At 42.9% G+C, this 113,336-nt stretch overlaps 3 protein-coding genes and 1 pseudogene across 5 annotated transcripts; 2 read left to right on the plus strand and 2 right to left on the minus strand.

Annotated features, from left to right (window-relative positions):
- Positions 1-41,835: 41,835 nt before the first annotated feature.
- SMC1A (structural maintenance of chromosomes 1A) lies at positions 41,836-87,901 on the minus strand. 3 transcript variants are annotated; one of them, XR_006267330.1, is made up of 26 exons: positions 87,699-87,901; positions 82,507-82,695; positions 82,283-82,395; positions 80,991-81,194; positions 80,659-80,897; positions 79,841-80,099; positions 79,618-79,758; positions 77,883-77,965; positions 77,521-77,728; positions 76,373-76,558; positions 76,100-76,279; positions 75,854-76,000; positions 75,617-75,754; positions 74,521-74,637; positions 74,316-74,422; positions 71,146-71,287; positions 68,658-68,803; positions 68,413-68,566; positions 67,162-67,272; positions 57,513-57,669; positions 56,964-57,118; positions 56,701-56,852; positions 55,528-55,597; positions 55,135-55,245; positions 43,061-43,192; positions 41,836-42,452 (listed from the first exon to the last, which is right to left on the minus strand). XR_006267330.1 is itself a non-coding variant. In XM_043457483.1 (25 exons), exons 1-25 carry the CDS (start codon positions 87,805-87,807, stop codon positions 43,115-43,117), a joined length of 3,696 nt encoding a protein of 1,231 aa, XP_043313418.1. In that variant the 5' UTR covers positions 87,808-87,901; the 3' UTR covers positions 41,836-43,114. The 3 variants fall into 3 exon arrangements, 2 of the variants coding, with proteins under 2 accessions (XP_043313418.1, XP_043313417.1); XM_043457483.1 differs by having other exon boundaries at positions 41,836-43,192; XM_043457482.1 differs by lacking the exons at positions 41,836-42,452; positions 43,061-43,192 and adding an exon at positions 48,642-54,710 and having other exon boundaries at positions 87,699-87,899.
- Positions 87,902-88,056: 155 nt separating this feature from the next.
- RIBC1 (RIB43A domain with coiled-coils 1) lies at positions 88,057-101,354 on the plus strand. Its single transcript, XM_043457485.1, has 8 exons — positions 88,057-88,236; positions 88,564-88,635; positions 93,984-94,100; positions 95,171-95,252; positions 95,458-95,802; positions 100,096-100,214; positions 100,605-100,999; positions 101,124-101,354. The coding sequence occupies exons 2-8, from the start codon at positions 88,627-88,629 to the stop codon at positions 101,203-101,205; spliced, it is 1,149 nt and encodes a 382-aa protein (XP_043313420.1). The 5' UTR covers positions 88,057-88,236; positions 88,564-88,626; the 3' UTR covers positions 101,206-101,354.
- A 158-nt stretch (positions 101,355-101,512) lies between these two features.
- On the minus strand, positions 101,513-103,929 carry HSD17B10 (hydroxysteroid 17-beta dehydrogenase 10). Its single transcript, XM_043457486.1, has 6 exons — positions 103,775-103,929; positions 103,288-103,452; positions 102,486-102,650; positions 102,237-102,365; positions 102,049-102,157; positions 101,513-101,849 (listed from the first exon to the last, which is right to left on the minus strand). Exons 1-6 carry the CDS (start codon positions 103,799-103,801, stop codon positions 101,659-101,661), a joined length of 786 nt encoding a protein of 261 aa, XP_043313421.1. The 5' UTR covers positions 103,802-103,929; the 3' UTR covers positions 101,513-101,658.
- Positions 103,930-104,099: 170 nt separating this feature from the next.
- Positions 104,100-104,171, plus strand: LOC122436132 (annotated as a pseudogene).
- Positions 104,172-113,336: the final 9,165 nt, after the last annotated feature.

A 113,336-nucleotide genomic window follows, 5' to 3' on the forward strand; every position in this document is an offset into this window, starting at 1 on the left:
CCTCTTGAATGAAAGTGAAAGAGGAGAGTGAAAAAGTTGGCTTAAAGCTCAACATTCAGAAATCTAAGATCATGGCATCTGGTCCCATCACTTCATGGAAAATAGATGGGGAGACAGTGAAAACAGTGTCAGACTTTATTATTTTTTTTTTTTTTTGGCTCCCAAATCACTGCAGATGGTAACTGCAACATTGAAATTAAAAGATGTTTATCCCTTGGAAGGAAAGTTATGACCAACCTAGATAGCATTTTAAAAAGCAGAGACATTACTTTGCCAACAAAGGTCTGTCTGGTCAAGGGTATGGTTTTTCCAGTGGTCATGTATGGATGTGAGAGTTGGACTGTGAAGAAAGCTGAGAGCCGAAGAATTGATGCTTTTGAACTGTGGTGTTGGAGAAGACTCTTGAGAATCCCTTGGAGTGCAAGGAGATCCAACCAGTCCATACTAAAGCAGATCAGTCCTGGGTGTTCATTGGAAGACTGATGCAGAAGCTCGAAACTCCAATGCAATACTTTGGCCACCTCAATGCGAAGAGTGACTCATTGGAAGAACCCTGATGCTGGGAGGGATTGGGGGCAGGAGGAGAAGGGGACGACAGAGGATGAGATGGCCGGATGGCATCACCGACTCGATGGGCATGAGTTTGAGGAAACTCCGGGAGTTGGTGATGGACAGGGAGGCCTGGCATGCTGCGATTCACGGGGTCGCAAAAAGTCGGACACGACTGAGCGGCTCAACTGAACTGAACTGAACTGAGCGACTTTCACTTTCACTCCATCTAATGACCGGTGTCCTTAAAAGAAGAGGGAAATTTGGACGTTGATACACACACACAGCATATCATGTGAAGATGAGGGTAGAGCTTGGAGTCTCCACGCTAGGGAACACAAAGGATTGCTGGCAACCACCAGAAGCTAGAAGAGGCATGGAAGGATTATTCCCTCCACCCTTCGTAGAGAGCATGGCCCTGCACTCTATGAAGTCCCATTTCAGACTTCTAGTCCCCAGAACTGAGAGAGAATAAATGTCGGCTGTTTCAAGCCACCCGGTTTGTGGTACTTTGTTACGGCAGCCCCAGAAAATGACCCCAGATGGTGCTCTGGAGAAAGACAAAGCAAGGAAGGATGATGGAGAGCTCTGGGTGAATTAAACACAGCCTGTGCCCTAAGGGAGCTCCCAGTCTAGTCAGAGAACTACAATCAATCCTATGTCCCAAGAAGGAGTAACAAAATGCAATGTGCAAAGCACAAGAGTGGAGTCACCAGGACTAGGATGTTGGGAGGTCTTTATGTATTTGAGCTGGGCTGAGGATTTCAACAGGTGGAGGTGGTAGAGCTGAGAAACACCTGTTGGAGTCCCGTGCCATGGAAGGAAAGGAACAGAGTCAGGAAAACTGTGTTTAGGGAACCATGCATAATTTGATTGAAGAGAGAAATAGAAGCACAAGTGTGTGTGCGTGCACATGTGTTGTAAGAGACAGGAGGAGATCAGAAGACATGGCTTGATTCCGCTTGGAGAAGATTCCAAAGCCAAACAAGAGCATTTGGACCTTCTGTTATAGGCAATGAAAAGTCATGGAAAGTTTTTTGAGCAGGAGAGTAACAGGCTAGGAGGGAAGGGGTTCCACATGGATGTTATGTGTACTGAATATTACACACTACAAACGGTTCTTTAAAACTAATTTATTTGTTTTTGGCTGAGTCTTTCTTACTGTGCACAGGCTTTCTCTAGTTGCAGTGTGCAGGCTTCTCATCGTGGTGGCTTCTCTCATTGTGGAGCACAGTCTTTAGTGTGCATGGGCCTCAGAAGTTGTAGTTTAAGGGCTCCAGAGCGCAGGCTCAGTAGCTGTGGCACACGGGCTTAGTTGCTCTGTGGCTTATGGGATCTTCTGGGACCAGGGATTTAACCCATGTTTCCTGCAGATTCTTAACCACTGGACCACCAGGGAAGCCCAAAAGGGTTTTTTTTTTTTAATTGGCTCATTGTTGTCGTTCAGCAGAGACTGTGGCACTACCTTCTTTTCCTGCCTGCTGCCTCTGGAGTCATTTCCCAGAAGCCTCGGTCCCTGGTGTGATTGCTCCAGTTCTCCTTACCCCAGCGCCAGCTTTGCCAAGGAATGCGGAGCTAAAGCAAGAAAGAACCCTGAAAACCACATCTCACCACTGCCAGTACCCAGTCGACAAGAACTCATCATGATGATGAGAGCCATGAAATATTTTCCTCAGATTCGAAGGTGGCATCTGTTCAAATTGGTTTTTCCTATTGGGTTCTCATAGCTCTACCACGAGCAGATCTTCTACACTGTTAGCTGCCAGACATGAGGTGGGAAAATAAAAAAAAAATTTTTTTAAATCATCAGTCTTTTCCCTCAGTTTTATACTCCAGAATGTTCAAGCTGGAGCTTAGAGATTAACTCATTTTTCAGATGAGAGCGCTGAGGACCAGAGAGAAATGATTTGCCTATAATTGCTGTGTGATCAGTAGGTTATAACTCCTTACTTGGGCTATTTCCTGAGGTCTGCTATTCCGAAGAGTCTTGAGATTGAAGACTGTAAAGAGCACGACAGTGGGAAAGTGATGATCTGTGAGGCACAGAGCAGAAAGAAAAAGGAACAGAAAAGGAAGACTCATCCCTGTGGAGATCCCTAAAGAGATAGCAGTGCTTAAAACTGAGACAGCATTTTGCTAATTAATTAATTATCCTTCCGGCCCCTTTCCCACTAGTGGGGGAAGGGGCCAAGATGTATGTGAAGTACCTGTCAGTCTTGAACAGTCTCACAGAAAGCAATCCTAATAGACTAGTCTGGGTTTTGTTTTAGGAAAAATTTTCTCTCTGAAGATGATTTGTAAGCATGATTCTGTCAGAACATAAAACCACATAATCCAATGTGTTTCCAATTTTGTCCTAGCTTCCATAAAACTTCGAGCCAAATTCAGAGTCCAATTATAATCCAGTTCATTTTAGGTACCTGGCAACATCTATTCAGGCTTCCTTTACATGGTCTCTGGTCTGTTTTCTTCCCCATTTTTATCCCTAATTGTCTTTCTTTCATGTTGTAACTGATGAGTCGCCTAATATCCTCTTTAAAGTAGGCGGAATATAAATCTTACATAAACTAAACTGTGTTTACAGATGCTAAGGAGATTTGAACCAATGAAGAGTATTTGAAGGAACAGATGATATTAGGCCTGGAGGAGAGCAGGCTTATGAAGATGTGATTCCTGGCTTTGAATACCCAATAGGTTGTCAGGGGGCAATGTAGTGGAATTATTCTGCTTAGCCCCAAAGGACACAGCCAGAAGCAATGGGTGAAAATTACAGGGAGACAGATTCCCAGAGGGAAGTGGTGTCTCATAGGTGAAGCCTAGCGGAAAGAGTGAGTTAACCATCGATGGAAGTCTTCAAATAGTGGCCAGATGGCCTCACTTGAAGGGTCTATTGCATAGGAAATGTAAACACTGGATGAAGTGCTGGATACGATGACGTTAAAGGTTCTTTGTAGCCCTAATATATGCAAACACAGTTCTAGATGTAGACAAGAAGACTGGGGAGGGGCAGGTGGGGAGAGGAGATGGGAAAGAAAGAAACAAAAGTTCACGGAATTCTGAAACATTTTCCCTAAGAGCAGTGAACCCTAACTGCTCCTGAGACTCTTGTAAAAGGGAAAACTGTCCAAAACTAGAGTTCAAGTCTGCACTTCCCCATGCCTATTCTTTGTGAAGCCTAGAAGGCAGGAGAAATGGAAGCAATCACTCCACTGTTCCCACTGCCACCTAACCGGCTGGTATTCAAGGAAGAGCAGGTCAAGACTTTTAAAGCTAGAAGGGGCCTGAAGGATTTTGTAACCCCAACCTTTCATTTTAGAACCAAAGAGAATGAGGCCCAGAGAGTGTAAGGAGCCTCTGTATCTGTCAGCCACTTCACCCGACCCTATGCTGCTGAAGGGCAGAGACTTTTGTTTCGTTTACCTTTCCCCAAGCCCAGTCTGACCCCAGGTCCTTGCACATGATGTGTGCACGGTAAGCAGTTGGAAAATCGAATTGCCCAGGAGGGCTGGAATCAGAAGTTAGGTCTTTTGACCTCCAACCTATGATAATTTCCATGACCAAATTTCAGTCAGTTCAATTCCCCGGACATTTTATTTGGCATTTCTGTATGCCAGGCTTGGAGCTATAGCAAAAATGAACAAGAAGCAGGCTGTGCCCTCAAGAAGCAAACAGCTCCTCCTGGGAGCTGGGCTCTTCCCCTCTCAGGCCCTGCACACCTGCTGTTCCTTTGCCATAGAAAGCTGTTTTCGGTTGCCTTTGCCTACTTACTGCCTATTCATTCTTCAGATCTCAGTTCAAATGTCAGTTCATCAGCAGCTCCTTCTCTCACTCCCAGATGAGGCAGAACCCTCTGGTATATGCTTTCGGTGAGTCCTTCTCCTTCCTTGAACTTAGCAAGTGTGTAATTACATATTGATTTGTGTGATTCTTTGTTTGCTTCCCTCCCACCTCCCTCTCTAGACTGTTAGCTCTACAAGGGCAGATATTCCGTCTGTTTTGCGCCCCCCCCCCCCACTGTACCACAAGTCTGGCAAAAAGCCTGGGACATGGTAGGTAAACAATAAGCAATCTATGTTTGTTGAATACATGAATCAACCATCTAATGGGATATATAGATAGATAAATTATAACTACAATTCGATGTGATGACAGCAATAAGGTAATACAGAAATCAATTCTTTGGGAAAGAGAAAGCCAGCTCCTGTATCAATGCTGCCGTGTAGAATGTATCAGTAGCTTCAGTCATGTCTGACTCTTTGTGACCCTATGGACTGTAGCCCACCAGGCTCCTCTGTCCATGGGAATTTTCCAGACAAGAATACTGGAGTGGGTTGCCATGCCCTCCTCTAGGGGATCTTCCTGACCCAAGGGTGGGATCAAACCCAGGTCTCTTTACCTCCGCTGCATTGACTGGCAGGTTCTTTACCACTAGCGCCACCTGGGAGGCCCTTGTAGAATGTATATACTGCCAGAAAGTCAAAGCATGAGAGCAGGAAATCCTTGTGAAAGTGCCTGTTGCATTCAGACAAACCAAAGCTATGTGTCAGCATCCCTGTATGTCCCCAGTCCCCTGAGAAAAGGGCAGTTCTGCCAGAGTGGGGCAGACTAGGCAAGTGAGTGCCGATCGGGGTTTGGGCACAGCTGGCAAAATCAGACCACATAGGGCTGGCAAGGCCAAAAAGAAGCTCCTGGAATTCAAGGTACACAGATCTTTCTGTTCCTCAGGGTTCTCTACAGGAGAAAGACTGAGAGAATTGGTCGGTCCTGGAATGACGGAACACTTCCTTACGTTTTGGGCCAGTGGAGGTTTAGACCTACTCTGAGGCATAAGAGAGTGTTGCCCTCTAGTGGTAATAATAATGATAATGATAGTGATAATAATAAGCAGGGGATGTGTGCCTTGCTAGGGTGACCAACTATCCCAGTTTGCTCAAGATAGTTTGTTTGAGCGCTGAAATTCTGCTTCCCAGGGAACCTCTCAGTCCCAGGCAAAATGGTACAGTTGGTCATCTAATCCCTTGATGGTGTTCAACACACTCTGGATACATATCATCTCATTAGATGGCTCATAACCCCCACGACCAGGAATCAGGATTCAGCTCCACAAATCTGCAGAGCTTTTAGAGATTCAGCCTGTTTTCCCAACGAGAAAAGATGGCCCAAGAGAAGGGAAGTAACTTCATTTTTCAACATCACATTACAAAATGGCAGAATGAGGATCAGCATCTAGGTGTCCAGACCCACAGCTCCGTGCTATGTGCCTCTGCCTGGCATGCCCTTACCTACTCTGTCAGTTTGTCTCTGCTCTGCATCCTCCAGGAAGACTTCTGTAAATTACTCACCCCTTAATTCTTACAGAAAGCTTCCCCCTCTGAAAGCCTGAAATACTCATTTGGCACTTAGCATGTGCTGTAAGTACTGTTTTGGTTTTTTTTTTTTAAATCCTTTACATGTATAGCTAGAAGAAAAGGAAAGCTCCTCAGCCCCTCACCCCCAACCCCAGGCCATACTGGAGAGGAAAGCAACCTCTGGGTGGAATAGTCTCAGGGTGCCCATAGTTTGTTCAGGGACCCGAGGAAAGTGCATTTGGCATTGCAGAGCAAGGAAAGAATCAGAGAAAGCCTTTTGCAATCACCAGGTGGGATGGATTTGAGAGCAAAGAGTTGAACAGAGGTGAGAATACATCCCTCTGCAGCCTTGGGGGAAAGGAAAGAGAGTGAAGCCTTCCTTGCCCCAGTGATACCATCAGGGGATGGGTTCTAGTTTTCTTGCTACCAGAATTGCAGTGTCCTTCTCTGCTTCCCTGGTTCCTGACAAGGACCCCCCAAATCAGCTTTTGCCTCTCCCCTCCACTGAGACAAATTTGCAAACTCCCACATCTCTGTGGAAACGGCAGAGAGCAGGAGAGAAGAAAAAAGGAGAAAAATCCACCCACATGCCAACAAACTGGAAAAAAAAAATAACCCAGGCCTTGTCTCACTCAGCTGTTGGCTTGCTGCTCCCTCCTACTGTGGCGGCTGCTCCTGCCTCCTGGACAGGGGCCTAGCTCTGTGCAGTCCCCCTTCCCACCCTGCGTTGGCTTTTGTCAATCCCCCTCCCTCCATCTAAGCTATGGGGAGGGAAGGTCCTGGAGCCCAGGGTAGGAGAGCTGGAAGGAAGGACTGGCAGAGCCACCAAATGCTTGGAGCCAGCTACAAACTCAGTTCCCATCACTGTTTCCCCAAACCATGCAGGAGACCCTCTTCTCACCCCAGGGACGAAGTCAAGGAGTTCTCACCCACCAGGCAACCTCTGCCTCAGATACCCCTGCCCATTGAAACCTCTGCTGCCTCTCTCTACCATTTCATGTCTAAACTCTGTTTTTGGTCTAACTCCCTCTACTCCAATCTTTTCATACCCTATCCTTTCTTCACCTTCTGCCCCAGTTCTGGAAACCACATTTTTTTAAAAAAATGGAATGTGTTGCTAGGAAAGGAGGGCTCTGGTCATCACTATTAAGAACTACCAAGGAAAACAGAGATGTTTAGCCTGCAGGAGAGATTATTTGGGCTCAAAGAATTATGGGAAGATGGAACCACAAGGAGCTTTTTGGATTACCTCGTCCAATCCTTCATTTTCTAGTTAAGGTGACTGAGACCCAGAGATGAAAGAAGATCTGGACTGTCATGGAGAAGGGACAGCTTTGGTCTGTGGGCCTCCAGAAAACTGAAGGAGAACCAGTGGGTGAAAGATATTAGAAAATAGATTTAAATGACAGTTTTGTTTCTTCCTTCCAAATCCCTATTCCTGTTATTTCACTTCCTTCCCTTATGGTGCAGGATCTCCAATTTAGTGCTGAACAAAAGGAGTGATAATGGGCATCCCTATCTTGTTACTTATCTTAAAGGGAAAATTTTCAGTGTTCAACCATTATATACATTCCCTGTGGAATTTTGGAGGATGCTTTTCATCAGTTTAAGGAAGCTCCCTTTTATTCCTAACATGCTTAGAACATTTTTTTGTCACTAACAGGTGTTAAGTTTTATCAAAGTCTCAGCATCTTTCATGATTGTAAGTTATTTTTTCTCTTCTAATCTGTTTATATGGTCAAGAATGCAGTGCTAAGCTCAAGTGAAAGGTGAAATTTCTAACACACACAAGAAAAAACATCCAAAGAGGCATTGGCTGCCTTATGGATCAAAGCAGTCAGCTCCAAATGACTGGGAATGTTCAAACAGAAGTGTAGCCACTCAATAAATATTTAGGTGCCAACTCTGCTCTAGGTGCTGACAATTCAGTGATGAAGAGGATCCCTGCTCTCCTGGTGGTCACATTTTAGAGAAAGGATGACAGATATAAACAACCAACAAATATGAGGAACAGGATCATTTCAGAAAGTAAAAGTGTTTTGAAAATACTGTACAAAGGTAATGTGACTGGGTAGATCTGGGGAACAAGATTAAATAGTCAGTAAAGGTCTCTGGACAGATTTGGGATATATTTTTACCTGAACAGCACTATCAATCAACTTGACCACATTGTCACTTATAGACTACAAGATTAGTGCGGGAAAGTCTCTCGTAGGAGGGAAAGTTGAGGTGAGATTGAATGACAAGAAAGTGATCATTTCAGGAAGATCCAGAGACATGGCTTCCCAAGCAGGGTGAAACACAAGGGTGAAAGCCGTAGAGTGGGAATGAACTTGGGGTATTTAAGGGATTACCAGTCAGAAGAAGTCTGATTGGTACTAAATGAAGTAGGAGAGACATTCTGAAGCAAGCCTGTGTACGACCATGCCAGCCATACAAAGATGTTTATTCCAGGTACAATGACAAGCCACTGGGGGTTTTGAGTTGGGATTGACATGTCTATGATCATTCTGTCTGATATGTGGGAAATGGATTATAGTGGGAGCAAAACTGAAAACAGGTAGACCAGTTAGGAGGCTAGTGATGAGACCAGTCAGAAGGTCTAAGCAGGAGACCATAATAGCTTAGGCTAGGAGAGTGATGATGAAGAAAGATAAGTGTAAAGATTTTGGATCTATTTTTACCTATTTTTTTAAAAGTAAGATTTAAAAAAATAATTTTATTTTTAACTAAGTTTTCTGGATTTTTTAAAATGTAAAATTCAGGTTTGTTTCTTTTTTTTAAAATCTGTGAACCATTCTTTTTTTTTTTTAATTAATTTACAGCAGTATCAGTCAACTTGATCTCATTGGCACTTACAGAGTACTCCTGACAACAGCAGAGTATACATTTTCTCAAGTTTGCAACAAATGCTCATCAAGATAGACCATATTCTGGGCCATAAAACACATCTTAACAAATTTAAAAGAACAGAAAACATACAAAATATGTTCTCAGACTATAATGGAATTAAACTAGAAACCAGTAACAGAAAAATTTTCAGAAAATCCCCAAATGTTTATAAATTAAACAATATACTTATAAATAACATATGTGCCAAAGAAGAAGTTTCAAGAGAAAATTTTAAATATTTTGAGTTAAATGAAAGTGAAAAATACAATTTATGAAAATTTGGAGGATTGTGGAAAATCCTGAACAATCTACAAAAAAAAAAACCTTTTCTGGAACTAATAAGAGTGTATACAGAATACAAGGTCGATACACAACATCAGTTGCTTTCTTATATGCCAGTAGTAAAAATTAGAATTTGAAATTTTAAGAAAATGGTACTATTTACAATAGCTGCAAAATAATGAATTAAGTATAAATATAAAAAATATGTACAGTATCTGAATGTGGAAAATTAAAAAACACTAATGAAAGAAATCAAAGAATATCTAAATAAATGCAGAGATAGTCCATGTTCATGAGTCGTTGTTGTTGTTGTTTAGTCTCTAAATCATGTCTGACTCTTTTGCGACTCCATAGACTGTAGACCACTAGGCTTCTCTGTCTATGGGATTCTCCAGGCAAGAATACTGAAGTGGGTTGCCATTTCCTTTTCCGGAGGATCTTCCTGACCCAGGGGTCAAATCCACATCTGCGGCATAGCAGGCGAATGCTCTATCACTGAGCCACCTGGGAAGCCCATGAATAGGAAGTCTCAATATCGTTAAAATATCAGTTCTTCCCAAATTGATCTATAGATTCAACATAGATTCAGTCAAAACCCTGCTAAACTATTCTCTAGATATAGACAAAGTGATTCAAAAGTTCATATGGAAAAGAAAAGATCTAGTCCACCAAAACAACATTGAAGAAGAAAGTTGGAGGATACTATCCAATTTCAAGATAGCTACAGTACCAGAAGCTATAGTACACAAAATAGTGGAATGGAGTAAATTTTAAGGTAGAGCTAAAAATCTTGTTGATGTTATGTATGGGGTGAAGAATAGAAAGGAATCAAGAAGGATGAGAAAGGAGGAAGATTGGGTTAGGTACCTTTTAAAATTTCTTCCAAACTTTGTTTTAATAAAAAGTTGTAAGATCTATGATTTCTTGACCTGACTCACGTATTTCTTCTCATTACAGTTATACTTGGGGCTGGGATTTCCCTAGTTATTGACTCCATACCTCCAAGCTCAGGCCCATTCCCTCCCCTTTTCTCTTCTGTGGAGAGTGTCCTGGGGACTCTGCAAGTAAGAACCAATGAGCAAGGTGAATGTCTCTAGTCTTGATTTTAAGAGGTTTCAAGCTCCATGGTCAAAGTCTGATTACCCTATAATTAATGTGTTAATAAAGCATGAAGGAGAAGCTGAGGAAGAAAAAGAAGAAGAGAAGGAGAATGAGGAAAAGAGAAAAAGAGAAGTTGAAGAAGGAGAGGTGGGAGAGGAAGGAAAATGAAAGAATAAATTATCTGTTGGCAGAAAGAGGGGAGAGGAGCAGGCCATGGTGGCACACAGTAGCCTCCTGAGGCAGAATGCATCTAGCCCTGCTAGCCTCAGTCCATGTCCTCAGCAATAGCCCTTCCTTATTTGTGGCCCTACGAGAAAGTTGTTGTTCAGTCGCTCAGTTGTGTCTGACTCTTTGCGACCCCATGGACTGCAGCAAAGGACCAGGCTTGCCTGTCCTTCACTATCTCCCGGTGTTTTCTCAAACTCATGTCCACTGAGTTGGTGATGCTATCTAACCATCTCATCCTCTGCTGCCCACTTCCCCTTTTGCTTTCAATCTTTCCCAACATCAGGGTCTTTTCCAATGAGTTGGCTCTTCACATCAGGTGGCCAAAGTATTGGAGCTTCAGCTTCAGCTTCAGCATCAGTCCTTCTAATGAATAATCAGGGTTGATTTCCTTTAGGATTGACTGGTTTGATCTCTTTGCTGTCTTGCAGAGAGACTGTTATATGGAGAAATGGGTCTTTGTAGTAACTACATCTGGTCAGAGTAGGTGGGATGGGGGGAGCAGGGAGGAGGTGATGAAAATATCAATATTAAATGGATGGCGTTAGATCAATGGTGTTATACTGTATTTTGAGTCACAGACCTGTCTGAGAATATAATGAAAGCTATGGCTTATACATTCTCCCCAGAGAAATGCTAATACACACAATCATACCAAATTTTGCCTTCAATACAGCATATGCATTCATGGATTCTCTGAAACCTTCCAGGATCCATGAACCCCTGATAGAATTCTGAAGAAGAGAATATTGACGAGGTAAAAATCAGCATGCTTAGTGAATGGATTTCATGTGGTAGTTAACAGAGTGAGTCAGGGAAGAAGCCTGGATTTATGACTTAAGTGGCTGGCTGGATGATGGAGCAATTCACTGACACAGAGTAAAAAGTAGAACCAGGAGAGTGTAGTGTCAGAGAAACCAATGGCAAATCATCTTCCAAAATAGGAGGAATGGTTAACATGCCAAATATTACACAAAACAAAGCCTGGAAACCAACCACTAGATTTAGCAATAAGATCACTGGTAGCCTTGCAGAGAACATGGCGTGGTGGGGGTGGATGGCAAATTACAATGGGTTAAGAAGGAAGAAGTGGAGGCCAAAATGTAATGGGTTAAGAGGTATAATTGCACTCATCTCACACGCTAGTAAAGTAATGCTCAAAATTCTCCAAGCCAGGCTTCAGCAATACGTGTGCCGTGAACTTCCAGATGTTCAAGCTGGTTTTAGAAAAGGCAGAGGAACCAGAGATCAAATTGCCAACATCCACTGGATCATTGAAAAAGCAAGAGAGTTCCAGAAAAACATCTATTTCTGCTTTATTGACTATGCCAAAGCCTTTGACTGTGTGGATCACAATAAACTGTAGAAAATTCTGAAAGAGATGGGAATACCAGACCACCTGACCTGCCTCTTGAGAAACCTGTATGCAGGTCAGGAAGCAACAGTTAGAACTGGACGTGGAACAACAGACTGGTTCCAAATAGAAAAAGGAGTACGTCAAAGCTGTATATTGTCACCCTGCTTATTTAACCTATATGTAGAGTACATCATGAGAAACGCTGGGCTGGAAGAAGCACAAGCTGGAATCAAGATTGCTGGGAGGAATATCAATAACCTCAGATATGCAGATGACACCACCCTTATGGCAGAAAGTGAAGAGGAACTAAAAAGCCTCTTGATGAAAGTGAAAGAGGAGAGTGAAAAAGTTGGCTTAAAGCTCAACATTCAGAAAACTAAGATCATGGCATCTGGTCCCATCACTTCATGGCAAATAGATGGGGAGACAGTGGAAACAGTGTCAGACTTTATTTTTTTTTGGCTCCAAAATCACTGCAGATGGTGACTGCAGCCATGAAATTAAAAGATGCTTACTAATTGGAAGGAAAGTTATGACTAACCTAGACAGCACATTAAAAAGCAGAGACATTACTTTGCCAACAAAGGTCCGTCTGGTCAAGGCTATGGTTTTTCCAGTAGTCATGTTTGGATGTGAGAGTTGGACGGTGAAGAAAGCTGAGCGCCGAAGAATTGATGCTTTTGAACTATGGTGTTGGAGAAGACTCTTGAGAGTCCCTTGGACTGCAAAGAGATCCAACCAGTCCATCCTAAAAATCAGTCCTGGGTGTTCATTGGAAAGACTGATATTGGAGCTGAAACTCCAGTACTTTGGCCACCTCATGTGAAGAGTTGACTCATTGGAAAAGACCCTAATGCTGGGAAGGATTGGGGGCAGGAGGGAGAAGGAGATGGCTGGATGGTGTCACTGACTCGATGATCATGGGTTTGGGTAGACTCCGGGAGTTGGTGATGGACAGGGAGGCCTGGCGTGCTGCGATTCATGGGGTCGCAGTCAGGCACAACTGTGAGACTGAACTAACGAACTAAAGGAAAAAAGATAAAAAAGGAAAACAGTGAACAGGAAGTATGGACAGGAGTATACATAATGTTCTCAAACTGTTCACCCGTGACAGAGACAGAGATACACTGATTAGGCTCTGAGGCACTTGTTATCCTTTTTGTGTGTGTGGTGAGAACGTTTAAGTTCTACTCTCTTAGCCAATTTCAATTATACAATACAGTGTTATCAACTCTAGTCATCATGTTAGATTCTCACAAATCTCATTAGATTCTCAGACCTTATTTATCATATACCTGAAAGTTTCTACCCTTTTATCAACCTCTCCCCATTCCCCCCACCAACTCCCAGCCTTTGGCAACCACTTTTCTACTGTCTGTTTCTATGAGTTTAACTCTCTCTCTCTTTTTTTCTAAAGATTCCACATATAAGGAATACCATGCAATATTTCTCTTTTTCTTTTTGGTTTATATCACTTAATATAATGCCCTCAAGTTTCATTCATGTTGTAGCAAATGGTAGGATTTCCTTCTTTTTGTGGCTGAATAATATTCCATTTGTGTGTGTGTGTGTGTGTGTGTATTACATTTTTTTCTTTCGTTGATGGACACTTAGGTTGCTTCCATATCCTGGCTTTTATGAATAATGCTGGGTGAACATGGGAGTGCTGATATCTTTTGAGATCCTGTTTTCATTTCATTTGGATATATATACAGAAATGGAATTGTTGGATCATAGTGTAGTTCTAGTTTTAATTTTTTGAGGAACCTACATGCTGTTTTCCATAGTGGCTGCACCAATTTACATTTCCAGCAACAGAGCGCAAGGATTCCTTTTTCTCCATATCTTTCCTGCCATTTGTTATCTCTTGTCTTTTTTAAATTACAGCCATTCTAACAAGTATAAAGTTATATCTGTAGTTTTGATATGCTTTTCCTGATGATTAGTGATGCTGAGCACCTTTCATGTACCTGTTAACCAGTTGACAATTTTTATGTCTTCTTTGGGAAAATGTCTATTCAGTTCCTCTGCCTGTTTTATAATCATATTGTTTGAAATGGCAACCCACTCCAGTATTCTTGCCTGGAAAATCCCATGGATGGAGGAACCTGGTAGGCTACAGTCCATGGGGTTGCAAAGAGTCAGACACGACTGAGTGACTTCACTTTCTCTTTGGGTTTTTTCACTATTGAGTTGCATGAGTTCTTTATGTATTTTAAATATTAACTCTTATCAGACATATTATTTGCAAATATTTTACCCATTCTGTAGGCTGCCTTTTCACTCCGTTGCTGTGCAGAAGTTTTTAGTTCACTTGCTTGTTTTTGCTTTTGTTGCCTTTGCTTTTGGTATCAAATCCAAAAAATCATTGCCAAGACCAATGTCAAGGACCTTATACCTTTCGTTTTCTTCTAGGAGTTATATGGTTTTGGGTCTAACATTCAAGTCCTTAATTCATTTTTAGCTTATTCTTGTGTTTGTTGTAAGATAAGGGTCCACTTTCATTCTTTGCATGTGTCTGTCCTGTTTTGTCAGCACCATTTATTGAAGAAATTATCCTTCCCCCATTGTATATTCTTGACTCCTCTGTCACAAATAAATTGACCAATATATGCATGGGTTTATTTCTGGGCTCCCTATTCTCTTCCATTGATCAATATGTCTGCTTTCATGCCAATAACATACTGTTTTTCTTCCAGTTTAATTGAGATATAATTTACATACAGCATTGTATAAGTTTAAGGTGTACAACCTAATGACTTGACATACAAATATTGTGAAATGATTACCACAAAACGTTTAGTTAACATCCATCTCTTCATATAGTTACAAAGTTTTTTTCTTCCTTGTAATGAGTACTTTTAGGGTCTAATAACATGCTGTTTTGATTACTATAGCTTGCAATTAGGAACTGTGATGTTTCCAGCTTTGTCTTTCTTTCTCAAGATTGCTTTGGCTATTTGGGGGTCTTTTGTGGTTCCAACAATTTTAGTATGGTTTGTTTCTGTGAAAAAAATTTATTGGAATTTTGATAAGGACTGCTTTGAATCTGTGCATTGCTTTAGACAGTATGACCATTTTAATATTAATTCTTCCAATCCATGAACATGGAGGATATTTCCATTTTTTGTGTGTCTTCTAGTTCTTTCATCAATGTCTTAGAGTTTTCAAGATACTGATCTTTCACTTCCTTGGTTAAATTTATTCCTATGTATTTTATTATTTTTGATGCAATTGTAAATGCGATTATTTTCTTAATTTCTCTTTCTTTAAAAAAAAACTATTTATTTGTGCTGGGTCTCAGTTGTGACATGTGGGATCTAGTTCCCTGACCAAGGCTTGAACCTGGGCCCCATGCATTGGGAGCACATAGTCTTAACCACTGGACCACCATGAAAGTCCCTTAATTTCTCTTTCTGATAGTTCATTGTTAGTATGTAGAAATGCAACTGATTTTTTTGTACATTGATTTTTTTTTGTATATTGATTTTGTATCCTGAGACTTTACTGAATTTGTTGGTTAATTTTTTTGTGGAGTGTTCAGGATTTTCTATATATAATATTATGTTATCTGCAAATAGAGGCAGTTTTAATTCTCCCATCCAATATGGATTCCTTTTATTTCTTTCTCTTGCCTAATTGCTCTGGCTACAACTTCTAGTACTATGTGGAACAAAAGTAGTGAAAGTGGGCATGCTTGTCTCCTTCTTCATCCTGGAAGATAAGCTTTCAGCTTTTCACCATTGAGTATAATGTTATCTGTACATTGCTTTAGACAGTATGGCCATGTGTGTTAGTCACTCAGTCGTGTCTGATTCTTTGCGACCCCATGGACTGTAGCCCTCAGGGCTCAGATGTCTATGGAATTCTCCGTGAATACTGGAGTGGGTTGCCATCCCTTTCTCCAGGGGATCTTTTTGATCCAGGGATTGAAACTGGGTCTGTTGCATTGCAGGCAGATTCTTTACCATCTGAGCCACCAGGGAAGCTTGCCATATATGACCTTTGTTATGCTGAGGTACATTCTCTCACTATACCCAGTTTGTTGAAAGTTTTTATTTATGAATGGATGTTGAATTTTGTCAAAGGTTTTTTCTGCATCTATTAGGATAATCATATGATTTATATTCTTCATTTTGTTAAAGCAGTGTATCACATTTATTGGTTTGTGGATAATCATCCTGGCATCCCTGGAATAAATCCCACTGGATCATGTTGTATTATCCTTTTAATGTGGTATTGAATACAGGATATTGACCTATAATTTTCTTTTCTTCTAGTGCTCTTACATGGTTTTGGTATCTGGGTAATGCTAGCCTCATAAAATGAGACTGGAAGTGTTTCCTCCTATTTTGGGGAAGAGTTTGAGAAGGATTGTCATTTATTCTTCTTTTAAAGTTTGGTAGAATTTACCAGTGGAGCCATCTGGTCCAGGGCTTTCATTTGTTGGAAGGTTTTTGATTACTGACTCAATCACCTTATTGGTAACTAGTCTGTTCAGATTTTCTATTTCTTCATGATTCAGTCTTGGTAAGTTGTATGTTTCCAGGAATTTATCCTTTTCTTCTTGGTTGCCCAATTTGTTGACATTTAATTGCTCATAGTAGTCTCTTATGAGTCTATGCATGTCCGTGGTAAATAAGTAACAACTCCTCTTTCATTTCTAATTTTATTGATTTAGGTCTTCTATTTCTTTTTAAGTCTAGCTGAAGATTTGTAGATTTGTCTATTTTATCTTTTTTTAAAAATCTCTTAGTTTCATTGATCTTTTCTGTTTTCTTTCTATTTCATTTATTTCCACTCTGATGTTTATTTCCTTCCTTCTATTAAATTTGGGCTTATTTTATTCTTTTTCTATTCCTTGAATTGTAAAGTTAGAATTTTTATTTAAGATTTTCATTCTTAATGTAGGTGTTCATCATTATGAACTTCTTTCTTAAAACTGCTGCATCTCAGGGAATTCCCTGGTGGTCCAGTGGCTAAGATTCCACACTTCCAATGCAGGGGTCCTGGGTTTGATCCCTGGTCAGGGAACTAGATTCTACATGTCACAACTGAAGATCCCATATGCAGCAACTAAGAGATCCTGCATGCTGCAACAATGCTTGAAGATCCCATGTGCCACAGTTAAGACCTGGTGCAGCCAAATAAATGAATAATTTTATCTTTCAATTTCTCTTTTGAGTCATTGGTTGTTAAGTAGCATGTTGTTTAATCTCCATGTATTTGTGAATTTTCTAGTTTTTTTTCCTTGTAATTGATTTCTAGTTTCATACCATGTGGTTGGAAAAGATGCTTGATATGATGCTTCAGTCATCTTAAATTTATTATTATTTTTCTATGACCTAACATACGACTTAACATGGGAAATGTTCTATGTGTATTTGAGTAGAAAATGTATTCCACTTCTCTTGGATAGAGTGTTCTTGTGTTGTTGTTGTTGTTTTTAAAAACAGCTTTATTAGGGTATAATTACATAGCATAAAATTCACCTGCTTTAATTCTACAATTCTATTAATTTTAGCATATTTACAGAATTGTACAATTATCACTACAGTCTACTTTTAGGACACTTCTATCTCCCCAGAAAGACCCCTCATGCTCATTTATAGTCACTCTCCATCCATGCCCCCAGATCCAGGCAACCACTAATCTACTTTCTGTCTCTATAGATTTGCAACTTTTGGAAATTTCATAGTAATGGACTCATAATATGTGACGTTTTGTGTGTGTGTGCATGGCTTCTTTCATTGAGTAAAATGGTTTTTTGTTTGTTTTGAGCAAAAGGTTTTTAAGATTCATTTTTTATTTTTATTGCCAAATGGTATGGATACATCACTTTGTTCATGCTATTCACCAGTTGGTGAACATTTGGGTTCTTTCCACCGTTTGGTTATTATAACAAATTTATAACTTTGAACATCCAAGTACAATTTTTCATGCAGACATATGTTTTCATTTCTTTTAGGTAGATACCTAAGAGTAGAGTTTCTGGGTCACATGGTAAATTTATGTTTAACTTTTTTTAAAAAATGGAGGCAATTATTTTTTAAATTGAGGTAAAATGCATAAAACATAAAACTAACAATTTTAAAGTGTACAATTCAGTGAAAATACATAGATGATGTTGTGCAACTATCACTTTTATCTATTTACACAATATTTTCATCATCCCAAATGGAAACCATGTACTCATTAGCCAATCACTCCCCACTCCCTCCTTGTGCCCAGCCCTGGGAAACAATCAGCTGTCTATAAGAATTTACCTTTACTGGACATTTCATGTAACTGGAATCATATAATATGTGGTCTATTGTGTCTGACTTCTTTCACTTACATAATGTTTTTAAGGTTAATCCACACTGTAGCATGTATTGGTACTTCATTCCTTTTTATGATTAAATAATATTCCATCATATGGGTATACCACCGTTTTGTTTTATCCATTCATCAGTTTATGAACATTTGGGTTGTTCCTACCTTTTGGATATTGTGAATAGTACTATTATGAACATTTATATACAAGTATTTGTTTAAATATCTTTTTTCAATTATTTTGGATATATACCTTAGTGGAATTGCTGGGTCATGTGGATGTTCTATGTTTATCTTCTTTTTTTTTTTTACCTTTGTTTTTTTTTTTCAGTTTTATTTATTTTTTTACTTTGCAATTTTGTATTGGTTTTGCCATACATTGACATGAATCTGCCATGGGTGTACATGTGTTTCCCATCCTGAACCCCCCCTCCCACCTCCCTCCCCATCCCATCCCTCTGGGTCATCCCAGTGCACCAGTTCCGAGCACCTTGTATCATGCATCGAACCTGGATATATGATAATTTACATGTTTCAATGCCATTCTTAGAAAAAGTGCCAAACTGATTTCCACAGCAGCTACACCATTTTACATTACCATGAGCAATGTACAAAGTTCCAGTTTCTTTAAATCCTTGCCAGAACTTATTTTCCTTTATTTTATTAGAGCCATCCTAGTGGGTGTAAAGTGGTATCTCATTGTAGTTTTGATTTGCATTCCCCTGATGATTGATAGTGGGCATTTTTCCCATGAGTTTCATGGTCATTTGTATGTCTTCTTTGGAGAAATTTCTGCTCAAGTCCTTTTCCCATTTTTCAATTGTGCTGTTTTTGTTGAGTTGTAAAAATTCTTTCTGTATTCTAGATACAAGTCCCTTATCAGATGTATGATTTGAAAATAATTTCTCCTACTCTGTAGGTTATCTTTTCACTTTCTTGATGGTGTTCCTTGATGCACAAAAGTTTTTTTAATGAAGTCCAATTCATCTTTTTTTTTCTTTTGTTGACTGTGCTTTTAATGGCCAAATCAAAGTTTACAAAGATTTACACTTATGTTTTCATATAGAAGTTCTATTGTTTTAGCTCTTACATTTAGGTATTTGATTTGTTTTCAGTTAATTTTTATAGATGGTGTAAGGTTTGCATGTGGTTAACCAGTTATCCCACAACAATTGTGGTGAGGCTGTTCTTTGCCCCATTGAATGATGCTGGCATCCATGTTGAAAATCAATTGACCATAGGTATTTGGGTTTATTTTGGACTCCAAGTTCTATCCCATTGATCTATATGTTTGTCTTTATGCCAGTACCACACTGTTTCAATTACTGTAGTAAGTTTCAAAACTGGGGAATGTGAGTCCCCCAACTTTGCTTTCCTCTTTCAAGACTATTTTGGCTATGTGAGGTTCCTTGCAATTCCATATGAATATTAGGCTCAACTTTTCTTTTTCTGAAGAAAAGGTCAGTGGGATTTTGATAGAAATTAAACTCAACATGTAGATGGCTCTGGGTAGTATTGCCATCTTAAAAATGTTAAAACTTTCAATCCATGAACATGGGATATCTTTCCATTTATTTAGGTCTTCTTTAATTTCCTTCAGCAAAGAATCTGCCAATGCAGGAGACACAGGTTATATATCCGTGGGTCAGGAAGAGTCCTTGGAGAAGAAAATGGCAACCCACTCTGGTATTCTTGTCTGGGAAATCCTATGGACAGAGGAGCCTGGCGGGCTACAGTCCATGAGGTTGCAAAAGAGTCAGACACAACTTAGCAACTAAACAACAAATGACAAATCTTTTGTAGTTTTCAGCATGCAAGTCTTCCGTCTCATTGGTTAAATTTATTCGTCTGTATTTTATTCCTTTTGATGCTATTGTAAATAGGTCAATTTTTTTTTTTATGTTATAAGTGACCTGAACATGTTTAAAGGATGAGTCAATAGAGAGGGAGATATGAAAGATAAAGGAGGGAGAGAGGAAACTGAAATATCAAGGTTTTCCTGAGTGGGGAATGGGGCACAGAGCATCAGTGGAAGGATCAGTCAGCATGATAAATGACACCATTCCCAGTGTGACAGAAGGGAAAGAGCAGGGATAGGTCAGGTTAGAATCTCATGAGTTTGCAGGCAGTTTGTGGCAAGAAGCTGGGAACATTGCTGTTTGGGGTTTTCTATTTTAAGTGCAGTAGGAGGTGACAACACGTGGTCCACTGAAGAAGGGAATGGCAAACCACTTCAGTACTTTTGCCTTGACAACCCCATGAACAGTATGAAAAGGCAAAAAGATATGATGCTGAAAGATGAACTCTCCAGGTTAGTAGGTGCCCAATATGCTACTGGAGAAGAGTTGGAGAAATAACTCCAGAAAAAATGAAAAGACGGAATCAAAGTGAAAACAACGCCCAGGTGTGGATGTGACTGGTGATGGAAGTAAAGTCCGATGCTGTAAACAACAATATTGCATAGGAACCTGGAATGTTAGGTCCATGAATCAAGGTAAATTGGAAGTGGTCAAACAGGAGATGGCAAGAGTGAACGTCGACATTTTAGGAATCAGTGAACTAAAATGGACTGGAATGGGCGAATTTAATTCAAATGACCATTATATCTACTACTGTGGGCAAGAATCCCTTAGAAAAAATTGAGTAGCCCTCATAGTCAACAAAAGAGTCTGAAATGCAATTCTTGGGTGCAGTGTCAAAAATGACTGAATGATCTCTGTTTGTTTCCAAGGCAACCCATTCAATATCACAGTAATCCAAGTCTATGCCCCAAGCAGTAATACTGAAGAAGCGGAAGTTGAATGGTTCTATGAAGACCTACAAGACCTTCTAGAACTAACACCCAAAGAAGATGTCCTTTTCATCATAGGGGCTGGGATGCAAAACTAGGAAGTCAAGAGATACTTGGAGTAACAGGCAAGTTTGGCCTTGGAGTACAAAATGAAGCAGGGCAAAGGCTAACAGAGTTTTGCCAAGAGAACGCACTGGTCATAGCAAACACCCTCTTCCAACAGCACAAGAGAATACTCTACACATGGACATCACCAGATGGTCAACACTGAAATCAGATTGATTATATTCTTTGCAGCCAAAGATGGAGAAGCTCTATACAGTCAGCAAAAACAAGACCAGGAGCTGACTGTGACTCAGATCATGAACTCCTTATTGCCAAATTCAGACTTAAATTGAAGAAAGTAGGGAAAACCACTAGACCATTCAGGTATGACCTAAATCTGATCCCTGAGAATTATACAGTGGAAGTGACAAATAGATTCAAGGGATTAGATCTGATAGAAAGAGTGCCTGAAGAACTATGGATGGAGGTTAATGACATTTTACAGGAGGCAGTGAGCAACACCATCCCCAAGAAAAAGCAATGCAAAAAGGCAAAATGGTTGTCTGAGGAAGCCTTACAAATAGCTGAGAAAAGAAGAGAAGCTAAAGGCAAAGGAGAAAAGTAAAAATATACCCATTTGAATGCAGAGCTCCAAAGAATAGCAAGGAGAGATAAGAAAGCCTTCCTCAGTGATCAATGCAAAGAAATAGAGGAAAACAACAGAATGGGAAAGACTAGAGATCTCTTCAAGAAAATTAGAGATACCAAGGGAACATTTCATGCAAAGATGGGCACAATAAAGGACAGAAATGGTATGCACCTAACAGAAGCAGAAGATATTAAAAAGAGGTGCAATAATACACAGAAGAACTATACAAAAAAGATCTTCATGACCCAGATAACCATGATGGTATGATCACTCACCCAGAGCCACACATTCTGGAATGTGAAGCCAAGCGGGCCTTAGGAAGCATCTCTAAGAACAAAGCTAGTGGAGGTGATGGAATTCCAGTTGAGCTATTTTAAGTCCTCAAAGATGATGCTGATAAAGTGCTGCACTCAATATACCAGCAAATTTGGAAAACTCAGCAGTGGCCATGAGACTGGAAAAGGTCAGTTTTCATTCCAATCCCAAAGAAAGGCAATGCCAAAGAATGTTCAAACTACCGCACAATTGCACTCATCTCACACACTAGCAAAGTAATGCTCAAAATTCTCCAAGCCAGGCTTCAACAGTATGTGAACCGAGAACTTCAAGAAGTTCAAGCTAGATTTAGAAAAGGCAGAGGAACCAGAGATCAAACATCTGTTTGATCATTGAAAAAGCAAGAGAATTCCAGAAAAACATCTACTTCTGTTTTATGCCAAAGCCTTTGACTGTGTGGATCACAACAAACTGTGGAAAATTCTTAAGAGATGGGAATACCAGACCACATTACCTGCCTCCTGAGAAATCTGTATGCAGGTCAAGAACAATAGTTAGAACCAGAAATGAAACAATGGATTGGTTCCAAATTGGGAAAGAAACATGTCAAGGATGTATATTGTTACCCTGGTTATTTAACTTAAATGCAGAGTACATCATGCGAAATGCTGTGCTGGATGAAGCACAAGGTGGAATCAAGATTCAGGTATCCAGATGACACCACCCTTATGGCAGAAAGCAAAGAAGAACTAAAGAGTCTCTTGATGGAAGTGAAAGAGGAGAGTGAAAATGTTGGCTTAAAACTCAACTTTCAAAAAACTAAGATCATAGCATCTGGTCCCATCACTTCATGGCAAATAGATGGGGAAACAATGGAAACACTGCAGACTTTATTTTCTTGGGCTCCAAAATCACTGTAGATGGTGACTGCAGCCATGAAATTAAAAGACGCTTGCTCCTTGGAAGAAAAGCTATGACCAACCTAGACCACATATTAAAAAGCTGAGACATTACTTGGTTGACAAATGTCCGTCTAGTCAAAGCTATGGTTTTTCCAGTAGTCGTGTATGGATGTAAGAGTTGGACTATAAAGAAAGCTGAGCGCTGAAGAATTGATGCTTTTGAACTATGGTGTTGGAGAAGACTCTTGAGAGTCCCTTGGACTACAAAGAGATCCAACCAGTCAATCCTAAAGGAAATCAGTCCTGAATGTTCATTGGAAGGACTGATGCTGAAGCTGAAGCTCCAATACTTTGGCCACCTGATGGGAAGAACTGACCCCTTGGAAAAGACCCTGATGCTGGGAAAGATTGAAGGCAGGAGGAGAAGAGGATGACAGAGGATGAGATGGTTGGATGGCATCACCGACTCGATGGAAAAGAGTTTGAGCAAGCTCTGGGAGTTGGTAATGGACAGGGAAGCCTCACGTGCTGCAGTCCCTGAGGTCACAAAGAGTCGGACATGACGGAACAACTGACTGACTGGTGTAAATTCAGCCTTCTTTCCCCATCAATAGAAAAACCAAACTCTTAAAATATGGGTATAATACCTAACGCTTAAATCTTCATTCCTAAATGCCATTCTCAACTAAAAAGGATCAAGTCTCCTTGGGGAAAATGACTGATTCCAGGACTGAGGCAGGGAAAGTACGAGATGAGCCTGGAGCATCTTGTGGTGTCAGAAAATAAGGAAGTGCTGAAGAAAAGATGGAGACCTGCCAAAAGGACATAGGAATCATCTTTCTGCTGGCCAAATCTGGGACATTTGGACATCAAAATAAAGAATGGTACTAACCCACTGAATATGATAGACAACCACAGGTCCATGAGGATATAGATACATAAACATAGGAGAAAGGAAAGCTCTCCCTTACACTGGAGAGCCAACTAAAACAAGTCCAAAGAATGATGGCATTGGACAGTCACCATCTGGCAACCTCAAGGATCACCCATGAATGCTAAAACTGATGGGTGAAAGTTTGAGATCAGGATATATATATATATAATCTCAATGTATCTCCCCACAAAATATTAACTAATGACAAAGGGGAAAATAGTAACTTTATAGTGGAGAAACACAACTAGTCATCATGTTCCTCCTTATATAATGCACTGAAAAGGACTCAGCATCCCTTCTGTGATATTCCTACCAAAATGCATAACAAAATCTAATCATGAGGGGATGTCAGAAAAAACAAAATTGAGGGATAGTCTAAAAATAACTAACCTGAAATCTTCAAAAATGTCAGTGTCAGAAGACACAAAGACTGAAGTACTCTTTGCTGTTAAAGGGGACTAAAGAGATATGACAAGTGAATGCACATGATTCAGTTTTCTTTTGCCATAAAGGACATTGTTGAGGAAACTGGTGAGTTCCGAATGAGTACTGTAGATTATAATAGTATTGTATCAATGTGAATTTCCTGATTTTGATAATTGCTCTGTGTTTATGCAAGATAATTTGTTTTTGGAAAAACAGTGAAGTATTTTGGAGTAAAGAGGCATCACGTCTGCAAGTGACTATGAATTAGTTCACAGGAAAAAATATATATATATGCAACAGAGGGAAAAATAGAGTAAGATAAGTGTAGTAAAATGTTAATGTTTAAGGAATCTGGATTGAGTATACAGCAGTTTTCTTTGTACTATTCTTGGAACTCTTTTGTTAAGTCTGAAATAATCTAAATAAAAATTTAAGAGAAACAATTCGTAAGTTGAAAAACTTACCAAAAAAATAGAGCTAGTATCATACTTAATGGTGAGAAACTAGACTTTTTTCCCCATAAGATCAGGAACAAGACAAGGATTTCTGCTCTTATTATTCCTTTTTAACATCATACTGGAAGTCCTTGCAAGTGCTATAGGCAGGAAAAGGAAATAAAAGGTATATAGATTGGGAAGGAAGAAATAAAACTGTCTTTGTTCACAGATGACATCATTGTCTATATAGAAAATCCCAAAGAATCAACAAAAAGATGGCTGGAACTAATAAACAATTAGAGCAAGGCTGCAAGGTACAAGGTTATTATACAAAAGCCAATTGCTTTCTTATATATCAGCAATGAACAATTGGAATTTTAAATAAAAAGCACAATACCACTTACATTAGCACCAAAAAACTAAATAATTAGGTATAAAGTTAACAAAATATGTACAAGATCTATATAAGGAAAATTATAAAACTGATAAAAAAAATCAAAGAAGATAAATGGAGACATATTCCATGTACATGGATAGGAAGACAGTATTATCAAGACATTGGTTCTCCCCAACTTGATCTATAGATTCAATGCAATACCAAGCAAAATCCCACCAACTTATTTTGTGGATACTGAAAAACTAATTCTAAAGTTCATCTGTAAATGCGAAAAACCCAGAATAGCCAACACAATATTGAAAAAGAAAGTTTGAGGACTGACACTACCTGACTTTGAGATTTCCTATTGATATAAACTTACAGTAATCAAGACAAATATGGTACTGGTGAAATAATAGACAAATAGATGAATGGAACAGCATACAGAGCCTAGAAATAGATCCACAAAATACAGTCAGCTAATCTTTTTAAAAATATTTTTTTTATTTCTTTGGCCGTGCTGGGTCTTAGTTCTGGCACATGGGATCTTCTTCAGTTATGGCATGTGGGATCTAGTTCCCTGACCAGCGATCAAACCTGGGCCTCCTGCATTGGGATCACAGAGTCTTAGCCACTGGACCACCAGGGAAGTCCCAAGTCAACTAATCTTTGACAAAGGAGCAAAGGCAATTCAATGGAGAAAGGACAGTCTTTTCAACAAATAGTGCTGAAACAACTGAATATCCACATGCAAAAACAGTAATCTAGACAAAGACTTTAACCCCTTTACAAAAGTCAACTCAAAATGGATTATAGGCCTTTGTGTAAGATGTAAAACTATAAAATTCCTAGAAGATAACACAGAGGGGAAATCTATGCAACCTTGAGTTTTGTTGTTGTTCAGTTGCTCAGTCGTATCTGACTCTTTGCAACCCCCAGGCTTCCCTGTCCTTCATCATCTATTTGCTCAAACTCATGCCCATTGAGTTGGTGATGTCACCCAACCATCTCATCCTCTGTCGTCCCCTTCTCTTTCTGCCTTCAGTCTTTCCCAGCATCAGGGTCTTTTTTAATGAGTTGGCTCTTCACGTCAGAGTGGCCAAAGTATTGGAGTACTGGAGTATTTAGTCATTGTTTGGCAATGACTAAAAACAACACCAAATGCACAACCCATGGAAGACAAAAATCAATAAATTGAGTTTCATCATCGGTGGAAGACACAAAGAATGAAAAGACAAGCCAGAGAATAGATGAAAATATTTTCAAAACACATATCTGGGGGCTTCCTTGGTGAGTCAGTGGTGATGAATCCAGCTGCCAGTGCAGGAGACGCGGATTCAGTCCTTGGTTGGGAAGATCCCACATGCTGCAGAGCAACCAAACCCATGCACCACAACTATTGAGCCTGTGCTCTAGAGCCTGGGAACCACAACCACTAAAGCCCAAGCGCCCTACAGCCAGTGCCCCACAATGAGAAGCCCATGCACTGCAATGAAGTGTAGCCCTCACTAATTGAAACTAGAGAAAGGCTCAGGCAGCAACAAAGACCCAGTACAGGCAAAAGTAAATTAAAAAAAACAACAACACATATTTAATAAAAGGTTGGTAATCAGAATATGCAAAGAACTCAAGACAAAAAAAAAACAGAAAGAAAAACAATCCAGTTTACAAATGGGCAAAAGATCTCAACAGACACTTCACTGAAGAAGATGTACACATTGCAAATAAGCACATGAAAAGATGTTCAACATCTATGTCATTAGGGAAATGCAAATTAAAACAACAATAAAATACCATCATAGACCTATGAGAATGGCTAGAATCCAAAATAACACCATCAAGTGTTGGTGAGGAGGTAGAGTGACAGGAATGCTCATTCATTGCAGGTGGGAATGCAACATAGTACAGCCACTTTGGCAGACAGTTTTGCAGTTTCTTAAAAAACTAAACATACTCTTACCATACTAATCTCAGGTGGGCTCAGTCTGCAGCAGCTTGAAACAGGGCTTCAGTTCTCCAGCCAGAGACTGAGGCTGGGTCATGGTGGTGAGAGCACCAAATCCTAGCCACTAGACCAGTGGTCAGTGACCAGGCCCTGGCCCTTCAGCTTTGCAGAAAAGAATTCCCACAAAGATAGAAAGTAGTGAAATAAGTAAAGTGTTTATTAGGAAGAAAAAGAGTACCGTATGCATAGATAGACACATGGGCAGACTCAGAGGTAGAGTCCCTAAGTCAAGCCCTCATCGCTGTTTGAATTAGTTTTTTGGGCCATGTCTTCCAGGTTTCCTTTGGACAATCATTTTGATTTGCCTGGTTCACAGCCCCTATTTGGTATATCTCAGGGTCCTCCCATGTGTGTGCATGCATCTCTTAGCCAAGATGGATTCAACTGAAGAGGCCAATAGGTAGCTTGGCATCACTTAGCATCACTTCCCTTTGACCTCCAAGGAGCCTGTCTGCACATGTGTGGTTGGGGAGGTCTCCCGACTTTGAGAATGAGAAATATGTGGTCTGGGCAGGGGTCAGTCTTCTGTCTTAATTGCCTTGCTATTCTTCTCTTGGAGTTTCAGTCCAAGCAATGAAATCTCCTATTACTTTACCTTGGGGTGGGACAGGGCTCATCTGTCCACTGCTTTAACACAGTTCAGCAACTGTACTCCTTGGTATTTACTCAAATGAGCTGAAAACTTAGATCCACACGAAAACATGCACATGTATGTTTATAGCAAATTTATTTATTCATATCTGACAAAACTTGGAAGCAACCAAAATATCCTTTAGTATGTGAGTGAATAAATAAACTGTGGTACATCCAGACAACAAAATATCATTCAGCAATAAAAAGAAGTGGGCTATCAAGCCATGAAAAGACACAGGGAAACCTTAAATGCATATTACTAAGGGAAAAAAGCCAATGTGAAAAGACTACACATGGTCCCAATTATATGACATTCTGGAGAAGGCAAAAGAATGGAGACAGTAAAGAGATCAGGGGTTCAGGGAGAGGAAGAAAGGGGTAAATGGGTGGAACAGGGAATTTTAGGGTAACGAAACTACTCTGTATGACACTGTAGTGGTGGATCATGTCATAATATATTTTTCAAAACCCCTAGAATGTACAACACAAGAGTGAACCTTAATATAAACTATGGACCTTAGTTAATAATAACATATAAGCCAATTATATCTCAATAAAGCTGGAAAAAGAGAAAAATTGTTATTATTACTGGTTCATCAATTGTAACAAATGTATCACACTAATCCAAGATGTTAATAATAAGGGAGACTGGCTTGGGTAAGGGGATATATGGAAACTTTCTTGCACTTTCCATTCAATTCTTGGGTAAACCTAAAGCTGGGACTTCCCTGGTGTTCCAGTGGTTAAGAATCTGCCTTGCGATGCAAGGGATGTGGGTTCAATCCCTGGTCAGGAAACTAAGATTCCACATGCCATGGGGCGACTAAGCCCAGGCACCACAACTACTGAGCTTATGAGCCACAACTAGAGTTCGTGTGCCAGCAGTGACCTGCATGATGCAACGAAGATCCTATGTGCCACAACTCAGACCCAATGCAGACAAATAAATACTTTTTTTAAAAAAAGGAATGAAGTATGGATACATATTACAATATGGATGAAACTTGAAACCATTATGCTAAGTGAAAGACTTAGCATAGTCGCAGAAGGCCACATACTGTATGATCCCATTTATTTTAATTATTTATTTTATTTTAGCTATGTGTGGGTCTTTGTTGTGGTGCTTGGACTCTGTTGTGGTTCACAGGCTTTCTCCAGTTGCAGCTCACAGGCTTCTCTTGTTGCAGAGCATGGGCTCTAGAGCACACGAGCTCAGTAGTTGTGGCTCACGGGCTCTCTAGTTGTGATGTGCAGCTTAATTGCCCCATGGCATGTGGGATCTTAGTTCCCTAACTAGAGACTGAACCCGCATGTTCTGTATTATAAGACAAATTCTGAACCACTGGACCATCAGGGAAGTCCCTGTATGATCCTATTTATATGAAACATTCAGAATAGGCAAATCTGCAGAGACAGACAGTGGTTTCCTAGGGATTGGGAGATGGGGGCTTTGGGATGACAGCAAATGGGTATAGGTTTTTTTGGGGGGGTAATGAAACTATTCTAAAATTGATTGTGGTGATGGTTACAAAACTCTGGATATACTAGAAGTCACTGAATTATACACTAAACGGATAAATTTTCTAGTGTGTAAATTGTATCTCAATAAAGCTGTTAAAAAATAAAAACATAGCTATGCACACAAAGGACACACAGGGAAGTGCTAACAGTTGAGAGTATATAACTGGGGAACTGAGGGTGGGGATGAGAAAGAGACTTATTTTCCACTGTATACCTTCATGTGTCATTTAAGGTTTTTATCCTATGCGTGTTTAATCTAACATTCCCCTCAAATACTGTTTCCAACAAGCCTACCTTGCTTTTCCTAACTTCACTCAAACAACGATCTCTCTTATATTATCTCTCAAATTAAGACACAGAAAAAAATCAAACAATTCTAAAGGAGGAAAGAAAAGTAACAAAAGAAATGCCAAAACCCATGCACAAAGGAATTCCATAAGCATATCCATTCAGTGGAATATTGTGTAGCCATTTGAATGACGTTTATAAAGAATTTTAATGGGGAAACATTTGTGTAAAAATAGCAAAGTATAATTGACTATACAGCCTGACTCAAGTAAGTCTTTCAGACCTAGAATACAGCCTAAATGCACCAAAATTCTAATACTGGTTTTGTTCAAGCAGTAGGATGTGTTTTTTCCCCATATTTTCATCAAAAAATATATATTACTGTTGGAGAGATGGGTATTCATTTTATTATTTGGGGACTTCAGAGCAGAGGTTGTGAGAGAAAGAAAACATATTTTATATATTATGTGATTTTTAATATATTAATATATAAAAATATATTTTTTATTTTTTTAATGGAAAGTGCCCAGTCTGGGCCCAGTATTCTAGCTCCAGACCCTCCAAGGCCACTCTCCATCCTTACTTTCAAAGCACAGCCCCCAACCACCTCTCCCTTCTACCAACCAGGCCCCTTTCAATCCAATCACTCTTATCCTGCCCCTTGCTGAAGCTATGATCCACTTTACTTCTCAACTTTCTCATCTCCCCTCATTGTAGAGCCTGACACTCCTATGCAAGTCCTGCCCTTGCTGCTGATTAGGTGCCTAAACTTATGTAAGTAACTGCCTCTCTAGGAGCCTCAAGTTCTTCAGAGATGAACCAAGGTATTAGTAGTTTTCACATAAAGGGGCTGCTGTGACTGTTAAGAGGTTATGCAGAGAGATTTGGGCTTCCCTGGTGGCTCTGATGGTAAAACATCTGCCTGCAATGCACAAGACCCGGGTTCAATCCCTTGGGAAGATCCCCTGGAGAAGGGAATGGCAACCCACTCCAGTATTCTTGCCTGGAGAATTCCATGAACAGAGGAGCCTGGTGGGCTACAGTGCATGGGGTCGCAAAGAGTCAGACACGACTAAGTGACTAACACACAAACACACACACATAGAGACTCAAGTAAGTAATAGAAGCTCAGTGTTGATGCTCCATCTCCTCTACCCTTCTCCTGCATCCTCCTCCATACATCTTGGTGGTACCAAGGTCACCGTAGGTGTTCAGGATATGATTTCTTCTCTCTCTTCTGCCTTGACAATTGTTTCTCTAAGGTGCCAGTTTGAGGCATGACTCCACCACTAACTACTGCAAAGCTGTTGTCTAAAGGGGATGTTGGGAACAATGTGGAAGTGACTTGGACTTCATCAGACTTGGAGTCTCACCATTGCTGTTCTTAGCTGTGTGGCTTTGGCAAGTCACCTAAGTCTCCCTGTGCCTCACTGTACTTATCTATAAGGGGGAGGGGATATAATAGCACCTATCTCAGTGCGTGTCTTCACTTTCTATCTGCACTGCACCCCTTCTCTCCCACCACACCTCACCTCCCTGCTCACTTGGCTGGTTTGGTCTCACCCTGCACCAGCTGATGAACCAAGCCACGCCCCATCCCAGAGCAACAACACCCAGGAGATGAGAGAAGAATTGGCCAGAAAAGAGTGACATGCAAGCCCTTTGGGGAAGGACTGAACAACCACAGAGCTGAACCCAAATTTTGTTCGTCATTCAACCATTCATGCACCTGAATGCATGCGATGAATATTTGCTGACCCTTCCACTCGGACCAGCCAGATTCTGGGCTTTGCTGGAGACAGTCAGCTGCCCTCGTGGAGCTTCTGACACATAGGCGAGAAAACCCCAGGTATCAATTCCACACGGGGCAGGGGAGAGGGGAGCTCCAAGGGCTGTGGGAGCCCAGAGGACAGGATCCAATCCAGCTTGAGAATCAAGGCAGGCTACTTGGATGAAGTGACACTTGAGGTGAGTTCATTAGATTTGGAGAGTCATTGTCTTCCATGCAGAAGACACTGTAAAGATACCTAAGGGAGAGCCTGGTACATTGAAGCACCCACTTGTTAGTTCAGTGGCCAGAGCACAATGTGTGAGGCCAGGGTAGCAAGAGATGAGGCCCGAGAGGCTTGGCAGGGGCTATGGGTGGCCTTAATTGCCCTAAAGGAGCTAGAACTTTATCCGTATGTGGAGATGGGTGTCACAGAAGGAAGCAATGTTTTAACTTCTAAACCCATATGTTCTCACTGCTGGTGTCCAGAATAGTAGGTTAAAGACAACCAGTCTGGAAGCAGTGAGGCCAGGGAGTAGACTTGGGGTCATTCATATGAGAGATGTTGAGGCTGGATCAAGGCAGTGGCAGAGGATGAGGAAAAAGGGTGGAGTATTTGGGAGACAGAAGGAAGAATCAGCAGGACTTGGTGAGGGACTGGCTATGAGGAGAGAAGGGGAGTTTGGGCTGCACATAAAGCAGAGAATACAGAGGAAACGTATAGCACATGTGCCAGGGAGTAATTAGATCATGGTGGGAGGAACTCTAATGGCTGAGAATTCAGTGTGGGATATCAGGGGCAGAAATACCTTTCTGGAGGAGGGATTCAGGCTAAGACTCACTGTGTATCCTTGGACCACTCACTTTATCTTCCTTTGGTCCTTTAGGTCTCCACCTGCTAAACTGAGAGACAGAGAATGACCATTGTGAGGAGTGAATCACATAAAAGAATGTTCAGGGCTTCCCTGGTGGTCCAGTGGTTAAGAATCTGCCTGCTAATGCAGGGGACACAGGTTCAATCCCTGGTCCAGGAAGATCCCATGTGTCTCAGAGCAACTAAGCCTGAGTGCCACAACTCCTGAGGCTACGTGCCCAGAGCTCATGCTCTGCAACAAGAGAAGCCACCATAATGAGAAGGCCACACACCACATCACCAGCACAACGAGTGGTTCCCTGCTGTCTGTAACTAGAGACAGCAATGAATACCTAGTGCAGTAAAAAAAAAAATGTCCAGGAGGTGCCAAGTCCTGTGGGTGATTTGGAGGGGGAGATTTGTGGGGCAGGTGTGTTTGCTCCAGAGGTGGGGCTGGGCTACCATTTGTGCAATATCACTGCCACTGGCAGGGGGAAACAGTTACTTACAAGATGTATATGGGGAGGAGATATGTGACCTGAACACGTGTGTGTTGGATTTGAGGGCATGAAAAGCCAAGGCAGTGACTTCCCTGGTGGTCCAGTGGTTAGGACTCTGCACATCCACTGCAGGGGGCACAGATGTGATCCCTGGTTGGGGAACTAAGATCGCCACATGCTACATGTTGTGGCCAAAAAAATCGGAAAAAAAAAAAAAAAACCAAGACAGTCAAGTCACTCTCACCCTGGGAGGCCATATCTTGACAGTCAGGAGTGAGGGACTTCTCTGAACAGTGAACCCCAGAATGCCACTTCCTCAGGAAATACTGAAACCAAGGCCTCTGGGTTCTGATCTCAAGTCATCACCTGAGTTGCAGTGTGACCCCGAGTCAGTTCTAACCCACTTTGTGTCCCAGGTTTCCCACATGAAAAATAACAAAAGCATATGTGTGTTGGTGGAGAGGTGGATAGAATGTGTTCAAAGGTTTTGTCGAGATTTGTTATGCTTCAGTTCTATGATGCTGAATCCTTTTTCAAAAGGTCTAGCCCTGTCTCCATCGCTGACTTACTGTGTGGCCTTGAGCCAGCTTCTGGACCTCTCTGTGCCTATTTTCACATCTGGAATATCAGGAGATTGGGTAAGAGAGTCTCTAACATCCAATGATTCTCCCTAGAGGATGCTCATCATCTTCTCCAGCTGAACGCTTCAGACAAATCAGAGGAAAGCGAGGTCCAAATCTTCCGTCTTCTCCCACTGCCCTCCCCTGCCTACTGTCAGGAGCTCTAGCACTGGCTCGCTTCCCAAACTTGTTGCTATGACAACGGGTTACAAATAACTCAGATGCAGACAAAGATTTTAACCCAAGAACTGCTGGGCCAATGGTTTCTTCCTCTCTCTCCACATCAGACCAAGGGAACAATCTGATGAATTCTTTGGGATCAAATTACTCACCTGCTCACAAGCCTGCCAAGGCTCCTCAGTGTCATGCGGTTAAGTCCTGGCATCTTGACGCCCTCCTGGAACCTGATTCTAATCCTTCCAGTTACATTTCCCACTTGCTCCCATTAAAAAGGGGTCACTCCTATTTTTTGAGCACCTACTGTCTGCCTGCCAATCCTTGTGTTGGATGCTTTACATACTGTAGCTAAGAAAATCTTCCCAGAATTCTATCAGATAAACATTATTATTCCTGTTTTATAGAGGAGAAAATTGAGGCTCACAAATATGACTTGAGTAAGGAAGTCAGCGAGTCAGAATTCAAACTCAGATCCACCAGATTTCCAAACCTGGGCTTTTTTCATTGCCAGTGTTTCACAAATGTTGGTCTACCCACTTGGGGGCATATTCAGATAATTTGAGACAGTTTACAAATTCAGATTCTAACTTCTGTTCAAGAAGGTGGAACACATTTGTCTCCTCTAACTCCTGAGACCTCATAAAATAAGAGTAAAGGAATCAAGTGTATAAACCCACATCTCCAAAGAAAACTGGAGAATTTTCCATCAATCAAGGAGATATTGTAACAAGTTTCTGGCAAGCAGAAAGGGGCTGGAAGAGTGATAGTGAGAAAGCAGGGCAGGCAGAGGTGAAGCAAAATCCACACGTTGGTGGGGGGGCATCCATGAAGAGAATGTTGGTCTATCTTGCAAAATTCTGGTGAGACTCTGGTGCAGAAAAGTTATCCTGACAGTGCGAGTGAGGTGCAAAGCCCCCCATTAAGGGGAGAATTGAAAGTATGTGTTGAATTTATAGTTGACTCCCCCACCCTCCCTCTAACCTTCGCTGTGCTCGTGGGTAGAAAGCACAAGAGCCAAACATGTACACTCAAGCAGAATACAGAGAGTCCCCCAAAGAAATCAAACAGTCTCAGAGCAAAGCCTCCACTTTATGGATTCCTACTTTCACAACACAGGTTGTGTTGGTCCCCACCCAGGCACCTTAAGGAGAAATTTAATAGCAGACTTGACAAAACCCTACCCCTTCCACGGGCTCCCAACCAATCAATGTTTTATTGGTTTCATCTTAAATCTATGGGCTGAGAGGTTTAGGGAAATATGCTAATAGATTTATGAATGAACTGATGTAGCAAATATTAAGGCTGGGAGCTTTTCAAGTGAACAAAAAAACCTAAGCAATTAAATATAGGAACACAAAAAAGGCCAAAATAATCCAGGTAATTATAGTACATTTCTTGGCTCTGTAGCAACTATGGATTTACTAGGAATCAGGATACAAACACATTGCAAGGGAGGGAAAGTATGAATATATGGGTGGAGAGGGATAAAATCCTTTTCTACTATAACGGGATGTCAAGAGGTGATGTCTCAAATTGCTAAGAAATAGTAGCATATTATTAGAGAAATGAAATCGAAACTACAATGAGGTATCACCTCACACCAGTCAGAATGGCCATCATCAAAAAACTACAAACAAGTGCTGGAGAGGGTGTGGAGAAAAGGGAACCCCCTTGCCCTGTTGGTAGGAGTGTAAGTTGATACAACCACTATGGAGAACAGTATGAAGATTTCTTAAAAACCTAGGAATAAAACTACCATGTGATCCAGCAATCCTACTCCTGGGCAAATACCCTGATAAAACCATAATTGAAAAAGACACATGTATCCCGATGTTCACTGCAGCACTATTTACAATAGCCAGGACATGGAAGCAACTTAGATGCCCATCAATAGATAAATGGATAAACAAGTTGTGGTATATACAATGGATTACTACTCAGCCATAAAAAGGAACAAATTAGAATCAGTTGAACTGAGTTGGATGAACCTAGAGCCTGTTATACAGAGTGAAGTAACTCAGAAATACAAATACCATATATTAATGCATATAGATAGAACCTAGAAAAATTGTACAGATGAACCTATCTGCAGGGCAGCAATGGAGACACAGACATAGAGAACAGACTTGTGGACACAGTGGGGGAAGGAGTGGGGCAAATTAAGAGAGTAGCATTGAAATATATACATAATTGTGTGTAAAATAGGTAGCTAGTAAGAGGTTGCTATTAACGTATAATACAAGGAGCCTAGCCTGGTGTTCTGTGATGACCTAGAGGGGAAGGATGGGGGTGGGGGAGGAAGGCTCAAAAGGGAGGGGATCTATGTGTAATTATGGCTGATTTGAGTTGTTGTATGGCAGAAATCAACATAACACTATAAAGCAATTATTCTCCAATTAAATTTTTAAAAAATAGTAGCATAAGTACCTTCCTTAGAAACATGGTGGTCATTCAGTTAAAAATCCTTTCAGCTACAAGTAACAAAAAACCCAACTTATAGTGGCTTAAACAAATACATTATTTAATTTTTTTTAGTATTTTCACTTATTTATTTGGCTATGCCACATCTTAGTTGTAGCATGTGGGATCTTTAGCTATGGCATGTGAACTCTTAGTTGGGACATGTGGAATCTAGTTCCTGGCCCCCTGCATTGGGAGCGCAGAGTCTTAGCCACTGGACCACCAGAAAAGTTCCCATTTATTTATTTTTAAAGAAGTCAACTTATTATTAACAGAAGTGCCATGCCAGGGTTCAGCTGCTCAATGATGCCCTCAAGGATCCAGGCTCTTTCTAACTTTTTCTTCCTTAATGTGTGGTGTCTACATTCTCATGTTCATCCCTTCATGATCACAAGACTGCTGTCACAGCTTCAAGCAGCACGATTATATTCAAGGCAGAAAAAAGAAGGGGACATTGTGTGTCTCAGGAAAACAAGAGCCTTTTAAAAGGCCGCCAGCAAATATGTCATGGCCATAACTGGGACACATGGCCACCTCTCTAGCTGCAGGGGAGGCTAAGAAATTATCTTCTTCTTCAGCCTCTGAATGGGAGATGACAAGGGAGAAGAGAGGTTTGGAGTGGTAAATGCCAGAAGGAAAAGCCAAAGACTGGTAAAATAAAGTAGTTACCTCTAGGGAACAGGACTTGAAGTAGGAAGGAGTGGGACAGGATATTGCTGGGTTTTTTTTATGAGATCTTTATCATTTTATTTTTTAACTATGTAAAGTATTAATATTACTTTGATGAAAATAAAAATTTAGAAATGAAATGTTATGGTTTCTATAAAACAAAAACATTTGAGAAATAAACGCTGGTAATTGCTTTCTGCTTCCAGAGAGAAAAGGACATCAATTAGCCTTAGGAGCTAACGAGCCAGAATTGGCTCTTTTTTGGACTAAGGTACCTTGGGTGTCCACCCACTGATCTGACAGAAAATTGTGCCATCACTATTAACCTGAATGTGGCTTTTGGAAACCACTACAGCACTATGTAGCAGTTACATGGGTTGACTGTGGTTAGACAGTCCTGGTGCAATTTCCTGTCTGCCATTTATTAGCTTTGTGACCCTGTGCAATAGACACCTGGGAAACTCAACTTTCCTTCTTTATGAAATGAAGGTAATTCAAGAGCCTGGTACTGAGTAAGCACTCAGCAAATGTTATCTACTGTGATACAAATGTTAAGTGTTCTAAGCAGAGACGTAATTTGGGTGTACTTTAACAGTATTATGCTTCTACTGAGTTCATTTTTTTATCCTATTCATGGGCTTCGACTGGACTATCCATGAAAATTATTATTTGTTCCTGAGAGATGTGTGTGCATAGCCTTTGCTCACAGAAGATATGTAGTATGAACCATCAAGAACTGTTCAGGCTTGGATTGCTGTTGGCTCCTGTTGGAAGAAAGATGGTAAAAAGGAACTAGGCTCGAATATTTCCACTACATATATTGTTATTTAACTTTAAAAACAACCCATCCTGTGAAATGTGCTGCTGACTACTGTGATTGCCTTGTATAGGCCACATGGATCAGGTCACCACTGCAGGAAGTAGGTGTGAGAATGTTCCATAAAGAAAAAGGATATGGGGAGTGCTATGCTGGCACAGGAAGTACAGTTGACCTGGGAGTGGGGAAAAGAACAATGACCTCCTCTCTCTGATGTCAAGGTGAGAGCTGGAGATCTGGACTCCAGGTAGGGAGCATATGGCCAAAAATCATCCAGTTGGTGGATAATCTTTCCCACACGTGGTATCAGGTAGGGACATCCAATAAGTGGCTCCCTCCTGAGGGGTGTAGGTGACATTCTTTTGGAGAGGTAATATCTGGTATCCATTTAGTTTTCCTTTCTGGCCTGGTAATTATCATCTGTTATTCCCAAGATTCCAATGAAGTTCTATTAAGCACACATAACAGAGAAGATATTGCATCCATTTTTAAAAAAGATACTATGAAAAAGGCATCTTTGGAGACTAAGAAAGAGTACTTAGAAATTTTAAATGACTGCCAAAAATTAAAAAGTTCAATAGAAGACAAAGTCATGAAAATATCTCAGAATGCAGAACAAAAAAGGAAAGACATGGAAAATATGAGAGAAAATAAAGACAAAGAAAAAGACCCAGGAGGTCCAAAATCCAACTAACAGGACATCTAGGAAGGGAACAGGGAAAATAGATGAGAGAAAATTTGCGAAGAAATAAAACTGATTTCTTGGAGGAGGGGGCATATGAGTCTTCAGGTTGAAAAGGCCCAACCATCAGGTGCCCAGTAAAACAGATGGGGGAAGAAACACACTTTGGGGGTTATCATTGTAATATTTCAAAACACTAACGATGACCCTATATGTGAGACAGCAAAAGAGACACAGATGTAAAGAATTTTGGATTCTGTGGGAGAAGGTGAGGGTGGGATGATTTGAGAGATAGCACTGAAACATGTATACTACCATATGTGAAATAGATCGCCAGTCCAGGTTTGATGCATGAGACAGGGCACTCAGGGATGGTGCACTGGGATGACCCTGAGGGATGGGATGGGGAGGGAGGTAGGAGGGGGGGTTCAGGATGGAGGACATATGTACACCCATGGCTGATTCATGTCAATGTATGGCAAAGATCACTACAATACTGTAAAGTAATTAGCCTCCAATTAAAATAAATTAATTTACAAAAAAGATCAAAAGACAATTATAAGCAATTATATGCCCAAAAAATAGCTTAACGTAGAAGAAATGAATAAATTCCTAGAGACATACAACCTACCAAGATTAGATCTTAAAGAAATAGAAATTCTGAACAGATCTGTAACTATTGAGAAGACTGAATCAGTAATCAAAAACCTCCCAACAAATAAAACATAGAACATGGCTCCAATGATGATTTCTACCAATATTTAAAAAACAAGTCAATATATCTCAAACAGTTCCAAAAAACAGAAGAAGGAGCACATCCAAATGATCAAAAACAAAATCAAAGGGAACAAATGTCGTTGGAGAAATTGGAACTCGTGCACACTGTTGATGGGAATGCAAAATGGTATAGCTGCTATGGGAAACAGTATGGACAGTCCTCAAAAATTTCAAAATAGAATTATTATATGATCCGGCAATCTCACTACTGGGTATTTGTCCAAAGAACTTCAGTCAACATCTTGAATAAATATTGGCACTCCAGCGTTCGTTGTAGCACTATTCACAATAGCCAAGATATGGAAACAACCTAAATGTCCATTGACAGATAAGCCAATAAAGAAAATGCTGCATATACATACAGTGAATACTATCCAACCTTAAAAAAGTAAATCTGAAATATGTGACAGCATAGATGAGCCTTGAGAACATTATGCTAAGTGAAATAAGCCATTACAGAAAAACAAATATTGCACAATTCTACTAATATGAGTATCAGAAATACTCAAATGCATAAAAACAAAGAGTGGAAATGATGGTTTTCAGGGACTGGTGGGATGGGAGTAAACAGGAAATTATTAATCAATGAGCATAAAAGTTTCAGTCAAGTAAGAGAAATAAGCTCTAGAGATACAATACTGTACTTATAGTCAACAATAATATATACTTCAAAATAAGCTCTAGAGATACAATACTGTACTTATAGTCAACAATAATATATACTTCAAAATTTATCAAGAGGGTTGATCTCATGTTGTGTTGTTACAACATACACACACACACAAAGTAAAACAGAGGCTATGCATACTCTGCAGCCCAGAAATCCCACTTCTAAGTATGTTGCTTAGTAAATTCTCCATGTATATGAAGAGTCATATACAAGAATGCTTACTGCAGCATTATTTATAGTAGTAAAAACCTATAAACAACCTGAATGTCTGTGGAATTCTGTGTGGCAATTCATATGAATAAACTAGAGCATTTGTATTAGTATGTGTAGATTCTAAAATTAATGTTAATTTAAAGAATATTTTTGTAATGTTTTATATAAAAGTGTTTTCCAAAAAAAAAAGGTATGAAGGAAAAAAACATAAGCTTCCAGAGTTAGGGAAAACAAGTTGTCAACAAAAATTGAGAACTCGACTTCCAATTAGCAACACTGCATGCTAAAAGCAGTACTTACAAAATTCAGAGGCAAACTGTTTTTTAATATAGAATTCTAAAGGCAAAGTATCATTCAAATATAAAGGTAAAATAATGCTACATTTTCAGATATGCCAAGACCACAAAATTTACCTTCTTAGGAAGTTACTTGAGAATGTCTTCCAAGAGCATATGTGATGTATCAGTCAGGATTGTTGAGTGCAAGTGACAGAAGCTGCCTCTAGTTAACTTAAGCAGAAGAGGGACTTATTGCCAGGTCATTTTTCTAGCTCACAGAAGTCTGGAGAATTGGGCAGGAGAAGCCATAGCTAAGGCCACACTGTGGGGACAACTGAATCCAAATGCTATGGGCACTGCAAGCCCCACTGCTCTGACCCCTGGACATCATCCTATCATCACATGCCACTGAAGACAAACTCTAATCATCTGTCTGTTCTCATTTATTTGTGGTCAACTTTAGGATTGTGTTAATCATGTTCTTCAGTCCATGGCGTATTATTTTCATCAGTCCATTCAAGGCCCCTCTTTTGCTTGATTTCATTGCAGTATTATTTTTCCCTCAGTTCCCACCCCTGCCCCCACTCTCCTGCCCACCTCAGTGACTCTAGTGTATGTCATGTATACACACTTCCAACTCATCTTCCATAGATCTACTTACATATATGCACATCATGATATTATAGTGTTGTTTTACATTTACACAAATGGTAAATTTGTGCTATAAACCTCATTCTCTTTTTTATCTTTTCCATTCAACACTAGGTTTTAGAGACCTATGTGGCTACATGTAAATTCAACTATTTTCTTTTCATTGTTTTATTTATTCCATCCTGTGAATATATCAGTTTGCTTATCCAGTCCCATGGTGATGATTACCTGGATTGCTTCCAATTCTTCACTACAATAAACAATGCTGGTTTCCTCGATAGCTCGGTGGTAGAGTCCTCCTGCAATGCAGAAGACTCAACAGACGCAGTTCGATTCCTGGGTTGGAAAGATCCTCTGAAGAAGGAAATGACAACCCACTCTAGTATTTTTGCCTGGGAAGTCCCATGCACAGAGGAGCCTGGCAGACTACAGTCCATAGGTTGCAAGGAGTTGGACGTGACTGAGCGACTAAGCAAGCAAGCAAGCATAAACAATGCTGCAACAAACCACCTCAACTATATTTCCCTAATGACCTGTGTTAAGTATTCTCAGGAATATATACCCAGGAGTGCAATTGCTGGGTTGTAGGGTATACATATACTCTACAGGACGTACTGCCAAACTACTCTCTGGAATACCTGTACCATTTTCCACTCCACCCACAGTTTTCTTTTCCTCTCATCATCAGGGCTTTGATGATATCTGACTTTCTCCATGTTGCCATTCTTGTAGTGATTTCTCAATGTTATTTTAATTTTCATTTCTCTATTTGCAGAGTTGAAAATCTCTTTATATATTCAAGTTTCCCCTTGTGTTAATTCAAGTTTTTCCTTCTGTTAATTACTCATTTCCTTTTCCCATTTTCCTCTTGGATTTACTATCTTCTTTTTCTAGTTATTAATCTTTTGTCAGTTTTACATACTATAAACATATTCTCCTAATATGTCATCCACTTGTTAATCTTATATATTCCTGTCTCCTTTGTGTTGTTCACACTGGATTCAAAACTATGAATAGAGTATTCGGTCCTTGCCGCCTGGTGGGCAGGGAGAGGAAGTCTAACCACCTTTGGTTTCCATAGAGGAAGTGGGGGCCTGCCTCTCATTGAGACTCGCACGAAGAGGAATCCCTCCAAACAGGATGAAGATTTAAATACTAGGCAGCCAATAGAGTTCACTCCTTTGGTTATCCAACATATACATTTCATCCCAGATTTACTCTAAAAATATGCTTTCACAATATAGTGCCTCATACAACCAAAAAATGCACTTTCCTTCTCTAAAGGGAGACAGCAACAATATAAGTTATAATGCTTTCATGTACAAGCAATATAAAACCCAACTCAAACTGGCTTAAATAATAAATGCAATTTATTGGCTCACTTAACTGACAAGTCCATAGACAGGGAAGACTTCAGGCCAGGTATGATCAGGAATATGGATCCATTTCTCTGTAATTCTCTTGGCTCTGCCTTCTCCATTTGTCAGCGCCATTGTCAGGTAAGCCTTCCACATGCTCAAAAGATGGCTAACAACAGCAATCAGACTACATACTTCTTTGTTCATATCCAAGGGAAGACAGCTATGTCTTCCCTCAAAATCTGAACAAAAGCTTCAGTGATTGGATGATCTCTGAACCAATCATCACTGTGATAATGTGGGAGATTACTCAGATTGGTTTATATCATAAAGTTCTATACCTAGAGCTGGCAATGGGGTCAATTCCACTCAAATTGCATAGCTGTTAATACAATGGGGGAGGAGAGGAATGGATGGTGGAGAACAACTACAAAGGCCACTACAAAGGAGTAAACTAACAAAGAGGAAGATATAAGGTCCAGGAAAGATTGGGTCCAACCCAGAAGAGTAATGAAGGGACGTCCCAGGATGACAGTTGTGCTGCAGGCCTACAGAGCAACCAGTCCAAATTGGAGCAGGAAGACGGAGGGCTCCAGGAGGAAGGTATCTGGGGAAAAAGGGGATTCAAATGATTTTATACTTTCCTTAAGAATTTGGAACAACTTAAGAAGGAGATAAAGTCAGACAATGCAAGGAAAAAAGAAAGGCAATTAGAAACTCCAGGGAAAAACAAAAACTGTATAAGAAAAGAAATGTAATCCTAGGACACTGGAGCATTAGGAACAACATTTACATAATCATAACAACATAAACACTGTATTGACTTTAAACTTTTAGAATGACCTGTTAGCAAAGTATGGATGATTTAACTTTGGTTATTGAACAGAATGTAAATATTATTAATCTTGTTAATATATAAAAGTATAAATGAGAGAAGTTGAGAGATTGAAAGAGGGAGTATAAATCTATTATTTAAACGTACAAAGGTAAGAAATAGAGGACATATAATTAATGACATGTCTATATATTAGGGGTATGGTAGGAGGGCAGTTGGTGGTATTAATAGCAGGAAGTAACAGATAATGTCTAAAAGTGGTAAGTTGATAAATAGAAAAAAATTGTATATTATTTAAAGATACGAAGATTATCAGAAAAGTAAAAAATAAACAGTTATAAGTAGACTAGTAGATTTCTAGGACAAGATGGCAGACTTACCACATGTTTATCTCCACTCCCACCTGAAACCTTGCTAAAATAATAGTAAAGGAATTAAAAAAGTATAAAAACACAATGATGAAGAGAATGTCCGTCAGGAGCAGGTCCATCAGCGAAAGAGATTCCAAATGTCTGGAAGATAGGAAGAAAATGGAGGATTGATGATTGATGAAGCATGGTGAAGGAAGCCACAGCCTGGAGTATGCATGGAGGTGATGCCACTGAGGTGGAGCTGATCTTTCTGTGCAGTAGCCTGGAGTGTCTTGGGTCTTAACAATGCCAGGTATGATATAGAGTACGAGTGAGATGTTGGTCTGAAAACGGTGATAAATTGGGAAGCTGTATATTGAACTGTTAACCCACCCCTCTGTGTACAATTCACAGTAGCCAGGTGTCTACCCATTAGGCAAAACCAGACATTTCTTTTCTAAGGCAATTGAACAAGCTCAGAGAAAGATCTTTGTGTTTTGGCATAGCATAGTAGTCAGCTATTTTCCAATCATTCTAAAGGTAAGCCACCTGTCACCTAGCCCTGTACCCCATACACAGAGCTTTGAATCCAATTTTATTGCTGTGTTCTTAAATATGAGCAAACCACTATACATTACCAGGGATCTGAGAAAAGATTACAAATTGAAAGAGACCAAAATAAGCAAATGGGGGAAAAAACAAATCCCAAAGGAAATAAAAGAACACAATGAAATATAAAAACACCTCTATTACTCCAAGAGAGATTCAAGATAATAGTACATCCATTAAACAAGTACAGGATGCTATAAGAAAAGATAACATGAATGGATATTTGGACATTTTTAAAATGTGATTGGCAAAAAGAGGAATGTAGGACTTTCCTGGTGGTCCAGTGGTTAAGAATCTGCCTGCCGATGCAGGGGACACAGATTCCATCCCTAGTCCAGGAAGATCCCACATGCTGCGTGGCAACCAAGCCTATGCGCCAAAATTGCCAAGTCTGTGCTCTAGAGCCGGTGAACCACAACTACTGAACCCACGTGCCTAGAGAAGCCTGTGTATCGCAACTAGAGAGCAGCCCCCATTTAAAACAACTAGAGGAAGCCCATGTGGGACAACAAAGACCCAGTGCAAAAAGGAAGAAGGGGAGAAAGAAAAGAAGAAAGGAAATAAGAAGAAGGGAAGAAAAGAAATGCAAGAGAAGAGTTGGAAAATAAAGTTAAATCTTCTTCCAGAAAGTAAACAAAGGGAGAGAGAAAACTAGGAAGGGGAAGGATGGAGGTAAGAAGTGTGGCAGCAGTAGAGAGAACAGATAAAAATACAAAAGATAAATTCAGAAGGTCTAACACTCCACTTTAATGAGTTCCAGGAGAGAACAACAACAAAAACAGAAAAGAGGAACGTATCAAAGAATTTGACCAAAGAATATAAGAGAATTTCCCAGAATTAAAGAATTTCAAAATGAAGAGGCCTAACCAATGACCAATGCAATGAATGACAAATCCCAAAACTTAAACACATAATTAGGAAATTTTTAAATACCACAAATACAGTTTTCAAAAAGTTACTATTTAAAGAGTGGAGTGAATGGAGTAGAAGTACTTTTCCCTATTCCTCTCCCCAAGTACAGCTAAAATCCTGGGACATTACATATAAACATAAGACTGAGAGGTGGAGAGAAGGCAAACCTGCTGAGGACCTCAGTAGCAGAGGAGCAACGTGGTGGTGATTTCTCTTGGTTTCCTTTTTACCTCACATATCCTAGACTTGGTGCTGGATAAGATGGTAATTAGATAATAACCATTCTACTCCAGCCAAACACCACAGGAAAAACTGTAGTCCCACCAGCAAAGGCCAAGTGGGGAGCCTAGACTTCTACCTTTGCTGACTATAAAGAGTAACTTTTCCCCTCCTCACTGGAGTAGTGTTTGGGAAGGCTGAGTGGGGAGCCAAACTCCCACACTCATCTAAGAGTAATGAGGAAACCCTCCCTCTGGGGTATGAACAGACACTGAGTGGGGATACTGGACTTCCATGACCATCTGATAGTAACAAGTCAGTGTCTCCTCTTTCACTGCTCGAAGTGTCTGAGGAGGCAAGGTAAAACAAGATATTTAAGTAATCCTCATATTTAAACAATACCCAAAATCCCCAGGTTTCAACAGAAAATCACTCATCATACCAAGAACCAAGAAAATCTCAATTTGAATGAGAAAAGACACTCAATAGACTCAACACCATGATGACAGAGATGTTAAAAATCATCTGACAAGGGTTTTTAAGGAGCCCCATCATAAAAATGCCTTAATGGACAATAAGGAATATGCTTAAAACAAGTGAAAAAATACAAATTGTCAGTAAAGAAATAGAAGATACAAAGAAGAATCAAATGGAAATTTTAGAACTGAAAAATACAATAACCCAAACAAAATGGATGGATGGCAAAAAAGGAAGGGACAGAGGAGAGAATCAGCTAAATGGAATATAGAACAACAGAAATTACCCAATCTGGAAAAAGAGAGAAAATAGACTAGGAAAAAAGTGAACAGAACCTCAGGGACCTGTGACACTATAAGAAAAAATCTAACATTCATGTCTTTGAGGTCCCAGAAAGACAGAAGAAATAAATGAGTTAATTTACATAAGAGCAATGAGACTTCAAAGTTCTGTGGGAAAATGGTGTTGAATCTCAAACTTTAGGGGACATCACTGGTGATCCAGTGGTAAGACTCTGTGCTTTCACTGCAGGGGGCATGAGTTCAATCCCTGGTCAGGGAGCTAATATTCTAATATCCTGCGAATGCCTCAAGGTACAGCCACAAAACCACAATCAATCAATCAATCAAACAAAAAAAGCCCCAAAGAAATGAAACTTTGTATCCAAGCATAAGAATGGAATACAGTAGCCAGGAAGTCTATCTCCTATACAACCTTTCTGAGAAGTTACTTGAGGATGTATACTATCAAAACAATGGAAAAAAACAGACACAACAAAAACCCTGGGAACCACCAGTTAATAATCATATAGCCAAGGAAAGCTGTGAAGGAAAGTTCCAAAATGATAGTCATGCATCAGGTCTGGAGAACAACTAGTCCAGATTTGAGAAAGGGATGCAGGGCTCCAAGAAGGTGGTCTTTTTTGTTTGGGGGGCGGTTGACTTGGTGTACCTAATGTAATAGAGATTTTTGAAAAGAAAAAATGGAATATATGAAAAAGTAAAATAGTAAAAGAGAAACAGAATTAGAAACTTCCAAAAAACGAAAAACTGCTACAAGGAAAAAATCATAAAAGTACATCGACTGGCTCTGCATGAACAATATTTACAGTCATGTTAATATTAACTGTTTATTGCTTTTAAACTTTTAGGATCAAACTATAGACAACACACACAGAAAAAGCCTTAATCATGATTACAGAATAGAATCCAATGTTACCAACTTTGACATATAAAAGACCAGATGATAGAAGTTGAGAGGTTGAACAGTGGGGAAGAAGGCAAATAGGAAAGGTATTCTCATCTAACAAAGTTCTGGTTCAGAAAAGTGGTCTCTCGCTCATGGAACAAGGAATCAGTGTTGCTTAAATTCAGAAAAGTTATCTAATAGAGAAACGAAATCATATTAAAAACAGGAAGGACAAGAGTTGAACTTGGTGTAAATTATCTAAATTCTTATGTCATAGCAGGACATAAGACACATCATATGGCATATTACTTAGAAGTGGGGATAACAATCAGAAGAAATAACTAAAAGTGGATGCTAACAACAAGATGGTAGATGTCCAACTCTTTGTGACCCCATGGACTACACAGCCCATGGAATTCTCCAAGCCAGAATACTGGAGTGGGTAGCCATTCCCTTCTCCAGGGGAGATTCCCAACCCAGGGATCAAACCCAGGTCTCCCACATTGCAGGTGGATTCTTTACCAGCTGAGCCACAAGCGAAGACCAAGAATACTGGAGTGGGTAGCCTATCCCTTCTCCAGGGTATCTTCCTGACCCAGGAATCGAACCAGGATCTCCTGCATTGCAGGCAGATTCTTTACCAACTGAGCTATCATGCAGGGAAGCCCCTCAGAAAAGTTATCTAACAGAGAAACTAAATCATATTAGAAGCAGGAAGGACAAGAGTTGAACTTGGTGTAAATTATCTAAATCCTCATCTGTCATAGCAGGACATGAAAGACACATCATATGGAATATTATTTAGATATGGAAATAACAATCAGAAGAAATAACTAAAAATGGATGCTAATAACAAGATGGTAGAGTAGGGATGGGGGCATGTGGGTCAGTACTCCTTTTCAGTACTGATTTATTGATTTGTTTTCTGAACAATGTGTATGCATTACCTCTATTTTAAAATGAACATGTATTTAAAATTTTTAAAAAACAGAAAAAGGACATTCCTGCCCACCACTTACTCCCTCTCCCCAAACCCCCTTGTTCTCGGCAGACCTAATGGCAACAGAATATAAAAATCTTTGAGAAACCTTGCAGTCTCCCTTCCTACCTCTCCCTTAAATGTAGCTTTACTGCAGTCAAACTGGAATATTCGTTAACCCAGACTTGCCATACTTGCTTGGAAAAAATATTACTCCTTATCTACATTAGTTGGAATCTTCCCTATTGTTCAAGGCTTAGTTCAAATTCCACCTCTTCCAAAGTCTTCCTTAGTCCACTGGCAGAACTTCCTCCCTTCTCAGTAACTCCCAAGTATTCATTCATGCCTCTAATTATGACACATGCATGTTCTTTAGTCAAATGTTATTTATGTCAATGTTTCATGCCCCTAACCATCCTTCATACCAGCTATTAAGAGTCATCTTCCTAAAATACCAATCTGTCACTTCCCTGCTTTAAACCCTTCTTCGGTTTCCTATTGCCCATAGAATTGATTGCCTGGCTTCCACTTCTTCCACTGCTCCCCCCAAAATCCATGTGCTTTCACACTATATATCTTTCTTAGGCAGTTCTTCTGTTGGCAATATTCTTTCCTCTGTTTCTACATGGTAAACAGAAATTCTTTCCTTCAAGACTTCAAGTGCCCCCTTCTCTATTAAGGCTTTCCTGAAAACTCCCTCCATCCCACCCCACCCCAGGAAGAACCACCTAATGGTCATATTCTCTACTCTGCCTCATCTACACTTGGCAGTTCTTTTGTCACAGTTGGTGCACTATCTGCTTAATTACCTGAGCCCCCAGGTAAATTGAATTCCTGGAGTTCAGGGAATATATCTTATCTCCAGAATCAAGCACAGGGCTTGACATGCTACAGCTCAATATATGCTTGCTGAATGAATGGATGGCAAAGTGATGACCAAGTGAATACTGGAAAGAACAAATGAGCAAATGCTTATACTATTGCATGAATGATAAGTGAATGAATGAGTTACCCAGGAAGTAATGAATAAATGATTGACTGGATGAGAAAAAGAAGCTAATGAGTAAGTGAATGAAAAGTTCCTGTGCCAGTGAGGGTGTGAGAATGAATTTCCACCTGTGCCTTGGTTCAAACCTACCTGTGAGATCTTCTGCCCTATTCTCCACCCATCTAAAGTGCACACCAGTGTTAACCTTTTTTAGATTATAAGGAACAGACACACTCAGCTTAGTGATGGAGATTTATTGAAGCATTCACAGGGAAATAAGGAAGACAAAAACAGCTACACAGGCAGCCTCACAGAACAGAAACTTGAAAATGGTTCATGATCCAAAGCAGCGCTAGAGCCTGGCTTATCTTGTCACCCCCTCAGCTGCAGGCATCTGTTGCTCCCTTCTCTAGTGCTTCTCAAAATGGTGACTCAACTTCTTTCTGGCAGTGTTTATACTCCTCCTACTGCTACTGACTACCTTCTCTCTGCTCCCCTCCATGCCAGCCCGTGGCCTTCGGGGCACAGCTTCTGGGCCTCCTGGCTCCTGCAGTTTCCTGGCTTCTGGGGCTTCAGTTCCAATTAATCGGGGGCTTCTCTGTGCTGTAACTTCTGCTTGCCTGGTCTATCCTGCTGCCTCTTTGATTTTTGCTGCCTCACTGCCACACGGTTGCAGCTACCTTGAGGCTCTTGCAGTTTCCATTGCTTCTGCTGCCTCATGGATCTTGTCTGTTCAAGCTTTCTGCTGCTCCGTGGATCTCACAGATTCAGGGTTTTGTCTCATGGTTTCTGTTCCTCTAGGCTACTGCTACATTGTGGCTCCTATTGCTTCATGGCTTCTCTGTCCTTTTGGCCCATTGTCTTGCTGCTTCATGGCTTCTGCTACCTGTGGCCCCACATTCTCACATGCTTCATGGTTTTTGCAGCTTTCTCCTTGTTTTTGCTATTCAGTTTCTGACATCCCTCATCCACCACGTCTCTGCCTTGCTAAATTCTAATTGTTCACTTCTTCTGAATGCCTCACATTCAGCCTCCCTGAAAAAGGATCTGATTGTTTCATACGTTTGTCATCTCATACAGGCCATGGCTAGGAGGTGGAGTTCTTACATCAGTCCACCTAATAGGCCATTGTCCAGCTTAGAGACTGGATGTCCATGAGTAAGATACTATCCCAACTTTGTCATCTTTGGCCAGGATTGTGAGGTCACATGGTACAGAGCATGGCAACTCATGCTTAAGAAATCCCTTAAAAGGGACTGTGGGCATGGCAGGTCTGCTGAGGGCTTCCAAAAGGGAGCAGTGTAACTGGCAAGCTTCTTGTTCGCCTGTCCAGTACCAGTGACCTTCAAAGGCCAACCTTCTCCTTGGCCTTTTCTGCCTGTTCTGATCTGCAATGGGAGAAATCAAGGCTCTAGGGGCAATGTGGAAAGGGAACTTAGGTTCCAGTTCTGGCTCCTACATTTCCTAGTAGTGGGGCCTTAGGCAAGTTTCTTCCCCACTGAGAGCCTCAGGAGGGGACTGGACGAAGTCTGTAGGTTCCCTTACAGGTCTGGTGTTTGAGTTATCTCCCTTTAGGTTACTGTATAAGGGATGTTAAGTCTTGTCTGGGGAAGCCCTCAAAAACATCTGAGGTAGGAAAGAGGGAGTCAGAGTTCCACCTTGGAAGGGCACAGGAGGTGCTTAGCCAAGATTTATTGAACTCAATGAATGAATCAATGGCTGGGGAGGAGGGGGAGACCACACAGCACACATAGAATGTTTACTTAACTTGAGGAATTTCAATTGCTGAGGAGGCTGGAAGGAGATTCTGATTCAAATGAATGATGAAGGAGAATGACTGGGACAGAGTAGGAATCTTGGCTATTAACGAGCATTCATTCTATCCTCCCAGTCACACTTCACATCCAATTATCAGTCACCAAGATGAAGCACATCTCTTCCTTTAATGGCTCACACCTTATCATCTCCAATCCAGTCCCACTGCCCTTGCCCTTCAGTAGCCTAGTATTTTCAATAGTTCCCTAACTAATCTGTCTCCATTTTCTCCTTCACACATGCATTCATTCATTCAAAAACTATTTTTTGGATGCCTGTTTGGGGTCAGGCACTGTGCTTTTTGCTGGGGGTATACTAGTAGCAAGATAGCCCCACACCCACTCCTGTGGGGCTTATAGCTTATTTGGAGAGAGAAAACAGGCAAATATAAAACAGTGTGAGAATTGAACTGGGAAACTAAGGGAGCATACAGCTTGAGCATCTAACCTAATCTGCTTCCACACTGGTTAGCCAGAAAGGGGTTTGTTTCTTTTTTTTTTTTTTTTAATTTTTTTATTAGTTGGAGGAGGGGTTTGTTTCTTATCTAGTCTCCTCTGCTGTCTCCAACCCACAGTTCCCAAACCTGGCTGCACCCTAGACATCCTCACATTTATAAGCTCTCCAGATCCTGAGGCCCCCACCCAGTTATGGAAACTCAATTTTTAGGTGGGGGGGGGGGGTGTCATCCAGAATGCACCCTGTGTTTCTGGTATACAGCCAGTTAGGGAACCAAAGTGTTCTATGAGGTAAATCTGTTATATAGCCAGGTTCTTACGACTCACTTCAAATCTGGTTCCTGACTACCTCTCCAGCTTCACTTCCTGCTACTTTTCCCCAGCCCAGGAAACCTTATGGCTCAGTATTTCTGAACTGGTGGGCTGTTTCTTGACCGCAGGTCTTGTGCATACTGTTCCCACTATCTGGAAATCCCTTCCAACTCCTCAACTGGCTAATTCCTACCAGTCCTTTGAGACTCAGCTCAGGTTTCACCTCCTAGACTAGAGGATGTCTTCCCTGAACCTCTACCTAAGCTAGATGCTCTTCCTTTATCCATGCTCCTGTCACAGTGCTAATCACATTGTTTTATAAATTGCCTCCCCAACTAGACACTGAGATCCTCAAGGACAGGATAAAGATTTGATTCATGTTTGTGTCCCCAGACTAAGGCTACTAGGTCCAGAACATAAGGGAGTCAACCTAGTGTCCTCCAACTAGCCCTAGGGATTTCACTCAGGTCCAGCTGGCTCTTGGAAACACACCACAGTGTCCGCTCTCTTCTGGGCACAGCCTGCACTGAGTGTGTGTTGTCTTGTGATGATAGGAGGCAGTGTGACACAAGAGAAAGCACTGGGCAAACAGAGAAGATCCTAGTTGAAGTCTAGGCTCTGCAACGGAACCACTGGGATCTGAAGACAAGTCATCTCACCTCTCTGAGCCTCAGGATTTAAATCCTTTGTAGCATTTGTGTTCCTATGTGCCAGGGCCTTAGCCTGAGGCAATTCATGTAATGCTTTCCACCTCATGAGGTAGGGATTAGTTACCCAGATTATCATCCACACCTACTGAATTAGATTTCCAGGCGTGGGACCAGAGCAAGGAGCTCCACATCCTTTGGACATGGGAGTGCAGCAAGGAACTGCTGCTTTTCATTATAAGCCCTTCTGTATTATTTTATTTTCTAACTGGTGTATATATTGCTTTGATTCTTAAAAAGGAAAAAGAGGGAGTTCACTGGTGTCAGGATTCTGGGCTTTCACTACCACAGCCCAGGTTCAATCCCTGGTTGGGGAACTGAGATCCTGAAAGCCACACAGTGCAGACAGGAAAAAAAAAAAAAGGAAAAGAAAAAGCTTCACAGGTGATTCCAATGAACAGCCAAGGTTGATAACCACCCTCACAATGGAGAAAACACAAGACTGAATTGGAGGGCCTGGGTTCAAACCTTCACTGCTACCTGGTAGCTGGGTTACTTCACCTTCCTGGGCCTCAGTCTCCTCATCTGTAAAGTGGGAAGAATAGCAATTACTACCTTTAAAAGCCTGTGATGACCTAGATGTCAGCCAAATAGCTTCAGATATATTTCATCTTCCTTACATGGCTGCAAGGTAGGTGTATATTATCTCCTTTCCTTCGTGAGGAAACCGAGGCTCAGGGAGGTGAACTAACGGGCTCAAGTTTCTGCAGCTAGGATTTGAATCAGGGTGACTCCCAAATTGTGCTTTTCCACATATGCCAACATTTCCCAAATTATGGCACACACACCACAAGCAGTATGTGATTTCTTTGGTTGAGCACAGATAAATTTGTTTTGATAGTTGTCCCTTTTAATATGAATTAGAAAATTACATACTTAGCACATCAAACCCATTGTTTCACGGTTATCGCTACTTAGGATGAAACTAAAGTAGATAACAATATTAGACCTAAGACAATCTCAAGAAAAATACTGGGTAAATAGCACAGGAGGGCAATTTGGAAGTATCTATTAAAAACAAAAGTATAAATAGCCTATGACTCTGCAATTTAGCTTCTAGTAATCCACCCTAGGTAAGTTTTCACACACATACACACACACACACACACACACACACACACACAAATGCTCCTGCTTAGCATCCTATAAAAGCAAAAACAGAAAACAGACTATCATATGAGAAGTGGGTAAATAAAATGTGGTAGAGTCACATAATGGCAATCTACCTAACAATTACAAAGGATGAACTGCTTCTACATTTAGCAACATGCATAGATCTCAAAAATATAGCTAGGCAAAGAAAGAAAACTGCAGAATGAGTCAATACATCACCTGCATTAAACACAATATAGTCAATGAATTCACATGTAAAAGTCTTAAAGTTAAGATGGATGTACAACAGACATTACAGCAATTAAGATGGGATGGGGAATGGTAGTTGAATGACTACCATTATTTGCAACATTCTAATTTCTTCAAAAGAAAATTCACTCATTACTTGGGTAATTACAATTGATTAAACTTTTAAAAAACAAAAATGTAGTATACAGATCAGGACAAGGTGATGATGGTCTGATGATGTGAAGAAGCAAAGACTGATCTCATGGCAGCACACTGAGCTACCTCTGCAACTAACACAGTTATTTCCCAAAAGGAACATCACACGCATTCAGCCAGGATGTGGCCCAGGCTACCTCTCCCCTACCTCCTCACAACCCAGGTTGAGATCTAGGCACTCAGTTATATGTGATTTAAGCTATAGGGTTCCTTAGGCCCTCCACTTACCAGGTAAACCCCATCAATGACCTGGAACTTTTCCAATAACCAGAGCATTCAGCATCTCCCAAATCTGGAGGCTCCTTCTGTCCTTAACAATTGGGATCAGAAGCCCTCAGGCATTAGGCATGTGAAGACTTGTATTCTGAGGTGTTGGCACCTACTGGGCTCTAAGCAAGGATAAGGCCTCCAGTGAGGAGTTTGACATCATTAAATCCTATGAGGTAGGTAAATACTGTTAGCCCCATTGTATAAATGAAGAAACTGAGGCACAGAAAGGTCAAATGACTTGCCCAGCGTCAAACTAGAAAGTAATAAAAAATGGGACTAGAACTGTCCCCAGAGCCCAGGCTCTGCTCCTAGTACCCAACCAAATCCTACCAACTTAAGGTCCAGCTAAAAAGTGACCTCCGGAAAGCCTGGAGGTGATCGTCCTCTTTTCAAATTCAAAGCACCTTTACCTGATTCAGCTAACCACGGGAACTCATGAATTAGCATCTTCCTAGCAGGAGAGTAGAGATCATGTCTGACTCAGTTCTGTATTCCTAGCATAGAGTCTGACAAAAAGGTTTTCAGTATGTGTCTGACAAACACACAAAATGAACGAAAACATGAATGAGGGCGGTTTCACGTAACTGCCTGAATCCTATGAGGTCCGGAATACTTCTGCCCAGCTCCGGGGTGCTGTCATACTAAGCTCTCTTGGAATCAAATTCATCCTAGGCTCCTTCTAAAATGGGTCTCTAATATCTGTTTATTATTTTGCAAGCACACCCACATGCGCACATGCGGATACATATACACACGCATACATACCCACACACAAGCAAAATGCAAGGGGGCCCAAAGGACCCATGATTATGGATGATGGGAGAAGGTCTGGAAGGGAGGAAAGGGGGATGGACAGATGGCCCTGTTCAGCTCAGTTCAGCTCAGCTCAGCACCTCCTTCCAGAGGCCAGGATGCTCCCTGAAGCTCAGGAATTTTTGCTCCAGAACTAACATCACCTCTGTTCCTCTTCGTGCTTGACAGCAGTGCCTAAATCCCATGATTATACCAAACAGGGACAGGAAGTAGGGGAAGGTTGGGAATCAGATATCCAGAGATTGGGAGAGGGGCAGCTTAAGGATCCAGACAGGGTAGGAGGGCAGAACTACTGCTACTGCTCATTGGGGTTGGGGTTGGCATCTGGGTACTTGGTGAGGTCGAAGGTCAGGACTTTGCTGATCACACAGTCCCCTTGCTGAAGGAGGAGGGAGAAAAAGAAAAATGAAATTGTAAGGAGAGAATTAAGAGGGGTCTAGTGCCCTAGGACTGGGGAGCTTCAAACCCTCCTCCCTACATACCTGCCCAAAGCCCAGGCTCTGGTTCTCTGGGTGTGAGAAGATTTGCTCAGTCCCATGTTCCTTCTCTACCTGCCTATTTCTGCACTTTTGTCATTTTCTCTCTCTGGGTGCCTCTGCCTTGCCTTTCTATCTGTCCCCAAATTCAATGGCCCTGCCCAGCTGGCCTGGTAAGCCTCCAGGACAGGGCTCCAACAAAGCTGTTCATGAACTGAGTCCCTATGCTCTCCCACCCCCCGTGCCCCCTCCACTGCAGCCTTCCCTTCCTGCCCTGGGGTGTCAGGCAGGGAGTGGGGGCTGGCTCCTGAGCCAGGCCCGCCCTACCTCAGGGTAGACTCCAATGAGGCTCTCAGCCTTGGTGTAGAACTCCTCCTTGAGAGAAATGACGATGGCCTGGAAGTTGCAAGTTGACTGCTCCTTGATGTAATTTGCCACCTGTGGGAGGGGCCACCGAGCATTTAGTAGGGCTGAGGCCCTAACACTCCCTGGCTTATATCAGAACCAGAGGCAGGTGGGGTAGGGTAGGGGGTGGAGGGTTGGGGGAAGAGAGGCTGAGAGGAGGCTACTGACTAGTACAGTGTGGATGACCCTCAGCCCAGCCTCCCGGGCACAGAGAACAGGCGGCAGGAACGGCTAGGGCACACTCAGGAGTTGTTCCCTGAAACCCAGCCCCGAATTGGGGGCCTCTTTCCCGGGCCCCACTTTCCTTGTACCCACCTTGCCAATGTTGGTGTTATCCAGGGCAGCATCGATCTCATCCAGGACGAAGAAAGGGGCTGGCTTGTAGCTGGGAGGGAACCGGTAGGTAAGCTGATACTGATGGGAGCAGAGGCAGGGCATGACAGCCCTAGGGCCCATCACACAGGCCGGCACCCCCTTCCGTTTCTTCAGAGACTAAAAACCCCAGGTCTGAATGTTGCCTGAGTCCCTAAAGGCCAGTACACCAACGGAACTCTCCTTTGCATCCATCTCTGCGCTCCAGGATCCCGCAGAACCAAAAGACATGGTCCTCTCTGGAATGTCCAGGTTGGTTGAGGAGATAAAGCTGTCCTAGGCTCTGGTCATACTGACCAAGCTACCTGGAGGTCGACCCTCACCTACCCACTCACACCATTTCTCCCTGTCTCTGCCTCGGAATGCCTACTGGTCTCCCTGGCTAACTTCTACTTATCCTTTGCATTTCCTGCTCAAGTGTCACCTGCCCTTGAAAGCCTTTCTTGGTCACCCATACCCTCCCAGATTGGGTTGGTGGCTCTCCTCTGTGCATCCAACAGCACACACGCTCACCCAGTTACAACATTTAGCTCACTGTCTGTTTACACATCTGGCTTCCACTAGACCATGAGCTCCTCGAGGATAGAAACCATGTCTGACTCATCTGTGTCCCTAATCCCCCAACAGGGTGTGGTAAAGAGCAGCCATCAAGAAATGCTCACTGACTGACGCTGTACAATCAAGCACTAAGTTGTAGGGGGGAGTCAGATTCAAGTCCTATTGGCATTTAGGAAGGGGATATCAGGGTATGCCACAGTGGTTGAAGCAGGCTTCCTAGAAGAACAGGAGGAGGAGAATGCAATGTGAAGGGGTGGTAGGTGATGGCCAAGCTAGATTTGCATGAAAGGGCTTATGAGCCAGCAACCATGTGAGCAAAAGCTTGGCGGTGGGACTGAATACATGCAGGGGAGGGCATGCTGAATGGATGAGGGTGGATTGGGAAGATAAGTCCAGGAAACCAAGGACAGATATGCTGCAGCAGGGAGGGAAACAGATGCAATCCAGAGTCCACCAGATCATCTTCACCTCTGCAGATCTATGCATATCCTTGGACCCCAGAGCCTCCAGTGGCCTCAGCAGTCTCCACCAACTGCCCTGCAGGGGGCACAGCCTTACCTGTGGATGGCAAAGAGCAAGGCCAGAGCAGCAACTGTTTTCTCCCCCCCTGACAAGTTGTCCATGGGTCGGAAACGTTTGCCAGGAGCCACACAGTTGTAGTTTATGCCATCCAAGTAGGGCTCCTCAGGGTTCTCAGGGCCCAGGAACGCCTAGGGGGAAAGGAGATGGGTCAGGTCTAGATTGGGATGAGAACAGGAAGCCTAGAGGGAAGGTTAAATGAGGATGGGTAGGGGTCAGTTGGGCAAGGGGCTCCAGCCTACCTGAGCACTGCTGTTACGGGACAGGGCCTTGTAGATCTCATCAATGTTGGTGGCCACCGATTCAAAACAGGCATTGAAGCGGTCAAAGCGTTCCTTCTTGATCTGTTCAAATGCCTGCTTGGCCTTCTTGGCTCGCTTTCGGGCCGCCTCAAATTCTACCACAAGGGAAAGACAGGTGACCCCTCAGTACCCAGGCTCTGCCAAGGCTGAGATCCATGCTCTGACAAAAACAAGTGACTATACACAGAGCAGGGACATCCCACAGGGAGAGGAATGCCTGGGGAGGGGCCCAGGAAGACAATTCCACAATCACCTGTGTCCAGTGGGCTGATCACATGCTGTGTGACCTTAAGCAGGTCATTCATTCTCTAAACCTCAGCAGTTCTCTATTCAAAAACAGATGTGATAATCCCTACTACTTAGGGTTCTTGGGAGTTTTGAGTAAGAAAGCATGTAAAAACAGGAGCTGTTGTTATGTACAACAGGCCCCTGCCATACCTCCAGACTCCTGCCTTCATCTTAGGCCTGAGTAAAAGAACAAACTCTTACCGTCTGAGGTCTCTTGGAACTTGTCTCGGACACTTTCCAGCTTTTCCATGGCCTTCATGTTGGGGGCAGCAATACGCTGGAGCACACTCTGCTGCTCATTCAGCTTCTGCTGCAGCGTGTTCATCTCCTGTTTGATCTCCTCCTCAGCCTGGGCATCCTGCAAAGCCCAGGCCCAGCAGCATTAAGAAGGGCCAGGCCCCACAGAGATACCTGATCCAGCGGTGGCCTGCTCCCATGCAGAAGGTCCATGCAGGTTCTTTTTCCCAACCCTGCTCCTCTCATCAGATCCTGAACAAAGTAACCATTTCCCACTGTCCCTAGAAATTACAGGCTCACGTCACTTTTCGCATCTCTAGCCCTTCCCCTTTGGACTGCAAGGAGATCAAACCAGTCAATGCTAAAGAAAATCAACCCTGAATATTCACTGGAAAGACTGATGCTGAAGCTGAGGCTCCAATACTTTGGCCACCTGATGTGAAGAGCTGACTCACTGGAAAAAATCCTGATGCTGGGACAAATAGAAGGCAGGAGGAGAAGGGGACGACAGAGGACAAGATAGCATCACCAACTCAATGGACATGAGTTTGAACAAGCTCTAGGAGATGGTGAAGGACAAGGAAGCCTGGCGTGCTGCAATCTTGGGGACGCAAAAGAGTCAGCCACAACTGAGCATCTGAACAACAATAATAAAGCTCTTCCCCCAGGCCCTGTCAGCCTCTCCATCTCTCAGCTGATGGTACCCCTCTCTGGCTCTCAGCCAAGGTCATGAGCGAGCACCATCTCAGGGTGACCTACAGGCTCCCACACAGGCTGGTCTGGACTCCATTTACAGCTCTACAATGAATAAGACAATGACATTTTCTGCTCAGATCACTACACCTGAGCAAATTCCACTTGAACTTGGTTTTAAGTCTTATGGATACTGCAATGCATATCTGGGCTTGTGCCTTTCTGTCACTTTTAGTCAATAAATATTACTAAATGCCTTCCAACACCAGGCACTGGCCCCTCATATCCCGTGAGCCTGGGCTCCTGTACTAATAGAGCTCATGGAGTAACAGAGGAATGTATATAACTAAACAATCTCATATGGTGAATACCCAAACAATGATAAACAGACGGTGATGGGTCAGCACACAAATGCACTTACTCAGATATGGGCTAGGGTAGGCTTTCAGGAATATTTTTAAGCTCAGGCCGCTAGGATGAATGGTGAGAATGGAGAGAAGGAATAGTCTTCTATGCAGATATCACATGCAAAACCAGGGTTTACCCATGGTTCATTCAAGGAAATCAAAGCAATTCAAAAGAGTAACCAACTTTAATGAACTTCAAAAGCCAAACGGGAATTCCCTGGTGGTCCAGTGGTTAGGATTTGGTGTTTTCACTGTTGGAGCCTGGGTTCAATACCTGATCAGGGAATTAAGATTCTGCACACCAAGCGGTGCAGGAAAAAAAAAAGTGCCAAACAAAGGGCAATTCAACATGGCAACAGTAGCAACTGTTGTTGTGTGTATGTGTGTGTGTTTGTGTGTGCACGCACGCGCACACATGCACTAGACAGAGGCAAGGCTGGAGGCACATGAAGAAGCCCAATGATAAAGTGTCTTTTATGCCTTGTGTAAGAAATTTGGGCTTTATTCCAAGGTAGGTGAGGTACCACTGAATGACTTCAAGCACAGGAAGGATACACACACACACACACACATACATATATATATATAAAGAAAAGCCTTTTTGAACATCTCTGTCTCTATATATTGCTATGGAGCAATTCATGGATTCAGTAGAAATAAAATATGAAAGGTACACAACAGAATGCTATCTTTTATCTAAGAGAGAGAATGTGAATATATTTGCATAAAAGTATGTTTGTATTTTAAAAATACAACAACAAAATGATAATCCAAAACCTGAAATGGTCACACATAGAGGGAGGTGAAGTTAGACAAGAAAAGAAGCTAAACTTCTCTTCACATACTTTGTATTATACTTCTGGTTTTAGAATCAAATGAATAATTTACATAATTATAAAACAAAATTAAGCTGAATCAAAATGTGAAAGCCACTGGGTTAAAAAAGAAATGTTAGGGGAACAAGATATTCACAAGATGCCAAAAAGTCACCCTAAAGATTCCTTATTACTTACAATGGGAAAAGTGTATGCTTAGTATTGAGGGATCTGGCAATAGATACCTTAACTCAGGCTCAAACTTAGCATCATGCATAGTAGGACACTGACATGTGCCTCTGGAGAGATGCAATATAAAGTACACATCAGGGACTTTCCTGGTAGTCTGGTGATTAGGACTCAGCACTTTCACTGGCATGGCCCAGGTTCAACCCCTTGTCAGGGAACTAGGATTCCGCAAATCACTCAGCACAGCCAGGGGCGGGGATGGGGCTGGAGGATGGTATGCAGCGAAATGTTCTTGCCAAAAAATTACTTAACCCAAACCTATCAAGCCTCCAAAATAGTTCAAACTTCCAATTTAGAGGAAATACAAGGTTAGGAGGAACAAATTAAGCAGTCATGAAAAGGAACTAACATATTCATAATGTACACATAACTATCTTGTTCTTCAAGACAACATGCAAACTGTTCAAAAGATCAATGTCATGAAAAAGAGTAGGGAGACTGCTCTACATTAAAAGAAAATAACTAAATAAATAAAAGAAACTAAAGAGAATAATCAAAAGCAATGCATGGGATTGACTGGATTATAGCTTAAAAAACTACTACAAAAGACACTAACAACTAGGGAAATTTTAATATGGGTGGAATATTAGATATAAAATTATTATTAATTTTCTCAGGTATAAAATTGAACTGTGGTTGTAGAGAAGAATCCCTTATTCCAGCATGCTGAAGAATTTAGAGTTGAAGTCTACAACTTCCCTCAAAAGGTTTAGCAAAACCAAAAAGTGTGCAGTGCAGAGGAAGGGAGGGAATGAAGAGAGATGAGAGAGAAAGCAAACTGGGAAAATGTTCATTAATCAATCTAAGGTGAAAAGGCATATGGGTGTTCAACTGTACTATTCTTTCAATTTTCTGTAGGTTTGACAAGATTCCAAATTAAATTTGGAAAAAATAAAGCAGAATGCTAAAAAGCAAAATCCTTTAAAAATTGAAAACTAAACAAAATAAACCTGACTATATACTAAGCTGGTTAAATGCTCAGAAGATCCTTTCAAATCACTTTAAAACACAGGAACACAAAAAAAGCAAAAAACAAAAACATTGGAACACAACTGTCCATGCTCAGTAAGCCTTTAGCTTAAGGACCAAAAGAACATCAAGGAAATCTTAAACAGCACTCAGTAATTGAACTGTTACTAATAATATCTTGGTGTGATTTTCTATATATAGGATACACTAAAGTAAGTATACTAGATTTTTAGCAAGAATAATTGGAGACTCAAACATAAAATCAATATTAAACTGTAAAAACTACAATTTTAATTGGAAGTGTCAATATGAACTCATGATAGATTTTTCCTTCAAAATAAAGTGTATTTTGTAGCCCAGTCTACTGAAAAGTTCTAGAAACACTGAGCAACCCGGCAGACATGAACATTCCAGTGTCCAGATGGTAGTCGCTAAATAATAGCATTCCTCACAAAAAGTCACTGTGTTTATTTAACTTATATACGGAGTACATCATGAGAAGCGATGGGCTGGATGAAGCACAAGCTGCAATCAAGACTGCCAGGAGAACTATCAAAAACCTCAGATATGCAGATGAACCACCCTTATGGCAGAAAGTGAAGAAGAACTGAAGAGCCTCTTGATGAAAGTGAAAGAAGAGAGTGGAAAAAGTCGGCTTAAAGCTCAACATTCAGAAAACAAAGATATGGCATCCGGTCCCATCACTTCATGGCAAATAGATGGAGAAACAGTGGCAGACTAATTTTCTTGGGCTCCAAAATCACTGCAGATGGTGATTGCAGCCATGAAATTAAAAGACGCTTGCTCCTTGGAAGGAAAGTTATGACCAACTTAGACAGTGTATTAAAAAGCAGAGACGTTACTTTGCCAACAAAGGTCCGTCTAGTCAAGGCTATGGTTTCTCCAGTAGTCATCTATGGATGTGAGAGTTGGACTATAAAGAAAGCTGAGCAACGAAGAATTGATGCTTTTGAACTATGGTGTTGGAGAAGACTCTTGAGGGTCCCTTGGACTGCAAGAAGATCCAACCAGTCCATCCTAAAGGAAATCAGTCCTGAATATTCATTGGAAGGACTGATGTTGAAGCTGAAATTCCAATACTTTGGCCACCTGTTGTGAAGAACTGACTCACTGGCAAAGACCCTGATGCTGGGAAAGATGGAAAGCGGGAGGAGAAGGAGACGACAGAGGATGAGATGGTTGGATGGCATCACTAACTCAATGGACATGAGTTTGAGTAAACTCTGGGAGTTGGCGATGGGCAGGGAGGCCTGGCATGCTGCAACCCATGGGGTCGCAAACAGTTGGACACGACTGAGCGACTGAACTGAACTGACAAAAAGAAGTCAGAGCTTCTCAGAGAAATGGCTAATTCCATATCTGGGGTGGAAAATGTAAAGGATGAGCCTGGATGGACACACCAGAAATCAAGGAAGATATCAAAGAGTACAAGAGTTGTGTCAAAATTATTCAGAAGCCAATTTGAATGAGTCCCCACGGGCCAAAGATGCCAACAACTTCATGCAACAAGAAGGATAATAATCCTAAGAGTGCAACACATCAAATGTTTATAAAAGTTCATAACAACATGAAAACAACTCAGTGCCCATATCTTGAGAATGCCAAAGAACCAACTCATTATAAACTGATAAAGAGAAAGAATCCAGCACATATATCCTGCCTTTCCTATACAAAATACCCCAGGGTAACCAAAAAATTGATGAGAGAAAATCTCTTTACAGTGTTCTAGCTAATAAAGAAATGATAGAATAAGATGACCATTTTGCAACTCTTGACAAATTATAAAATGGGTCTAGGCAATAATCATCATGGCTGCAAACTACACAAAAAGAGCCACTGACCAGATGTTATAAACCTCTTGATGGAAGTAACGACCTCATCTGAAGTAGTCTTGACCAAATAAACCCCCAAACTTGAATCCAATCAAACCTCTAGATTTGAGCCGTCCAATATACTGGCCATAAGCCACACATCACTTCTGAGCATGAAAAATGCAGCTAGTGTGACTGAGGAACTAAAATTTTTATTTTACTGAATGTTAGATAATTTAAATTTAAAAACTGATAATTCAGTTACTACAAAACTTCTATTTGGAACAACTTGGGTATGTGGTTCTCCGTTTTCAATTGTAAATTTTAGGATATCTAAATACAGATCAAGTATTTTTGAAGAAAATTTAGCATCCAAATGGAGATATGCTAGAAGTGTAAAACAGATAATGAATTTTGAAAACTCAGTACAGAGAAATGGTCAAATATCTCATCAATAAATTTTATAATGTTTACCATTGAAATGTTAATTCTTTTGGATATACTGGGTTAAACAAAATATAGTATTAAAATTACTTTCACTTTTTAAAAGTTACACATGTGAGTCTGTAGTTAACAGCACTGATCATCAACCCACTTACAGGAACTATAGGGTCTAGCAGAACTCATTTTTTTGCTTTGTTCTGGGGCAATATTTTAAAAACCACAGGACATAATCAACAGTATAGAACGTAGAAAATCCTTCAGGAGAAATAAACAAATTTCTTCAACAACAATAAACACTGTAGAGAAAAATAAAAATAGACAGGAGGAACTTTTGGATTAAATGAGACATCAACCAATCACTAAATCAATTATCTGTTTCTTTCCTTTTATTTGACTCTCAATTCAAACAAGCAAAGAGTGTGTGTGTGTGTATAACAATCTGGGAAATGTGAATACTGATCATAAGATTAATATTAAGGAATTATATAATAACATATAACTCCAATGTTAAGCTATTGGGTTTTTAGTATGATAATTCTAAATATTTTAAAGAATTTTCTCTTATAGAGATACATTCTGAAATATTTACAATACAAATGAAAAGACACAGTGTCCAGAATTTACTTTTAAATATCCTGGGGGTGGGGAGGGCGGAGAGGATGGCGTGTGTGGGGGTACACATGAAACAAGTCTGGCCATGAGTTGATAACTGCTGACACTGGTGATGGCCATGAGGCAGCACTGTACTATTTTACTTATGCATGTGAAGTTTTCCGTAATAAAAATCTAAAAATAAGAATAGCAAAACTCAACGTGAAGTGGCTCCCAATGGCCAAGAATGGGATAATATGAGTATCAAAAAGAAAAATGACTCCAAACAGACTGAAAAATACCAAAATATGTTTAAACACTAAGTTCATAAAAAATATAAATTAGAAACCTTACTGGTCACCTTTAAAGGTTATAAGGGCAACCAACTCTAAAAGCTGAGAAATAAAGGCAAAGAATTAAGTATTTATCCTACCTTCTCTGTACTAACTGTATTTCAAAGGAACTAAACAGTTGATGTGAGAAAGTTCTTTTTAGAAATCCAATTAATAAACATAGGAGGAATAAAAAAATCAGAAAATTACCATTTTGCAGCCCTTAATAGATAGAGGCAATGATCATTTGTTAATGACTGCTAAAACCTGCTGTGAAAGGCTGATAGGGAACTTGATAAAATTCCCTTATAAAATTGATGGGGCTAACAACACCTTAACCTGGTGATCATGATTGTTTTTCCTTTTTTAACTTTACATTACGTAAAACTTGCAACATTCACAAAAATGCAGATAATGATAAAATGAACCCCCACGTGCCTATTATCAGCTTCAATAATTATCAATTCATGGCCAATACGCTGCCATCTACACCCAATTCCTTTCTATATTCAATTATTTTCAAGCAAATCTCAGACATTTCATCCATAAATAATTTCAGTATGTATTTATAAAATAGGGATTCTGACTCTCAGCACTAATATTTTGGGCCAGATGATTTGTTGTTGTGGGTAGTGTCCCTTGTGTACTGTAGGATGTTTAGCAGCATCCCTGGTGTCTATCCACTAGATACTGGCAGTAACCTCTGCCCTAGTTGTGACAAGTGGGTGTGAAAAGAGTATCTCCAGACATTACCAAATGTCCCCTCGGGGGGGCAAAATCTACCCCTCCCATTGAGAACCACTGTTGTAAAACTAAGAATGTTTTTACCACAATACCATTACCACCTAGAAATATTAACAGCAATTCCTGAACATCCATCATAAACTATCTACAGTGTTCAAATCATCCTGATCATGCTACGTAAAAAAATTTTTTACAGGTTTTTCAAAGCAGGTTCCAAATAAGGTGCCCACATTACACTTGGTTGTATGTCTCTTAATTCTCACTTAATCTAGAAATTCCCCTGCCTCTCTTTTCTTTGCAATGGATTCAAGGGGGGGTCTACAAATTTTAACTGGTTGATTTGTCTCATAAGTCTATAAAAGTTCTCCCTTTCTGTTTCTTTCTTTCTTCCCATTTATTTATGGAAGAGATCAGGCCTTTTGTCCTTTTGAGTTTCCCACAGTCTGGATTTAGCTAACTGTATCCCTGTGCTTTATTTAACATGTTCCTCTGGCATCAGTGTTTCATATAATTAATTGGTGGATATAAAAGCTTAATATTTCATAGGTAATGTCGTATATTCATCAAATCTTATCACTACAGAGACAGAACTGATATTCAGTGTCTACTGATGTGATGCAAAAGGAAGTTTACAAGTACACAGCACCACCTATGATATATTCTTGCCAAAAATAAAAAATAAACCTGAATCCAATCAAACCATAGATTTACCAATCAGTTTATAGGGAACACAGGGATGGAAGAACATGTTAAATAACACCATGGGACATAATCAGTCAAATTCACAGTATAGAAAATTGTACAAGACCAATGACCCACTTGGTTTTTTTGGGCTCCAAAATCACTGCAGATGGTGACTGCAGCCATGAAATTAAAAGACGCTTACTCCTTGGAAGGAAAGTTATGATCAAGCTAGACAGCATATTAAAAAGCAGAGACATTACTTTGTCAACAAAGGTCTGTCTAGTCAAGGCTATGGTTTTTCCAGTGGTCATGTATGGATGTGAGAGTTGGACTATAAAGAAAGCTGAGCAACGAAGAATTGATGCTTTTGAACTATGGTGTTGGAGAAGACTCTAGAGAGTCCTTGGACTGCAAGGAGATCCAACCAGGCCATCCTAAAGGAGATCAGTCCTGAATATTCATTGGAAGGACTGATGTTGAAGCTGAAATTCCAATACTTTGGCCACCTGATGCAAAGAGCTGACTCATTTGAAAAGACCCTGATGCTGGGAAAGATTGAGGGCAGGAGGAGAAAGGGACGACAGAAGATGAGATGGTTGGATGGCATCACCGACTCAATGGACGTGGGTTTGGGTAGACTCCGGGAGTTGGTGATGGACAGGGAGGCCTGACGTGCTGCGGTTCATGGGGTCACAAAGAGTTGGACAAGACTGAGAGACTGAACTGAATTGAATGACCCACTTTCTATCATAAAGAGGAAGAAATAAATAAAAAGGATAAGAAAATGTTATAGACCATAAGAGACCAATTTTAACACATGGACCTCACTTGAATCCTGATTTAAAAACACAAACATTTTAAAAAAATATATTTATGGGACATTCATGGAAATCTAAACATTTATTGACTATTAAGGTGACATTGCAGAGTCAGTGCTAATTTTTTGGTATGATATTGTGGCTACATTTTTAAAAAAAGAATCCTGCCAGAGATATATACTGAGGTAATTATGAATGATACCTAGAATTTGATTTTAAATGTGCCAATTAGGAGGGGGAAGGGTATAAAAAACAGGATTGACCATATACTGCTAATTATTGAAGCTGAATGATTGGTACCTGGGGTTCATTATATCATTCTCTCTACTTCGGTATCTGTTTGAAAGTTTCCATAATAAAAAGTTTTTTTTAAAATATCAAGTTCCCCTGGCTATAATGATAGCTTGGAAAGCATCAGAAACTATTCAGGGGGCTCCTGTAGTAGTCCATGTGAGAGGTGAAAGCAGCCTGCACTAGATTACAGTACAAACAGAGAAAAGTAGAATTCAGTAGACATTTGGAAGGTAGAATCGACAGGGCTTGCTAATTCATTAAATATGCAAAGTGAGAGAGAGTCAAGGACACTGAAGAGGCAGATTTGGGGAGGAAGGCTGGGGTTTGAGGTACCTGTGGGACCTAGCATAGAGATAGCAGCTGAAGTCCTGGGAGAGGAGATACGAAGGATGAGAACCCCACATAAGGAAGGGATGCCTGGGACAGAGCCCTGAGGAACCTCCAGAGTTTATCTGTTCACTGTACAGGAGCTTGTTCTCCATGTATCTAGACTGAGTTGTGTACACAGGTGGAAGGGGAAGACTGGTAACAGGCAGGGATGGGAGCAGCTGGGAGTGGGGGGTAGGAGATGTGCCTGTGTCTGGGTGTGCATATGAGGGGAGAATCTAGATCACAACTCCACCCCCCTTGCCAGCTCACCCTTCTTTCCAGACATGGTCTGTCTTCACAGGGCCACCAGATGGGCTGACCCTCTCTCTGGACAGCTGGGAGGATGTCCCCACCCCCAAGGCTGAACCTCACCTTCAGATCCTCACACAGGTCGCCGTAGTCAATCTCGATGAGAGCCTCTCGAGCATAGATATTGGAAGTCCGTTGGGAGCCACTCACTGAATCCTCCCCTTGGGAGCTACCCTGCAATAGTGAGAGGGAGAGTCAAATGCAGCTGACTGGCCATAAGAGTACTCCTCTACAGTGGGCTGGAGAGGGGGGCTTCTTGGCAGCCTTTGAGAAGCACCTTGATAGAAAGCACTTGTGGTAGAAGGAAAAGCAGCTTTGATGGCAGAAAGACCTGAGTTCAAAATTGGGCTCTGCTACTGACTATTGGTGTGACCTTGGGCAAGACATGCTGTTGCTTAAATCCTCATTTAAACACACAAACCCTCATCTGTAACATGGGACCATGACTGCCTGGCAAGGCTGTGCTTAGGATTAGAAGTAGCTATATCATGTGCCACCATGATGCCTGGCACACTGCCAGTGTTCAGAAGATTTTGCTGAATTAAATGGAAATGTTATTTGGGAAGAAAGGAGGGAGAAAGACATGTGGGACTGAGATACATATTCAGGTCAAAGACAAGATATCTGCAGACCTCCTCTCAGTTAACAGTCCTGTCCCCTTGCTATCAAGCCTCACTTCCAGTGGATAAAATGCCTTGGCTATTCTATTGGCTCGTGTCTTTCCCTTTCCCATAACTATGCTTCATCACCTTTGCATTGCTGCTGTCCTTTACCTAACCTTCTCCTGACCAACCTCTCTCACTGCTAAGTTACCATCCCTCAGGGCCCTCAACTTCCATCTTCTTTTGCTCTTGGGATGAGATGGTTAGATAGCATTACCAACTCAATAGACATGAATTTGAGCAAACTCTGGGAGACAGTGAAGGACAGTGAAGCCTGGCATGCTGCAGTCCATGGGGTAGCAAAGAGTTGGACATGACTGAATGACTGAACAACCAATATCCATAATCTGCTGAACTATCTTAGCTCAGGTCCCTGAGGTTAACGAATGATTTCCTCTTCTACTGGCTTACCTCCTTCTCCACCTACTGACAAACACCCTACCCCCAAACCTGACCTCTCACATCAAGGCTATTACCTTTCACCTCACCTGTCTTCACAGCCTCACCCTGCTTCATCTCCTCTGCATCCCTCCTTTTCACCACCCTCACCCACCATCCTTCTCTCTCTCACCTGCCCTCCCTGGCCACCTTCATCCCCCATCCCTGGTTCTGTTTTTCACAGCCCACACCCACCATCAGCCATGATACTCACCTCTTCCTGACTAATATCATCCATGGTGCCCTTAGACAGTGGCAACTTGATGTCCTGCATCTTGCAGGCCTGTAGCAAGTTGTGGCGGTCACTGCGCTTCTGTTCAAGCTTGGTCTCAATGGCTGTCACCTCCTTCTGTAAATGGGTCATTTCCCTAAGAAGATTCAGGGAGATAGGTGAGATCCAAATCCAGCAAGCTGCCCATACTATGTACTTCCGCCAAGCCCAGATCTGAACCCACTCACTTGTTGGCGCCCCCCAGTTTCTTACGAATCTCCTCCATCTCGTGGTTCTTGTCATTCACCTCTGACTTCTTGGCCAGGTGCTGGTTCTTCAGGTCTTGTAGCTGGGCCATGGTCTCATCTATGATCTTCATATGTCTTTGCTCCTCCTGAGCCCAGCAGGGGGAACAGGACAAGAAGTGAAGGCTTTCCCTCCATTCCCACTAGAATGGAATGGAATCTTCTCCCTCTGTGCCCACCCTTTCTACCAGGTAGTTTCTGTTTCTTGGAATCTATCTTCAATGAGCTCTGCTTTTACAAACCCCCATCACTCCTCTGGCTTTTTTTACCTTTTTCCAAATTATTTTGTTGATCTCCCCCCAACCCCAATATACAAACTGCCTGCTGTAGAAATGTTCAAAGTATAAAAAAGTACGAAATAGGAGGAAAAAAAGAAATTACTTGAAATCCCATCAGGCAGAGGTAACCAATTAACATTTAGCTTATCACCTCACAATATTACTTATGGATAAGTCTATATAGTTGAGACTAAATTATAATTAAAAATCTGTGTTCTGACTTAATGTTATTTAAGTATCTTTCTCACATCAACATTACTGTCACAAGCAACAACATCAATCTTTTTAAAAAGCATAATACTGTATGTTTTTCATAAGTATACTTATAAGAGGACTTCCCTTGTGGCTCAGCTGGTAAAGAATCTGCCTGCATTGCAGAGACCTGGGTTCAATCCCTGGGTTGGGAAGGTTGCTAGAGATGGGAAAGGTTACCAATTCAGTATTCTGGCCTGGAGAATTCCATGGACTGTATAGTCCATGGGGTCACAAAGAGTCGGACATGACTGAGCGACTTTCACTTTTCACACATGTAAGAATGTAATTAATGCCTATAAAGTCTGGAAGAATATATTCTATATGGGACTGGCCCTAGGAAGAGTAAAAGGACTGGGATTGAGAGTGGTCAGTCAATGGGGATTATAATCTTAGTTATTATGTTCTGATTTTTTTTTTTAAGGAGAACGTTTTCATTTTGATCTGAAAGTCACAGAAAGGGATATATCTGCAATGCATAAGAAATAATACACATACAGAGTGCAAATGCTAATACGGCAAATAATGATTGATGAATCTTGGTGACAGGTAGATGGGAGTTCTTAGTACTATTTTTGCAACTTTCTGCTAAATTTAAAATGATTTCAAAATAAAAAGTCAAAAAGAAATAAATGATTCTGGATCATCTACATGTCTACCTACTCCTGCCCCAGGATTTTACTACCCAATCTCTATTTGCATTGAAGATTGCAGTGACACCAAAGAAGACTACTTCAATCATCAGGGTTTAATGGAGGGAAAAACCAAAAAACAAAACCATACAACCAACAACAAACAAAGGCAGACATAAAAATCAAATGATATACTTAAGCCAAGTGAGAATCAAATCACCTCAGGTAGGGATGTTGCAAGGAACAAAAGTTTCACAGCAGTTTAGGGAATTCCCTGGTGGTCCAATGGTTGACTCTACACTCCCAGGGCAGGGGGCCTGGGTTCGATTCCTGGCCAGGGAACTAGATCCCAAGTGCCACAACTAAAGATCCTGCATGCCCTAACTAAGACCTGGTGCAGCCAAAGAAATTTTTAAAAAATGTTCCACAGGAATTTAAAGAGAAGGGGTGTGGGTAAATGAGTCGTCAAATAACTGGTGGAACAGGCATGCTTGACTCAAAGAAACTGAGCCATGGCAGTCAGCACAGGCACACTGTGAAAAGGAACTCAGTATCAGCAAAACACCATCACCTGTTGCACTGAGTTAATGTGGTTATAATTATAAAATTTGGAAGTTTGTCCTGGCTTTTTGGTTAAGTGGTATGTTTGTACATATTTAACATTAAGGATATTTTAAGCCAACATAAATCTTTAAAAGAGGTCAGTATATTACTCAAATATGAAACTATTAAACTACACAAATACTTACATGAATGTAGCATAATTTGCTTCAATCCTAATTCCCAGGAGACACGGGACAGTTTCCTATATGGAACTATAAATATTTGTCACTAATTATCAACCTGTGTGCACAAAGCTATGCCAGCACTTTGGATCTCCTCGGGTATTAGTTAGGAGAAATGTATTCTGAAGACTCTCAATGGATGCTGCCACATGGCCTAAGAATGCTGGTCTTGTGCAACATGCTAGTATCCTTTTTTTAAAAAAAAAATATCTTGGGTGATGTGATAAGAAACAAATTACACGTAATTATTGTTTTAATTTGCATTCCTTTGAGTTCTACTAAGGCTCAATTATGGATATGTGTTTATGGGTTATTTGAATCTCTCCTTGAACTGTTGATGCCACTCATTTTTCTATTTAGGTCTCTATTTCTCTCTATTTAGGTCTCTAAATATTTTCTTATTTAGAGGGCTTTATAAATTATGGATATTATCTCTTCTAATTTTTTCTCCTAGTTTTTAGTTTTTCATGTTCTCCTTTCTTACCTTCTTGAGCTTTTCTATCTCATTTTCATCTTTTTTCACTGTCTGCTCCCACATGTGTACTTTATCCTGGTCCTCCTTCAGTTGGTTCTTTTCAAAATCCAACTGGATACCCAAACGAGTCTTCTGATTCTCAAACTCCAAACTGTGGGGAGAAAGGAGAACTAAGCCTAGGGCACAGGGACTCAGTTACTGCTGAATATAAGTCACCACTGAGCTCATCCACACAGATCCATATAAAACCGTCCCCTCAAGTTACAGAACTAAGTTCCCTGGCCTAGCTTTGTAGGTATGGCACAAGGCAGAAGAGATTGGGCCAAACTCCATTAATCTTCTTTTAAACACTGGAGCCCTCCCCCGACAAGTTCCTAGAAGCAGATATAAAAAGGTCCACTTGAATCCACTAGCTATGTTAATTCTTATTTATTAAGCTTCTGTGTAGTTTACATACATTACCTCTAATCCTCTAACAAGCTCTACAAGGCATTATTATCCTCATTTTACAAAAAAAAAAAGAAACTTGCGCCAAGAGGTAAAAGACTTTGCCCAAGGCCATACAGCTAGCAAATGTGAAATCAGATCCCAGTCTAAACACCAAAACCTGGGATTCTTCTCCTATGGCATCCTTACAGTATAATGTGGTAGGATAAGAGGACTGGTATCCCAACTCTGCCATTTACTGGTAGTGAATCTCAGACAAGTTAATTATATCTCTTTACCTGTTTTCTCAACTGAAAAATGGAAATAACAATAGTACTTACCTCAGTCATTGGGAATTAATATGTATAAAGTCTTTAGAACCTTGTCTGGTACACAGTAAGTACTCAATAAATTTTAGTTATCATCACCATCTCCAGGTTGACTGACTGTATTCAGTTCATGGGCTTTGACTCTTTCCAACTCCCCAAACCCCTGCACATACCTCTGCCCCAAGATTCCAGAACTTCTATGGGGGCAGAGATTGGATAGTTAAAAAAAAAAATGGAGAAAACAGATCCCTGGTAGCTTCCTCCTCACTAACTCTTTAGAAATTAAAAAAGTATGCAACTAGCATACACAGATATTAGCAGGACAGGCAGGGCTAACTTCCAACCGCCCCTCCACCCAATATGGTGTGACAGATGTTGCCAGATGTCATGCTAGCAGCTTAAACCTATTAGTCACTATAATCCAAATAGAATGTAATTAACTCTATAATTTTGAGCTATGCAATTTTAAGTTCAATCTCTTAAGAATGACTCATAAAGCCTTCTGTGATCTGGTCCCTGCTGACCTTCCCAACACCCCCACCTTCCTCCTGACCCCATTTTTCTGCTCCAGACATTTAATACTTAGTTTACAGAACAAGGCATGCTCTCTCACACCTCTGAGCATGCTGTTCTCACTGCTTGGAACTCCCTTCTGTGTACTGCCTGGCTGGCTAAATCACTCTACAGGTCTCCAGTTCATCACTCCTTGTTCTGTAAAACCTTTCCTGAGGATTGCGAACAGGTTCTTTGTTTCTATTATACTTTGTTGGGTTCCTCCCTTTTGGGTGCAGTTGAGTCAATCATACCCCAGAGTTCATATAACTTTTATGATCACTGTCTGTACAAGACCTTTCTCTTGTCTCCTTGGGTTCAATCAGATTTCTACTCCTATTATGTTCCCTACAAATACATACACCGAATGTATTTACAAATACAAAATACATGTATTTACAAATACAAATGTATTTACAAATACAAATACAAAGCAAATACACCGAAGTGATGTACATCATATACAGATAGGTAGACACATACATGTGTATATAACCTTAAAATGCATACTTGTAATAGGTCATTTTTAAATTTACACAAAAGTACAGTGTCATAAATTTATCCTTGTTACTGCCTGTAAATCTAGTTCCTGTCTGAACAGAGTATTCCATAGTCTGTACAGTCATCACATTTAACTTGTATTTCCCTGCAGTGACAGCTGTCCACATTGCTATGAACGTCACACTATCACAAAGTATGCCAAGATGAACAACTCTGAATCTGTCTCTTTGAGACCCGGTGGCCAAAACTCTCTCTGGGATACAGACCCAAGGAGTGGCTTTGCTAAGTCAAAGGGCTCATGTAGACTTATTTTCACCAAATGCTGCTAGGTTGTTTTAATTTGCATTTATTTGATTAGGAATGAGACTGAACATCAACTCACGATTATTAGCCATTCGAGCTTCTCTTTCCATGAAATGCTATATATGACTACATCCTGTCCATTCTTCTACTGGGTCTCTAGGTTTGTTTTTTTTCTTCTTGTTGATCTACAGTTCCTTGAACATTTTCCTCTGTACTTTCTATCTACCGAAAGTACAGCATCATTCTGAAATTGCTAATCTACTTGTTTGTCTCCTCCACTACCCCAAAACTCCATCAGGACAGGGACAGTCTCTGATTCAATTCTATATCCCTTGAGCCTGGCTTGGGGGCAGGAGACCAATGAACTGTTACAATATGGGTGATGGGCTGACTAAGCCCAGGATTCAAGGGGTGACCTCCTTCAGAGAGACTGTCATGTTCATCTATCTTACCCTCATCTTCCCACTGTTTCCAATACCTAGCACAGGACAACTTGGCACAAGGTTGGTTGAACAAATGAATAATTAAACTGGGAAAGAAGAGAAACTTGCTTTGTTACTATTCTTCCAACCTAGAACTTTGGCCCTCCTCTCACTCATCACCTATTAGGATAATGACAATAATAAAAGTATCTATTGGGAGTTCCCTGGGTGGTTCTAGTGGTTAGGCTTTCACTGCTGTGGCCTATTATCTGCTGCTCTTAGTAGGTGCTAAGTATCATGCTAAATACTTTATAAGGATTAAGCCCAACCTCTGAGCCACCTGACAATCTGAGATAGGTATCATTATTATCCCATCTGACACATAAGGAAACTGGGGCTTAGAGAGGTAAAGGAACCTTGGAGCTAGGATTTTAATCCAGGTAAACCATGTTTAAAGCTGGCACTCTTAATCCCTATACTGTGACACATGCTTCCCTGATGTCCCTGTTCTTTAAAGGTGACTACAATAAATGTCCATCATTCTAAAAGCTGCTCCTTACCTTATGATGGCATTTGACTCCCCAGATGTCAGGCTAGGGGCTCAAGGATACCTCAATCTCCCCCTTCTACCCAGACTTCCACCTACCGCTTCTTGGCGATTTCATTCTGCCGCTTCACCTTCTCTTCCTCAAACTCCCGGATATTGCGCACACCAATCTCCCGACAAAACTCTTCAAATACCTCATCCTCTACCTAAGGAGAGAAGCAAGGGAGAGAAAAGGCCCTTTGGGTCAGAGTACTGCTTCCAATCCTAGTCCTGCCTGTGCTGGGCAGGTCCATCCTCTACCAACCTGGTTCATCTTCTCCTTTAAGTCTTTCATTTCCCTCTCTCGGCTCTGGATGATCCTCTTGATATCATTGATTCGAGGCCCAAAGTTGGCAAGCTCACTCTCCAGCTTGGACTTTTCCTGTAAGAAACGGAGTTGAGAGGACAAAAGAGACCAGGATCCTTAGAGAAAAAAAGAGCCACCCTGTGTGTACCAGTCCCATGGACAAAAAGGGCTAACTCTCCACACACAGAAGCTGAGTTAGCACTGCTCCACTCAAGGCTGCATCATCTCTCACTTGAACCATCATATGGCTTCCTTCCCTGGCCTCCAGTCTGCTGGCATCAATCCAAAAGACTGGGCACACAATAAACATCGTTATCTACAGGTCTACACTTCCCTCATCTATAACCCCTGGGGCCAGGTGTGTCCTGGAATTTAGACTTTTTGATTTTAGAAAAATGACATATATACTACATATTACATAACACCTCCAGAGTGGTCTGGAGAAGCACCTATAATCAAACACATTAATATAGGTAGAAAAGTACCTCCACTCACAGGGACTGAAATATCTGTAGCTCACTTTCAAAACTAAGAAGAAACTCAAATATTTGTTGAATGAATTAGGTTAATAGCACCTAACATTTACTGAACATTCACTTGGTACAAGCAATCAGTCTAAATACTTCACATGTATTAACTCATTCAATCTGTGCAAGGACCCTATAATTCTACAGATTATTTACAGATTAAGATGAAAAAATGGACACTGAGGTTTGTTTGTTTTTGTTTGGTATTTGTTTCATTCTGTTTTTTGAGTATCTGTAATACATGCATTTGAAAAAGACGTTTCTGGAATATATTTTTCAAAAAACTCTTACAAACCAATATAAAAATGAGCAAAAGATTTGAACATTGAGAGGTTTAGTAACTTGCCTAATATCATAGAGCCAAGTCCTAAACCCCTGACTGTCTAACTCTATGCCATCTATTCCTGGTTCCCAGGAATAGACTGGGAGGAGAGACGGAAGAGGGACAACTTCCCCACCCCTAGAAAAGCCTAGACCAGGAATATGAGGATGGCCATTGGTGAACAGGGCTGAAGGTCAGGCCCCACCTGCAGATTAAGGGCCAGATGCCGTGTCTTGGTCTGTTCTAGGTCACTCTGTGAGTACTTGAGCCGCATCTGCAGTCCATGGGCCTGAGACTGCACCTGACGTAGTTCTGCCTCTTTTCGCTTTGCCTTCATCTGCTCCTGAAGTGGACAAGAGGGAAAGGCTAAGTGGTAAGAAGGTGGCCGGCTGGCCTGGGCTTAGGACCCCCATTCCTAGGGACAGCCCTCCCTGTGGTTTACCTTCAGCTCTTCTGTCAACCGCTCCTTCTTCTCTTTCAACTTGTCTACTGCTTTCTCATCCCAGCGTCGGGCCTTGGCCTTCAGGTCACTGGCCCCACCAGAGATAACCCCTGACTTCTGGAACAGGGTCCCATCCAGTGCCACTGTCTAAATACAGCAGGGAAAAGAGAGGAGGGGGGAGAAGCTGAACAAAGGAATCGCCAATACTAAGCCTATCCAGTTACAATGTGGCAAAGGAATCCATACCTTGTGGCGCTGGTGGCCTCCAAAGGCTATGCGGCGGGCATCCTCCACGTTGTCACAGACAAGGGCATTGCCACAAGCATACTGCAGGGCCTTTTTGATGTGAGGTGGCTCATAGCGAATCACATCAATCACCAGCTTTGCCCCCTTCAGCTCCCGGAGTTTCTCATCTGTAGGTTTTACCTGTGAGAAAAAGCTTAGTTAAGTGGCTGAACATGGAGGGCTAGGAGGAGCAGCCCTCTCACAATGCCTTGGCCCCATCACCACCAGCCTCACCTCCAGGTAATCAAGAGGCAAGAAAGTCTCAGGCTCCCCACGCTGCTCCTTTATATACTGAATGCAGTCCCGGCCTGTCTTCTCTGAGTCCACAATAATGGCATCCATGTTCTTGCCCAAAACCTTGGTTACTGCAATCTGATACTTCTTTTGTGTGGGCTGGCAGAGGTCAATGAGGCGGCCGTACTAAGGAAAGTCAGAAGAGTGAAGCATGAAGTTTTTGAGAGCTGGCTCAGGAACCCTAATTCCCAGTTTAGAAGAGGGATGGCAGGTCAGAATCTCTATCAGGAGTACAGCCCCCAAACTATGGGAAAAAGGCCTATTCTGGCCCCAAAGCAACAACAACTTCAGGCAGTCATGTCTGAATCCAGAATCATCTTTCTAAACCTCACTTTTACCATGTCACAGACCACTGCCACCACAGGCATTATGCAACTTAATTGGGTTCCACAAATAAAGAGCACAATAAATGCAATGCGCTTGAATCATCCCACATTACATTTATTGTGCACTTTATTTCTATTATTATTACATCAGCTCCACCTCAGATCATCAGGCATTAGATACTGGAGGTTGGGGACCCTTGATCTACCGAAATGATCAAGAAATATTTGTAGAACCCAATTAAGTTGAACCCAGGGATGGAATTACAGCAATAGAGGGATAATATTCAGGGAATCTGGGAACTCAGGATTTCATTCAAGAGGCCAAGAGATCTGATAAAACCTAGTAAATGAGCCGACTGTTGTATGTCCAAGGAGCTCACACTGAAGCCTGCACAGAGCTATTGATACATCCTGGGAACTAATTCCTGCCCTGCAGCCCCTTCCCTTTCCCAAAGGCCTCTTCACTTTCTCCACCTCCCATAAAGGAGTGGACACAAGCAAGACAAAACTTCCAGAAAGATACAACTGGTGTGACGAAAAGAACACAAGGTTAAGAGTCAGAACAAGTTGGGTTTGAATTGCAGTTCTTATACATGTAAGCTATGCTGCTTTGAGCAAGTCATTTAACCTCTCTGACCCTCAGTTCTCCCCAGCTGTAAAAATGGGATTAGCAATCCTGTCCTCATGGGGCTGCTGGGAAAATTATCTGACAGCGAGTACGAAAGAAAGTGGTTAGGAAATGAGTTCCCTTTCCACTCTTACCACAGAACCAGGGTATAGGCGCTTGATGCTTTCCATAATTTCTGCCTTTCGCTGTTGGCGGCTGCTCTCCTGGCGGTCGATGCGGGCATCCCCCAGCTGCTCCATTACCTGGTTCAGCTCCTTATTAATCTCATCAATACGTCTCTTGGCCATCTCCACCTCTTCTGTCAGCTCCCCCTCTAGTTTCTTCTGTTCCTCTAGAGACTGCCTACAAAGTAAGGAAATACCAGGGTTATCCTGGCTGGCCAGAAAATATTCCTGGCCAAGAGGGACTATGAGGGTCCTTCCTGGGGAGGAGCAGGACAGGTAAGGTTCACAAGAACAGGCCTGGAGGTAAGAGGGGATGTTACAAAGCCACATACTTGCTGGTTGTGATGTATTCCTCTAGTTTCTCAATCCGTTTCTGATTCTCTTCAATCTCCCGCAGCTTTTGCTTGATCTTGGCCTGGGAGTGAAACAAAGACACTACATCACCATAGGCTGAGCAAGTTAAGGCCAAGACCATGGAGCCCTGGCTCATCCCCCATATGCCTATTCATCCTAAGAGCCTAACAATCACAGACAATCTGTCACTAGTATAAGAAGCCTATTAAAAATCAGATATACAGTGTTCAGTGTGCCTCTGCTAACTGATGGGGCCAGCATGGGCCCTATGAGACCCTCTCACAGGTGTTCTACCCAGCCTGGAACATCTTCCTCACCAATCAGGGAGGCTCAAACCAAGACAAAGTAAAGCTTTCTGGGCCTTTCTGCACTTCTGCTTTCTCATCTATAAAATGCAGGTAACCTCCACTTCACAGAATACACATTAAGTGCTTAACATGTATTAGCCACTAATTCTATGTGTGTGTGCACTCAATTGCTCAGTCATGCCCTACTCTTTGCGGCCCCATGGACTCTAGCGTGCCAGGCTCCTCTGTCCGTGGAATTTTCCAGGCAAGAATACTGGAGTGCGTTGCCATTTCCTACTCCAGAGGATCTTTCCGACCCAGGGATTGAACCCTTATATTCTGAACTGGCAGGTGGATTCTTTACTACTAGCACTACCTGGGAAGCCCTTAGCTATTAAATACTAATAAAATAGCTATTAATGCCTAATACCTTCTTTTAAACATTTAAAACTGCTTAGCACAATGTTTGGAACACTGTAGGCTCTTGGAATATTATAATAACTTTCCATCATTCCTATTATTTTCCTATTATTATTATTAGGAAGACAGTAAGTGAAGTATACTTGAAAGTGTGGGCTTCCAGGACTTACCTGGTGGTCCAGTGGCTAGGACTCTATCCTTCTACTGCAGGGGGCGCAGATTCAACCCCTGGTCAGAGAACTAAGATTCCACATGCCACAAGGTGCAGCCAAAAAAACCAAAAAAGTGTGGGCTACACTGCCCAGGTTCATATCCCAGTTCTGCCAGTTAATAACCTTAGGCAGGGACCTCCCTGGTAGTCCCGTGGTTAAGAATTCACCTGCCAATGCAGGGGAGAGAGGTTCGATCCCTGGTCCAGAAGATCCCACATGCTGCAGAGCAACTAAGCCCATGTTCCACAACTACTGAGCCAGCATTCTGGAGCCCAAGAGCCACAACTATTGAAGCCCATGGGCCCTAGAGCCCATGCGCCACAAAAAGAGAAGCCATTGCAATGAGAAGCCTGAGCACTGCAACTAGAGAAAGCCTGCAAGCAGCAGCTAAGAACCAGGACAGCCAAAAACAAAACAGACAAATAAATAAATCTTTTAAAAGATGACGGCATATATGTAAAAAACAGTGCCTAGCACACAGTAACAGCTTGCCTTTTGTTGTTTAGTTGCTGTGTCCAACTCTTTTGAGATCCCATGGACTGTAGCCCGCCAGGCTCCTCTGTCCATGGAATTTCCCAGGCAAGAATACTAGAATGGGTTGCCATTTCCTTCTCCAGGGGAATGCTCCTGACCCAGGGACCAAACCTGTGTCTCCTGCATTGGCAGGCAGATTCGTTACCACTGAGCCACCAGGGAAGCCCCATGCTAGATGTTAACTAAGGTCATTACTGTCAAGACTATCGTTACTTCCATTTCTCTGGACCATCACCCCTAATCTTGTAAGGCATGCCCACCTCTGTCTCTACTTTCTTCCGTTCCTCCAGATCCAGCCGGTCCTGGTCGGCCTTCTGGTCTCGATTGAACTTCTCCAGCTCCTGGGCCAGGGTAGCTGCTCTCTTGCTGGCTTCTTCTTTCAACCGGTGATATTTCTTCACCTGTGTCAGGGACAGGGATGACCAAATCAGTCCTATCAGCCTAGCAATCTATTTGCCCATCCCTCCACCCCTCAGAGCTTACCTGATTCTCCTCCAAGGTCAAATCTCTGCCCTGACTCTGACTTTCCTCTTCCATCCGTTCCTCAAACTCCTGCCGAGCTTTCTCCACTGACAGCATCTCCTTTTCCAGCTCATCCATGTCACCTTTACGCTTCTTATAATGCTTCTGAGCATTCTGTAGTGACTTTTTGGCTGCTTCCAGCTTCTTGATTTTGTGGGAAGTATTTTCCTTGGCCTTGATGTACTGAGGCCGCTTCTGGTTCAGCTCTGAGTCCTTCTCCCTTTCACCAGAGGGGAGGGGGAACAAATTAGCTCAGTGGGAGAAGGGAGGGTTCCAAGGCTTTTTAATCCAAAGGGGGATTAGGCACTTCCCTTCCAAGCCTCAAGGAAGTGCCTAAATGAACAGGGCCGATGCCCCACAGATCCTGTGATGGCTTCAGCCTGGCATTCCAGCCACTCTAGAAGGTAAAGCTACCACCCCTGCCTCAACCCTAGCCAGGCCAGACCTCTTAGTAACAACTCCCAAGAGTATCCTGTGTTCACGTAACTGTTCCCCATCTGATCTAACCTTTTCAAATTTCTGTTCTTTGACCTTCAAGCTCCAATTTTCCTCTTCTAGGAAGGGACTATCAGTCACGAGTGGCTTCCCATCACTTCTTCTTGGCAAAGCCACCACCCTTTTCAAGCTCTCCTCTTCTGAGTACCTATCTACATGGAATCTGAGTACTTAAATACTCTATTTGTCTAACGTGCAAGTCAAGAAATATGCCTGATTCTAGCCAAAGCCAAGTCAAGGGGAAGATGCTTTCCACAAGTCGCAGGCTCAGTCCTACCACTTACTTGATCTCCTTCTCAATCTGCTGTTGTTCCCGCATCATTTTGCCCAGCTCCTTCTTCTTCTCCTTCAGCTCATCCTCTACCTTGTCCATCCGCTTCTTGTCCTTCTCTATCTCCTTGTTCTTAGAGGCCAGTTCTTTGTTGAGCTTCTCAATTTCCACTTCATTATGATAAAGTTTGAAAAGCTGCAACTGTACCTGAGCTCGCACCACCTCATCCTTCAGGCGCTGGTAGCGGTCAGCCTGTGCAAATAGGGGTGTGGAGGCAGGGGTGCATCAGTGAGGCACTGGCTTCATCCTGGCCTCTCAGATCCCAGAGGCAACCTGGCCACCTACCTCTTCTTTTTCTTGTTTGGCCTCCTTGCGTTCAGCTGCAATGTTTTTTTTGCGATGGTAATTAAACTGTGTGTCCTCTTCAGCTTTTACCATTTCCTTTTTTCGCTTGTCATATTCCTGGGCCAGCTCCCCAGAGCGACTGATCTCTTCAAAAAGAGCTGTCCTCTCTTTGGGGTTCTTCATGGCAATGGATTCCACAGCACCCTAGTAAAGGTCAAAACACTCTCCCCACTTAGACCCTACTGAGTTCAGTTCCCCTACCCACTCCATCATTCAGAAAATGTTCACCGATCCCTTCCCCACACCGGGTGCCACATTTCACCACTGAGCTTTGAGGACATCCCCTGTCTTTTAAGGTACATGGGGAACAGAAGAAATAGAAGCAGAGACAACACCATGTATTATGTGCAGTGACAGCAGGAGCACATAAAAAGAACTAAATGAAGCTTGAGGGTAGATGACTGGTAGGAGTATCTATGTGGGAAGGTTTCCCAAAGGTGACAACTGTGTCTGGAAGATGGGGAAAAAACTAAACAAAAAAGTGAGAGAGACGAGGTTATTCCACATAGAGGAAAACTAGCATTGCAACGTCTGCAGGCCAAAGAAAGCAGGCAAATTTGGGGAACTGTAAAAAGTTTAATTAGGCTGGAGTGCAGGGCTAGAAGAATATTGGCAGATGAGGGTAGTGAGGTGAGCAAGAGCCAAAGCAGGGCTGTTTCATGAATGACAGGAGTTGGATTTCATGCTAATGCAACAGTTCTCAAATTTTAGTGTGCATCATAATAACCTGGAGCTCTTGGAAAAACACAAACTGCTGGGCCTCACCCCAGTCTCTGCCCCTATCGGTCTGGGGTAGGGCCTGAAAATGTGCAATTCTAACATGTCCCCAGTTGATGCCAATCTGGAGACTACAATTTGAGAACTGCCATCAGACGGCAATGAGAAATCACTGAAATGTTTTAAGAGGAAGGAATATTTGTGCTCTCATAAGATGAATCTTAGGGGATGAACAGGAGGGGGTCAGACTGGAGTCAGGAAGCCCAGTGAGGAAGCTGCTACATTAGTTCAGAGAGAGGTGATGAAGCCAGAGATGGAGCAAGTCCAGTGGGGATATGAAAAAAAGTAGATAGCCAACAACTGTTAAAAGTGCCCACATGAAAAGAAGCCACCACAATGAGAAGCCTGCACACCAGACAGGCACACACACACAGCAGGTCCCGCTTGCCCAACAAGAGAAAAGCCCAAACAGCAACAATCATCCAACAGTCAAAAAAAAGGAAAGAAAAGCCCACCTGGAAGACGAGGAAGTTACGAGCTTTGATAAGAATGCCCAACTTCTCTAATTCCTCACTGTACTCATGTAGCTGGACCACTTTGTTGTTGATCTTGTACTCAGAGGAACCTCCTACAAGACAATGCATGAGTTAGCCAAGGGTCAGGCCTCCCTCCTACCCCAACAAACTAGTCTAGCCACCCCTGTGGACCCAAGGAGAACCTTCTGGCCAGCCTCACCCACCTACAATGACACGGGCAAACGTGCGGTCCTCAGCACCCTCTTCAGAATAGACCATGCTGACAAAGGCTCGGTTGGCTGCTGGTTTGCCCACAGGAGCTCCGTGGATCAGGTCCCTTAGGGTCTTTACCCGCAGGTTGCTGGTTTTCTCACCCAACACAAAGCTGATGGCATCCATGAGATTTGACTTACCTAAAGGAGGACACGACAAAGTAGAGGAGGGGAAATAAGGGGAGGGGAAAAGGAATAAAAGAAACACTGAGAACAGAAATGTCCTCTAAAATGTCAGGAGGACAAAATACTGTTTTGCCCCTGTAAAGACTGGGCCTGACCAAAGCCCTGGCTCAAAGGCTTAGAAAAATAGCTTCTTTGAAGCTACTACTTACAATAGCCAAAAACTAGAGCCCCATTTAAGGAAATAATATATTCACAAAATAGATCATTCTACAATTTTTTTTTGGCCTTACTGCAAGGCATGTAGGATCTTAGTTCCCCAACCAGGAATTGAACCCACATTCCCTGCATTGGAAGTGCAGGGTCCTAACCACTGGACTGCCAGGGAAGTCCTTTACAACCTTTGATGACATGGGAAGATGCCCACAAACAGGAGAAACAAGCATGATAAAAAACTCAACATAGTTTGATCTCAACCAAGTTTAAAAACAAACAAACAAAAAACACAGGGGATGAGGGAAGGAGGAAAATGCAGAGCTGTTGTTTGACAAGTATAGTCCTTTGCAAGATGAAAAAGTTCAGAAGACTGGTTGCACAAAAATGTGAATATATTTAACACTAGTGAATTGTACACTCAGAAACGGTGAAGATGAAATTTTACGTTATGCGTATTTTAACATTTTTAAAAAGGCATGTCTTTATAGTGATACAGGAAGTACACAGCATCACTATGAAGTGTGTTTCCAAAAATATTCGACCTCAATCTAAACAGACCTTTAGACCTACGCCCCCCAGTTTATAAGAAATACAGCATCTAGAGAAACATGGTACATGACAGCATGAGGAAACCTTAAGGCAAACACAGAATGTGGAATGTTCTACAAGACAACTCTTTTTAAAAAGTCAGTGTCTTCTGGGGAGGACCATTCCAGAATATAAGGGATTACTGAGCTTCCCTGGTGGCAGAGTCGGTAAAGAATCTGCCTGCAATGCAGGAGACCCAGGTTTGATCCCTGGGTTGGGAAGATCCCCTGGAAAAGGGAATGGCAATCCACTCCAGTATTCTTGCCTGAAAAGTCTATGGACAGAGGAGCCTGGCGGACTACAGTCCATGGGGTCACAAAGAGTCAGACAGGACTGAGCAACTAACATTTAGCTGACTTTCCTTTCCCTCACCTGGAAAATCTTAAAAACATGACTCAATGGGTAAGCACATAGTTCTCTGTGGGAGTGGCAGCAGCACAGGTGTATCAGGCACAGGTTGTGATCCTGGCTCTGAGAATTAAGTGTGCAGGTGATCACAACCTGTTGTGCCTCAGTATTCTCGTCCATAAAACAAAGATGACGGTACCTCCCTCCTAGGGTCACTGTGAGAATTTAAATGTAAAATGTCCCAAAAAGTAAAGTACTGATACTTGTAACATAGTGGGAGCTCAATAAATGGCAATCCTATCCTATCCAAACCAGGTCTGGACTCTTAGCTTGGTTTCCCTCATCACAGCAGGACTAGCACAACATGTGGATGAGGAGTCAGTCTTTTAGGCAACCCATTTCCAACCTTTGGGCTTCTCCCATGCTCTCCAAGGATGACAAGAACATCACACAATCAAAGGCCTCCCTACCTGCAACCACTCAATATTGTAAACATTTCTATAACATGCATTATGATCTGAACAATGATAAAATGTTTCAAGGAATGTTCTTGGGGAACTCTACAGGCCAATGATGAAAATACCAAAATATATACCATGAATTCAAGAGAGAATAAAAGTTAACATGTACCAGGTGTCTAGAGCAGAAATTCACTGAAGGGAATCAAGGCAAGTCTTATGAGTTGCACACTAAAGAACAGGTAAGGGAGGGCCAGTCAGACCAAGGGTTTTTTTTGGAATACTTGTGCATACAAATTTACCCATGTTGAGGGGACTGAATGCCAAGAGGTGCATCCTGGCTCTTTCCACAGGGGCCACCACACTAAAACCCTAAGAAACTGCAATGGAACCCCAAGCATTAGCCATCTAAGAAGATGGGGGGAAGTGAAGTGGTTTTGCCTCTCCCCCCAGGGGACACCTGGTAATGTCTAGAGACATTTTTGATTGTCACACCTGAGTCACGGGGGGGGGGGGGGGGGGGTGCTACTGTCACCTAGTGGGTAAAAGCTAAGGAAGCCACTAAATACCCTACAATGCACAGGATGGACTCCAGAGCAAAGAATTATCTCACTGGAAATGTCAATAGTGCTGCTATAGAGAAACCCTGCTTAATTGAGAGTGAAATCTAGGCAAGTCTCCAGGGAAGGTCATCAGTTAGGGCTACTTCAGCAAGGGCAGTCCCTCAGGCTAGGAAGTGATTTAGCTAGAAACACCTCTGAGGTGGAGGAACACAGCAGGATTCCAAATAGATAGCTAATTCGGGCAGACAGGAGGAATCCTTGGTGTATGATTTAGAGACAGGGAATTTAGATATGAAATAGACATTTTACCTGACTACCCTTTCTTCCTTTTTCCTTTTCCCCCCAGTTTTAACAAGATATAACAGTTGAGCTATTTCAAATCCTAAAAGATGATGCTGTTAAAGTGCTGCACTCAATATGCCAGCAAATTTGGAAAACTCAGCAGGGGCCACAGGACTGGAAAAGGTCAGCTTTCATTCCAATCCCAAAGAAAGGCAATGCCAAAGAATGTTCAAACTACAACAATTGCACTCATTTCACATGCTACCAAAGTAATGCTCAAAATTCTCCAAGCTAGGCTTCAACAGTACATGAAATGAGAACTTCCAGATGTTCAAGCTGGATTTAGAAAAGGCAAAAGGAACCAGAGATCAAATTGCCAACATCTGTTGGATCATAGAAAAAGCAAGAGACTTCCAGAAAAATACCTACTTCTGCCTCAGACTATGCCAAAGCCTTTGACTGTGTGAATCACAACAAACTGGAAAATTCTTCAAGAGACAGGAATACCAGACCACCTTAACTGCCTCCTGAGAAATCTGTAAGCAGGTCAAGAAGCAACAGAACCGGAAATGGAACAACAGACTGGTTCCAAATTGGGAAAGGAGTATGTCAAGACTGTGTATTGTCACCATGCTTATTTAACTCATATGCAGAGTACATCATGCAAAACACCGGGCTGGATGAAGCACAAGCTAGAATCAAGACTGCTAGGAGACATATCAATAACCTTAGATACACAGATGACACCACCTTCATGGAAGAAAACAAAGAACTAAAGAGCCTCTTGAAAGTGAAAGAGAAAAGTGAAAAAGTTGGCTTAAAACTCAACATTCAGAAAACGAAGATCATGGCATCCGGTCCCATCACTTCACGGCAAATAGATGGGGAAACAATGGAAACAGTGACAGACTTTATTTTGGGGGGCTCCAAAATCACTGCAGATGGTGACTGCAGCATGAAATTAAAACACGCTTGCTCCTTGGAAGTAAAGCTATGACCAACCTAGACAGCATATTAAAAAGTAGAGACATTATTTGCCTACGTGTAGTCAAAGCTATGTTTTCCATTAGTAGTGTACAGATGTGAGAATTGGACCATAAAGAAAGCTGAGCACTGAAGAATTGATGCTTTTGAACTGTGGCGTTGGAGAAGACTCTTGAGAGTCCCTTGGACTGCAAGGAGATCAGTCCTGAATATTCATTGGAAGGACTGATGCTGAAGCTGAAACTCCAATCCTTTGGCCATCTGATGCGAAGAACGGACTCACTGGAAAAGACCCTGATGCTGGGAAAGATTGAAGGCAGGAAAAGAGGACGACAGAGGATAAGATGGTTGGATGGCATCACCGACTAGATGGACATGAGGTTGAGCAAGTTCAGGGAGTCGGTGATGGACAGGTAAGCCTGGCATGCTGCGGTCCATGGGGTTGCAGAGTCAACAACGACTGAGCGACTGAACTGAACTGAACTGACGTACAACACTGGATTAGTTTCAGGTGTACAATATGATTCCGTATTTGTATATATTGCAAAATGGCTGCCCCAGTAAGTTAACATCCATCACCTCACAGTTAATATTTTTTGTGACTTTTTTAAGATCTACTCTTAGCAATTTTGAAATGCACAATAGAGTATTATTAACTAAATGACCACTCTTCCTAAAGAGCCATCCGAGTCACTTATCACATCATCACTTTATTACATCAATCTAATTCCCTGCACAGCACTTATCACAGCCGAAAAATAACTTTATTTTCTCCTTTATTATCGTCTTCCCCCTAGAGCTATAAGTTCTCTGAAAGCATGGCTTAGTCTATTCTCCGCGGTTTCCAAAGCACCTTAATTGAATAAATCCTTATAAAGCAGTAAACATTCAATAAATTTGACAAGCTAAAGAGTTCTGACTTCCGACGGTTTCAGTGGTAAGAAAGGGGCGAATGTGAGGCTTCCCCACTTCTCAGTTGAGGATAGGGCGGGGGGTTCAGACCCCAAGCACTACCGAGACTGGAGCACGGAGTTCGAAATTCAAAAGTGCCGCCTCCAGAGAAGAGTTTTTAAAAGACAGAAGGGAAAAATTAAAAAAAGGAATTGGAGTGTCCCAGCGCGAGGCGGGAGGAGGCGCTGGGATGAAGCAGAAGTATACCATTTGGCCCAGAGGCCAGGAGCGGCCCAGGAGCGGCCCCGCATCTTCCTGGTGGTACAAACAATGTGTGGGGCCGGATGCAGGTGCGCCGGCAAGGAAATGCGTGGCCCACGACTTGAAGCCTGCTCCGGACGCGCCACTTCTGGAGGCAGGGGGCAGTGGGCGGGGTAACGTACAGCTCGGCCCGTACCACTCAGGCCGGGACGGGGGTCACGCAAAGAGCGAGCAACTGACACCTGGGGAAGAGGTTCGAATCAGAGCACCCGAGCGGGAAAAGCGGGTCCGGATCGAACCCCTTAGAAGGGCAAGGAACCTGCTAGGGTTCGCGACATTTCAGGTTGCAAAGGCTGGGTTGTACTACTCTGCTGCCGGATAGGGGGTCCAGGCTGGGACTTGCGCAGGGCCCCAGCCGGGCTTATCTCACCAGAGCCATTGGGTCCAATGATGGCGGTGAACCTCTGAAATGGTCCGATAATCTGCCGACCCTTGTACGATTTAAAGTTCTCGATCTCAATCAGCTTCAGGAACCCCATGACTGCGGCAGCGCCGCCGGCGCTAAGAAAGGCCGCGCCGTTCGCCCGCCAACTGGGATAGCCCGCGCGGGAAACACCGCAGTGCAGGCCGGGCGGACAGTAAACCTCGCGAGATTAAGTCCAGGCCTAACGGGATTTTCGACTTCCGGCGCGGGCGGGAACCAAGGGGCGGGGCATTCGGACTGACGTGGCGGTTTTGTTGATCGGTTGCCAAGGCGCGAGGATACGACTGGCGTTCGGGCCCCGCCCCCTTTTCTTGTTGCTTGGCAATGCAAACTGCCGCTACTGGCGACCTGGCAGTTGAGGAGGCAAGCAGAGCAGTGAGGTGTCGCAGCTTTGGGGATCCCGGAAAGCTGGCTGACGAGGCCAACCCTTGCTGAGACAAGTCAGAAGTCACAGGAGGGTTATGCCCTCCAGGGCAAGAGGAAGGTGGGAGCTCGGCTGCGGCTTTTACCTGGCCGGCGGGAAGATTCAGACAAGAAAAGGGTCGGGAATTGGAAAGATCCCAGGGAGGGGAGGAAGGAGGGGCCAGCAGGAGGATTCCGTGTTAGAGGAGCTCAAATCTTGCTGAGGGTAGAGTAGGTTGGAATTGGAATGGGGTGGAGTTATACATGGGATAGGGTGTTAAGGGGGATGGGGTGTGAATGGAGACGAGGGAACTCTGGAACGACGGGGATGCGGGCTGGGGAAAACTGTGGCCAGAGGTACTACCCCTACCCCACCCCACCCCCGCCTCCCTCCTTTTTCTCCAAGCAGAGTTCAGAGACTGCCGCTATAGTCTTGGACCTAACCTGGGAGCTTCACAACTGGGACTCCTTGATGAGAAAGGTATTTTGTGTGAACCCCTGGGAGTCAGGGTCCCTAAGCCTGTGCTCTCCACTTCTTCCCTTCCCCCTCTTCATCTCTGTCTTTTCATGCCTCACTCCCATCCCATTCCCTCCTCTCCATCCCCCCTCTGCCCAGTCCCTTGCTTCCCTTCCCTTTCTCTGCTCTGTCCTCCACCCCTATCAACCGCCCTGTTGCCCTCCTTCCTCTTTTCCCCCTCTGCCCCTGACCTTTCTGTCCCTTTCCCCTGTTTTCCATCTTTTCTATCCCTCTGCTCCATCCCATCATACCCCATTACCTTATTACCTGCTCTTAACTAAGCCATGATGTTAGCAGTTCAAGAAGCTGTCTGTGTCATCTTCCCCTTCAGTTTGACCTTATATTGTGGTGACAGATGGAATATAAGCAAGCTGGCGTCAGTGCTGAGACTTAGACATGGAAAAGGTCTGGTGGCTGCTACAGCCATTCCTGTAACTATTTTTTAAACGATGTCTGGAGACTGGGAAGAGTCTTAGGACAAGTCCAGAAAAGTGAGAAAGCCTGGTTGATGCAATCGAGTAAATGAAGTTCAGTTGGGAGATACTGGTGTGATCAGGCTGAGGGGATAAAATGACCAAAGGACAGCAATTTCATAATGGACAGGAACTAGAAATCCCATGAATGGAAGAGCCTGGCGGGCTACACCTTGGGGTGGCAAAACAGCCGGACAGGACCTAGCAACTAAACAACAACAATAATTTCCATTTAAGAAGATGAAATGTAGCTTTTTGGGGAGAAAATCAAATTGGATCCATACTTCTCACACCATATACAAAATGCAATTCCCAAATAGATTAAAAACTTAAATAAGAAAAGCAAAACTTTAGAAATTTTAGGATATATAGGAGAATATCTTTATCACCTCAGGGGATTTCTTAAATGATAAAAACTTCTGAACTTAAAGGAAAAGATTGGTAAATTTGACTGCATTCAAATTCCTCCAAATTATAACATAAAGTGAAAAGATGATAAGTGCACACAAAAAGCTTCTAAAGTATCAATCTGGGTTCTGTGGAGGGTTTGCAGGTGTTCATTTTGTTGTACTTCATAACTTATATGTGTTAACCATTTTCCTTTGTATGTATCAGTCATTAACATAAATTATTATAAAATAATAACAAAGTGAAAACACAAGGCACAAATTGAAGATGTTTGCCACAGGTAAACTAAGAAATAATTGGTGTGCAGAATACATAAGAAACTCCTAAAATTAATAAGAAAAGGACATTTTTTAATGAACAAAAGATATGAATGGGCACTTCACAGAAGAGAAAGAAAAAATGCCTAAAACACACATGAAAAGATGTTGCAACCTCATCAGCAATAAGGAAAATGACAATTAAAATAGATAATTATAACTTTATACCCACAAGTTGGCAAAAATTAAAAAGTCTGTAACATTAAGTGTTGCTGAGGATGTGGGGTAGCTAGAGTTTTTATACACTATAGTGAAAGTATAAATTGGTGCAGTCTTCTTGGAAAACAACATTATCTTGTAAAGTTTAAATAGGCTGATGCCCTATGATCCAGCACTTCCACTTCTAGGCATATGCTAGGGACACTTTTCCAGCTGTATATATGTCTCTCTTAATCTACAAGTTCCTCTTTTTTTTTGGCAGTTAACTAAACTGGATTGTTTGTGCTGCAGAGTCCTAGTCTCTTTTGAACCCACTTCAGTCAGGCCCCACAAAAATGTTCTCATCAAGGTCAGAAGCAACCCTCCCCTTCAAATTAGTCAGTTCTCAGTCCTCATCTTATTTAACCCATCATCAGTTGCTCACTCTCTCCTCCCAAAAGCACTTTCTTCACTCAGCTTGTCAGACAGGGAACTCCAGTTTTTACGTCCATTCCACCTGGCAGAGCCTGAAGCAACTGAGCGACTTTCACACTTCACATCACCTCACTGGCCACTCAGCCTCCAGTGCTGGCTCCTCCTCTCCCTATGTCCCCTGAGGCATTCTTATCCACCTAGAGTACCTTAGAGATCTCTTACTGCCTCATAGCTTTAAATTCCTTGTATCAGTAAGGATGGGCTGAATTATGCTGAGGTTACAACCTCAAAATCTCAGTGGCTGTATGTGGAAGCTAATACATACAACAAACTAGTGAATATAATATAAAAGGAGCAGACTTACAAACTAGTGGTTAACAGTGATGGGGAAGGGGTACTATAGGGGTAAGAGAGTGGGAGGTACAAACTATTGGGTGTAAGATAGGCTCAGCTATATATTGTACATCAGGGGGAATAAAACCAATACTTTGTACTAACTGTAAATGGGAAGAAGCCTTTAAAAACTATTAAAAAAACCTAAGAACAACCAATTCAAACACAGTCAACTAGGCCTTCTCAAATAAAACAAGCATTTCATCTATAGCCAATCAAATAATTTCCTTGTGTTCCATCTCTTAAACATCTTTCCTTAAGCTCTTAACCACTTCTGGTTTGGCAGTGCCCAATTTGTTTTTTGCCCAAATAAACTCTTAAAAAATGTTTCTAAGTCTCAGCAGCTCATAAAGACAGGTTTCTCACTCCTGCTTCTTGTCCATTGTGGGTTGGCTACATCTCTGCTCTGTCTTCACTCCAGGACCAAGGCTGAAGGGACAGCCCTCACCTGGGACGTTGCTGGCCCCACAGCAGTAAAGAGAGAACATGGCTATCACTAATGGCTGTTAGTTCTGCTTAGGAATGGCACTGTCAATTCTCACTTTCCAGAGGGCAAAGCAGATTATGTGGCTAATTGTGAGGGCAATATGATAAGAATATAGAATCCTGTAAGGAGAAACAGCAAAAAAAAACTTTTTGGGGGCCTTGTGAGGTCTTAGTTCCCCACCAGGGATCAAACCTATGCCCCCTGCAGTGGAGGTGCAGAGTCCTAACCACTGGACAGCAAGGGAATTCCCAATAGCATATCTTTTTGAAAAATAACAAAATTTTCCATACTATCTGTATGTATCAATGGGTGTCGATCTCTCAAACTCAACACTTCCAAAACCAATCTCCAGATTCTCATCCTATTCTATTCTCCCCACACAGACTGTTTAGTTGATAGCAACGCATCTGACTGCCCCAGCCCAAATCCTTGAAGTCATTCTTAACACTCCTTCCTCACAGCACACCCAATCCCATCAGGAAGTCCTGTTGGCTCTGTCTTCAAAATATATCCAGAATCTGACCACTTCTCCCTACATCTGCTGCTACTAACCTGGCGTGATCATCATCTCTTGCCTGAACAATTGCAATAGCCTCCTGTCTGGTCTCCCTGCCTCTAGCCTCCCTTCCCATCCCCTCCAGTCTATTCTTAACACAGCAGCCAGAGCAATCCTTTACAAATCAAAGACAGGACACATTACTCCCACTGTTCAAAATCCTTCAATGGCTGCCCATTTCTTTGAGTAGAAGCTGCAGCCTTTACAATGGTCTGTGAGGTCCTACATGCTCTGCATCTCCCCACCCAATCTAATGTTATTTCCCACTCCTCCCTCATTCACACACTTGCCTCCCTGCTGTCCCCTTGAATGTGTGTGTGCCTCTTGTGTCCACCTTAAGGCCTCTGCACTTGTTCCCTCTGCCTGCAGTGCTTTCCTAGTTATCTGCATAGGAAACTCCCTCACCTTCTTCAAGTATTTCTTTCCGTTATGCCTCCCCTGACTTCCATATTTAAAGTTGCAACACTCTCCCCATTTCCTTAGCACTTCCAATTCCCCTTATCCTACGCTATATTTTTCCCAAAGCACTGATCATCTTCTTACAAACTATTTAATGTACTCTTTCTAGTCTTGTCTATCCCCACTAGAAAGTAACTTTCACAAGGACTCAGATTTTTGTCACTTTTGCTCCTTGATGTCTCCCAAATGCTTAAGGGATTGTCTGTCAGTAGGCACTTCACAAATATTTGTTAATTGATAAATGAACATGGGTGAAAAAAGCAAGATGCAGAAGAATGCATACTATGTAATACTCCATCAAGTTTCAAGACAAAATGTTTTAAAATATTGTTCAGGGAATCATACACACACATAGGGTATATTAGTGCATATTACTAAGGGAATGGTGACATTTTGGATAGTGGTTATTCTTAGGGTAAGGATGGGGGAGAACAGACATAAGACACTTAAATAGTATTGATCATGTTCTATTTCTTAACTAGGGAGTTGGTTCATGGGTCTCTTTTATCATGCTTTCTAAGTTACATATGGCTTATATATAATTCCCCTGTGTGCATCAAATATTTTAGTTACAAAATGGTTAGACAGTGAACGAGCAAGGTTGGAACTAGCTGTAGGAGTTGATGAATGGTGTTCCAAAGGAATGCAGTGTACAAAGGCCCTGAGGTGGGAACGGTTGTAGTGTTGGAGGACTTGATAGGAAGCCAGCGTACCTGGAGAACAGTAAACAAGGAAGAGGGAGGCATGAGATGAACTGGAGAGGTGTGCAGGAACTGGATCTTGAAAGCCCACAGTAAGGGGTTTGGATCTAAGTGTGGTGGGAAGCCAGTGGAGGATTTTAAGCAGGTGCAAGACATGATCAGATTTATGTTAGCAAGAGATTTTGGCCGTGGCTTTGGCTGGGCTTCCCAAAATACAAAGGAATACAGGCAAATTTAAACCTTTAATTTGACTAGAGCATAAGTAATAAAAATAAAGGGGGAATGGTGGTGGCATTTACTGAAACAGAAAAAACTAAATAGAGCATAATGCAAAAGGGATGTTGTAAATCAGTGTGAGACTTGGAAAGGTGAGCAGGAATCAGATCATGAAGACTCATAAAACAAAAACATTGGGGAACTATTTGCTTTATGCCATGCGTGCATGCTCAGTCATGGTTCAACTCATTGTAGCCCACCAGGCTCCACCATCCATTGGATTCTCCAGGCAAGAATACTGGAGTGGGCTGGGGATCTTCCCTCCTGCATTTCCTGCACTGGCAGGCGGATTCTTTACCACTGAGTCACCTGGGAAGCCCACTTGCTTTATAGATGCTTTCAAAGGTTTTAGGCTGAGGTGTGCCATGGTCAGATTTGCTTTCAGAAAAATCACTTTGGTAGCCAAGGCAGAGAAGCAGTAGAGAGCCTAACACTGGAACAAGGGAGCCCAGTGAGGGTCCTGGGAACATTATCTGGCACCAGCTTGTGAGGTCTGAATTAGGGTTGAGACAGCAGAGATAGAGAACACAGATATGAAATATGTCAGGAAGTAAAATCAGTAGGAATCAATAGTTGGTAAGATAATGTGGGGAGAAAGGAATGGGGGTGGGGGTATAGTCAAGTATGACGGTTAGCACTGACTGGCCATCCAACTCGCCCTTGCTCCAGATGTATAAGGTAGATCTGCCACCAGATCCCAAGGAGGTGGCAGCCATCGAAGCTAGAAGAAATCGAGAAAAGGAGCGACAGAGTCGATTCTTCAATGTGCGGACCAGAGTCATGGGGGTGAGTGGGCAGTGGGGACTTTCTCTGGACCAGGGGTCACCTCACTCTTATACCAGGAGAGGAACATAGCTGTACCCATCACAGCCCCTCCCTGATTCGAGCAGACTGCAGGGTTATAAAGGAAGGAGGAAGGGAAAAAGGCACCCACCCCCACGTGTGGTGAGGGCCTGAGAAAGAGGCCGAGAGGTGCAGGGGAAGAGGAGCCAGTGACAGGTGACTCCTCCAGTCAACTCTGGGCCAAGTGGTCTGGTTTTCAAGAGACAAGTAAATGGAGCCAAAAGAAGTCTATAAAGAATATTTGGTATCGCATGCATATGCCAAAACTCTCTGGAAGGTTACATAAGAAACTGGTAACTGATGGGAGGGGCACTTACTCTTGACTAAACTGTATTCCCTTTTGCACTATTTTGAAATGTTTTAAATGAATTATAATCAAAATAAAGAGAAAATATCGATGTTTAAGAAAAAAATAGATTGCTGGGTGGGTGGATGAGTAGTGTGACTTGAGATCTAGTTGGCAAACGTTTCAAGGCCTGTTCTGTGCCAAGCACTGGGTTAGGCAATAGGGACACAAAGCTGACTAAGGCCCAGTCTCTGCCCTTAGGAAGCTCACAGCCTAGGAGACAATCAATAGAGGCAAAGTTCAAGGTAATGTGGATAGAGGGTCCTAGGTTCTATGGGAGTAGCACCTGCTGGAGGGATCAGGAAAGTCTCAGCTGGTCTTAAGGGATGAATAGGAGTTTGGGTAAAAAGGGGAGCAAAGAGTGTTCCAAGTGGAGGGAGCTGCTGGAGCAAAGGCTATCAGTATGAAACAGCGTAAGATATGTAGAGAACTGTAAGCAGAGCTCCTGAGGGTGGGAGAAGGGAAGAGGGTGAGAAGAGGCTGGAGGCAGAGGCTAGACCACTGAGGGACTTACAAACCATGGTGAGATGGTGGGACATTATCCAGTAGATACTGGGGATCCTATAGGAGGATTTTGAGGCAGGTAAGTTCTGAGCAGTCTGTGTTAGAGCATTCGAGGCCCACTGCTGGGCTTCTACCTTGATTTAGCCCATTTCTTTGCGATCAGGTGGATGTTGAAGCCCTGAACAACCAGGTGGAAGAACGAAAGCTTCAGGAGGCAACAGAACGGAGCAAGGAGGCAGCTTATGGTAAAAAGTCCAAGGCCAGAGGCCAGCCAAGGGGGAAAAGCAAGGACCTGAGTGGGCTAAGGCAGGGCAGTTCTGCTCTGGAGTGCAGCCTGAGGTCTGGGGGGTGTGGTAAGACAAACCAGACAGGCCTTTGGGAGCAGTGGCTGTGCTGACTAGACTGTCTTTCCTGTGGGGCCTTCTCCATGCCCCTACCCACCACCCCCAGGTACCAACCAGGCGCAATATGATATGGTGGTTCAGATGCTAGAGAAGGAACAGGCAGAACGGACACGTCGGCTGGCCAAGAAAGTGCAAAACTTTAGAGAACAGAGGCAGCAACTCAAGAACAGGCGTGAATTTGACTTCTGGGATTCAGACCGACTCTGGAGGGAGTTTCCAGCTTATGTTGGTGACAATGCTCCCTACTATGGCCCAGTCAGCCTGCAGTACTTCTCTGGGGAAGATCTGGAGAGGGCTGCATGTCTGAGAATGCAGCAGGAGCAGTTCCAATACAGCCTGGAGAGGCAGCTACAAGAGCAACAGCAAGCCAGAGTTGATGAGAACTGTGCAGGTAAGCAGCGAGGCCCTCCCGGCTGTGACCTGAGGCCTAGTGGGGAGCCATCCTAAGCTGAAGACCAGAACTGTGTGGGCAGGTCCAGTTTCACGTAAGGGCTGATGCTGAAAGGTTAGACTGAGCAGGTCCCAACCTCCTTCATCAACTGACAGTGTAGCCATTGATCCCTGATCAGCCTGGCACTCCATTGCCTGGAGACAGCAGAGTAAAGACAAACCTAATGGTCCTGCCACTTACTAGCTAGTTTGGGCAAATGAATCCTCCTCTCTGTGCTTCATTTTGCTTATCTTTAAAATGAGAAAATTACCCATACCACACAGCTCATGTGAGAATGAAATGAGACACCGTAAGTAAAGCACAAGCATCAGTACAATAGTAGCTACAATAACCAGTAGCTACTATTACTCTGACATCTGTGGCCATGTTCCCCTCTTCCATTAGAGTAAGGGCAAGGACCATCTCTTACCTACTCACACCACTCATCTTTAAAACCACCCCTGTTGTAGCACCCTGTTTTGTTATACCACTTACCATAGAGGTATTTGTGGAATGTCTTTCTCCCCCAAAATGTCAACTCACTGAAGATGAACCACGTCTCTCATTTCCACCTCTATATCCCAGTTACCTAGTACATTACCTGCCAGTTTCAGGAGTTCAATAAAATCATCATTGAATGAACTGAAGACCAAAATAAACAAGACAGGCACCCTGCCCTCCAGGAACCCACAGAACCAGGACTTCCAGAAAATCAGTTTAGAGTAAAAGGAAAAAATGCATGCACAAGTTATTTACCAGCAAGTATCTATGCTTTAACACTGCATTAGGTACTATGACAGGTACTGTGACAGAAATATATACAGGACATCACTCAGTCGTGTCTGACTTTTTGCAACCCCATGGACAGTACAGTCCATGGAGTTCTCTAAACCAGAACACTAGAGTGGGTAGCCTTTCCCTTCTCCAGGGAATCTTCCCAACCCAGGGATCGAACCCAGGTCTCCTACATTGCAGGCAGATTCTTTACCAGCTGAGCCACAAGGGAAGCCCAAGAATACTGGAGTGGGTAGCCTATCCCTTCTCCAGAGGATCTTCCCAACCCAGGAATTGAACCGGGGTCTCCTGCATTGCAGGCGGATTCTTTATCAACTGAGCTATGAGGGAAGTCCATAGAACACGGAGCGAACATCAAGATGGGAGGGTCAGTTCTCACAGGGGAAGGGAGGGACGGTAGGGGGTTGGCACAGGCCAGCTGTCAGGAACCAAATTTTAGAAAGCCGGGTACAATTTTGGCAAGGCAGAGAGTGAGAATGAGAAAAGGCCATTCTCGGCAGAGTGGGTAGCAAGAGGAAGAGCTAACCTTTATTGAGTACTTACTGTGTACCAGACACTGTGCCAAGCTTTCTACCATGTATTAACTCATTTCATCTTCAACAACCCTATGAGGCAAGTACTAGTAATATCCCTATTTTCTGTGGAGGAAACTGAAAGAACTGAGAACAGAGATATTAAAGGAGGGGGGAAGTGAACTCAGGTGGCAGGTTGGCTCCAGAGCCCGCACTTGTGATTGCTACACCATACTTGCTCTGTCACCATGAGAAAATGGGGACTCAGGGGCCAAGGGAGGTTTCAGAGAGGGAGTCGTCAATAATGTCAGATGCCCTCAGAGAAGTTCAGATAGGAAAAGAAACCTATCAGATTGAGAAACTAGGAGTATTTGGTGATTTTTGTCAAAGTAGCTGCAGTGGCACCAGGGGCCAGCTGCCTAGTGACAGCAGGCAGGTGTACAAGAAGGTAGAGTTAGGCAACAGAACAGCAGAATGCTGGGGGAGAGTCTGTGTAGCGTCATGAAAGGAGCATGAGCTGATTCCTTGAGAGATCTGGATTCTGACTTACTAAGTGCTGGCTGTGTAACCTTAGGCATTTTACTTCACCTCTGGACCTCATCTGGAAACATGGGGTGACCTTTCCTCTTTGAGATGCTATGAAGACTGAAATGAAACCAGGCACCCCTATCCTCCGTTCCCCTGCCGTCCAGTCTCTGTGGTCTGTCCCTGTGCCTCTCCAGAGCCAAGCCTTCAGCCTATGCTCTGGACCCCATTCCGCCTGCCTCCCATGCAGGCTGTGCTCCCTCAGGTACGCCCTGGCCCTGAGGTTCTCAACACTTTCCACTGGCCATATTCTGTGAAGGCTGTAAACATGCTTATGTCTAACCCTTCTTTTTAAAAACTTTTTAAAATTTTTATTTCTTTTTGGCTGTGCTGGGTCTTTGTTGCTGCGCAAGGACTTTTTCTTGTTGTGGAGCATGGGCTCTAGGGTGCATGGCTTCAGTAGTTGTGGCACATGGGCCCAGTTGCCCCGAGGCATGTGGAATCTTCCCAGACCAGGGATTGAACCCGTGTCCCCTGAATTGGCAGGATTCTTAACCACTGGACCAACAGGGAAGTCCCTGTATAACCCTCCTTAAGAATAAAACAAAAGCCTCTCTCCATTCTGATTCCCCTAGATACTATGAGCTAGCTCTTTTCCTTTACAGCCACACTTTTTGAAAAATCTGTCTCTACTTGCTGTCATTCCTTCCTAACTTTCCAGTCACACTTCAACTCCTGAGATCTCATTTCTCCCCACACACCTGCACTGACACTACTCTTACAAAAAGCATCAATGTCCTTTGTGTTATCAGGTACAAGAGGCTCTGTTCAGTCTTTTCTCCTTTACTTGGACTTTCTTGCTACACTTGACTCTTATCATCTCTTCCTTCTTAAACCTCTCTCTTCCTTGGCTTCTGTGACAGCATATTCTGCTATAGCTCTCCAATCATTCCTCTTCTGTCCACACTTTGTGGATTCCTCTTCCTTCTAGAGACTTTGTCCTTGGCATGCTGCTCTCCTTACCCTGCATACTTGCCTCAGGTGCCCTCAACCCTCATTCTGGTTTCGGCTACCACATCACCATCTCTATGCAGAGGACTCTTTACCTGCACAGTCAGGTATCCAGGTGGCTGCTGACCACCTCCAATTCAGCTTCCTAAAGAGAATTCATCAGTGCTCCCTAACCTGCTCTGCATTCTGTATCCTCTAGTTCCAGAGGTGGCCACATCATGCACGGAGTCATCCCAGCCAGGACCCTGGGAAGCATCCGAGTCTTTTGCTCTCCCTTACTCCCTAATCCAATCCATCAAATTCTGCTAATGAAACCTCCGTATATTTCCCCTGCATCCTTTCCATCACTGGCCTGGTTTCAGCCCTCTCAGCCGGCCTACTGCCATAGCCTCCAAGAGGGCTTCCCTACCTCCACTGTCTCCCACCAGCCTCCCTCACTGTCCTCTATACTGGCACCAAAAGGAGCCTTCTAAAATGCAAATCTAACCATGTCACCCCCTTACTTAAAATCCTTCCATATTCGCCATCACCTTCAGGGTCAAGTTTCCAGTCCTTAGTCTGACCCCTGTAGAGTTCCCTAGTCACTTGCATTTTATGCTCCAGCAAGAGCAGACTACTTGTAATTTAAGATACAGATCATGCTGTTTCTTCACTTCCTTATTTGATATTTACCAAGCACCCAGTATGTACCAGGCTCTGATGTAGGTGCTAGTGTATGGCAGTAGATAAAACAGACAAACGTCCCTGCTTTTACAAAGGTTACCTTGTAGTGAGGAGAGAGACAGGCAATAGACAAAAATAATTAAGTAAAATGTAAGGTATATTGGATAGTGATAAATGCTGGGGAGAAAAATAAATCAGAGGAGGAAGATAAATTTTGGGGTCAGGCAGGTGGCAATTTTAGGTAGGAAAGATAGAAGGCCTCACTGAGGAGCAAAGTGAGCAAAGATCTGAAGGAAGCAAAAGAACATGAGACAAGAGCAACATTTATTACAAATCCCTAAGGCAGAATTGTCTGGCATGTTCTAGTAACAGCATGGAGACCACTGTAGCTGGACTGAAGCACTTTCAATACTTTTGCTCATGCTATGCCTGCAGCCTAGCCCTTAGTCTGAAGCTCAGAGATGAAATAATTTCCCCAGGTCACACAGCTCCGAAGCAACAGAGCTGGCATTGAGACCCAGGTCCATTGGAAGCATATTTCAGTGAGGCACCTGAGAAATTCTTGTGGTTGTCACTTTTATTATCCTTAGCCCCAAAGAGTAGCTGCTTCCACACATCCCTGCAATGAGGACATTACCCCACTCCCAAACATACATACACATAGCTTGCACATACATAAACATACATTTACAAAGCTTGCTGAACAAATGACTGAATGACAGTGCCCTGGCCATATTTCTTTGTGTAGACATGCTCGATGAGCAGCTACGCCTAGCTATGGACATGCGGGCCACCCAACTGGCCAAGCTGGAGGAGTCCTGCCGCATAGCCATGATGGCTGCCACGGCCAATGCCAACAAAGCCCAGGTATGTACAGCATAAGAGCCATCCAGGGCACCAGGCTCTCCCCAATCTACTGATCAAACCAGCCCTCTCATCTACCTGGGGATTTCCCCCTTCACCCTAGGGCCCTCTTAGGGCAGGAGGTCCCCTTCCCCACCTCCATGCTCAGGATGACCTGAGAACAGAACACTGCCCTCCCTTCCCCAGTCTCTCAGTCTAAGGGCTTCCAGAAGGCAGAGGAGTTCCCTGCCCATTCCACCCCTTCCCCCACCTTAAGTCACTCAAAGGCCATGCAGTATCTCTTCCTTCTCTCCCTGAAATGGGGGAGAGTAGGGCCATGTCTCCCCCTCCCCCTGTGACTGAGAGCTCCCTGAGGTTGAGCATCCAAATGCTCACATTCGGGGACCCCACCAGGCAGCTGAGCTGGCTGAGCAGCAGCGCCGTGAGCATCAGCGCCAACAGGAGGCGAACCTCGTGGAAGTCCAGAACCAGATCACAAGTGACCTACTGACTGAGAACCCCCAGGTTGCCCAAAACCCCGTGGCTCCCCACAGGGTCTTGCCCTATTGCTGGAAGGGCATGACTCCAGAGCAGAGAGCCACCATCAGGAAAGTACAGGAGACACAACGCCATGAAAAGGAAGCACAGCGCCAAGCTGAACAAACACTGGATGCCAAATGGGAAAACCAGACCGTGAACTTGGCCCAGGCAGCAATGGAGCTAGAAGAACAGGAGAGGGAGCTGTGTGCTGAATTTCGGAGGGGACTGGGCTCCTTCAACCAGCAGCTGGCTAAGGAGCAAAAAGCCCAGTGAGTTCTGGGGGGGGGGGGGGGGGCAGCAAGGATGAATGCTAAGGGAGGGTAGGGAGGGATGGCAAGGGCCAGGGAGAGGGGGAAAGCCCATTAGCTGAAGCCTCTGGATTTCTTTTCACAGGCAGAATTATCTGAATTCAATAATCTATACCAATCAACCTACAGCCCAATATCATCTGCAATTTAACACCAACAGCCGCTGAGCTCAGGATGGTCCTCTCCCACCTCAAGCATCAAGCTCACAGAAGCTAACAGTCAGAAAAATGCTGCAGACCCCCCCCCCAATCCATTTCCCAGTGGGAGAGAGCTGAGCCAGTACCCTACCTCTGACCCTGGGTAATAAAGTTGTTCATTAAAATCAAGGTTACATGTTGTAATAGGACACAAAAGGTGTACGGTACTGCCATTCCCACCCCACCCATGGGTTCTGAGCATCCAACCCTGTCAGTCTTCACCCATTCACACTTATTCCCCATGCCAGCTCCCCCAGCACACAGTGCTGCTCACTCCTCTGTGAGAAAGAGACTTTATTAGGCACACAGGGTGACTGATAGGCAGAGGTTACAAAATGGCTACTGGGCTTCCTTCCAAGCTGGAGTAGAGCACTCCAGGAGGGGGAGGGACAGAGGAACCTTTGTTCTCTCTGCCTTCCCCCTTCAAGGCTGCATGCGGATGGCCCCATCCAGCCGGATGACTTCTCCATTGAGGAATGAGTTCTCGATGATGGCCTGTACCAGATGAGCATACTCAGCAGGGTCACCAAGTCGGTTGGGGAAGGGCACCTGGCTGGCCAGGAAGTTGCGCACTTTATCTGGGAGGGTGGTCAACAGCGGGGTGCCAAATAGGCCTAGATAAGACAGCCAGAATCAGAGACCCACCCTCACTTTCATATTTACCTGGTCCCTCCTCACCGTAACTCTACTTGTGGTGCTTCCCTATATCCAGAGATAGAAGGCTGCTGCTGTTTAGATGGTAGATACCTTCCCTGCTCAATTGCCCACAGATCCCACCCAATCCCAGGTGTGGCAGGGAGGGGATATGTCTACCTGGAGCAATGGTCATCACCCGGATACCCATGGGAGCCAGATCCCGAGCAATGGGCAGTGTCATCCCCACTATGCCCCCCTTGGAAGCAGAGTATGCAGCTTGTCCAACCTGGAGAGGGAGTGGAGGTCATAAGGGGCAGGGCCCCCAACAAGTCACCAAGGTACAAGCCTTGCCCCTACTCACACACCTGGCCCTCAAAGGCAGCTACGCTGGCCGTGTTGATGATGACCCCACGTTGGCCTCCCTGGTCTGGTTCATTCTGGCCCATCTCACCAGCCACCAGGCGGATCACATTGAAGGTGCCTATGAGATTCACCTGGAGGACCAGTAGAGAGGTGGTATAGGACTTGAAGCAGAGGTAGCCTTTTGTGGGTGTGGGGACACTCACAGTCAGATACTTCTTACTACTACCCCTGGAGAACCTCTAAGGCCTTACATTGATAACTCGCTGAAAGTCCTCCAAGGTATGGGCCTGGCTCTTCTTTAAGTTATATGTCTTGCTGGCCACTGCAATGCCTGCACAGTTGACTGCCACATCCACACGGCCAAACTTTTCTCTTGCTAGAGTCAGGGCTGCTTGCACATCCTTCTCTGAGGTCACCTTCAAAGGGAAAAGTGGAGAAGGTATTCATCTACCATCATACACATACCACTAAATCTTGCAGGGGGTGGGGGGCACAGGGCAAATCCAGTCTTTGAGTGACAACAGAATTGTGTAAGCAAGGGAGAGGCCAAGAGAAAGAAAACTCTAGAGTGAGACAAAGGTGAAAATGTTAGGTATTATAGAGCAGTGTTTCAAAACATTTTTGAAATCTATACCCTCTTTTGAAAAACTTACATACCCCTGGAGATTCTCAACTGCTGTGGATCAGACAAGTTGTGAGAATTATTAATATGAAGATAAACTAGCTTTTTGGTACCCCTACTTGCTAATATGATTTCATCAATCTTTACTTTCTGTAGTTTGTTTTATGATAAGTTTTTTGACTTTGTAAAAATTAAAATTACAGGGCACAATAACTCTACATATCTCCTTGAGAAGATTCTGATATGGCTAATCGGCAACCTCCCTCCCTGCCCTCCTCCCTGTTGTGAATCACAGCTTTAGCAATTCTTTATCCGGAGGCGTATGAAAACGGCTCAGACCAAAAGGGAAAAGGAGATGGGTCCACTGCCCACATAGACAGGCACCCTCATGAAAAGGAACCCCATGGGAGAGGTGAGGTAACCCCACTTACGTCGGCTGGGGCAAAGGCGCAGCTCTTCCCTAACTTCTTGGCCTGAGCCTCCCCATCTGAGTTGGGCAGGTCCAAAAGTACAGCAGTGGCCCCCTGCCCCACCAGTCGCTCCGCTGTGGCCAAGCCTAGGCCTGAGGCTCCGCCGGTTATTAAGGCAACCAGACCCTGTGAAGAGGAGCTCGGTCAACAACTACACTGTGCGGACCACCCCCACCCATTCACCAGGCTTCTGCGAGGGAGGCTCCCGGTCACCGCCGCGACTTGACCCCCATCTTAACGATGGGACCCTCTCGGCGTCTCATCCCCAGACAGCCATCCAGTCACCCCACATGCACGTGCCCCGGAGAGTTGACCTTCACCTCCCGAGCCCCGCCGTCGCAATAACAGGCCTAGATAAGAGTGACGCTTTCTCCCAGCACCGCTCTCTCCCCGCTGGTTCTACGGCTGCGCCGTCCCAGTGGGTGCAAAAGGGCGAAAACCCGATTACCTTCACGCTCCGACATGCAACTGCCATCTTGCTCAGGCCTCTCTGCAGGCTGGACTGCCGAGCACTCGCTGATTGGCCGGGGCGGAGCCGCGGGGCGGGGCCGGCGAGGCGGGCGGCCCGCCGCTCAGCCAAACAAGTGGGCGCCGGCCTCTCACGTCACCCGCCGCGGGGACAAGGCCGGCCGGGGCTAGGTCCAGGCAGAGAGTCTTTACACCCAGGGAAAAACAACGAATAGCCGCGTCGCAACACTACCACACCCCCGGGCCTTTGGTCAGGCCTGCAGCTCTGCTGGGGGGAGGGGGACAGGAGATTGAAAATGTGTTCCTCGATACAGAGAAGATTAGCATGGCCCCTGCGCAAGGATGACACGCAAATTCGTGAAGCGTTCCATATTTTTAAGTGGAAAAAAAAAAAAAAAAGAAAATAAAAAGAAAAAAAAAAAGAAAAAAAAAAAAAAGAAAATGTGTTCCTTACTCCTCGGAAAAAGCCTCCGTTCAAGTATAAACATATCAGAGAGACCTATATGCCAGTCTGTGCTGGGCACTAAGGATAATAGAGGAATAATAAAATAATCAGAGGAATAATAAAAGGTTCATGCCTTCCGAGAGGGAAGTTGGAAAGTTCAGTTGGAAAAAGAAATAATTTCAGTACAGACACAGACAAAGGAAGGGACAAAGAACCAGATTCTAGAACCTAGGCATGGATATCCAAAGATGGTGATTGTGAGAGCCACATACAGAGAAATATGTTGAGGAAGAGACTGAGAAGAACAGAGATGACCGACAGGTTCTCAGAGATACAGATGTGGAAAGCCATAACAAGAGAAGCTAGAAAACGACATTCTGAGACAGCTGCTGAGAAACAAACCCAAAGAGGCATAAGCAGAGAAGCAAAAAACATCTTTGAGCCTTTGGTACTGTCTTCTATGTCTAACATCTATTTTAAACCCCAAAGCCCAGATCACACATTTCACATTGGACCTCAACCAGAGACTGTCATTTAAGACCCAGAACACCCTAAAACATCTTTTCACCAGTATCCTAATTATAATTCTGAGCCTACCTTATCTGACTTCTTTATACACTTCTCCCCAAGCCAAGGTCTTCAGACCATAACCTTAGTCTACATTTTCAGCCTCATTGAGCTGTGTATTTCCTTTATTTTAAGTATCTCCCTATCTGGGTTCCCACCCAGGAAGACTTCCTTCTGGGCCTCCTAAATGTTGACTTACTACCACACTCATGGTCACTACACAATATCCATGAAAGGATTTAGTACCAGATTCACAATCTTTCAGACAACATGAAGCGCCCCCATCCCTCAGTGATAGCACTCTTAACGGAGCCAAATATGGTCCAACCACAGTGCCCTCTTTGTGTTCTTTCTTTTGTTTTTAATTTTTATTGAAGTATAGTCTATTTTCAATATTGTGTTAGTTGTGGGTGTACAGCAAAGTGAATTAGTTATATACAAACATATATCCACTCTTTTTTAGATTCGTTTCCCATATAGGCCATTACAGAGTATTGAGTTTCCTGTGCTATACTGTAGTTTCTTATTGGTTATCTATTTTATACATGTTGTTGTTTAGTCACTCGGTCTGTTCAACTCTTTTGCAACCCCAGGGACTGGAGTCCACCAGGCTCCTCTGTCGGTGGGATTTCTCAGGCAAGAGTAAGTATTGGAGTGGGTTGCCATTTCCTTCTCCCAGGATCTATGACCCAGGGATCGAACCCGCATCTCCTGCTTGGCCGGTGGATTCTTCACCATTGAGCCACCGGGGAAGCTATTTTATGTATAGTAGTTTGTATATATTAATACCAATCTCCCAATTTATCCTCCCACCCCAGCTGTGTTCATCTTTGAATTAGCTATTCTCTATGCTTGAAATGCTCTCCTGATCTTTGCATGACTGTATTTGTTGCTGCTGTTGTTGCTATTGTTTGGTCATTCAGAACTAAGCTTCAATGTCACCTCCTCTCCCTCACCTCTCAAGCTGAGTCACTTAGTTGCTATTCCATTGTGTTGGAGGATGTCATGAAGAGTACATAACCTCAGGTTGACCACACAGCTGGACCCAGGCATTGGGACACTCTGTACCCCACTTCTGTCCCTGGAATATGCTCACTGTTGCCACAGTTAGAGCTGTTTCAAGAACATGGCCTTGAGAGAGTAAGGTGTTGTTGGGACCATCTGGACTGAATACCACCTAACTGAATCCTGTGAACACCTCTATATAAACTTTTAAGATTCTGGCAGATAGGTGTGGAGATCTACTAGTCTTTTGGTCACCCAGAACAAACCTTAGAAGTTCCCTTGCTCATTAAATCTGCCACCTACCAATCTGGAATAGTCTGCCTCTTTCTTCAGTCTCTCCTTGCCCTTCCTGTTCAGGGGCCAGTTTTTGAATCAACACGTTGCATATTTGAATTCTCTGCATAGTACTTACAGGTCCACCGTCTCTTTCCAAACTTGGGGCCAGATATGCTTTGGAATTAGAAATTTTTTCAATTCTGAAGACACTTACCCTATATTACATACTTCTATATACTGCATATACTCTATACTCTCGGTAGTTATCTACCGAGAAAAGTCTGGGGTGTCACTTATAATTAAACATTAATAGTTCTAGAGGCAAAAATATGAAAATTTACACTGAGTGAATCAAGACAACAAATAGCCTTATGCTATTTCAGGTCCTGTTTGTCACCTAATGAGTTTGGGCTCCAAAGTATGAAAAAGAGCCTGATACTTGCCAGAACTTTTGGCATTGTGGAATTGTGCCTTAAGGATTTTGAGTCTTGTCTAACTTGGCCTTGTTTGTGTGAGTGTTTGTGTGTTCTCCGTGTGCTGGAAGGTAAACCCCATGGCAGCAGGGTCTTGTCCTTTACCTCTTGGCTACCTCATGCTAAGAACACTGCCTGACATGTACTACACACTCAATATGAATTAAGGAATAAATCAGCCAGTCTTGGGAGAATTTGCAGGCCCAGCTGCATGATTCTTCTTTTTTTTTTTTTTTTTTTTTTAATTTTTTTATTAGTTGGAGGCTAATTACTTCACAACATTTCAGTGGGTTTTGTCATACTGCATGATTCTTTCATGAAGAATTATGCTCAGCTCCAAGGACCTCCTTTCTACTTTAACCACCTCTGTCTAAACCACACTGTTAACCTTGTCATGTCCTGGAATGATTCCCCCACGTCTACAAACCACCGCCTCTGACTCTGACCATGTTCTCCCAGTTACCTCAGGTCTTCTCTCCACCACTTCTTTTATATCCTTGAACCCTGTTGATCTGTGGGCCTTTCTATTTTCTCCAGCCCAGCAGCTTCTTCCTACTTTTCTCCTGGACAGTGTAGACCCTCTCTCATTTCTCCTCTCTCTTTACCCATTCCCACCAGTGTCCTCAACCCATTTATCCCTTGGCATCCTACCAATTCAACTCCTTGAAATTTCAGCACAGACTCTGATACCAGAGGTCTGGGTTTGAATCTCAGCTTCATCATTTGCTAGAGATGACCTTGAGAAAGCTACTTGAATATGCCTCTTTATCCTCTTCCATAAAATGGATATAATCAAAGTACCTCCTTTGTAGGGTTGTTAGGAATATGATGCCATTTCTCGGATTTAACCTGGCTGAAACAACCTTGGCTCGGCCCCCACGAGGCGGAGCCCAAGCACAGCAGAAGCCCAACTCAGCGAAAGTTCCCATGGTGGAAGCTGAACTCAAGAAAACCCAGCGCAGTGGAAGTGACAAGGAGTCCAGCGTGCTGGAAACTGGGACAACAAAAACAAACTCAGCAGAAAGCTCACACAGCTCAGTCTCAGATTCCAGAAGACCTCCGATTAAGGTAGGAGATCCTTGCTCCTATGGCTGGAAGGACATATGGCTAACAAAATCTTAATTCCCTTACAGTCTCTCGTTTCTTGTTTCCTCGACACCCGCCCCCCCCTCACCCCCACAAACAGGCGAGCGGCTGTGGGTGCAACTGAGGGACTCTGGCAAGGGCTACTCTACTCCCCAGTGTGTCCCAAAGTTTGCACCATCTGCTATGCCCTAGTAGCTGTTGCCCAAGTGAGTGAGCGTTCTGTCCTTAATCGCCTTTGTGCCAAGGATCAGGCCAATGAAAATTGTGGGCACAGGTCAGGTATTTAGCAGATTTTCTGGCAGATTATGAAGGGGATTCCTCGGCACATTTTTCCCACTGCTTTTTCCTCCTATCCTCCAGCTCCTCTCTCCATCTATGCCACTGCTTACAAAGTATTAGGCAGGTCATCATCTTTCCATTTCTGAAAGTTGTGCTTGAAACCGTTTACCTAAGATTGGGACTCAAACCCACGTGGCAGGGACTCTGTGCTATGCTTAGTCACTCAGTCGCATCCAACTGGGACTTGAGCCTGGCCAAAACCCACGGTGCCTGGTTTCAGGATCTAATGAAGCTCTGGTTCTTGATGTCTCATTGAAAAAAAAAATTCAGTGAGAGACACAGCGATAGGTAAGAGGTAGATTTGTATGGGTTCAGAGAGAAGCACTCTACAAGAGTGTGGGCCATCACCGAGGGCAAGTGCGGTGGCCATGGAATGTGGTGTGGTTAGTTTTCTTGAGCTGGGTGATTTCATATGCTAATGAGTGGGTCATTCCCCCACCCACTCCTCGGTCTTTTGACAGTGACTTGGAACTGTCCTGTCACCTCTGGGTGTGTCATTTAGCTTGCAGATTGAGGATCAAGGTTTAGTTGAATTTGATTTGTCATCTTGGACCCATTTTGATTTTAATTGGTTTATGTTATGCCCTTGGGCTATGTCATTCTTTCAAAAGTTGTGCCCTGCCCCCTTCCCTCCTGTTTCATGCTCTTTTCCTGGGCCCACAATGTTGCCTCTACAGTCTTCTGGAGAGTCAACCAGAAAATAGCTGGCCCTTGAGAAAGAAATACTGTATAATATCCAATCTCTCTAGATATTCATGCCTTCATCTTCCATGTTTCCTACAACATGTGCAATATTTCTCAGTGAACCTGCTAGGGCGGGTGACAGGCACACAATGCCTGCTAGAAGTCCATCTATTGGTGGCATCCCTTCAAGGGCAATTGGGCTTCCAGGGATAATGTTTGCCACCTTGGGAGTTAGCCCTGCAGGCTGTTTGGGCCCAAACTCTTACCACGTTCTCCTAAAGTTACAAACATACCCCCGGATCAAATCTTCACTCCACTTTTATAGAACATCTGGTCTATTGCCTCTTATCAATTTGTTCTTAAGCCACTTAGTAACTCCTACAACCAGAACCCTGCCCCCTTGTAAGTAACATCACTCCACCCCACTTATTATTAAAATACTCTAATGCCCTAAACAGGACCAAATAGCCCACTCCTTTGTCATTACTTCTGTTATTGCCTAAAGTGGGTCTATGACAATGAAATGTTTACCATTGGAAACACCCTAAATTGCTCTTATGGAGGACTAGGGGAGGAAATCAGTGACTTACATTCCCTCAGAGCAATAAGAGGATAAGGCTTATGGCTGTTTTGCCAGGTTCCCAGTCTCAGGGCACAGGCTTGGATTGCTTTACATCATGATATCTATTCCCATCCTCAGTGGGCAAACCGGCAATGAGTTAAGATTACAACCCCTTAATCCTACCCAGCCCCTTAATCCTACCCAACACTGGTCATGCTGGAGACCTTGGGGATGCCCAACTCCAGTCCGTGGGTCCCAGGAGGTCAACCTGCCTTGACCTGCCTAGGGATCTGGTCCTCGGAAGGTTGTAACACGTCAACCTGCTCAGGGATCCGCCAGTCCAGGGGTCCCAGGAGATTGACATGCCTTGACCTGCCCAGGAACCCAATTCTCGGGAGGCCAACATGCCTTGACCTACCTGGGGATTCCATCTCCAGGAGGCTGTCATGCCTCAGCCTGCCTGGGGATCTGCACCCTGATCCAGGGATGCCTGGTTCTCAGGTTGCAATGGTACTGGGTAGGATAAGCTTCAGAAAGACTAACCCCTAAGGAAGTCCACCCATGGAAATAGAAGGAAGCCTATTAGTTGTGGGACTGTGCTTGGTCTCAGCAATAACCCAGGAGTCCAACAAGAACCCCATTGCCTTTCTGGAAAGTCTAAAAGAGGCCCTCCAAAAGTTTACCAATCTGGACTTAGACTCTTACGAGGGACAGCTGATTCTAAAGGACTAATTCCTGTCCCAGTGTGCGTCAGACATCAGGATAAAGTTACAACAGCTGCAGCAGCAGGACCCTGCTGCCTCTTTAGATGAGATGGTCCAGACAGCCACCAATACCTGTCATAATAGAGAACAGGAGAGGGAGGCTAAGGCCCAGGAAAGGGAGAAAAGGAAAGAGACAAGGCATGCCCAGATGCTGGCCGCCCTCCAGGGAAGCCCTGTGGCAAACCCTGAGTCCTTGAAGGACAAGGCACAAGGCAAATGCCCAATCTGTAGACAGGCGGGACATTTGGGCCAAAGAATGTCCAAACCATGACAGGTCTCCTAAAACAGCTTGCTACAAATGCCATCAATTGGGACATTGGGCAGCACTCTGCCCTCAGGACCCAAGAGCCACAAGGTCAAGTGCCAAGCCTTCCCTCATGATGGTTCAACAGGACTGAAGCCGCCCGCTCCAGCCAGCCTGCCTGTCACAGATAACCATCATGGGGCTGGACCCAAGGGTGCAACTGGATGTGGCAGGTAGGTCCGAGAATTTCTTGGTTGATACAGGGGCTACCTACTCTGTCCTGACTTCCTTCTCCTGAGCCTTCTCCTCCCAAACCTGTACCATTTTGGGTGCTATAGGAAAAGCAATTACAAAAAGATTCACTGAGCACTTGGCTGTTGGGGTGGACAAATATTTTCCCAACAGTTTTTGGTGGTCCCTGAGTGTCCTATTCCCTTATTGGGAAGAGATCTTTCCCTGCCTTCAAAATCTTGCAGCTATTGCAGTCCTGATAGAAGATGCTTTAAAACTCTCTCTTGGGGGCAAACTATTTTTACCAGCCACCAAGTGAAACAACTCCTGAATGGGAGAGGCCATTTATGGATGTCTGATCAAAGGATCCTCAGATATCAAGTAGTGTTCATGGAAAATCCAGGCCTGACTATATCCACTTGTGAGGTTCTTAACCCAGCTACCCTCCTGCCTACCCCTGAGGGCTCTCTCCCCTTTCACTCTTGCCTAGAAACCTTGGACCACTGGACAAAACCCCGAGAGGGATTGTCAGATCTTCTGACCAATCCTGAGGAAATCTGGTACACTGATGGAAGCAGCTTTGTCTTTGATGGAAAAAGAAGAGCCAGATATGCAGTAGTCTCTAATTTTGAGACCATAGAGGCTAAACATTTGCCACCAGGTACTTCAGCCCAATTAGCTGAGCTCATAGCCCTGACTTGAGCTTGAGCTGGGAAAAATGAAAAGAGTAGCCATTTACACTGACTCCAAGCATGCCTTTCTGGTGCTACATGCACATGCTGCTATTTGGAAAGAAAGAGGCCACTTGACCACCCGAGAGTCCCCAATCAAATATGGTGATCAAATCCTTAGGCTCTTGGAGGCAGTCCATCTACCCGCTGAGGTTTCAGTGTCCTGTTATAAAGCACACCAACAAGGGAGCACAGAAGTGGCATGAGGGAACCAAGCAGCTGATCAGGCAGCTAAGAGAGCAGGATTACAGAACAATGACCTGATAGGGATTGCCACCTTAGTTCCACAGACTAATTTGCCAGAAACTCCTTCATATACTGAAGGTGAGACTCTTAAAGCTAAGAGTAAGGGCTTTCAAAAAGATCATGTGGGGTGGTTCCACAAGGAAGGACTCCTTTTTCTGCCTGGGAACCTCCAATGGAAGTTGGTTAACTCCTTACATGCCACCACTCATGTAGGGGAGAAGGCCCTCCAAGGATTACTAGAAAGTTCCTTCAGAGAAACAGGCCTCCAAATGACTATAAGGTAAGTGGTCTCCTCTTGTCCCACTTGCCAACTGAACAACCCCCAAGGAGCTCGAAGACCCCAGCTGGCCCAGCCTGTCCAATGGCATGGGACCTACCCAGGAGAGGACTGGCAGATGAACTTCACCCAGATGCCAGTTTCTCAAGGGTATAAATACCTATTATTCATGATAGATACAGTCACAGGATGGATTAAAGGCTTTCCTACCCAGACTGAGAAGGCTGAGGAGGTGGTAAAAAAAAAAAAAACTCCATGAAACCATTCCGAGATTTGGTCTGCTCAGGTCATTACAAAGTGACAATGGGACATCATTTACTTCTAAGGTCACCCAAGGGGTCTCTAAAGCACTGGGCATTACTTATTATCTCCACTGTGCCTGGAGGCCTCAGTCCTTAGGAAAAGTAGAAAGAGCCAACCAATTCTTAAAATCAGCGATAAAAAAGATAAACCAGGAGACCTTCCTTGGGTGGAAGGAGGCTTTACCAATAGCTCTCCTCTGCACCCGTGTTGCCCCTAAGGAACAGGTTGGTCTTAGTTCTTATGAGATGCTATACAGGAGACCTTTTGTTTATGTCAATGACCTCTTCCTAGATCAAGAGGCTCAGACTCTCTGGTCTTATACCATGGCCATTGGGCAATTCCAACAAGGATATATGCTTGTGGGGTGTCAACCAGGACCCAAAAGATTCTAAAGAGCCACCACTATATGCTCCAGAGACTCAAGTCCTAATTAAAGTCTAGAAAGATGGGTCCCCAAAGGCTCAACTCCAGCCCACATGGAAGGGCCCCTACCCTGTAATACTTTCTACCCCCACAGCAGTCAAGGTACCAGGACACAATTTCTGGATTCACTACTCATGAGTCAAGCCATGGAAGAAAACAGAAGAGGACACTCAATACATCTGTGAGCCCCTGGGAGATCTCAGATACCTATTCAGGACTACAAATGAGTGCCATTCTAATGAACACCCCCAAAATTAAGTTTCTGAGGATAAGATTTCTCAGGATAGCTCTAAAAAGCCAACACATCTGGGCAGGGGTTGTACTCCAAAACAGATAGGAGATAGATCTCCTGATCCCTGAACAAAGAGGGATTCAAACCATCTTGAATGAGACTTGTTGTTTCTGGGTAAATACCACCAGCTAAGTTACAGAATGCATTTGAATGCAGAGTTCCAAAGAATAGCAAGGAGAGATAAGAAAGCCTTCCTCAGCGATCAATGCAAAGAAATAGAGGAAAACAACAGAATGGGAAAGACTAGAGATCTCTTCAAGAAAATTAGAGATATCAAGGGAACATTTCAGGCAAAGATGGGCACAATAAAGGACAGAAATGGTATGGCCCTAACAGAAGCAGAAGATATTAAGAAGAGGTGGCAAGAATACACAGAAGAACTGTACAAAAAAGATCTTCACGACCCAGATAACCACGATGGTGTGATCACTCACCTAGAGCCAGACATCCTGGAATGTGAAGTCAAGTGGGCCTTAGAAAGCATCACTATGAACAAAGCTAGTGGAGGTGATGGAATTCCAGTTGAGCTATTTCAAATCCTGAAAGATGATGCTGTGAAAGTGCTGCACTCAATATGCCAGCACATTTGGAAAA

This window comes from Cervus canadensis, chromosome X (genome assembly GCF_019320065.1).
Source record: "Cervus canadensis isolate Bull #8, Minnesota chromosome X, ASM1932006v1, whole genome shotgun sequence".
Taxonomy (NCBI): domain Eukaryota; kingdom Metazoa; phylum Chordata; class Mammalia; order Artiodactyla; family Cervidae; genus Cervus; species Cervus canadensis.

Bases quoted from the DNA above. Each gene is read 5' to 3' on its own strand.
- SMC1A (XM_043457482.1), bottom strand. From the start codon at position 87,807: ATGGGGTTCCTGAAGCTGATTGAGATCGAGAACTTTAAATCGTACAAG. The intron at 81,195-82,282 runs GTGGGCTTTTCT...GACCTTTACTAG, and splicing joins GTAACTTCCTCGTCTTCCAG to GGTGCTGTGGAATCCATTGC. The intron at 57,119-57,512 runs GTAAGAGTTTGT...CCCTTGTGGTAG, and splicing joins GTTCCAAGAGACCTCAGACG to AATTTGAGGCGGCCCGAAAG.
- RIBC1 (XM_043457485.1), top strand. The intron at 95,253-95,457 runs GTAAAAAGTCCA...CACCACCCCCAG, and splicing joins GAGCAAGGAGGCAGCTTATG to GTACCAACCAGGCGCAATAT. The intron at 101,000-101,123 runs GTGAGTTCTGGG...TTCTTTTCACAG, and splicing joins GCTAAGGAGCAAAAAGCCCA to GCAGAATTATCTGAATTCAA.
- HSD17B10 (XM_043457486.1), bottom strand. From the start codon at position 103,801: ATGGCAGTTGCATGTCGGAGCGTGAAG. The intron at 102,366-102,485 runs GTAAGGCCTTAG...CTGGTCCTCCAG, and splicing joins ACTTTCAGCGAGTTATCAAT to GTGAATCTCATAGGCACCTT. The intron at 102,158-102,236 runs GTGTGTGAGTAG...CTCCCTCTCCAG, and splicing joins TAGCTGCCTTTGAGGGCCAG to GTTGGACAAGCTGCATACTC.